The sequence below is a fragment of the Muntiacus reevesi genome, chromosome 10, assembly GCF_963930625.1.
Source record: "Muntiacus reevesi chromosome 10, mMunRee1.1, whole genome shotgun sequence".
Classification (NCBI taxonomy): Eukaryota; Metazoa; Chordata; class Mammalia; order Artiodactyla; family Cervidae; genus Muntiacus; species Muntiacus reevesi.
The window spans coordinates 42,803,283-42,947,461 of NC_089258.1; the positions used below are offsets into that span (position 1 = coordinate 42,803,283).

General features: G+C 43.8%; 3 protein-coding genes across 5 annotated transcripts; 2 read left to right on the plus strand and 1 right to left on the minus strand.

Moving 5' to 3' along the window:
• Positions 1-5,203: 5,203 nt before the first annotated feature.
• ALKAL2 (ALK and LTK ligand 2) lies at positions 5,204-12,966 on the plus strand. The gene is made up of 6 exons (XM_065947627.1): positions 5,204-5,294; positions 5,923-6,230; positions 7,569-7,622; positions 7,708-7,788; positions 10,210-10,275; positions 12,569-12,966. The coding sequence occupies exons 2-5, from the start codon at positions 5,975-5,977 to the stop codon at positions 10,272-10,274; spliced, it is 456 nt and encodes a 151-aa protein (XP_065803699.1). The 5' UTR covers positions 5,204-5,294; positions 5,923-5,974; the 3' UTR covers position 10,275; positions 12,569-12,966.
• Positions 12,967-14,719: 1,753 nt separating this feature from the next.
• Positions 14,720-30,301, minus strand: ACP1 (acid phosphatase 1). Of its 3 annotated transcripts, none has more exons than XM_065947562.1 (6): positions 30,170-30,294; positions 25,708-25,781; positions 25,508-25,621; positions 17,962-18,023; positions 15,839-15,944; positions 14,720-15,686 (listed from the first exon to the last, which is right to left on the minus strand). In XM_065947562.1, the coding sequence occupies exons 1-6, from the start codon at positions 30,210-30,212 to the stop codon at positions 15,609-15,611; spliced, it is 477 nt and encodes a 158-aa protein (XP_065803634.1). In that variant the 5' UTR covers positions 30,213-30,294; the 3' UTR covers positions 14,720-15,608. The 3 variants fall into 3 exon arrangements, 2 of the variants coding, with proteins under 2 accessions (XP_065803634.1, XP_065803633.1); XM_065947561.1 differs by lacking the exon at positions 25,508-25,621 and adding an exon at positions 25,347-25,460 and having other exon boundaries at positions 30,170-30,291; XR_010664642.1 differs by lacking the exon at positions 14,720-15,686 and having other exon boundaries at positions 15,869-15,944; positions 25,347-25,621; positions 30,170-30,301.
• Positions 30,302-30,685: 384 nt separating this feature from the next.
• Positions 30,686-98,610, plus strand: SH3YL1 (SH3 and SYLF domain containing 1). The gene is made up of 10 exons (XM_065947560.1): positions 30,686-31,048; positions 57,916-58,026; positions 60,965-61,078; positions 63,412-63,476; positions 70,817-70,929; positions 72,088-72,216; positions 75,432-75,600; positions 76,382-76,457; positions 90,479-90,535; positions 97,779-98,610. Coding segments are annotated over exons 1-10 (1,026 nt in total). The 5' UTR covers positions 30,686-31,047; the 3' UTR covers positions 97,970-98,610.
• The last annotated feature ends 45,569 nt before the right edge of the window (positions 98,611-144,179 follow it).

A 144,179-nucleotide genomic window follows, 5' to 3' on the forward strand; every position in this document is an offset into this window, starting at 1 on the left:
ATCACTTTTCCTACCAAGTCTTATGAGATAGCTTAAGCTGGATATAACATCTTCCTATTAACAGTATATTAGCTGTGGCTTTACCATATGATCAGACTCTTTCTAAAGAGATGGCCCCTCTGTTCATGGGATACTCCAGGCAAGAATACTGGAGTGTGTTGCCATTTCCTGACAAGTATTTAAGTCATACTTTTTGAGTATCTGTCATAAAAATTACATAAAAATATCTTTATTCATATTTTCAAACATATTTACTTTGTCTGCACAGTGTTCCCCATATGACATCAACATTGGCCATCTAAAGAGCTCCTGGCTGCAAGAGGATACAGAAAAGTGACACAGGGTATTTCGGGAACTAAACGGAGTGAGTGAGGTTAGTGCCGTGACAGGAAGAAGCACAGATGCAAGGCTCAGGCAGGTGGGGGCCGGGGGTTGCCAGAAGACCTGCTGTCTGAATTGGGAATGAGCTACTCAACGAAAGGGAGGGGTAGAAGGAAGTGGTTCTGCACAAAAAGAGCAGTTTGGGTAAAGGTCCGGGTGCGAGAATTCATGAAGCACAGCCGCGTGGCTGGAGCACAGATCTTGAGACTGGGGTCTCCTTCGGGGAGGCCAGCGAGCCCTGCGGTCCTGCCTTTCTGCCCGGAGCATGGCAGTGGGCAGAACAGGGCTGGCACACATTCTACCCTGTCCCACCATCCACGAGCGGGCACGGGGGCCCTGCCCGACGCCAGGGGTTAGGAGCTGTTGCTTCCTGAATTCCTTAAGGGAAAGAAAATAGGTCTTAGGTTTCTGAAGAGAGCCTGCTCCTGCTACTCACAGTGATCTGAGCCACCCCGTGGGAGGACACGTGGGCATGTTTGGTGGGGCGCTGACCCTGGGAACTGGGCGGGCACCACGTGCCAGCTCCAGGTCTGCTTCCACCACCCCCAGGCCAGAGGCAGAGGGCCCAGCGGGGGCTTGTGGCCCAAAGAAAGGCAGCCCCTGAGTGACAGAAGGGAGAGCCTGTGCCCCTCCACATGATGGACCCAGGCTTGCAAAAAGCCACCAAAATACAAGGACTGTCTGTTAAAGAAGTTATCTTACTTTTAAAAGTACTACTTGGTTTGGTAATATCTTTGGAATATGGCACCTTTTTGGCACATTGGAATTGCCTGCATGACCCCAATCATTACACACCTCTCTTTTGATCAGGATGTTTGATCTCCTGCAGAAAAAAGTATCCAGAAGATATTAATAGACTGATGTGGGTATATCACATTGTTCCTCAGCAGGGCTATAGTCTATACAAATGCTCCCATGGGCAAACCTGACTGTTTACAAATTTGAGACATATTTACCAAATAAGGAGGTCTTTTTCTGATGTGGGGTGTATACATTTCTATTCACTCTCATTGTTGCCATCAAAAGGTGTGTTACCTCTAAGGACAGAAACTGTCAGCAAGTCTCAAGACACCACCTCTAGCTGGGTTTTATACCTGAACCAGTTCCAAGGAACAAGGTAAGGTCCACACTCCCTTTAAGCTTTGCACCCGAGGGGCGTCCCCTTCAGCCCGGCCCTGAAGGGCGTCCTCTTCAGCCCTCAACAAAGATCTGAGCAAGAATCAGTCAGTGACATCATCAGTGGCCTTTGGGCCCTGTCCTTTCTGGACCAGCATGAATGAGGCTCTGCAGACTCAGAAGTGTGCATCAAGGAGCGTAAAAGGGGTGGATAACCTACGTATCTTTAGAATAGTGTCCTCCCTTCTCATATCTGAGGGAAAGAACTACGTGGAAGCTGTATTTCGTTAATCCAGGATACACTGCTAGGTAGCATTGTTACTTCTATGTGACATATAACATATATACTTCTATGTACATATAACCATGTTATATGTATTACATTTGTACTAAGAAGATTGGTCCTGTTAGAAAGGTTGTATTCCTAAATGCATGGTTTCTAGAACATGCCTAGGATACTAACAGCATATTAATAGTGAAAATAAAAGGGCTGATAAAGTTAAACATTAAACAGTATTTCATTATAGCACATAATGTTATCCTTTATGAAAGGTAATTGTTTTCTCCCTAATAAGAGTTTAGTTAGACTATTAAATGATAAGCATAATAGTTGAAGAAATGTAACAATTCATTTTGAAACATGTAGTTAATTAACATATACCTACTTTGGAAGCCTCTGAAGTTAGTTAATAGTTATATCAAATAAAATATATTCCTTTTGGAAGGAAAGAGAAAATTGATTGTAGCTGAAACACTGGAGTTTTACACTGTTTACAAAAAAACACTTTTCCATCTTACAACGTACATCTCCAGCAAACGTAAGTTAGACGCAGCTCTCCCCTTTATGACCCAATATTGCTTTCTCAAAAAACTAGATCAAATCTAGCAAAATAAATTATTGTTGTTGTTGTTGTTGTGTAATTTTCTCCCTTATCTTTTCTGGGCACTTCAGAGTGGAAAGCTGTTCACTTACTTAAGGAGGGAGTTAAATTTGTTAATGTGAATATATCACCTCTTCTTGCCCAAAAACAGATGTGAAACTTGTAGAGATTATTTCAGTGAATTATCTTCAGCTTTTTGTAGGAAACTTCCATTTTGTTGTTTTTAAACTTTGCTGGTAACTATCATAGAATTACATAGCTTTAGACTTCAGAAACCATCCAGTCCAACCACCATTTCACGCAAAAGATAGGGGAAAGTCTAAACAATTTGCAAAACAAATTCCACATTTTTGTGTGATCCAGTTTACATATATTATACTTCAGTTTGCCTTAACCAGCACAAATTAATTAGCCAATCAGATGTGTTAATAGTCTGTACAACACACATATTTCTGGTGATTGTAGAGCTCCAGAAAGTTCATTCTGGCAATACCACAAGTGGAAAAGTTCAGTAGAGATTCTAAATCCATGTACTCTTTTATGAAGTTGAAAAAGTTTGTTAAAAAGGCTCATCCAAACTGAGGGCACCTTGTCATTTCAGCCTGTGCAAAAATGGATGAACTAACACATGAACTGTCTGAGCCTTCATTGGCAGATCTCATGAATCTTAAGACCGACTAAATACCAGTTTTGTCACTGTTGTTTATACATCTAAGTATCTAATAAGCTGAGCTGAAGTGTTGGCATATATATAAATGGGTGATAGAAGCATTCATTCAAGAAATCCATTGTCTGTCCCATTTAAAAACTGTAAGATAAAAAAGGATAACAATGATTACTATCAAGGCTTTTTTGATTGGTATAATTTGGGGTGCAGTGGAAGATAGTTCTTACTGGTATTTTTTAGCAAAAAAATCTAGCTTTTGATACGGTAAGATTTAGAAAGAAAGATTATATGCAAATTTAAAATAATACGACATTGGGCTAATTTCTTTTTTCACTGCAGCAAGATGTTTTTTCCAAAAACAGATTTACACCAAAATATTTTTTCATAGAAACATCACACGCTTCCACTATGCTGGAGGGGAGTCCAAAGACACCCGGCTGCAGAGGGATGCTGCTGAGAGCTGGCTGGGAAAGACTTATCACTAGGCGGTGCTCTCCGGAGAGCAGCGTGAACTCCATCTACACACAGAAGGGAAAAAGGAAAAATACCTCTTTTATCTGCCTCAGAGCAGTTTGATATGAGGTTTTACTTTTCTAGAGTACACCTTGACAGAAAGTTGACGTTTCAGTCATTGCTTGGAGAAAGAAAAAGTTCACTGAGAAATCAAACCATCTCCTTCAAACACATACCCCCCCAAGTGTGTGTGCGGAAGGGGTTGCGTTTAGATGACCACGATTTTTCAGCTCTATTCTATTTACCCTACCCGACTCTGCCGAACTCTTTCCTGAGGACGCGGACCGCCGGGAGGGAGCGAGAGGAAGAGACGCGGAGACCAGCGCGGAGTCCGGCCGGGGTCCCCGCGCGCCCGCAGCGTCCCGGGCGCATCCCGCCGGCCGGCGGCCGCCGCGCTCGCGGCAGAGGTTTCCATTCCCGCCGCCGCGCTCCCTGCGGGCGTTGCGCCGAGAATACCTTTCCCAACCAGATCGCCGGTTTGGAGGAGGTCCAGCTCTTGCCCAGAAAGGGCCAATAAAATGGGAAAGTGCGCAACCGATTGATAATACATTTTACAAGAAGAAAAATTAAAGGAGGTAAACTGTTGAGTTCTCACAAATGGGCCTGCCTACAACCTAAAACTTTCTGCAAGACGCGGGCCTGGACGGAGGGCCCGGGAGCGCTCCCGAGGGCGTCGCCGAGAGAGCCGGCGAGCCCGGGGCCGAGGGTCACGCGCGCCGTCCTCCGGGGGCTCGCCGGGCGGGTGAGGGTGGCAGGGGGCCGCCGCGGTCCAGCCGGGGGGCTGTGTCCGGGGGTCCCAGCGCTAACCCAGACCCTGCCCTCGACCGGTCTGGGGCGAAGCGACCTCGCTCCCTCCCGGGAGTGGTCCCCAGCCTCGCCGGCAGATCCCCCAAAACACACAGACTCTCGTTGACTTATTAAATGTGAGGCAATCAGGCAGCTCCTTTTTTAATAGCCCGAGATCTACATTTAGACAAAAACAGATTCGAGTTCCTGGTAAAGGCGTTTCTTCTCATCCTGTCATAAGTGACAGGAACGGAGGGAAATAGACTGAAGGAGAGAAGGGGGGTAGGAGGGGAGGGACGAGGAGGGGAGGGGATGGGAGAGGGGCCGCCGGGGTGGGTGCGGGGTGGGCAGAGGGGGCGGGCGAGGGAAATGGGGGAGACGGGGAAGGGGGATCGGGTGCGCGGGGAGAGGGGGTGTAGGAGGGGGTCGGGGGAGGGGAGGGGAGGAGACGAGGATGTGGGGAGACGGGGCCGGGAGGCGGGGAGGAGGGGGAGACGCGGAGGGGCAAGGCGGGGGGGTGGGGGGGCCGACGGGGTGGGGAGACGGGGAGGAGATGGGGGTGGTGAAGGGGGTGTCTGACGAAGATCCGCGCGGGGATACGAACACTCTGGCGGCTTCTAATTAAAGACCCGAGCCGGGCCCTCGGGGACCCGCCTGACGTCGGCAAGCCGCGGGGATAAGAGGCGCCCCGAGGTCCGAGGCCGGACTCCGCCAGCTCGCACCCCAAGCCACCGCGACTTCCGCGCCCGCAGCTCCGAGGCGCCGCGTCCCCTCCCAGCGCGTCCAGTGCGCCCCGCGGCCGGGCGCCGCCGGGCATGGAATAGGGATCCCGGCGCCAGCTCCGGGGCGCGCGGACTGACGCCGGAGGACGCGCACGGCTGCGGGGCGCAGGGACGGGCGACCCGGCCGGGTTCCTGAGCGCAGGTGGCTTCGCGGCTGGCGCCCGGCAGGTACGAGCCGGGCTCCCTCCCCAGGGCGAGGGGTTTTCCAGAATCGGGCCCAGCGGGCGTCTGGGGCTTCTCGGCGGAGATCGGGAACACAGGGAGGAGGGGGCGACCGCCACACAAAGGCGCTGCTGGAAACTTGAGCCCGGCCGCCGGGCAGGGCGCCCACCTCCCGCCCCCCGACTCGCCGGGGTGCGCTGCGGATCCCTGAGGGAGACGCCTGGGCCCGAGCCCTCGGGCCGCCGCTGGCCCCTGCTCGGCGCCCGTGGGGGACGGAAAGTTGAGGCGCCGCGCCGCGGGGCTCCGGCCGATGAGCCATCTCCAGGAAAGTTCGGGGCCGCGGCGGGGCCGAGGCGCGTACAGCCCGGGGCGGAGGGCGCGCGGCACCCACAGCGCGCTCTCCACGTCGCCGCGTGGGGCCTCGGAGAGGGGGCGTCCTCGTGCGGACCCCGCCCAGCCTCCCGCCCCGGCCCCGCAGCGGCCCTCCCGGTCCGGACGGCGCGGGGCGCCCCTCCACCGGCTTGGCGCGCGTCCTCCGGGGCGCGGGGGCCGGGGCGCTCGGTCCGAGGGGAGTGGCCTCGCCTCCCTCCCTGCCGACCGGCTCTCCGGGTCTCCCCGCACCCTGTCCCTCCAGCGAGCCGAGCTCCGGGAGTGAACCGACCCCACCCGGCCCGGCCGAGCGCAGAATGCACGGACCCGGGCGCCCCCTCCTGCTGGGGCTGCTGCTCGTGCTGGGGGCGGCGGGGCCCGGCAGGGGCGGCGCGGAGCGCCGGGAGGCCGCGGACCGACAGACGCTGCTGCGGCTCATCGTGGAGATCGTCCAGGAGCTCAGGAAGTACCACTCGGGGGAGTCCAAGAGGCTGCAGCTCTCGGGCCGGCAGGACTACATTCTGGACCGCAGGGAGGTCGCCGACTACGCTTACCCCGAGGAGCAGAGAGTGGGTGAGTCCCCGCCCGCCCGCTGTGGAGGCCAGCGCGCCGCCTGCAAAGGCCTCCTGCGTGTGAGGCTGGCCGAGCCCCCGGGTCTGCCTGTCCTGTATCAGGGGACGCTAGAAGATCCAGGACTTGCTTGGAGATAGAACTCTGAGAACGCATACGTAGTTTTAAAATATAAATGCATTGCTACTGTTTAAAAAAAGCTGGGAAATATTTTTATTTAAAAAAGGATATAGGAATTCCATGAATGATGCCTGGCAGATAACATAACTACCCCTCATCCACATCTAAGACGTGTGAGTTGTTACCCTGGTCGGTAGTTTCAGCATGAAGCTGTCATCTGTTATTTTGGAAATGGAAATATTTTCAGCAAAGCAGTTTCAACTGAGACAGAAATGTTTCAGAATCCCCCACCCCCATCCCCACGGCAGAGCCTTCCCAGAGTGGCTGCCCTCTGGGAAATTTCCAAGGAAAGCATGCAAGCTTTTAATGCTTTCATGACACAATCAGGTCAAATATGATAAGGTCAATTTTATATAGACTGACTAAAGTTAGTTGTAAAGGAAGACTGACATTTAGGAGATGTCTAAACCTTGCAAGTAAGATTCTTATGGAAATTTTCCCTCTTTGAATGAGGAGAATTGGTGGTAGTGTGACCACATGCCATCACATTACCAGTGCAGATCAGGTGAGTAAAAATGAATCCAGATGACTGTTAAAAAGAGCAAACACAAGGCTGAAAGGATGTCAGTCAGGCTAGTCACCAACTCCAGCTAGGACTGCGCAGACACATCTTTCCCTGGGAACTGTGCTTTTAGCTCCTCTACGTGATTCTGTCTGTCTGCATGCATTCATATCAGCCTTCACAACAGGTGGTACTGACATAATCTCACCCTTTTTCTAAGTAAATACCTAGAAGAATATGCCTATAGCAGATTTTGTTTGTTTGAAGGATGATATCAGGTTTTCTTCTTAGAACTTTGAGAGATTGTTGAATTTGATTCTCTAGGTCTTCAAGATGAAAATGTCTAGAGTGATTTATTCACTGGAAGATAACTGTCGCGCGCACACACACACACACACACACACACACACTTCATGGTCCCTGACTCTCTCCTGGTGGTGGAGATTGCTGTTAGTAGTGGATCTTGGAGAGTTGTGAACCTGATTTGAGGACAATGTGCCCACTCACCCGTCCTCATATTGCCATGTACAGCGATCAAGGGACTGCTGTGATTGCTGTTTATAGCAGAATATCCAGTAATTTTAAACATCCACTTCAGATCACATGAGAAAATGCTTCTTTTGGTCAAGTTAATAATTTATTTCTTTTCCCTTAAACAGAAATTGTCCCTCGAGATCTAAGGATGAAAGACAAGTTTTTAAAACATCTTACAGGTAAGCTTTCCACTCATTCCTTCTCCTCTCCCCAGATACTGGCCTCCAGGAGCTCTCACTATCTGTTTCTTCTTGTGCGTTCCAGGTCCTCTGTATTTCAGCCCAAAGTGCAGCAAACACTTCCACAGACTTTACCACAACACCCGAGACTGCACCATCCCTGCATGTAAGTGACCGCATCTGAATCGCTGGGCTGTCCACCTGGGTAAATAGGCGCCTGCCTTGTGTCACCCAGACTTGCTAATATTTACTCCCTGTTGACTCTGCAGTCAGGGGCTGGGCTGAGTAGACCACTGAGGAAGATAACGACAAACAGCAGCTAGTGCCAAACAGAACACGGTTTACATCTGCTGGAATTAATGAACTCTTGGAGTGGGCTGGAATCTCCCATGCATTTCTTGAATTCTGGCCTTGTGCCTGTCCTTGTATCCACTCAACTCTAACAGTGGAGCAAACGCTTAAGATGAGTTGCTGAGATGACTACTATAGGGTGTAAAGTATCGAAGGATGGGTCTGGACCATTCCCACTGCCCTGGCCACAGACTTTTTGTTTCTATCGGTAATTATAACCTCATCACCCAAGCATTTTACTGCTGTTTCAAACTTTGCTCTTCTGCTTGGCTTCATCATTCACTCAGAAATGCAGGTGCTCCCTCCATGTGGCTCTCAGCTGTAACTTTCTGGGTTATCTACAACAAAATGGATTTCATTTCCCCCAAAAGTGGCTCCTTGTGCTCTTCACAAAACATGCAGTGATGACAAGTAGCTTAGTAGGTTGAGTGACATGTGCTAGAGCCCTAAGCCAATTTTTTTGTGTGTAGGGACCACAACTTTCCATCCCTTTAAGACTCACAGGAGGACAGCTGTGCAAATAAGTCAAGCATCTTAGGAGCTGTTTTCAGGACCATCCTTAGGGGCAGCAGACCAGATCTGCCTGTCCTGCTCAAAACACTAAACCCCTTTCCATGAAGGGGAAACTGTCCTGAGTAGGCAGCAGAGCCACCTCATGGAGCTTTCCCACCCCCAGACACAGCAGGAAGGTAGGGAGCTCCTCCTGGAGGGAGGGGCGGTGGCCTCGGTCAACGCTGTCACAGGGCCAGCGGCACACGCGCTATGTGTGGGCTTTCAGACGCCACAGGCTCATCCACGGACCCTCCCTGGGAACCCCACCCCCGACACTTGCTGCCTCTTCAGCTAACATAACTGAGTCACCCACGATTCTCCTGGTCACCCAGAAGGTGAGGTGGCAGGATCAGGGCGCATCATGGCTACACCTGGACCTGGAGATAGGTCAGTGCCCTGGACGCATGGCTGCTCACGTGGTTTCCACCAGCTCATAATGAGCTTGGAGCCGAATCTGGGCACGTCTGTGCAGTTCAGGGCTGCATACAAGGGTTCCCAGAATCCTGGCAGGTCAGACAGAAGGAACAATAGACCTTCTCACTCAAGGTGTGATTTGGAATGAGCTCCTTTGAAGAGCAAGACTTTTGAGTCCATCACACCCACTGAGCAAAGTCTGCACCTTAAGGGGACCCCCCACCAGGTGGCCATCGGAGTGGAGAATATGTTTTCCAGCAGGGAGATGGTTGACCTCGGGATCTTAGGGCATGTGTCAAATGCCAGTATCTTCTTTGAGCTCATACAATCCACTGTATCACATATGGCCTGTTTAGGAAAACCACATCCTAAAACACGTGGTGCATCTGGTGAAGAGCCAAAAAGTCAGGAGTCCCAGTGACCCTGCTTCCAGCTGTCAGGTCATCCTTTGAGTCCAAATTATGTCCTCTAAATATTTATCAGCTGTAATTTTTGAAGAATTAACTGCTTGTCTACCATGCGGTGCGTATTTATTGCTGTCAATTTATTCATTCACTCGGAATTTTGGCCAAGAGTATGAACTCTTCTGTCTTTAAGTAGGATTCTGTGACTCTTGAGAAGTAAACTCTGTCTTGAGGAATCCCTGTGTGGGCATGACTGCTGAGCTGCCTGTCCTCTGAGGCAGCACCTATGAGACGAATGGCACAGGAAACCGCGATCGCTAGGAAGGCCAGGCTGCGCTCAGAAACCAGCCCTTGCTTCCCTCCATCGTCCAGCCAGGTGTTTTCACTCTGGTACTTGGCTGCTGACCCACTGTCTTTAGAATTTTTGTGTGGAAGGCTTTATGTTATGATCAACTCAAGAGGGGACCCGGCCTACACGTGACCTAAAAGTTAAATAACACAGGGCACGGAAGACCGTCTGCCAGGAAGCAAACGAAAGCCATTTTGATGAGCCCAGCAACCACCCTGAGGAGCAAGCAGGCAGAGAGCAGGCGTGTGGACGCCCGCGTCCCTGCCCGCCATGGCCCCCAGTCACATCACTCATCTTCTGTCACGTGAGACTCATGGCTCTGAGGTGCCATAAATTATTAAGTCAGCAGCTTCAAGCCATGATTGCGGATGACAGTCTGCGTACTGCTTCCAGGGAATTTATAGAGTGTTTAAAGGAATGAATGGCTTTTGCAGCTGCTATGGTTTTTAAAGTGAATGCTGATCATCTAAGCTGCTGAGTTATCTGACAAGGGTCTGTGATCTGTCCGCACTTGCAGACTACAAGAGGTGTGCCCGGCTTCTTACTCGGCTGGCAGTTAGCCCGATGTGCATGGAGGGATAAGGTAAGCCGGCGGCCCGGTCACCATGGCCTGCATACCAACAACAGGGTGCGCCTGGGACATGAAAAATTCACGGGGGTTTAGAGACAGTCTTTCTCAGTGAAAGTAGAGTTACTGTGGGTCAGGCTGACAGAATACTCCAAATGTCTTTAAATACTGGCCAGCAGTAAAACACGCAGCACCGCAGACAGCCACTGGGACCCAGTCCCAGGAGGGCGCACTGGCCGAATGCACATTGATCTGCACACAGCCCACTGGCTACTGACCTCAGCACGCGCTTGGTGCATGTGTGAAGTCCTGCTCACCCACCTACAGGCTCTCATTCAGACATTCACAGGTGAGTGTATGACTGACCGCATCCATACAGATTCTAGAGACATACTGTTTGAGGCGGACTTCTACCAGGATGTCAGGGCACTAAAGAACAGCTGCGAACAGGCATCCTCTGTGTCTTGTGTGCCGGGCCAGCCAGATGCCGGGTCTGCCTGCGTCTGATGGCTGCCCCTTCGTCTCCCGTGAGTCGAGGAGGGGTGCTCTCTGTGGTGAAGGCCACGCTGACCAAGGTCTGCGCGAGTGCCCGGGGCAGCCGCCATGGGTGCTGCGCTGGGCTCTGCCCACAGCACCGCTTCTCCCCAGCGGGAGTCCCTCCAGCAAACAGGGGTTCAGACAAACAAGCGGTTACTGGAGAATGTGACCTCACACTCTCCACAGGCTCATGAAACTTAGAACACTTCCTATCTGGGAGGAGTGAAAGCACATTTTTTAAAGTGAAAGCTGTGAAATTCCTCCATTTTTCATCTGAATGCCATCCAGTTTCTCTTCCACTGCCCACGTGGCAAACAGAATACTTATTTTTAAAACAATGAATGGATTATTATAAGCCTCCCAAAGTACCTGCCAGGAGAGATGAGAATGCTTTTATTAAGTATTTCTTTATAGTTAAAGCATCACTGTTTCCAAAGATGAGCCAGGCACATCCTTGGAAAACAACTGCCTTTACTCACAAGTGGGGAGACCCACTCAGGCCGCAGGCTCCTGCCTCCCTGCCTGTGAGCTGACCCCTGCGTCCCCTGACTGCTCTCCTGCAGAGACAGCTCGCCCGCGTGCAAAGGCGGGAGGAGTGGCCCCTGGAGCCCTGGCGGCTGTGGTTCGCTTCCCAGGAGTGGTCCTGCTCTGCTCTGTGTCAGGAAGCATGCTTGTCACCACTGTCAGGAACCGTGTTTGTTTTGGCCAAGAAAGGTGTCATTTAGAATACAGATTCTTATGCTAAAATACCTTTATAGTACTTTAAAAGATTAATTTCTTCCAATTCCAGAAGCTTTAAGCCCCAATTGCAAACATTTAACTGGTTGGTGACAGTGTAGACAGTCAAGGGTCGCCCTGACCCCCTGGAGGGTAGAGCTCACATTCTGCATCAACATTCGACTTTGCTCGCGAGCCAGAAGCTGTGCCCAAGCGCCTCTGCTGCGGTCCTAACCCACGAGGAAGTCAGGACGCTCCTGCAGAGGGAGATGCCTCTTCCCTCCCCAGACCATGACCTCAGCCTCTTAAAGGCTGGTCTAAGGAAGTCAGGCTTCAGGGGGTCCTGAGCATGGAGCCCCTCCACTCCATGATCTCAGAGCAGAGCCCTCTCCTTCTTTCTGAACCTCACAACCTGATCTCCTCCAGCCAGAGGAGTCTAGCTTTCCAGCCCCTCTCCCACATGGCAAGACAGCCTCCCTCACACCCCTTGATCTGGGCTTCCCCTCGAGTAATTTCAAGGCCTTCGGCCGGGAATATTTTCAGAGGAAACAAGTAGCAAGCATCCACCTCATTCTACAAAATGCAGCCTGGTCTGAGCAGCCCAGGACCACCCCAGTCGGTTAGACTGCACTGCCAAGAACCCACAGTAGATGTGGCAACACTGCGCTCATCTCCAGCCCGACAGGCATTCTCTTCATCTGAGACGATTTCACTCCAGCAGGCCAGTGGTGACAGCAGGACTGAGTTACTTCCCACAGTAAAAGACTCACAGGAACACGAGGAAACACATGCAGACTGAAATTCCTCAGGTCTGGACACACATCACTGTCAGTCACTCAGTCTGTCTGACCCATGGACGGTAGCCCGCCAGGCTCCTCTGTTCACGGGATTTCCCAGGCAAGAGCTCTGGAGTTTTCCTTTGCCAGGGTATCTTCCTGACCCAGGGATTGAACCTGGGACTCCTGCATCGCAGGTAGATGATGTTACATGTAGTTTAACATATAGGTCTTCCACTGTGAGTCATTCTAGGAGACCAAGCCTGTCTGTTTTGCAGTGAGCAGAGCCGCGCAGCAGCCCAGGACCCATGAGAAGTGCCTTGGAGACCAACAGGACAGAACCCACTGCCTTCTGAACACACCCCGTGAACAGAGATTTATTTTTGCAGACAGACTCTTCCGTGATCCTCTACCTTGAGTTTCGTATGTTGCTGACGCCATTGTGGACACACATTCAGTAAATCTGTGTGCCTGACAGCGATGCTTGCTGCTCATCATTTTAGACAACAGGACTGCATTTGATGTGTCATGCTGTGAAATGGCAGAGAGAGATCTTTTTTCCTGATTAGGTGACATCACAGATATTTCTTTAGAAACATAAGCAGAGTCAGCAGAATCTAAAAATATATTTTCATATAGCATATGGTATTAATATTTTATTATTTTTACAATTAAATTCCCAGAGTATTATTTGGAACTGCATGAAAAAAAAAAAAAAGAACTTCAGTGTGGAGACATCTGTGTACATGCTCAGGCTAATTTCATTTGTCCTTTTGTAAAATAAATGTAAAATAGTATGCAGATACTGTGCAATATGTAAATACTGTAAATAAAACACAAGTAATAAATGAAGTGTTTGTTACAGTGAAGTCTTCAGAGTGACTCTTTACTTCTGAAATAGTTTATCTGGGGAATTTGTGATTTACAAATCTTTATGAGACTGAAATACTGGCAGAAGTCACAGAATATAAAAGGTATAAATAAACTGAGAAAGCTACAAATTCTTGTAAGGGACAATCAGCATTTTCTAGGAAGTGGTACTATATTGGTGACATACTCCATAAGATACGTGATTTGGTAGTGAATAGTTCAAGTAAGTTTGCCTCTGTATTTTCTGTATGACTTTGTAATGGAAACGTGAAACTAAGCTTCCAAGAAGCTCCAGATCTTATAGGTAGATATATTTTCTAGGTAGATGTATTTTATAGGTAGATGTATTCTATAGGTATACCTGATATATTTTGTAGGTAGATATATTTTGATATGTCTTGAACAAATCTGACTGGATCTGATTTTCTAAAGACAAGTGAATCCAGCAGTGAGTTCTGTTCAAACGGTCCCTGGTCTGAACACAGTCTAACACGCACTGTGCTGCTGCTTCTGTCATGTCGGGCTCTGCAACTGCACGGATTGTAGCCCGCCAGGCTCTGCTGTCCGTGGGCTTCTCCAGGCAGTAATACTGGAGTGGGTTGCCATGCCGTCCTCCACGGGATCTTCCCGACCCAGGGATCTAATCTGTGGCTCCTGAGGCTCCTGCCTTGCAGGTGGATTCTGTACCGCTGAGCCACCAGGGACGCCCCAGATAGAGCCTAGGGACAAAGTCAGCTAGAATCCGAGGATTTGTGTGATAATCCGCACGTAAGACATAAACATTAAGTAAACTATGAACATGAAAGAACAGAAAAAGTTCTCTTGCTCTGAGATTATTAAGCAATTACTAAATGGTCAAGACTGGGGTTTAGCTTCTGAAGTACTTTACTTTCCTGTTTTCTAGCTGCAGTTAAACTTTTCCCCTTGATTCTTTACTTTTTAGAGCTATCATTATCAAATCCTCAGTCCACCTAACTCTCAAGTCTTCACGATAAGTCTCACGTAGCAGTCTTCTGGCCAAACATCCCCAGCGTTTCACCTCTGCTAACCCTGACGGCCTGGGGTGACGACAGCCTTATTCGTCCCTCAGGCCCAAGTTAGTTTAGGACTAAATGCCCCCACCTGAGACCCTCATGAGACTGAGGACTGGACGCCATGCCTCTGAGCTCTTTCTGCTTCTGAGTGACCGTCACTCAGACTGACCTGAAACTCCGTGCTCCCAGGATTTCAGGTCACCAACTGTGGACCGGGGTGAAGACTCGGAGAAACGCGGTTCCTCATCCAGCCCTCCATGCAGTCTCTCTTGAGGTCCCAGCCCCGCCCTCTGCTGAAGGTAAGGGAGGCAAGGCAGCTATACAGGGCTGAGGGCCACCATCTTCTCCCGTGAACAGATGAGTCAGGCAGAAGCAACGCACTTGCTTAGCAGGTCCCTCCTCAGGCTTCTGCCCGACCCTCAGCAGACAGGCACACCACACCCCAAACATAGCGACAGGGGAGCCCAGGCATTCGGACTCTTCCTCCCCTCTCAGGAAAAAGCAGGCAGACACCAGACTTGCACCTCAGTTGTATTTTTCTAATTTCCCCAGTTTATTTGAGAACAATTTTGTCTGACATACATTCATATAAATTTTAGATCAGTTATTTCAAAGTGCGCACAAATTATGTATATTTCCCTACAACCAGGCACTGACAAAAGAATACTTAATATATCAATATTTAAGTATTCCAACATAAAAGGACTTTTTCCAACTTAATACTTTTTCCCACACAAGGTGATCTATAATTGGCATTCAGGCAATTATATGCATGTAGAAGCAGACACAGTCCCCAAAATGACCACAAGATAAACCAGCACACACTTCTCCTGGATATAATTACATTTCCAGAAGCAAAGGGGTTCAAATGGGAACAAATAAGTTGACTTCCTTATGAAATAAGCTACACAGACACAAACCAAGAAGGAGTGAAGGTGCTAAAGGCGAATCCCACAAATCTCCCTCCTTCCGGTCCTGAAAATACACGCGTGGGCGCTGTGGGCGCGTGACCCTTGACCAGCGTCGCTGGACGCCAGGCCCTGGCCTCGAGAGGTAGAGCAGGCAGGGGCCCGCCGGAGGGAGGTGGTGCGGGCTCCTGGAGGGACGTCTTCTTCACTTCACATGTTCTACCGTGCGGCTCCACTATTTCCACTGTTCCACTGTTTTTGTAACTGGGGCAAAGTGGGAGGTTTAGCTAGTCTAAGGAACTCTTACCCCATAAACTATCTGAATCAAAGACTTTTTATTTACTCTTTTACTAAACACAAAGACTGATTTCCATCTACAATTATTTTGTCAGGTGAGAAACAGCGAGTAAGCTGAAGGGAGGGCTGCAGCCGTGGCTCAGAAGGGACACTGTTGACAGCTGACACGTGGCTGGGGGGCGAGCCTGGGCCACGGCGGGACGGCCTGGTCAGCGGGCCTGCTCCAGGAAGGCCCTGCAGCACCGCACGCACTGCTGGTAGACGGTCTCGAAGTCCGCGTCGTTGCCCTGGAAGGCAGGGAGAAGGGAGAGTAACACAAGCACTCAGGGGCTCGCCTTCAGGGCGCCTGCCTCTGACCCCCAAGGGCAGGCGCTCACGCGGGCTCTCTGTACGTCGCCCTTGTCTGTGAGCATCAGGACGGAAGTGAGACCACACTTACATAATAGGGATCTTCAATGATAAGTTGTTTTTGTGGATCATAGCTCCCGAGTAGTTCGATTTTCGCTCTGCAGTTTTTAACTTGATTACTTTTTCTATTCAAATCTCTGTAAAATTGAAACATGAACTTAGTTTTCTGATCTATGGCTTCCAGTTAAACTGGGACATCTGCTAGGGTTTTATGAAGTATCCGTATCAAAATCCAGCAAAAGTAACCTGATTTAAAAAGGAAACCAAACACTCGGCAGTTCGGCACAGCCTCCACGTGGCTGCCCCAGCGGGCTCTCTCTTCCAGGCAAGGGGGCTCCAACGGCAGCAGGCTTACACAGAATGCACCCTCAGGTCGGACAGTAATTAGCACTCTCCTCTGAAGCACATGCTCAGAAAGACCCAGGGCCAGCGGCTGAGCAGGACAACAGGATGGAGCTCCAAGAGCCACGAAGGCCAGGGCCCAGGGGGCGGCAGGCCCCTGGGGAGGTGTCCTGAGCAGACCCCTGGCCACTCCGTCTGCTCCCACCTCAGCCTTCTCACTGAGTTTTGTGGGGTCTGGTTAACAAACCTCCAAGGGGGAGGCCAGGGTCTCACAGGAATCCTGCAGGCCTCAGAGCACAGAGCCTCCCTGAGAAGCCATGGGGCTGAAACAAGAGGGGCGGGTAGGACTGGGATGGCAAGGGCTGCACCACCAAATGCCAACCACTTCCGGAAATTTATCTAGTAAACACGCCACACAGGGGTCTCTAGCAAGATGCTGCTGACAACGCTGATAAGCTATTCAGTGAGAAAAAAGAGGCCAAACAAGTGAAAAGCAAAAACACAAAATATATGCATTTTAATGGACTTAAAGAAAACCCAGGTAAGTTTGGTGCATCTGTACCTGTCTGCCCCGCAACAGACTCCAGGACTTTCTCTTCATTAAACGCGGGCACATTTACGGGTTAGCAGGGAAGCAGTCAGGGTGGCCCTGTGCTCACGCGGAGGGCTGCTCTCTGTCCCCTTGGTGTGGGCAGACGCTGGGGGCCCCGCAGGCAGACTGTGACCTCCCCTTGGTGTGGGCAGACGCTGGGGGCCCTGCAGGCAGACTGTGACCTCCCCTCGGTGTGGGCAGACGCGGGGGGCCCTGCAGGCAGACTGTGACCTCCCCTCGGTGTGGGCAGACGCGGGGGGCCCTGCAGGCAGACTGTGACCTCCCCTCGGTGTGGGCAGACGCGGGGGGCCCTGCAGGCAGACTGTGACCCGCTGTGTGACAAGCAGCGCCTGCCTTACAGCAGGCACAGGTCACACAGTCCTCTGAACTGTCAGACACACTACTGTACTCACTTATCTTTGCACCGTCGGCACATTATATAATAGTGTTTGTTAGGTTTAATTTTCACACACGTGGCCCACCCTAGATGTCACAAGAGAGGCCTAGGTGACCAGTGCCAGGCACATACCGCTGCAGAAACACCACCAAGCTCCTTGCTGCCCAGATTTAGGTCCCGAGGGCCAAACCCACGTAAGTGACAGCACGGTGGTGGTGTGACTCACGCGTGCAGAGCTGAGGCCTAACGTCCGCCATGTGCACTGCTGAACCGGGAACCTGGGCAAGCGACGAACCTCCCTGTGCCTCCAGCTCCTCTGCGATAGCACGGGGGCAAGCCTGCAGACTTGTGGGCTGACTGCTCTGGTGTGCAGAGCCGCTGTTGCCTAATACCTTCATCTGACAGCTCTTGTTTTTAAATTGATTAAGGCAATCAACAATTTAAATGGAGTAAAATGTCTTTTTTGGTCAGGCTTTCTTTCGGGGTGGGGTGGGGCAGCAATGAAGGGGAGTAAGATGAGAAACTCAATAACACACGGTGCTGCCGATGAGTCGTTATGGCCACAACACACTCTCTTCTGCAAAACAGAGAGTCACCTTACATCTCAGACTTGTCCTTATCAAAAGGTGCGTCTCAGTTAAACACACCTATGAGACTCAATTCTAAATGACTGGATTTCTCACTCTTCTAAATAAATAATTCTGCATATTATGACCATCACTATTAATTAAAAGTTTAAGGTAATAAAAAAGTCATTTGAACAAACTGCTTGGCCTATTACTGAAATGAGTTGAAGAGAAATACCCTTTAAAAATGTGATTACCTCAGATTGCTCTCATCCATACATAGTATATAATCAAAAGTGGCAAAGTCTTCTTTGGTAACCTGAAAGCAAATGAGAAATCAAAACACAGTGTTTACATTCAGACCAATCAAGCCGAGAGGACCAAAAACAGAACTTAAAAAAAAAAAAGCTATACTTGAATCTGCTACTAATTAAGTTGAACCATTTAGGGCACTTTAGAGTTAAAACAGAGTTAATCTATTAGTAATTTCCTAAAACTGTATTACAAAGAAGTTTTATAAAGTTTCCTGGAGTAACCATAAGATAGTATTTTATAGTATGTGCATGCAAAGCTTATACTTCATCTTAGACTTCTTAGACACAAAGTGTAATACAGCTAACTTATTATACATTCCATATCTGAGTCCTGTTCTTCACTCTCCAGGCCCTCATTCCGAGCCCCGGTGACGGGCGCCCACTGCAGGGCAGACAGCTGTCTTTGTGGGGCTTCCCTCACGCAGGGCGGGCAGCTCACGGGAGTGACTGTGTCTCACGGAAAAATAAAGCAGAGAAGAGGGGAGAGGAAGATGACATGTAAATAGGGGTCGGGGAAGATGAACTAAGACAGAAACGCATGAGTGACACTCTCTGGATCGTCTTTCTTCTGACTGAATATTTACAATCTGGACATGACACAGGAAGAGTGCCACTCAGTAGTTTTACAAATTCTAACCTAAACTTGGCATTTTGGGGGGATCCCCCCATAGTTCAGTTGGTAAAGAATCTGCCCGCAATGCAGGAGACTCCGGTTCAATTCCTGGGTCGGGAAGATCTGCTGGAGAAGGGATAGGCTATCCACTCCAGTATTCTTGGACTTCCCTTGTGGCTCAGCTGGTAAAGAATCTGCCTGCAATGTGGGAGACCTGGGTTTGATCCCTGGGTTGGGAAGATCCTCTGGAGGAGGGAAAGGCTACCCACTCCAGTATCTAGAACTAAGAAAGAAACGCATGAGTAACAGTCTCTGGATCTTCTTTCTTCTGATTGAGTATCTACAATTTGGACATGACACAGAAGAGAGTGTCACTTAATATTTTTACTAATTCTAACCTGAACTTTTCATTTTTTGACATTTATAAACACAAGCCTGCTAAAATATAAATGAAAAATTATTTTACGATTTTTTACTGTTATAATGACAATAAGAAAGGAGCAACTATATTCAATTTTAATAACCTATTAGGGAAAAGAATCCGAAAAATATATAGAATAGAATCACTCTGCTGTACTCCTGAAACTAACACAGCATTGTAAGTTAACTACACGTCAACTAAAAAAATGGCAGGAAGGGAGGGAGGGAAGAAGGAAAACATGCCCCAAATCAAAGGTGGAAATAATTTCTAGGAATGCAATTTCAGTAATCATCTTCATCACTAAAAAAAGTCCTCTGAAATACAGTGGTACAGTGACACCACAAGGAAGATTCTGATAATCTGGTTAAGCAGAGAAGTGATACTTGACTATACTCAGTTTTGCAAAAGAACAATAAATATATTCATTATTCTGTTAAAAATAATAAATTTTGGCTCTCAGCATGCATTTGCATTAGTTTTTAGCATACTATATTAATAAAATACTGGAATCAATTTTGTTCACATTTCCAAGGTACTAGATTATTTCAAAATGTATTAGAACAAACATTATAAGTTATTGCCCCAAGTTAGTTGTCTGAAAATGTCCTGGGATTAAACATTAAACATTGTCTTTAATTTTGGAAAGACTGTGACTACAGACCCTAAAATTTAGTAACTGACAGCTACATGTAGCTACATGATGCTAAGATGTTAAAATAATTGCTAAAGAATTAACAATTAACATAAAGAATGCACAGTAAAGGATTTCCGCTTGCACCTATAAATGAAATAGCTGTGACAAAACAATCCTATTGCTAAAAAAACCTAGAAAATGCCCATCAAAACTGAACACATCTGCGCAATCATTAACTCGCTCCCAGGACAGCCAGGCTGAGAAAGGCCAAAATCCCAAGTGCGTGTGCAGAGCCAAGGGTGCAAGCCCGGGGGCTCTGCTGCTGCGGACAAGCCTGGCTGCCTGAGAGGCTGACCTGCCAGAGGCAGCTGGCAGCCTGCTCCTGCCCCCAGAGCACTTGGTGACCCTGCACCTCGGCTTGGGATCAGAAGAGAGATCTTAAACTTCTTGGTTTTAACTCTTAAGATGTTTACCAAAGCTATTAAAAGTAAAATTGTTATAAACTATTTGCTTAAAATAATAAAAATTCATTATTTGTTATTATAACATTTTTGTAAATGAAAAACAGCTATACTTTCCACACTGAAACACAGGCAGGAGGAGAGTTGCACTGTTTTACATCTCTGCAAATTTCTTTAATATCTGCTTATTCAAGACGGGTGGTTATCCTGTGTGCTTCAGCATCTGATCAGCTGAAATACGCAAGCCCAGCCTCACACAAGTACATAGCTTGAAAGAAGTCTTTTAACACCCATTGTATGACTGTGGATATTCTTTGATCTAACACCAAAACTCACTAAGTGGTGATTTCTCACAGGTCTCTTACAAGGCGGAGTATGAAACCACATCAGCAAGCTTCTCTGTCCACGTTCACTGGCCAGTCTGACCCTTTGAATGGACCCCTCACTCACACATTTTGACCTCATGACCGAGGGTCCCTGGACCCCACTGTGGGGACCACGCCCTAGACTCACAGGAGGGACTGTCAGCAACATCTGAGAACAGTGTGATCATAGCAATGGGGGGAAGCGGGTGCTCAGCATCAGGAGGGCAGAACCATGTGGCCTCCCGGCCCCGAGAAGCCTGGGCAGAGGCACCAAAGGACAGCCAGCAACCTCACCAGTCGGAGAAGCGAGAGGCAAGGATGCCAAGACGGCCAGAGGAGGAGGGAGCCCCAGAGAGGGGAGCCTGGCCCCCACAGGGTCTCTCTCAGAGCACCTGGTGAGCTCCTAACAGACTCAGCGCGAGAAGCCGAGAGGACAAGTGGCAGGCAGCAGCAGCAGACCCAGGGAGGGAGAAACAGAACTCTGTCTCCAGACAGAAGCAGGCACCCCATCAGGTAGGGCTCCCGCGTTCCCCTGAGAGGAGCCGACCAGGATGGCCAGAGCCCCGTGAAGCAGGACGAGCTCCCAGTCAGCTCGAAACCAGACCCTTCCCACCAAAGCGAAGCCCCGAGGGCGAAGGACCTGCACCCGGAGCGCCCACACGGCTCACAGGTCAAGCTCGGCATTTAATCCAAATCAGCACGGAAGCAATAAACAAAGGGGAGGCAGAGTAGACTCACAAGGACCCAGGTGTCAGTCACCAGACCTTATTTTATTGGGTTGGCCAAAAACCTCATTTGGGTTTTCCAGAATATGTTACAGAAAACTCCAAACAAACTTTTTCCAAATAAACTCTTGTTGTTGTTGCTCAGTTGCTTGTTGTGTCTGATTCTTTGCAACCCCATGGACTGCAGCACACCAGGCTTCCCTGTCCTTCACTATCTCCCAGGGTTTGTTCAAACTCAGGTCCGTTGAGTCAGTGATGCCATCCAACCATCTCATCCTCTGTCACCCCATTCTCCTCTTAGTCTAATCTTTCCCAGCATCAGGCTCTGTTCCAATGAATTGGCTCTTGGCATCAGGTGGCCAAAGCATTGGAGTTTTAGCTTCAGCATCAGTCCTTCCAATGAATATTCAGGGTTGGTTTCCTTTAGGATTAACTGGTGTGATCTCCTTGCAGTCCAAGGGACTCTCAAGAGTCATCTCCAGCATCACAGTTTGAAAGCATCTATTCTTTGGCACTCAGCTTCTTTACGGTCCCACATACATACATGACTACTGGAAAAACCACAGCTTTGACTATATGGACCTCTGTCGGCAAAGTAATGTCTGCTTTTTAACATGCTGTCTAGGTTTGTCAAAGCTTTTTGGCCAACCAAATAAACAGCTATGATCAGAATTGTTCAAAAAGATACAGGGCAAATTGCATAATTTCACCCGAGGGTTGGAATCAATTTTTAAATGAAATAAAATGTATTAAATAAAATAACAGACATCAAATATTCCATAAAGGCTTATATCCTGGGTGTTCATTGGAAGGACTGATGTTGAATCTGAAACTCCAATACTTTGACCACCTGATGCAAAGAGATGACTCACTGGAAAAGACCCTGATGCTGAGAAAGATTGAGGGCAGGAAGAGAAGGGGACGACAGAGGATGAGATGGTTGGATGGCATCATCGACTCGATGGACATGGGTTTGGGTGGACTCCGGGAGTTGGTGATGGACAGGGAGGCCTGGCGTGCTGAAGTTCATGGGATCACAAAGACTGAGCGACTGAACTGAACTGAACAGTTTGAAAACACAGAAAGACTAGTACATCACAAAACAGGTCAGTAGAAAATCTCAGACTAAAAACTAGAGTGAAAAGGATGGAAAAAGTAGAAAAGTCATAAGAAATTTATGTTTAAAATACATTTAGGTTGAATTTCAGAAGAATGAGGGGAAGAAAAATATACACAGATAACAGCCCAGAATTTTCCAGCACTGATAAAAACCATCAAGACACAAATTCAGGAAGTGAAGTTGACCACATAAAATTGCCAGAAACTACACACCAAAGAAAAGCTAAAGACAGCAGAAGAAAATGACAGCAAGTGTCGGAAACAACAAAATTAGGATGGAGCAGATGAACCCTTCCCAGACGGTTACAGCAGAGACACCGCCGCTGTTTGGTGAACGTTCTGTAAGCGAAGAGAACATCAGGCCACCTGTGTTACAAGGCCGCTCCGCCCAGAGGCACGGATAAACAAACTGCCACTAACTGTGCAATGACCCTGAATCCACAGATGAAGATGACTGAAGCTCTGCTATGAGCAATATGGAGAAGCTCACAAAGGAAAATGCTGACAGAAAGATATGCACTAGAGGATTCTACCGTCATAAAGTTCAGAGGTCAGAAGGCACTCTGAGTGGGGCCCTCTGCAGTAGAGCAGGGGAGCCGGTATGATGCAAGATGCACTGAGCACCCAGACATCTGTGTATGTGTCAAATAAAGTTTACTGGGAAGGAAAGAATGTATGGTAAAGTAAACAACCCCACAGAACTAACCGGATGAGAGTTCACATACTCCAGAGAACTGATTTACACACGATACAGAGAGAAAAGCACCCTAAATATATTTTGTCTGTTAAAGTCAGGTTTAGTAGAAGTATTATAGTTCTCATACAAGTTGTGACACTAAAGAGGAAACCTGTAAACATTAGAAAATGCTAAAAAATAACAAAGATCTGATGTGATACTGACATATCCTACTAGAACTTCAAAATTAAAAAAAAAAATCATTGTTGAGAAGTTTCTTAAAAGCAAAAAGGAAAAGGAAAAAGTAGATTATGTGGAGATACCGCTTCTAAAACGAGTAATAATTTCATAAGCAATAACTTTCTAGCTTTGTTTTTTTAAGGCATGTGTATTTAAAATACTTCATTTGTGCCCACTTTTATTATAAGCTTAATGTATGAAAAAAATCTGATCTTAAAAATAGAAAACATGAAAATATGATTGCTCATAATTCTCAAGGACTACTCAAAATAAATCTGTTATTTAAAAAACAGAAAGTAGAAATTGGCAAGGAATCCAAAACCCTGAAGAGATAAGAATGGACAAATGATATAAAAAATGTTTAATCTCTGTCCAATGAAATTCCACTTAAGAAAGGGTTTTTAAAATAGTTAAATAGTAAATTGTTAACACACACAGTCAACTGACATAGCCAGAAAATTAGTTCACAGATCTCAGATTATTCTAAGACAAAAATAATCTGTGTATTACTAATTCCTGAGACATAAACATGCTAAAAGTATTTCTATAGCAATTTTGTTTTGTGAATTTTCTGGCCTACATTCCACCAAATAAACCTGTAATTAAATCCAAGTTCTACTGCTTGGCAGCTGGGTAACCTTTAATAAGTCATTTATTTTCTCTCTGGAAGTGTTTCTTGATCTGAAAAATGTGTTTATCAACTACTTCCTACCACAATTGATAAAAATTAAGACAATAATAATTTAAAATATGATGCGTGGCAAAGCAATCTGCAAAGTTTTAAGCAAAGACAAGATTCAGTATAACAATGACTAAGGAATCTTTATCTAGTTTTACAAAAAGTTCTGATTTAAGCACTAGTACTCAATTATAGTTCCCACGCTGCCATCCATACTTATAAACATGCAATATATTTGACAAGCGATTTTCAAAATACTTGGCTTCTCATTTTGAAGGCCTCAAAAGCTCTTCCCCAGGCGTGGGCTGTCATGCTCTGACACCAAGCCACAGCCCTTCTTGGGCTGTGCGTGGTTCAGCTGGAATCCCAGTCCACAGAGCTGTACATTTTGTTAGGATGATACAAAATGAAGTTCAAAGGTTTTAGACAGGTTTTTTTTAAAACATCCAATTGAATCTCCACAAAATAATCGCACCGATAAAAGTAACAGTTCCTGTAGAACAACACAGCAGTCAGGAACGAAGCCTATTTCTGCAGACGCTGGTCCCTGTGCCTACAGAAGCTCCCCGTGCCAGCACCCGCTGCAGCTTCTAGACAAGGAGAGACAGGGTTGGCTGCCCTTGGGCCCCGATGTCTTGCCAGGCACGCCGCTATGGAAACCTCACTCCCCCACCCCATAGTCCCATGTGAGTCTGGAACCCCATAGGCACCCACCAGACCAAATGGCTATTGAAATGTGTTATAATTTAAAATTCAGCTCCCATCACACTGGCCTTATGTCAAAAGTGCAAGAGCCACATGCAGCTGGTGGATTCCACCCTGGAAAGCAGTAGGTGCACCCGCCTCAATGCAGAATGTTCTACTGGGCCACACTCCAGAACCCAAACTCAGAAGTAAAACTGCTGTGTGCAGAATATGCATCCGTAAAAATATCAGCATTACCCTGTATTTCTAAGGCACTTCACAGTTGAAAATGTTTTTGTATTAATAGCAGAACTGTATTGTAATGGGTTGGCCAAGAAGTTCGTTCAAGTTGTTCCATAAGATGTTATGAAAAGCCCAAACAAACCTTTGGGCCAAGCCAACAGTAACAACCTTGTAACGGAAGCAGACGAAGTCACCATGGACCAGAATATAAAAGGACACCAGAAATAGGAAGGACACCACAGCTCAGGTCACCCAGCGCTCAGTCACAGCTCTCTCGACCTTGCACTCTAATAAGCCAATTCCAAGGTCACACAAACCTTTCAGAACTGCGGACCCAGAACAGGTGCACTGTGGCTGGTTAAGCCAACCCTACATAAACACATTCATTACACGTAAGTCTCATTAAGCTTCTCACAACTCTCAGGTTATGGGATCAACGTATGAGAAATTAAACAAGGTTTCTTCTACCTGTCTTGCTTTATGGGCTGTGTTAATGCCATGATTTCTTAGGCAGCTCACAGCTCTTGGATCTGGTGACCGGCCCACGTTCCAGTCAGAAACAGCGCCACTGTCAATGACCCACTGCAACATAAAACACACAAGTGCACTTTCAAGATCAAGTACGGTACCTGCCGGGCAACGTGATTCATAGGGACACCATGCTTCTTCATGCAAGCCTGCCCCCGATAATCAGGAGGGTTTCCTAGTTCATACGTGGATGTCGCTGCACTGTCTATCCTCCACTGCAGGAGAAAAAAAGAATTCTTTTCACAACTTTCTGCCCCAAAGCCATTCAAGTTGGCCTCTTTAAGACAGTAACAGTACTTACATTATCTGAAATGTTTTGATCAGTTACAAGTTTCCTGAAAACTGCTTCTGCGATGGGTGATCGACAGATGTTACCTTAAAAAGAGGTGGGGGAACAGAGAGTGAGTGTCTGGTTTGAGGGAAGTGCAGGCGCTGGGCCCAGCACAGCACAAGCTCACAAGACTCCACAGAGCTGGGGCAGCGAGGGAGCAAGGCAGACACTCTTCCCTGCGGTGACTGAGCTACCAGCATGTGGCAGGGCCCGGCAGGACAGCTGACCCAACCCCACTTGATGACTTCAAACCAACTGTCCAAATACACAAAGTACAATGACAAGGACATTAGAAATCAGAACAGTTAGGACCAAAATCATCATTTTTCAGTTTGCGATCACTGACCCAGAAGCTAATCATGAAATCAAATGAATGGGTTGCAACCAGTCTATTTTAAAATGATATAGAACAAGAGTTTTAAAATATGTACTTTCAAGTATACTGCACACAATAAAACAATACATTGTTTCATAAAATACAGAAGCAAATACATTTAGGCCGAACAGTGGTTCTACACAGACTCCTACTGAAGGACCCATGCAGAGCCCTTGCTTGAGCGCCATGCCCCCAGGAGCCGGAGCTCGGGCAGGGACGGGCCTCCAAGCTGTCCAGTTGGCCCAGAACTTCCGCCCAGAACCAGCTGCAAGTTCATCGATTCCCAGGACCACCATCAGTTCAAACTAGCTGGCCACAAATTTGGGGGTCTGCACCTGATGTGTAGAGCTGACTCAATGGAAAAGATCCTGATGCTAGGAAAGACTGAGGGCAGGAGGTGAAGGGGTGACAGAGAATGAGATGGTTGAATGGCATCATCAACTCAATGGATATGAATTTGAGCAAACTCCAGGAGATAGTGAAGGACAGGGAAGCCTGGTGTGCTGCAGTCCATGGGGTCACAAAGAGCTGGACACGACTTAGTGACTGAACAACCACAGGTTCAATATTTCTCTAAAAGGATTGTAGAATTCAGGAAAATGTTATAGTTTTACTATTACAAAAAGACACAGAACAGAACCAGCCAAACTCAGAGGGCATATTGAAGATTCTGGAAGAGTTCCAAACAGGAAACTCTGGTCTTCAGGGACAGGTCATCTTCCCATCATCCATGTGTGACTATACTCAGGGTACTGCCAATCCAGGATGCCACCCAGAGCTCCAGTGCCAAGGACTTATTGGGAATAACGACAATTAATTTATTGCTTAATTAACTATAATTAAACTCAATTAAAACAAGAAAATAAATGCTGATAGATACAAGAGAACAGGAAAAGAAGATAACATTTCTTATAAGAAAAAAGAACAATTAGGCTTCGTTTGTAAAGTATGAGAAGTATTTATCAATAAATACTGATTAATTGTAGGAAAAAGGTCACCTGACATCACTGTGTTCTCATTTCCCACGGTGCTGGCTGGGACAACATAGTCCATCTGCCTTGCAAAAGTACCGAATACTTCATAGTCTTGCCAAAATAAGGAGTTCCATTCTTTTTTGCTATCACCCTTACCGATGGTAAACATGTGACACTTTTCTGCACTTCAGTCTGGCTCAGAGGTTAAAGTGTCTGCCTGCAATGCGGGAGACCTGGGTTCGATCCCTGGGTCGGGAAAACCCCCTGGAGAAGGAAATGGGAACCCACTCCAGTATTCTTGCCTGGAGAATCCCATGGATGGAGGAGCCTGGTGGGCTACAGTCCACGGGGTCGCAAAGAGTCAGACATGACTGAGCGACTTAACTAACTAACTAAATGTTTGAAGGAACAAAACTTTCACCTTTCAGAAACGCACTGCTGTTACTGTTCTGCATACAGGCTGCCAAGTGAAATGGCAAACAGTGACCTCAAATCCCCTCAGAACTCCACATCTCACCCACTCCACCAGCAAAGCTCTGGTCCAACACACATGCTCTCTTTCAACGGTGGGTCTCCCTCTCGTGGCTTTCGCTCTTCTTCAGTCCAATCTCAACACGACAGCTGAACAGCCACAACACCTGAACTTCCCACCTCTGCTCAAAACCCTCTGAAGGCTTAACTCAGTGATCCCAGTCCTTACACAGCCTCACCAGATCCATTCTCCACAGGACCTAATGTGGGTCTGAAAACTAGGAATCAGGACCCACCTTTGTACACAGTTCTCAATGCTAAAAATAATTTTTACATTTTTAAGCAATTGAAAAAACTCAAAAGTACAGTAAGTTGTGACATGAGATTATACAGAATTCAAATTCCAGTGGGCACGAACAATCACACCGAGCATGACTGTTCACGTACTGGCTAGGGCTGCTTCTGCACTACACTTCTGGTATGACCATCAAATCACAATATATTTGTTCTCTGGCTCTTCAAAGGGTTTGCTGACTCCTGCCCCAGCTCACTGTACATGCACCAAGAATGGGACAAGTTTCGGATCCACTGGGCGCTGAGAAAACAAGTCAACATTATCTCCGAGTCCTCGGGAACTGAGGCAAGTCTGTTCAGAAGCAACTAGAGCAACAGACCCAGTGCTGCAGCTTCCCTGCTGTGTCGTGAACATGGCCAGAACCCTCTGTTCCGAATCTTTCACCTGCTTTCCTCCAGGTCCAGGATGCTTTTCCAAAATACCCTATGCTTGCTTCCCTACTTTTTCCAAGTCTTTCTTCAAATGCCACCTTCTCAGTAAGGCCTCCCCACAAAACCCTTCTTACAACTGCACTCCACTCCCATCCCCCCTTCCTGCCTTAGTGTTAACACCAGCTGACTGAGTAGCCAAATCCTTGACTGTTGATGACACAATGTGAGCTCTTGAGAGGCAGGGACTGTTGTCTGTTTTCCTCACCACTGTATCCCTAGCACTCAGAACAGTGCCTGGTACCATGGCAGTTGGTGAAAAAAGAAAGCCTACTGAAGATAAACACACACAAGCAGATATCTCCCATCAAGAGCCAGCAGAGTGCACCATGTCAGCCTAACCAACACTGCTAAGTAAAATAAGCAAAGCAATGGAATCCTGTTAGATACTCAACATAAACCAAACTGCCCTTTAATAAAGCTGTTGAGTCCATCAGTCAGCCTTCAGTGTAGAGCTTAAAATCAAATGACACCCACTGTAAACGTGAAACAAGGACGCCTTTTACTTTTTCCTTCACAGATATCCAATTCTACAAATACTTGGTGAACATATTTTGTCTTAAAGCTGTAAACAGAAAGAAAAATAAGCCAGTCATTGCCTTCAAGAGAGTTAAATCTAGCTATAATTGCAGCAGGCTTTCAAGTAATTATAATAAAATTTGTGTGAGGGAAGATGTATATAAAGCATCATGGGAACAATTACCTGTACCAAGAGGATCTGGAAAAAGTAAAGAAGGGAATGCTTGGGTCTGACCTTTTAGAAAGATTCTCCTGGAAAAATGCAAAGTGAGTTCCCAGAAAGAAGTACACAGTGGAAGGCACGCTGAGCAGCCGAAAAGCAGGGGAGCAGGCAACCAGAGGGTGTGTGGGTAGGAAACAGGAAACCAGGGAAAGTGGGAAAGGCCAAGCAGATCTCTGTGGTCTTCTATAAGAGTGCATCTAAGGAGGACTGGAAAAGCTATTATTCTGCAGGAAATGCAGGCTCATCCAGAGCTTTTTATGGACTACTGGCCATTTAGGCCTTTCTGGGAATTAAGGAGATGGGGTGGAAGTGCTGAGATGCGGTATCAAATGAAGAGTCCCGAAAGCTAAAGGGACACCGAACTCTATTTTAAGACGGGAAGGCTGATTGCTGAAATCTTAAAAATGAAATAATTCCGAGCTGGAAAGTACCTAATGAATTAAAAGGGAGAAAAATACCTTCATTTCATGTAGAGAAATATTGGCACATGGGGCTGTTACACAGCGACCTAAAGAATCAAATCTCCCAGGTTTGAATTTTACAACAAGAAATCCTAAGCCTTCGCATTCCATCTGCCTTTAAGTGCGCTCCATCTGGGAGCCTGAGGCAAGGAAACAGGACAGCAAACCAGTGCTATCATGGGTCTCGAGTATCAGCGGACCCTTAAAGGTCAGATCAGTTCAGTGGCCTGGGGTTTACCTGCAGGGGAAGGAACTATAGCCAAACAACGGCAAGAGCCCCGGCTTGGAGTGCAGATGCTGCAGGTGAGCGGGGACCTGGGCTTGAGAAGACTGAACAAAAGCTAGAGACCCAGACCTGCACAGAGGAGTCGGCAGGCGACAGAGGTTCTGACTCAGACACCTGACTTAGAACCGGGCTTGTCAAGAGCACCCAGCGTGCAGAGCCGCCCTGCGGCCGCGGGGCGCACCAAAGGGGCGCCGCGCACCGACCACCCTCGGGTCTCCCATCTCTGGCCGCCTCCCCATCGCTTTCCCTGGTTCAGCAGCGCAGAGCAGCTCAGAACGCATAACGCCCTACCCAGCCCTCCGGAAAGCTCAGAGCAGGGCTAGATCGGCGCCGTCTCACCCAGACACACGAACAGCACCGACTTGGTCACCTGCTCAGCCATCTTCCCGCGCGCGCAGAGGCGCCCAGTAATAACGTCGGAACGCTTCCGGCGCAGCGCATGCGCACTGAGAGCGGCCCGCCGGTGCGCCTGCGTAGTCCGGCGCCGACCTCTGGGGCGAGCGGGGCGGTTTTGCGCTGGCGCCCGTCAGGCCCCAGCGCCGCCGGCTGGAGGCGGAGCCGCGAGCCGCCTGGAGGCCTTGGGGGCGGGGACGGCGGGGCGGTGCCGAGAGCCACCTGAGGGGGGAGGGCCCCGGGCAGGAGCGGGATGCGCGCCGCCGAGTGACCGCCGGGACCGGAAAGCGCGTAGCCCCGGTCCACAGGGGTCCGCGGGACCGCAGGGCGAAGCAAGCGCGGCGGGGCCTGCTCTGTCCCCTCGGGTCCTCGGAGAGTGGAGGGCCAGTCCTGCGCTCAGGTGAGCGCCCGTCAGCGACCCACCGGCTGCACGTGACGGCCGCCCTCGGGGGGCGGGTCCACTCGCGCCTCTTGAGACCTGGGGCCCCCGCCCCCGCCCGGTGGAACCGCCGCGTTCGGCCGGCGCCGCGCGGCCCGGCCGGCCGTGGGCTGCGCGCTCGTCAACGACGGGCTGCTTCCGGGCCCGAGGGCGGGCGCGCCCCCTAACTGCGAGTCCGTACAAAGCGGTGCTCCCCCCAGTGGGAGCGTGTGGACCTGCCCCTCACCTGCCTCAGGTGTGCGCCGCCCACCGCGGCCATACCTGCCCAGGTGTACGCCGCCCACAGCGGGCCCCGCCCGGAGGCGGAGCCGCGGCAGCGCTCTTCCTCTCCCTGGGCGCGGTCCACAGCGCCGGGGCGCCGGAGCGGGCCAGGCTCGGGGTCGCGAGTGAGTAGGGGCGTCGGCGCGGGCCTATCCTGGCCTCGGGGCCGCCGCCGGGCCTCGAGAGTCTCGCTGGGGAGGGCCAGTCTTCGGGGGAAAAGGGAGAAGCTGTGTCTCTGGGATTGTTTGCTCTTGCGCGTCTTTTAATGCTGTCATCCCACAAGCTGTCAGAAGTTAAAAGGGCTCTCCACAAACGTGGTGTGATGCGGACTCAGCCCCCGTCGATTCGATTCACAGTCAAGCTCTTCTTGTTTACAGTTTTTATGGTTATCGTTCATTTTATACGATGTGTAAATATCTAAAGCTTGAAAAGCCAGGTATTTGTTGCTGTCCTTTCCGTTTCCTGTGTGTAAGTGCAGGTTATTCTGGACCTCTGTCAGAGCCGTCTGGGTTGAGCCTGCCTCTGAGTCGGGCAAGAGTCCGGGTGCTGCCCTTGCTCCGCGACCTCCTGAGGCGTAACTGCCAGGCCCTCCAGGCTCACCGGCCCCGCCTGTGATCAGCCGCGCTTTGCGGGTATCGCTTAGGGTAGACTGACTGCAGCCTGGCTCTAGGAGCCCTGGCCCCCGTATCTCTGTGCTGTGATAGTTTTTCCTTGTTTAAAGAAGCAGGAAACTGCTCTGAGTTGGTAGATGACCAGACGGTGATGAGATGTACCCTACTAGCTGGAAATGTGTCATTTTCACTTCCTTTCAATTGGAGTGTTGCTACTGCTGCTGCTGAGGCTGAGTGGAGAGAATGACACAGACAGGGGACCCCTGCCCACAGACAGTAGGAAGTGATGGCCCCAGCATGTTCTACCAAAGGGGCGAGGGTGCTAGGTCTTATTTTATATACAGAGCATACAGTGTTCTGCGTTTTTGTCCTCATGAAAGTTTTATTGAGATGTGAGAGATGCCCGAGTTAATAATGGGTTAGTCAGAAACTCTGCACACACCCGCCTCAGAGAAACAAGTCTCCAGTGGTGCTGTTTAGTTCTTTGTGTGGCCTGCCGTTGAAATACCTGTGCAGTGACCAGCTGGAGGTTAAAGGAAGTTATTACTTCCAGCTTGTTTATCATGCTTAAACTAAGGAGAATTGCTTACCTGGTTTACAAATGTTCTATTTAAACAAAGTTTCTATAAAACTAGTTAATACTGCACCTCATCTTTTGAAAGATTAAAAAAAATATTTAAAAGAAATCGTTGCTCATCAAGAGTGATTTGATGCTTTTATTCCATTTAGGAAATTTTCTCAGGGAGTTTCTCTCTGTTTAGAAATTAGGAAGTGGAATTTGGAAAGAAGAGACTGCTGTCAAGTCAAGGGGATGCTGCTGCCGTGTCGCTAAGTGACCGGTGGGCTCAGACGTCTTTCTATAAGTTGCCTTATGAGCAAGTGGTCGTGGTAAGACATCATCCTGTGCAGATGAAGACCTTAGCATATTGAATATTTATTTTCTTTGGGAGGAATCAGTTTTTCACAGTCAGTGATTGGACTAGAGTGGCATATGTTGTCTTCCTCTGAGCCAGGATCACTCTTCAGTTTGAGAAATGGTAAAGCGAGTATAAGTCAAGGGTCTCCTTATGCTGGAAGTTATGGGTCTCATCAGTCTACACTTCTGTCTCCTGTCCAAAGCCTGCAGTCAGGGGAACGGAAAAGAGGCAAAGGCCACAATAATGTTTGGGGTTCAAATTATCAGTTTAGTTTGAAGTTTGGACTAGAAGGTTAGTGGCCTGACCAGAAGGACCCGTTTTGATTTCTAGAACTGACAGACTTTGTCTCCTTAAGACAAAGGAAGCAGTTAAGCCTGGGCCATGGAAAGATAAGAACTGGTTTAAGAAACAATGGCCGTAGTTCTCAGGCAGTGGTGTCCGTGATGATAATATACTAATAAAGCTAAAGGCAATATTTCAGAGGTTTTTGAAAGATCACATATAAAGTTTCTTTTAGCTAAGATTTATAGGCAAAATAAAAATTTGTAAAAAAATTCCTATAGATAGCCTTCTCGTAATTGAGACTCTGTTGAGGAGAATAATATATTGGATGCTTTTGTCGACAGAAGGAAAGTTTGGAAGCCCTTGAAGTCTTATGATGTTGAGGTGCTGGGAGGGGCCGTGCCTCTCCTGCGTTCATTCCAGACCTCTGAAGGGCCAGACAGGAAACTGGTCAGTTTTCTCCCCCAGGTGGCAACTTTCTCTGAGTAGATTCTAATGTCCTGGTTGCCCCGAGTGCCCCCCGCCCTGAGTTTAATACCCTCTGATCAATATGGAAATTATTTCTACATCTTAAGGTCATTTCAAGGTTTTGAGGTTTCAAAAGTAAAAATTTTCTCCTCAGTATTTAAAAAAAGTTCCCTCAATTACAACACAGACTTAGTATGGGAATCTCAATACTTTAGTCACTTTCTAAAGTTTATTTCATCTTTGGCTGCACAGGGCTTTTGTGGCAGGGCGCGGGCTTCTCGTGGTGGGGGCTTCTTTTGTCGCGGAGCACTGACTCTAGGCACGTGGGTTCAGTAGTCGTGGCTTAGTTGCCCTGCAGCATGTGGGATCTTCCAGGACCAGGGATTGAACCAGTGTCCCTTGCATTGCAAGGCAGATTCTTAACCACTGGACCACCAGGGAAGCCCTATTTTAGCTACTTTTTAAAGGAAATTTCCCTCTATTTTCTTGGCTTGAGGTTTGGCAGCCATCCTTCTCTTGGGAGGAAACTCAAATATTTATACATAATTTGCTTTGCCTTGGAATTCAAGAGACTTAAAACTTTTATGAATGTTCAGATGCAAACCAAGACTTAATAGTGACCTGTATCTTCATAATTTCAGGAATATAATGATACCAACCTTCTGATCAGACCATGCCCCTCTGCCTTATGGTCAGCAGAGGAAAGTGGAAGAGCCATGTGATACTGAGGACTGGAATTGAGGCTTGTTTCCAAATCATTATTGTTACTTGTTGGCTCTGGCAGAGAAATTCACTATACACAACTATGACTGGGCAATATGCTTTTATTAGAGATTTAACAGGATCTATGCTATTCAAACCCATTAGCCCGGCTCTTCTGGAGCTCAGCTGGACATGACACTGTCCGCACCATGGCCAGCTTTGAGACATCAGTTCTCAGTGACCAGGGCTGTGTCTGGCACTCAGGCTCAGTGGTCTGCAGGCATCCCAGCTGGACCCAAATTCCCCAGCCCAGTAGCTGCCCTTCCCATGTTTATAAAAGGCTCTGACCTTCCCTAAACAGGATGTTTGCAATAGCAACTCTCAACATGGAATTTGCTTGTTTAACTGGTTTAACTCTGCTTGGTTGATAGAGTTCAAAGTAGAAGGTCTTTTGGGGGTAGGATTTATGATCATTTACTAAGCTTTAGTTGCACGTTCCAGAAAATCTGATCCAAACTGGCTTTAGCAGAAGAAGATTTTCCTGGCCCATGCGCCTGAAGAGGGGGCTTCCCAGGTGGTGCTAGTGGTAAAAAAATCCGCCTCCAGTGCAGGAAATGCAAGAGACTGCAGGGCTGCTTGTGGCTTCAGCTGTGGCCCAGCTCAGGGCGGAAGGAGAGCCAGCAGAGCCCGGCTTCACTCTCTAACTCTAGTGAAGAGCTTCTCTGCACAGCTCTGCTCTCAGGCTCTCCCCGGTGGTGAAAAAATCTTGCAACAAGTCAACACCAGTGCCTGCAAGAGAGTTCTGGCAGCTCCCACACAAGCCCAGCCAGATGCTGGTGTGGATCAGCTTTGGTTACAAAGCTCTGCTGTGGCACAGGGAAGACACTTGTTCTGATTCAGCAGATGGGTCACCTGTCCTGCTCTGGGCGCTGCAGCAGGGGGAACAGACAAACTGCTGGTCCCCCCAAAAGACATAGATATTTAGCAGCCAAAGGAACCAATTTCCACTGCAGTTTATTAATGCAAGGCAGTGAGAGAGATTGAGCATCTGTGTGTATGGGTCGGGCTCTGCAGGGCAGTGTTTTGGAAAAGCACTCCTTCTGACCCGTGAGGACTGCAGCTGAGTGGTGGACAGGTGTGTGGATGAGTCTCAAACCACACACTCAAGTGCCAGAAATGTAAGCATTTTATCCTGAGCCCTCCCGGTCAGTCACTTTTCAGAGTGGGTTTTGAGAAGAGGAGTTGGGTCTTTGCCATCTCTGCCCGGTCAGGTTTGCTTTTGGTCTTCACTTATCGTTAATTCTGAAGATGATCCCGGTTGCACTCCAGGTCCGACACTCCAGCTCTCGGGTGGAGCAGTGGGCGTTCCCTCAGGCACAGCTGACTCCCCTGTGCCTTCTGGGCGGAAGTGGTCTCAGTGGGGTGAGCACCACTTCAGCTGGAGCCACACGCAGGTCTCCTCACCTTCAGTTCGGTTTGGTTTTGTCTTCCCTTTCCTATGATAACTTTGAAAGGACTATTTAAGGGACTACACCACTTATACCTTACTACCCCCATACCCTCCACTCTTTTAAGGTCTGGGAAATGTTACAGATTCTGAGAGGCAGGGAACCTTTGCTCTTATTCAGCACATATTCTTCTAAACCTACTGGATTTTCCAAGTAAATGAATCTTTCCTAGTCCACACAGAGATTTGACATTTAATTCCAAAAAAATCACAAATGCTTTATTCATTTAACAAATATTTATTGGGCACTTACTGTATGCACTTATCATGTGTGTTGGAGATACTACACTGAATAAAATAGTCAGTGTGCTTAACCTGTGGCACTTACATTGTAGAGAGAGAGATTAGGTTAGAAAGATTAGACAGACAGGGGAGTGATATAGCCCGTGTTGTTGACATTCAGTCGCTAAGGGGTGTCTGACTCTGTGACCTCACGGACTGCAGCACACCAGGCTCTGCTGTCCTTCGCCATCTCCTAGAGCTTGCTCAAACTTATGTCCATTGAGTCGGTGGTGCCATCCAACCTTCTCATCATCTGTCACCCCCTTCTCCTCTTGCCCTCAGTCTTTCCTACCATCAGAGTCTTTTCCAATGAGTCAGCTCTTCACATCAGGTGGCCAAAATATTGAAGCTTCAGCTTCAGCATCAGTCCTTCCAATGAATATTCAGGGTTGATTTCCTTTAGGATTTCCTTTAATCTTGCGGTCCAAGAGCCTTCTCCAGCATTACAGTTCGAAAGCATCAATTCTTTGGCACTCAGCCTTCTTTATGGTCCAGCTCTCACATCTGTACATGACTACTGGGAAAACCATAGCTTTGACTATATGGACCTTTATTGGCAATGTGATGTCTCTGCTATTTAATACACTGTCTAGGTTTGTCATAACATTTCTTCACTAGTGGATCAGATGGTAAAGAAGTTGCCTGCATCACAGGAGATCCAGGTTTGATCTCTTGGTGGGGGAGATCTGCTGGAGAAGGGAATGACTGCCCTCTTCAGTGTTCTTGCCTGGAGAGTTCTATGGACATAGGATCCTGGCAGGCTACCTTGTCCCTAGGAACACAAAGAATCAGACAATACTGAGCAGCTAACCCTTTCACTTTAACTTTTCTTCCAGTTAGCAAGTGTCTTTTAATTTTACTGTCCACAGTGATTTTGGAGCCCAAGAAAATAAAAGTCTGTCATTGTTTCCATTTTTTCCCCATCTATTTGCCATGAATTGATGGGACAGATGCCATGAACTTAGTTTTTTGAATGTTGAGTTTTAAGACAGCCTTTTCACTTTCCTCTTTCACACTCATCAAGAGGCTCTTTAGTTCTTCGATTTCTGCCCTTAAGCCATCATCTGCATATCTGAGGTTGTTGATACTTCTCCCAGCAATCTTGATTCCAGCTTGTGAGGAATCCATCCTTGCATTTTGCATATGAGCTCTGCATATCTGTTAAATAAGCAGGGTGACAATATACAGCCTTGATGTACTCCTTTCCCAATTTGGAACTAGTCCATTGTTACTTGTCTGGTTTTAACTGTTGCTTCTTGACCTGCATACAGGTTTCTCAGGAGACAGGTAAGGTGTATTCCCATCTCTTTAAGAATTTCCACAGTTTGTTGTGATCCACTCAGTCAAGGACTTGAGCCTAATAAACGGACAAGTAGTTTTCTTTTCGGAATTCCCTTTCTTTTTCTGTGAGCCAGCAGATGTTGGCAATTTGATCTCTGGTTTCTCTGCCTTTTCTAAATCCAAATTATACATCTGGAAGTTCTCTGTTCATGTACTGCTGAAGCCAGCTTGAAAGATTTTGAGCATAATCTTGCTAGCATGTGAAATGAGTGCAATTGTACTGTAATTTGAACATTCTTTGGCATTGCCTTTCTTTGGGATTGGAAACTGATGTTTTCCAGTCCTGTAGACTACTGCTGAGTTTTCCAAATTTGCTTGCCTATTGAGTGTAGCACTTTACTAGCATCATCTTTTAGGATTTGAAATAGCTCAGCTGGAATTGCATCACTTCCGATACCTTTGTATGTAGTAATGCTTCCCAAGTCCCGCTTGACTTAGCCCTCCAGGATGTCTGGCTGTAGGTCAGTGATCACACCATCATGGTTACCCAGGTCATTAAGACCACTTTGTACACTTCTTTGTGTATTCTTGCTACCTCTTCTTAATATCTTCTGCTTCTGTTAGGTCCTTGCTTGTGCCCATCTTTGCATAAAATGTTCCCTTGATATCTCCTTCTGAAGAGATATCTAGATCTTCCCCATTCTACTGTTTTCCTCTGTTTCTTTCCATTGTTCACTTAAGAAGGTTTTATTATCTCTCCTTGCTTTTCTCTGGAACTCTGCATTCAGTTGGGTACATCTTTCCTTTTCTCCTTTGCCTTTCACTTCTCTTCTTTTCTCAGCTGTCTGTAAAGCCTCCTCAGACAACCAGTTTGCCTTCTTGCATTTTTTTTTTACTTGGGGATGGTTTTGGTCACCAACTCCTGTACAGTGTTATAAGCCTCCATCCATAGTTCTCACTCTCGCATGTCCAACTCACATCCATATGTGACTACTAGATGTGACTAGATGGACCTTTGTTGGCAAAGTGATGTCTCTACTTTTTAATATGCTGTCTAGGTCGGTCATAGCTTTTCTTCTAAGGAGCAAGTGTCTTTTAATTTCATGGCTGCAATCACAATCTGCAGTGATTTTAGTGAGTGAAGTGAAGTCGCTCAGTCGTGTCCGAATCTTTGCGACCCCATGGACTGTAGCCTACCAGGTTCCTCCATCCATGGGATTTTCCAGGCAAGAATACTGGAGTGGGTTGCCATTTCCTTCTCCAGGAGATCTTCCCAACCCAGGGATTGAACCTGGGTCTCCCACATGTAGGCACACGCTTTACCATCTGAGCCACCAGGGAAGCTCTGCAGTGATTTTGGAGACCCCCAAAAATAAAGTCTATCACTGTTTCCCCATCTATTTACCATGAAGTGATGGGACTGGATGCCATGATCTTAGTTTTTTGAATGTTGAATTTTAAGCCAACTTTTTCACTCTCCTCTTTCACTTTCATCAAGAGGCTCTTCAGTTCCTTCTCACTTTCTGCCATAAGGGTGGTGTCATCTGTGTATCTGAGGTTATTGATATTTCTCCCGGCAATCTTGATTCCAGATTGTGCTTCATCCAGTCCGGCATTTCGCATGATGTACTCTGCATATAAGTTAAATAAGCAGGGAGACAGTATACAGCCTTGATATACTACTTTCCTGATTTGGAACCAGTCTAATGTTCCATGTCCAGTTCTAACTGTTGCTTCTTGACCTGCATACAGATTTCTCAGGAGGCAGGTAAGGTGGTCTGGTATTCCTGTCTCTTGAAGAATTTTCCAGTTTGTTTTGATCTACACAGTCAAAGGCTTTGGTGTAATCAATAAAGCAGAAGTAGATACTTTTCTGTAACTCTTGCTTTTTCAATGATCCCACAGATGTTGGCAATTTGATCTCTGGTTCCTCTGCCTTTTCTAAACCAACTTGAACATCTGGAAGTTCACGGTTCACGTACTGTTGAAGCCTGGCTTGGAGAATTTTGAGCATTACTAGTGTGTGAGATGAGTTCAATTGTGCAGTAGTTTCAGCATTCTTTGGCATTGCCTTTCTTTGGGATTGGAATGAAAAGTGACACTTCACAGTCCAGTGTCCACTGCTGAGTTTTCCAAATTTCCTGGCATATTGAGTGCAGCAGTTTCACAGCATCACCTTTTAGTGTTTGAAATAGCTCAGCTGGACTTCCATCACCTCCACTAGCTTTGTTGGCAGTGATGCTTCCTAAGGCCCACCTGACTTTGCATTCTAGGATGTCTGGCTCTAGGTTATCTGAATCATGAAGATCTTTTTGTATATTTTGTATATTCTTGCCACCTCTTCTTATATCTTCTGCTTTTGTTAGGTCCATCCCATTTCTGTCCTTTATTGTGCCCATCTTTGCATGAATTGTTCCCTTTGTTATCTCTAATTTTCTTGAAGAGATCTCTAGTCTTTCCCACTTTATTGTTTTCCTCTATTCCTTTGCATTGATCATTGAGGAAGGCTTTCTTATCTCACCTTGCTATTCCTACTTCCTTCAATTTGAGCCTGCATTTTGCAGTAAGGAGCTGATGATCTGAGCCACAGCCAGCTCCAGGTTTTGTTTTTGCCTGCTATATAGAGCTTCTCCATCTTCAGCTGCAAAGGATATAATCAGTCTAATTTTGGTATTGGCCATCTGGTGATGTCCATGTGTAGAGTCATCTTTTGTGTTGTTGGAAGAGGATGTTTGCTATGACCAGTGCATTCTCTTGGCAGAACTCTGTTAGCTTTTGCCCTACTTCATTTTGTACTCTGAGGCCAACCTTTCCTGTTACTGCAGATATCTCTTGAGTTCCTACTTTTATATTCCAGTTCCCTGTGATGGAGAAAGTGTTAGTCACTCAGTCGTGTCCAACTCTTTGTGACCCCAGGGACTATAGCCCTCTAGGCTCCTCTATCCATAGGATTCTCCAGGCAAGAATACTGGAGTGGGTAACCATTCCCTTCTCCAGGGGATCTTCCCAAGGCAGGGATCAAACCTGGGTTTCCAGCATTGCAAGCAGATTCTCTATCATCTGAGCCGTGAGGGAAGCCTATTATGATGAAAAGAACATTTTCTTTCTTTCTTTCTTTTTTTTTTTTGGTGTTCTAGAAGGTCTTGTAAGTCTTCATAGAATCATTCAATTTCATCGTCTTTGGCATTAGTGGTTGGAGTACAGACTTGTATTAGTGTGATGTTTAATGGTTTGTCTTGGAAACGAACCAAGATCACTCTGTTGTTCTTAAGACTGTATCCAAGTACTGCATTTTGGACTCTCTTGTTGACTGTGAGGGCTACTCCACTTTTCCTAATAGATTCTTGCCCACCGTAGTAGATATAATGGTCTTCTGAAATAAATTTGCCCATTCCCGTCCATTTTAGTTCACTGATTCCTAGAATGTCGATGTTCATGCTTATCATCTCCTGCTTGAGCATGTCCAGTTTACCGTGATTTACCTTGATTTGTTGGACCTGGACCTAACATTCCAGGTTCCTATGCAGTATTGTTCTTTACAGCCCTGGATTTTACTTTCACCACCAGACACGTCCACAACTGAGTGATGTTTCTGCTTTAGCCCAGCCTATTCATTCATTATGGAGCTGTTTCTCTGCTCTTCCCTAGTAGTGTATTGGACACTTACTGACCTGGGGGGCTCATCTTCTGGTGTCCTATCTTTTTGCCTTTTCATTGTGTTCATGGGGTTTTCAAGGCAAGAATACTGAAGTGTTTTGCCAGCCCCTTCTCCAGCGGGCCGCGTTTTGTCAGGCCCTGACTAGCAGGGACATGCCCTGCAGCCATTCCCCTAGCCGGACATCAGGCCGGCTCCCTGGTTGTCCCACAGCTGGTTCTCACTGAGCCTGTAAACCTTTACTGGCCACCCAGTGTCGATCAGCTTGCCACCTAGGGGCCTTGGCAGAAGCCATGCTGGAGTACCCAGAAAGGGGCCTGGGGAGGCGGGAGCTGAGGTTGGAGCACACCCGGAGCGCATGGTTCCTCAGCCTCACCGCTGCCACTGGCTGCCCTGGGGCTGATCTGCCACCCGCATGACCCGCAGTCCGCCGAGCTCTGGGTCCTGTCTGTCCTCTCCTCTGGCTCCTCGGCCTTATTATTTATTCAGTCCCAGCAAGCGCAGTCACCCCACATCTGCCCCACACAGATATAGGTCATGGTGCAGGCTAGATATGATGGAGGAACTTTAAGGGATGTTACCAGTGGACTGCTATTATTTGAGATATTACTTAGAGCGTTTCTTTAGAGAAATGACCACAGGAGTTCAGGACTGGAAACAGAAACGCCAGAGGAGGCTGTGGAACGGACACCACAGACTGAGACTCCCTGGGCCAGACTGGAGGCGGGAGGAGGGTGAGCTGCAGTCAGATTCTAAGCTGGAGGTTTGTGTTCGGTGCTGTGTACTGGAGGGTGGCAAGGCATGAGAGAAACGTGGGAGTCCCAGCTGGTCCGGGGTCTGAGCGTGAGCCCCCCGATGGATGAAGCCCTCCTGGAAACGGAACTTGGGGAGCAGGCTGCAGAGGGGCCAGGCGTCCCTGTGACGTCTAAATGCGATTAATCTGAGATGCTGACTTGGTTTCAAGGTTCAATTAGTACTTGATACTCTTGAGTCTGGCATTTCGGGAAAAGATTACCAGATATAAATGGTATTTAAAGTCACAGGCCTAGGGTTGAGTGTGAATAGAAAACGATGGCACCTTGGGGAGGCTGAGAGGACCGTAGCCTCCACCTCTTGGCTCATTCCTGGAGGCTGTTGACTGAAAGAGATGCACAGCATGAGAGCTGAGAGTTCAGTTTATTCGGTGCAAGACGAGGACCGTAACCGAGCAGTCTCGGAGGTACTGCTGAGGAGCTGCTCTGAAGAGATGGGGCAGGGAGGCCAGTACTTCTGTTTTGCTGAAGGGGGTACCTGCAATCAAGCACATGTTTTGGCAGGAAGTTGCTGCTCGTCACAAGGAAGAGGTGTCTCCATGATTTTAGCGCTCTTCTAGATATGAGAAAAGGCAAGAAATCAGGCTCTTAAAATCTTCTTCTGAAAATAGTTAACTACCTGAAGGCCTGTTCTACCAGTTTTTCCAGAGGACAGAGGCCTTTGTTCCTGACCTCTATCCCAAACTCCTTTCAGCAACTGCAGTGACCTGATCTTTGTCGAGTCAGATGACAGGTGACAGTGTTGAGTTGGCAAGGCAGATGAAGTCAGCATTAGCAGCCATGGTGCTGCTAGCCCCCGGGCCTCGCCCTCCAGGCGTGGGGTCGGGCTGTTCCTCACCCCTCAGCTCACCCGTGTTTTGTGTGGTCCAAGTGGTGAGGCTCTGCCTAGCTGCCCCAGGAAGGGATGACCCGGGGCAGGGGGGTGGGTGGGAGGGCTTCGTGCCAAATCTCAGGCCTGGTCTAAGATTTCAGTTCCTCAAAGGGCTGTCTGTGTGCAATGATTTCAAGTAGAAACAGCTTTTAAAATTGATCATGAAGAATGAATGGTATTTTAAGAGGTCAGAGGTTGCCATTTTTTTCCTGTAGGGCCAGACAGCCTGTAGATCAGGCTTTGGAAGCCAAGAGGCAAAACTGTGTATTGACACTTAAACAAGAGAGAAAACTATCTTCCACAAATTTTTATTGATAACTGGATTATAATAATAACTGAGCACTTCTTTTGTAATCCAAGTGTACTGATGCGTGAACTGTGATTCTCTTTGTGGGAGAACACTTTCGACTTGAGCTCACTATTTAGTGCCCTTTACCACGACAGGTCACTAGTGTTCAGCTGTCAATGCTGATCTAGGACGGGATTTTACCTGTTTCATCTTTGAAAGTGTGTTCTCACCCAAAACGTTCTTTTGATTCAGTGTTTTGCAACCAACCAGTCTCACATCCAGGCCATAGGAGAACAGGCAGCGGCTGGATTTGCCGAGTCCTTGGAGCTCTCGGCTCCGCGCGTGGCCTTCAGCGTGTGCCCTGGGAGGACCAGCAGAGCTCCTTTAGAGGGGCCAATGCCGAGCTTCCTCACGAAGAGTCAGGCGGGGTCAGCGAGTGGTAAGAGGGCATCCAGCAGAGCCTCCTGAGCCATAGGCCCAAGAAAGGCCCCTGGAGAACTCCGCACAGCCCCCTGCACTCAGAAACTGGAGCCCACACGGGCTCTGAGGGCCCTGCCCCCGCCTCACCCAGATCCCACGCCTGCCTGTACCCCCAGGCACAGCTCCCAGAGGGGCCCCGCCAGTGGGGCAGCCGTCCGATGCTGAGCCTCACCTCCTCCAAGGAGGGCTGCGTCCTTGCACATGTCCCCCTTCAGAGCAAATGGTTCTCACAGTTAAGGTCCACCTGCTGTCGGACTCCACTTGCTGCACCTCCTCCAGACGAGTGGGGGAGATTACAGCCAGAGGGGCTGGCATAACTCAGGGGGCGCAGGAGGGGAGCACAGGGAGGACCCCCTAACATGAGGCTGTTTCCAGGCCCGTGCTAACTAAGCACTCGGGGCACCTAGGATCATCTTTTCATCCATTTTAACACTTAATGAAAAGGCAAAAAGCACACCTTTGCTTTCTTTAAGGAGGACTTGCAAATAGTCTATTATAAAAGCTATGTAATCAAAGAGAAAGATATTAACATAGGTATGTTAATCTTAAAAGTGTTTTTACCCATTTATCTACCTCCCCAAACTAATTGAGTGATTAGAATGTATATAAAACAAGTCAAGTCTAGTTCTAAGTTAGAAAATAAAAAATGCAAATATTTTTCCATATTCTGTAGCAGATGCCATGGAGAGATGATAAGTTTCAGCCACAACAACAAGTCCACAAATGTCGATTTCTTGCCATGATAAGAGTTATTTCCCCCTCATGCTCCAGGTCATGGGCAGCTCCCAGCAGCCAGTGAAGGAGAGGGAGAGGGTGGGGAAACACGACGCCCTGTGCTGGCGAGAAGTACCGCACGACACTGTTCGAGCAGCCGCTCCCTAGGATGGCGCTGCCTGTGTGGGTGGGACTCCTGCCCAGCCACCAACTCACCCAGCAGCCCTCTGCGTGCAGCCCGTCACTGTGTTAGAAGGAAGGCTGCGTAGGAGAACAGAGGCCTGTCTGGCCGGGTGCAGCGTGCAAACGGGTGCATACTCATCGGTTTCCCCGCCGTGTCCCGATGTGCCCTGCTGACTGCCGGCTCAGCGCCTCCTCCCTCGTGGTGATCACTGCAAGTGGGGCTGGCTTTCATCACGTGTTCACTCTGGCTGTGGTTTTCAGAGTCTGTTCATTGTGTCAGTACTGTATTGAAAACCTGGAATTGCCCCCACCATATACGCTTTTTCTTGATCACTGTGGAATATCAAAAACAGTTACATGTCTTTACCCTGCTACTGGTGGCACTATGGTGAAGAACCCGCCTGCCAGTGCAGGAGACGTAAGAAAGGAGGCCTCCATCCCTGGGTCGGGAAGATCCCCTGGAGAAGGAAGTGGCAACCCACTTCTGGGCTCTTGCCTGGAGAATCCCATGGACAGAGGAGCCTGGCGGGCTACAGTCCTTAGGGTCACAAAGAGTCGGATGTGACTGAAGCAATGTAACACAGCATTAATCAAGTCATGACTAACAGCTTCTTCTATAAAATGTACTTTAATGGCCCAAATATCTACATAAATATGTTCATTTGGAATTTTTCTAGGTTATATTTTTTCTAAGACCTTTTAAATCCAGATTGTATAACCAAAGCACTGATAATAGGAAATGTTTAAAATGTCACTTGTACATTGACATACTTTTAAATGGGTGTTTTAAGATTCCTTCCCTATTTAAAAATTATGCGCTTCTGAGAATTTTTCTGTGTTCACCTTTGTGCTTCGTATCCAACACTGAAAGTGACGGCAGAGTACTGAGAGTATCAGCCTTTCAGCATCTTAGTACCATCAGCAAAATGGGACAGTGTGATTTTAAATACATGACTGGGGAGACGAAGAGCAACTGTACATTAGTTCCTAAAATTAAAATTTCAGAATTAGCAATGATATACAAGTACATATAACAATAATTGAATATCTAGTGTGTAGCGACTCACCAAATCCCTGTCCTGTGAATTCTGTGTGTGTTTGTGTGTGTGTCCACAGAGGCACAGAGAAGGGGAGGCTGTCTATACTCTTGTTTGTGTAAAATGTAAGGATATATTTTTCCCTTTTCTACACCTCTTCATACAAGACATGTTCGTTGTGAGAGGTCACATTTTAAAAAAGATAATGTATGGAGTAATTATTCATAATATACATTTTTTAACAGCTGGAGTCATGCATTTCCACTCCTACATTAAATATTTAATTGTACAATATTCAATTTATGCTGAGCAATCTTTGTTATGTAATATTTCATACATACAACATACAAAGGACTATTGAGAATAACAATTTACCTCCATGACTTACCATACATGGTACACATTTCCAGCAAGCTTCCTATATAAGCCTTCCCCCACCCCACAGCAAGTATCATTATACTTTATTTTTATATATAAATATTTATATAAACATTTACATAAGTGTGTGATACCCTATATATCTTTATATAGCTTGCTTTTCCTCCTAATATTCATATTTTGCCATGCTGATACATGTAAACCTAGTTTATTTGGAGTTCTGTATAGAATACAGTTTTAATACTATACCAAACTAGGCATATCCATCCTCCTCTTGAGGGGAATTTGTTTCGCGCTTTGAAGGTGTTTGTTTTTATGTGCTATTCTTACTAGTTTACTATTAAAAGCCTTGCCCCCTGAACCTTCTTTCACATGTAGAACTGGTTTCCTGGGCTGCATGACAAGCTACCAGGAACTGGTTGGCTTCCAGCAACAGGCAGGCGTCTCCCACGGGGGAGGCCTCCCGTGGGGAGTCAGCGCCGCACCTGGAGGGCACCGCGTCTCCAGAAGGCCCGCCTTCTCCCCAGCTCCCGGCCGAGTGTTCCAGGCTGGCGGCCGCACGATGCTGCCTCCCCTCCTCTCTAGGTCTCACCCTTTCTGTCTCCTTAAGGACAGTCATCCTGCACTTAGGGGCCACCTGGGGAGTCTGCAGTGATTAACTTAGTTACATCTGCAAAGGCCCTTTTGCCAAGTGAGACCCCTTTCACAGGACCCGGTGGACGTGAATCTGGGGCCACCGTCCCGCCCAGCCGCCGTTGTCTCCGTGAGCGCACCCAGGCGTGGAATTGGTGGGTCATCTCTGCTGTCCTCAGAGAGCTCCCGCAGCAGCTGCCCTTCCTCAGGACCTCACCAGTGGGGCAGAGGCTTCCCTCCGCACCTGCATGGCCTGCACATGCGCACTGGCAGCTTTGGTCACTGCTGCCCACCTAGAGGACGAGAAGTGATAATGCATTATGGTCCGGCTTTGCACATCCCTGGTATCTGAGGAGTTTGAGCGACTTTTCGCGTATTTATTGGCCATGGTGGTCTCCTCTTCTGTGGATTAGTTAGTTGAATATTTTGCCTAATTTTCTATAGTAATTTCATATTTTTTGATATTAAAAGATCTTTATATATTCTTGAAGTGGTACATATATACAGTGGAATATTACTCAGCCATAAAAAGGAATGAAATAATGTTAAGTTACCACAACATGGATGGACCTGGAGATTGTCACACTGCCTGAACTAAGTCAAAGACAAATATCATATGATACCACTTATTTGTGGAATCTAAGAAAAAGGTACAAGTGAATTTATGTATAAAACAGAAATAGAGTTACAGACATAGGAAACAATCTTATGCTTACCACTGCTTAAGGAGTAGGGAGGGATAAGTTGGGAGACTGGGATTGACATATACATATGACTATATATAAAGTAGATAATAAGAACCTACTGTATAGCACAGGGAACTCTGATTAATATGCCTATATGGGAAAAGAATGTTTAAAAAGTGGTAGATAAATATGTATGTAAGTGACTTCTGTACAGAAGAATCTACCACAATACTATAAATCAGCTATATTCCAATAAATTTTTTTTCTGAAAAAGGAGAAATTGAAGCAAAATGTGCAGAACCAAAGATGGACTTTAAAAGTCTACATGAAGCACTCTAAATTTTGAATGACAAAAGAAAAAATACTAAGGATATGATAGAAATACAAACTGAAAAATTCAGTGATTTGTAATTATAATCAATAACCATAAACTATATCAATCATAATAAATGTAAATACATTTAAGTTTATGTATTAAAAAGTAAAAGATGTTTATATATTATAAGTTCTAAATCTCTGTCATACTTATGACAAATATATTCCAGTCTGTGGTTTATATTTTTATTTTTAAGTATATGTTGATATACAACTTTTTGCATTTTAATGTAGTTGAATATATCTGTAGTTTCCCTTTATTTTGTGCCTTGTTTATACCATTCCTCCATCCTCAGATCATTAAGATATTCCCTGTTCTTTTTATTCTAAAAGTACAAAGTTATGCTTTTAATATTTAGGCCTTCAGTTACATTGAACTTTTTGTGTGATGTGATGTTGTAATCTAATTTTATTTTGTTTCCCTTTGAATGACCCAGAGTTGTCCCAGGACAATTTATTAATCTACTGTGTCACCTCTCATATATTTTTAAATATATGAGTATATATATTTATATGAATACTCCTTTCTTGCTTTTGTTGTGAGTGTAGCATTGTTAATTTAAGTGCTGTGGTTTATTCAATAAATTGTGTCAAATATGTTTAAAATATTAGGTTCTAACTTCACATCCTATACAAACACAAGTTTGAGGTATGTCAAATATTTAATGTAAAATAAAAGCTCTGAAAGAAAATCTGAAATAATACTTGTAAACTTTGTTCTTCAAATAAGACTTTTAGTCACAATAATAGAAAGATGATAATGGTAGAAAGCCCAGAAACATATTGTCACATAAATGAAAATAAATACTGAGAAACTATACATAAAAGTGTAAAAAACAAGAAGCTGAGATGGAAACTTGCAACATGATTAAAATTATAGATAAAGGAGTATAGGACCAGAAAAATAGGCAAAGAGCACCAACAGGAAATATGCAAAACAGAATGTAAACAAGCGAGACCTTGGTTGGTGTGGGATAAACTCAAACACGAGTTTGCTGCCCTGTTCTGACATGTCCACCCTGGCTCTGCGGCTTCTCTGGTGACAGTACATGTCTCATGGTAACACTCGGCGGTTCTAAGGTGGAGAATAATTTTAGGAGGCGACCTGATAATGGAAAAAAGCCTGAAAAAATTTTTTTAAGTCATTAATTCCAACTCTTAAGATTCTCTCAAGATAATTACTATCTTTTTTAAAAAAATTTTTTATTTTTTATTTTTTCAGTGGGTTTTGTCATACATTGATATGAATCAGCCACAGAATTACACGTATTTCCCATCCCGATCCCCCCTCCCACCTCCCTCTCCACCCGATTCCTCTGGGTCCTCCCATTGCACCAGGCCTGAGCACTTACCTCATGCATCCCTCCTGGGCTGGTGATCTGTTTCATCCTAGATAATATACATGCTGTTCTTTCAAAACATCCCACCCTCGCCTTCTCCCACAGAGTTCAAAAGTCTGTTCTGTACTTCTGCGTCTCTTATTCTGTTTTGCATATAGGATTATCGTTACCATCTTTCTAAATTCCATATATATGTGTTAGTATACTGTAATGTTCTTTATCTTTCTGGCTTACTTCACTTTATAATGGGCTCCAGTTTCATCCATCTCATTAGAACTGATTCAAATGAATTCTTTTTAACGGCTGAGTAATATTCCATGGTGTATATGTACCACAGCTTCCTTATCCATTCGTCTGCTGATGGGCATCTAGGTTGCTTCCATGTCCTAGCTATTATAAACAGTGCTGCGATGAACATTGGGGTGCACGTGTCTCTTTCAGATCTCTTTCAGATTTCCTCAGTGTGTATGCCCAGAAGTGGTATTGCTGGGTCATAAGGCAGTTTTTTAAGAAATCTCCACACCGTTTTCCATAGTACATGGCTGTACTAGTTTGCATTCCCACCAACAGTGTAAGAGGGTTCCCTTTTCTCCACATCCTCTCCAGCATTTATTGCTTGTAGACTTTTGGATAGCAGCCATCCTGACTGGCGTGTAATGGTACCTCATTGTGGCTTTGATTTGCATTTCTCTGATAATGAGTGATGTTGAGCATCTTTTCATGTGTTTGTTAGCCATCTGTATGTCTTCTTTGAAGAAATGTCTGTTTAGTTCTTTGGCCCATTTTTTGATTGGGTCATTTATTTTTCTGGAATTGAGCTTCAGGAGTTGCTTGTATATTTTTGAGATTAATCCTTTGTCTGTTTCCTCATTTGCTATTATTCTCTCCCAATCTGAGGGCTGTCTTTTCACCTTACTTACAGTTTCCTTTGTTGTGCAAAAGCTTTTAAGTTTCATTAGGTCCCATTTGTTTATTTTTGCTTTTATTTCCAATATTCTGGGAGGTGGGTCATAGAAGATCTTGCTGTGATTTATGTTGGAGAGTGTTTTGCCTATGTTCTCCTCTAGGAGTTTTATAGTTTCTGGTCTTAGATTTAGATCTTTAATCCATTTTGAGTTTATTTTTGTGTATGGTGTTAGAAAGTGTTCTAGTTTCATTCTTTTACAAGTGGTTGACCAGTTTTCCCAGCACCACTTGTTAAAGAGGTTGTCTTTTTTCCATTGTATATCCTTGCCTCCTTTGTCAAAGATAAGGTGTCCATAGGTTCGTGGATTTATCTCTGGGCTTTCTATTCTGTTCCATTGATCTATATTTCTGTCTTTGTGCCAGTACCATACTGTCTTGATGACTGTGGCTTTGTAGTAGAGTCTGAAGTCAGGCAGGTTGATTCCTCCAGTTCCATTCTTCTTTCTCAAGATTACTTTGGCTATTCGAGGTTTTTTGTATTTCCATACCAATTGTGAAATTATTTGTTCTAGTTCTGTGAAAAATACCGTTGGTAGCTTGATAGGGATTGCATTGAATCTATAGATTGCTTTGGGTAGAATAGCCATTTTGACAATATTGATTCTTCCAATCCATGAACACGGTATGTTTCTCCATCTGTTTGTGTCCTCTTTGATTTCTTTCATCAGTGTTTTATAGTTTTCTATGTATAGTTCTATTGTTTCTTTAGGTAAATATACTCCTAAGTATTTTATTCTTTTTGTTGCAATGGTGAATGGTATTGTTTCCTTAATTTCTCTTTCTGTTTTTTCATTGTCAGTATATAGGAATGTAAGGGATTTCTGTGTGTTAATTTTATATCCTGCAACTTTACTATATTCATTGATTAGCTCTAGTAATTTTCTGGAAGAGTCTTTAGGGTTTTCTATGTAGAGGATCATGTCATCTGCAAACAGAGAGAGTTTCACTTCTTCTTTTCCTATCTGGATTCCTTTTACTTCTTTTTCTGCTCTGATTGCTGTGGCCAAAACTTCCAACACTGTTGAATAGCAGTGGTGAGAATGGGCATCATTGTCTTATTCCTGATTTCAGAGGAAATGCTTTCAATTTTTCACCATTGAGGGTGATGCTTGCTGTGGGTTTGTCATATATAGCTTTTATTATGTTGAGGTATGTTCCTTCTATTCCTGCTTTCTGGAGAGTTTTAATCATAAATGAGTGTTGAATTTTGTCAAAGGCTTTCTCTGCATCTATTGAGATAATCATATGGTTTTTATCTTCCAAGTTGTTAATGTGGTGTATTATGTTGATTGACTTGCGGACATTAAAGAATCCTTGCATTCCTGGGATAAAGCCCACTTGGTCATGGTGTATGATTTTTTTAATATGTTGTTGGATTCTGTTTGCTAGAATTTTGTTAAGGATTTTTGCATCTATGTTCATCAGTGATATTGGCCTGTAGTTTTCTTTTTTTGTGGCATCTTTGTCTGGTTTTGGAATTAGGGTGATGGTGGCCTCATAGAATGAGTTTGGAAGTTTACCTTCTTCTGCAATTTTCTGGAAGAGTTTGAGTAAGATAGGTGTTAGCTATTCTCTAAATTTTTGGTAGAATTCAGCTGTGAAGCCATCTGGTCTTGGGCTTTTGTTTGCTGGAAGATTTTTGATTACAGTTTCGATTTCCTTGCTTGTGATGGTTCTGTTAAGATCTTCTATTTCTTCCTGGTTCAGTTTTGGAAAGTTATACTTTTCTAAGAATTTGTCCATTTCATCCAAGTTGTCCATTTTATTGGCATAGAGCTGCTGGTAGTAGTCTCTTATGATCCTTTGTATTTCAGTGTTGTCTGTTGTGATATTTCCATTTTCATTTCTAATTTTGTTAATTTGGTTCTTCTCTCTTTGTTTCTTAATGAGTCTTGCTAATGGTTTGTCAATTTTGTTTATTTTTTTAAAAAAACCAGCTTTTAGCTTTGTTTATTTTTGCTATGGTCTCTTTAGTTTCTTTTTCATTTATTTCTGCCCTAATTTTTAAGATTTCTTTCCTTCTGCTAACCCTGGGGTTCTTCATTTCTTCCTTCTCTAATTGCTTTAGGTGTAGAGTTAGGTTATTTATTTGGCTTTTTTCTTGTTTCTTGGTGTAAGCCTGTAATGCTATGAACCTTCCCCTTAGCACTGCTTTTACAGTGTCCCGTAGGTTTTGGGTTGTTGTGTTTTCATTTTCATTCATTTCTATACATATTTTGATTTCTTTTTTGATTTCTTCTATGATTTGTTGGTTATTCAGAAGCGTGTTATTTAGCCTCCATATGTTTGAATTTTTAACAATTTTTTTCCTGTAATTGAGATCTAATCTTACTGCACTGTGGTCAGAAAAGATGATTGGAATGATTTCAATTTTTTTGAATTTTCCAAGACCAGATTTATGGCCCAGGATGTGATCTATTCTGGAGAAGGTTCCGTGTGCACTTGAGAAAAAGGTGAAGTTGATTTTTTGGAGTGAAATGTCCTATAGATGTCAATTAGGTCTAGCTGGTCCATTGTGTCATTTAATGTTTGTGTTTCCTTGTTAATTTTCTGTTTAGTTGATCTATCCATAGTTGTGAGTGGGGTATTAAAGTCTCCCACTATTATTGTGTTACTATTAATTTCCTCTTTCATACTCGTTAGCATTTGCCGTACATATTGTGGTGCTCCTATGTTGGGTGCATATATATTTATAATTGTTATATCTTCTTCTTGGATTGATCCTTTGATCATTATGTAGTGTCCTTCTTTGTCTCTTTTCACATCCTTTATTTGAAAGTCAATTTTATCTGATATGAGTATTGCGACTCCTGCTTTCTTTTGTTCTCCGTTTGCATGAAATATTTTTTTTCCAGCCCTTCACTTTTAGTCTGTATGTGTCTCTAGTTTTGAGGTGGGTCTCTTGTAGACAGCATATATAGGGGTCTTGTTCTTGTATCCATTCAGCCAATCTTTGTCTTTTTTGGTTGCGGCATTCAACCCATTTACATTTAAGGTAATTATTGATAGGTGTGGTCCCGTTGCCATTTACTTTGTTGTTTTGGGTTCACGTTTATACAACCTTTCTGCATTTCCTGTCTAGAGAAGATCCTTTAGCATTTGTTGAAGAGCTGGTTTGGTGGTGCTGAATTCTCTCAGTTTTTGCTTGTCTCTAAAGCTTTTGAATTCTCCTTCATATCTGAATGAGATCCTTGCTGGGTAGAGTAATCTAGGTTGTAGGTTATTCTCTTTCATTACTTTCAGTATGTCCTGCCATTCCCTTCTGGCCTGGAGGGTTTCTATTGATAGATCAGCTGTTATCCTTATAGGAATCCCTTTGTGTGTTATTTGTTGTTTCTCCCTTGCTGCTTTTAGTATTTGTTCTTCGTGTTTGATCTTTGTTAATTTGATTAATATGTGTCTTGGGGTGTTTTACCTTGGGTTTATCCTGTTTGGGACTCTCTGGGTTTCTTGGACTTGGGTGGCTATTTCCTTCCCCATTTTAGGGAAGTTTTCAGCTATTATCTCCTCGAGTATTTTCTCATGGCCTTTCTTTTTGTCTTCTTCTTCTGGGACTCCTATGATTCGAATGTTGGGGTGTTTCACATTGTCCCAGAGGTCCCTGAGGTTGTCCTCATTTCTTTTGATTCTTTTTTCCTCTCTGCTTCATTTATTTCCACCATTTTATCTTCTACCTCACTTTTCCTATCTTCTGTCTCCATTATTCCACTCTTGGTTCCCTCCAGAGTGTTTTTGATCTCATTCATTGCATTATTCATTTTTAATTGACTCGTTTTTATTTCTTCTAGGTCTTTATTAAACATTTCTTGCATCTTTTCAATCTTTGTCTCCAGGCTATTTATCTGTAACTCCATTTTGTTTTTCAAGATTTTGGATCATTTTTATTATCATTATTCTAAATTCTTTTTCAGGTAGATTCCCTATCTCCTCCTCTTTTGTTTGACTTGGTGGGCCTTTTTCCTGTTCCTTTACCTGTTGGGTATTTTTCTGCCTTTTCATCTTGTTTAGATTGCTGTGTCTGGAGTGGGCTTTCTGTATTCTGGAGGTCTGTGGTTCCTTTTTATTGTGGAGGTTTCACCCAGTGGGTGGGGTTGAACAATTGGCTTGTCAAGGTCTCCTGGTTAGGGAAGCTTGTGTCGGTGTTCTGGTGCGTGGAACTTTATTTCTTCTCTTTGGAGAGCAATGGAGTGCCCAGTAATGAGTTTTGAGATGGGTCTGTGTGTTAGGTGTGACCTTGGGCAGTCTGTATGTTGACATTCAGGGCTATGTTCCTGCGTTGCTGGAGAATTTGCGTGGTATGTCTTGCTCTAAAACTTATTGACTCTTGGGTGGTGGTTGGTTTCAGTGTAGGTATGGAGGCTTTTGGACGGTCACTTATTACTCAAAGATCCATGTAGTCAGGAGTCTTCTGGTGTTCTCAGGTTTTGGGCTTAAGTCTCCTGCCTCTGGATTTCAGTTTTATTCTTCCTGTAGTCTCAGGACTTCTCCAACTATACAGCACTGATAATAAAACTTCTAGGTTAATGGTGAAAAGATTCTCCCCCGTTAGGGACACCCAGAGAGGTTCACAGAGTTACATGAAGAAGAGGAGAGGGAGGAGGGAGATAGAGATGAGCAGGAGGAGAAAAAGGGGGACTCAAGAGGAGAGAGACAGATCTACGAAGTTGTCTGATTCCAGAGTGTTCGCCGTAGCCCAGACACCCACAAAGATTCACAGAATTGGATTGGGAAGAGAAGGGGAAAGGAGGAAATAGAGGTGTTCTGAGGTAGAAAACAGAGAGTCAAAATTGGGAGAGAATAATCAACACACTCCTGAATAAAAATGGGAGCTGAATATTGGATTCTTAAATGTTCACAATTTATATCATATACTGAAAAACAAAAATTAAAAATCTAGAGTAGAGGTTAGACTCTTAAAAATACTATATTAAAAACAAAAACCAAAACACACAAAAAATTTTAGAAATATATATGAAGTTCGGTTTAAAAATAGGGCTTCTCTTCTTTTGTTTTTTTTTTTCTGTAAGGTTATAGTGTATTGAAAATGAAAATTAAGCAGTAGTAAGAGGAGTACTAGAGGACTTTAAAAGAAATAAGAGAAAAAAAAATAGAAAATGGAAGGGCAGAAGAAAAAATAAAAGAAAAAAAAGAAAAAAAATTGTTTTTCCTAATTAAAAAAATCGTAAAAATCTATGAAAATGAAAGTTAAGGAGTAATGGGGGAGTAACAGGGAATTTTAAAGGAAAATTTAAAAAAAGAAAAAAGAAAAAAAAATTTTTTTTCTTACTTAATAAAAAAAAAAAGAAAGAAAAAATATATCTAGGAATTTCTCTGGAGCTGTTGCTGTCAGTGTGGGTTCAGCTCAGTTTCAGATAGCTCCTCGTTCCAGCTTACACTTCTCGATATCTACAGGCCCTTCCGGTGAAGTCGGTGTCTTCTTCAGGGATTTTAATCTGTTGCACCGGTCCCTTCTGAAGCGGTTCTCTTTGTTTATTTGGCTTCTGTTGCCGGTCTCTTCCGCGCCTAATTTCCGCCCTGACACAGGCGGGCGGAGGTGGACTCTTATTCAGGTAGCTAGTTCCGTCGCGATGCGGGGAGGGGCCGGCGCCGCGGGGAGGGGCCGGCGCTGGGGGAGGGGTTGGCGCTGTGGGGAGGGGCCGGCGCTGGGGGAGGGGCCGGCGCTCGGGGGAGGGGCGGGCACTCCGGGGAGGGGCCGGCGCTCCGGGGAGGGGCCGGCACTGGGGGAGGGGCCGGCGCTCGGGGGAGGGGTGGGCACTCCGGGGAGGGACCGGCACTGCGGGGAGGGGCCGGCGCTCCGGGGAGGGGCCGGCGCTGGGGGAGGGGCCGGCGCTCGGGGAGGGGCCGGCGCCGCGGGGAGGGGCTGGGGCTCCGGGGAGGGGCCGGCGCCGCGGGGAGGGGCTGGGGCTCCCGGGGAGGGGCCGGCGCCGCGGGGAGGGGCCGGCGCTGGGGGAGGGGCCTGCGCTCCGGGGAGGGGCCGGCGGTATTTTCTCCGTCTATGCTGCTCAGGCTCCCGTCTGCTCTGCAATGGAGCGCGCTGCACGCTGTGCGAGGTCCCAGCCCTCGGGTGATCCACAAAAGCGCGGAACACAAAGTTGCGCCTGCGTTTTGTCCCTACGCCGCCCGAGTGGCTCAGGCAGCCAGGCGCTTGACGGGCGCTCTCTCCCCGGGTGCGGTGCGTCTTCTGCCCTGCGCGTCCCCAGCCCCAGTCCCCTCCCGCGCCGGTTGGGTGCGTGTGCCCTGTGTCTAGCCGCGACCCTCCCGGCGGATGTCGACCATCCAGAATCTCGGGAGGTCTTTTACTAGAAGGCGGAGGCCCGTTTGCAGTGTGGTAGGGGATGCGGTCCTTGGGGCCGAGCCTGCCCCCCCTCCCCTCCCCCCTGCCTCCTGCCTCCGGCGGGGCTGGGCCGGTCCGCAGCCTGCGAGCTCTTCTCAGGACTTTCTCGGTCCCTTTGTTCTGCGAACGGCCGGCAGTGTGTTCGGGCCGGTTAATTTTCTCTCTCTCTCTTTTGCGCTCCCACAGTTCAAGCTGGGAACTCATAAAAGCTCCGTCCGATTGTCCTCAGGGCACTCAGGCCCGGACCCTGCCCCAAGCAATGCCGCCCGCTCCTCTCCGTTCCGCCCCCACTTGCTGGTGGCGGATGCGGGCGTCTGGGGTACTTTTCTGCTGGGAGTTGCTTTTAGGCTCGTAATCTGTGGGTTTTATTTATTCTATCCCTCCCAGTCAGATTCAAACTCCGAGATTCAAACACTTCCCCCAGGCCCGCCAGAGCGAGGGTTTCCCGGTGTCTGGGAACGTCCTCCATTAAGACCCTTCCCGGGACGGATCTCCGTCCTTAGCTCTTTTGACTAACTTTTTATCTTTTGTATTTTGTCCTACCTCCTTTCGAAGACAATGGGCTGCTTTTCTGGGCGCCTGATGACCTCGGCTAGCGATCAGAAGTTGTTTTGTGACGTTTGCTCTGTGTTCAGTTATTCTTTTGATGAATTTGTAGGGGAGAAAGTGGTCTCCCCGTCCTACTCCTCCGCCACCTTGGCTCCTCCCTATAGGGCTGTTTTATTTATCGATAATTGCTATCTAACAATGGTATGACTAAAAGCTAAAAATGAAATAATCTACTTGTTTAACAAGGAACCAACTAAAGCAGACGCTAAATGCAGACAGCAGTACTGGTGAACGTCAGTGGTAGGGGTGCCTTTTTTCCTTCAGTATTTGCATACCTATGCTTTTTCCTTTATTTTTATAATGCACTTGTGCCATAATTTTTTTTTTTTTTAATTTTTCATCTCAAAATTCATGGGTCTTTTACACTATGAATTTGAAAAGTAATTCTCCCAAAATATCTAGTTCTTTTATGGTTTGACTTTTGGCATTTTGAATCATTGGTAGATTTGGAGTTTATGTAATGTGATGCTGAGGATGATCCCCCCCCCCCCCAAAGGACCACTATTTATTGTGTAAAGCAATTTTTCCACATTTATTTGAGATGCAGTATTCATCACATATTAAATTCACTTATACATTTGGGCCAATTTTTGAATTTTCTATTTTGTAAAATTGATTTTTCTGTCCATATTTGTATCACTAGGAGGTAAATTATTGAGGCTTTATAATATGTTAGACGGAGTTTTTCACCCTTATTTTTCTTGTTTCACACATTTTCTTCTAGCCTTTCTTGCTTATTTTTCCAAATGAATTTGAGGACTATTTTGTTTTTCATTTTTTAAAAAGTAGAAAAGCTATCATAAGAAAATTGAAAAGACAAATGACAAAGAGGAAAATCAATGTAACTTGTATTCTAGAAAAAAAGGTTAATTCTTTAATATATAAATCAATAAGAAACAGAGACTACCCTCCCTAAATAGACAGGAAATATTTTTAAAAAAAGATTAAAAAAAAGATTTGACAGAAATGGAAGGATATTAATATTACTTATCATAAAAGAACAAATTAAAGTGCACTGAGAGCTTCAAACGAAGACACTGGTGTTGGAATTGCCATTTGCATAACAGCCAGAAACTGGGGGAAAAGTTTCCAGCATCAGTTTTTACACCGAATGAAAGCAAGTGGATCTAGAATTCCTGAAGGGAGGGAAAGTTGAGGTGAAGGCCAGGATCTCTGCTTTTCTGCCTGGAAGCTGCAGTGCGGGAGAGAAGCCCACCTCGGCCTGTGTTCCTTAACGGGAGAGAAGCCCACCTCGGCCTGTGTTCCTTACAAACTGTTGCTATTCAGTTGCTAAGTCCTTTTAAGATCCTTTAGATCTCTGATTTTAAATTTCTGAGATTTTTGAGAGTTTAAGTTTTCCCAATCTCAGAGTGAATTTAATTTATTAGGAAAATAGAGATGAAATGATCACCAAATAAGGATTTTCAATTTATTTCCTTTGTCTGGTAGGATACAGTTTGTTAATGCTTAATTGTGTATGACAAAAATGAAATTACAACAAACTTCTAACTTCTATTTAGTAGATATTTTTCATTAAAATCACTTTTTTAATCTTTTAGTGAACAACCCTATACCTTCCAATTTGAAATCTGAAGCAAAAAAGGCTGCTAAAATTCTAAGAGAATTCACAGAAATAACTTCCAGAAATGGACCTGATAAGATCATTCCTGGTAGGTGAATAACATAAGTACTTTCCACTTCTACATTTGTTCTGTTTCCCAAATTATCTTCTCAACCCTTGACTGCACACAGGTCCTCAGACCACCTTTCTGCTCTGGGCCTATCTTCCCCACCGGGCTCTGGGCGGTCACCTCTCCCATCTGCCTCGTAAGACCCCTGCTCCTTCCCCCTTTTGGGGGCCCATCGCTATAAGTATCCCGTGTCCTTTGCCAGCACCACTTCCCTCAAACTCAACAGGTCCTTGTCTGCAGTTTCTGAGGACTTTGCAAACTCACTAGCTAATCTCATAAATAAGTTTTAAATTTGTGTTTTTTCTTTCTAGATAAGATAGTTATACCTTACAGTGGTTTAAGAAGACTAATCAACGATTCCCAGTACAACTGCAAATCTGTATTCCTGGGGTCAGAAACCTCAGTTCCTAAGCTCCCCCAGACCTGCTGAATCAGCTGTTTCTAAAAGGTGTCTCAGAAAATACTTATCTGATGCTAAGAGACTCATATGCAAACTAGCTTGGGCAGGCAAATTTCCCTCTTAGTGCAGGACTTTCATCCTTCATTTAAGAAAGGAGTTTAATTTCTTAAGCTAGATTTTCTGAAGTTGTTTAACAGATCTTTAAATGTTTTTAAAAATTACTAATTTGTTGTTGTTATAATAATACTAATTGCTCTTATTTTGGCCTAGCCACTCCTCTCATCTTAAGAAAACAGGGCTTTTTAGAGCATTGATACTTAAAGTGCAGACTGGACAACATTTGAGCATCACCTGGGAGCTTGTTAGAAATGCAGGACCTCAGGCTCTTCTTAGACCTAAGGAATCATAATCTGCATTTTTCACAAGATCTCCAGTGAGGTACATGCATATGAAAGTTTGAGAAGCACTGCATAGGACTTGAAGGAAAGTCAACCAGAAAATTTGAGTTTTCTTAGCTCTGTTCTGAAGCAGGAGGTAGAAGACATTTCTTGGTATATATCAGCTACATATCAGGCTAGCCCAACTTAAAGATGAAGTGTATTTCCTACCATAAAAATATCTGGGTATGGATTATTTCTCAAGGATTTTGTCCAGCAGAATTCTGTCTTGCCTTTTCTGCCTCCAGTTAAAGGCCACCCAACTCCCTTTCACTGGCTGTCACTCAGAAAATGAAAATCTGTTTACATAGGAGCCTCAGGAAGAGCTTGCTCCCAGGGTATCCAGACTGTGAGTGGAGGGATGGGGGTGGGAGGCAGGAAGGCCCAGCTGCCGGGGGAGCAGCCTTGCCTTTCCATGGGACACGGAGGGAGGGGCATTATGTTTACATTAAAACTGAGGAGCTCTGTTATGAAACAGAAGATGAAGTCTCAAAGCATTTTAAAACAGAATGCCCAGACCTTTAGACCTCTTTGGCTGTTAGTTCACAGTTTTCTGGTGTAAGGGCTCTGAGATGTGAGACTGAATTTAGAGAGTAAATTTGCAATCGATCCATCCTCATTACAATGAAGAGCTAACTGGACAATTATTTAGTGATTATTGGTAGTTTACTGTCCCTGAACTTGAGTGGGTAAGATATTAAAAACACACCTGACATTTGAAATGTGTTCATTAAAAAAATCTACTTTTGTTCTCTTTAATGTTTCTGAGCAGAGGCAGTGCTCACTGTAAAAGCACTGAGAACGGCCTGTGAGGTGTTGAGGATGTTCTGCCAGCATGTGCCGTATAAGCAGGCTCCCTGACGTGTATTGAAACTGTCCATGATCATTACCTTGTTACACCCGTTAGAACTTGAACTCGGGCCCCCTTGGCAGGCGGCCCTCTGAACAGCATCACTTCTCGGCCTTGCTTCAGCGCCAGCAGCTGGAGAGACAATCTGCATGTCACCCTCCACGTGCCTGTGGTCCAATCATCTCTGAGAGTCTGTTATTAATTTAAATTTTGAAATGGTGTGCATAATTGTATTTGAAATTTAGTGTCTCCTAAGAGTCCGACACAACTGAAGCAACTTAGCAGCAGCAGCAGCAGCAAGGATACATACAAAGTCTTTTTTGTGTATTTGAGTACACTATTTGGTTTGACTTCTTCAAAATAAGAAGGGCACGGCAACCCACTCCAGTATTCTAGCCTGGAGAATCCCCATGGACAGAGGAGCCTGGCGGGCTACAGTCCATGGGGTCGCAAAGAGTCGGACACGACTGAGTGACTAAGCACACAAAATGGTGATAAATTAAACTACCTTAGAAGTAGTATTGGGATCCAAGAATAATTTCAGTCTTAAGGCTTCCTTTGTTATTTGAAAGATGTACTATTGTGTAAATAAATCCACAGAATAGTGAGGCACTGTGTTTAGTAGGCCCTATGTTAATAACCTTCCTTTTATGGAATGAATTTCCCTGAAATGTGAATAAACCAATATTTTGTAAATGGAATTATATTTTCAGTGCCTTGGTAGTTATGTGTTATTCAAATACTGATCAAATCATTTTATAAAGTTAAAAACCTTTTTTAAGTGGCAAAATCATTAAATTTTTCTGGTTTTGAATCCAGATTTTCATATTATTAGCAGGTGAGCTCAGTGATGTGGCTTTAAGCTCAAATACTGCCACACACTGCATATCAGTCACTGTTTCAGTTTCTCCTTAATACTCTGTAGATCTTAATTTCTTTGAATAAATTTGAAAATTATACATTATGTTCTAAATTAATTGAAATCTCCAAATTATTTGTCCTGCTACTAGACATGAGCATGGTGTCATCCCAGGCTCTCATTTCTTGTGGCCACTGCAGAATTTCTGTGCACCTGTCCTGTTGGGTTGGGGCCACCAAAGGCTTCAGGCTCTTGCGGGATGGGTTTTCCTCAGTTAGCTGTGCCACTCAGACCAGGGAGACCCGGGCCCGGGAAGCAGAGCTCCATGCCCAGGCCTGACCCGTCCGGGCGCACACTCTCCTCTCTTGCAGCGCATGTCATCGCCAAAGCCAAGGGCCTCGCCATCCTTTCTGTGATAAAGGCTGGGTTTCTGGTCACCGCGAGAGGAGGCAGCGGGATCGTGCTGGCGCGCCTTCCAGACGGAAGTAAGTCAGCGATTCTTCACCAGGAGGCGCAGAGAGCGCCTCCCGCTCGTGTTCTGTTTCCAGGCGAACATGTTTCCTCGGGAGGGAGGCAGGCTCTCTGGTCCCACCGGAACCGCCTCCCTCGGGCCGCTCCCTGGGCATTCTCTGAGTCAGCCAGGCGGGAGCCTCTCGGGACACCGGAAGGCGTGCCCCCGCCTGCACATATTTTCTCGTCCTTCCATGGAGCAAATATTAAACGTTGACATTATATTTCTCTTGTCAAATATGTATTCTTATTCCTCAGCTTCAGGGTAGGAGACCTTAAAACCTGAAACATTTTGAAGAATATCCATCCCCAGGGCAGAATCATGTCAAGATCAGTATAATTTGGCTTTACTTTCTGGTGTGAAATCTAATACCTGATTTTTCAGACATGGCATCAAAATATATTTGCCTTGAATCTCAAGAACCAACATTTACCATATTTGAAATGTGTGTAGGTATGTATAGGGGCTTCCCTCATAGCTCAGTTGATAAAGAATCTGCCTGCAATGCAGAGGACCAGGGTTCAATTCCTGGGTTGGGAAGATCCCTGGAGAAGGAAATGGCAACTCCAGTATTCTTGCCTGGAGAATCCCACAGACAGAGAAGCCTAGCAGGCTGTAGTCCACGGGGCCGCAAGAACCCGACACGACTTAGCGACTGAAGCCCCACCAGGTGTGTCATAACCGTCTGAAAGCCTTTTTATATGAATTTAACATTAGCTGTTCAGTTATATAATTGAACACATTTTTCTGTTGATGTGTTAATGTGTTGGGCTTCCTTTGTGGCTCAGCTGGTAAAGAATCCGCCTGCAATGCGGGAGACCTGGGTTCAATCCCCTGGAGAAGGGAAAGGCTACCCACGCTAGTATTCTGGCCTGGAGAATGCCATGGACTGTACAGTTAGGCTCCAGGTTTGCAGGAAGCCCCCATTTTGCCCGGCAGGTGTGCACTGTGGGGGACAGGTGCCTGTCAGAAAGCGGAGGAGCTGTCCACCCTGGGTCTCCTCTCAGAGCCTCCGGGGGACCTGCCCACTGGCTTAAGTACCCAAGTTTCTCTCTCCCACCTTCCCAATTAGCTGGTGGTCACTCTGCAGAGGGAATTTCAAAAGCCACCCAGTGTGGCAAGCAAATTCCCGGACCCTGGCCAGGTGAGCCGTCTTTAAACAGGGACAGTCCCTAACCGAGGAGGTGGAAAACAGCTTTGGGGTTACGAGACATTAATTTCTATAGTCAGAACTTCCCTAAGCCCAGACCGAGGAGTTCTGGATGCATTCAGGCCCCAGCCTGTCACCCAGGAAGCCGGACAGCAGGGGGAGCTAGACTGAGGGCGCCTCCGAGCATCTTCCTGCAGCGCTCCGAGATCGCCCCACCCCCCCAGCTGCTTTTCTCTAGACTTGTTTAGCATAGTTGTGTCTACATCAGGAAATACAAGCACAAATAATCCTGAAATGCACCGTATCATGGCAAATGGAGTTATTTTACTTAGCTTCCAAATGTCAGGATAGGTATCTTGTTAGAATTGTAGTAATTTTGAATTGATAATCTGTTTCTTGTGCTTCTCCTAGGCACAAAGGGTGTCAAAACAGGGTTTGCCCTCAGAGACTTACAACAGAAACCGTTTAGTATTATGTTACCCTTAGAAGTGACTATAATACTCTTGAATCCTTTTGCTCTCATATCTATGATAAAGTTCTAACTAAAGACTAGAATTCCAGCTCAATTATTTTACAAAACATTATAAATAGTGATTGTTGAAATTATCAAATGCTATGTATAGTTAATCAGTGAGAATTCAATAGTTTGGTATTATGCATATTTATTATGCATTTTTTTGGTGACTTCCCTGGTGGCTCAGATGGTAAAAACGTCTGCCTACAATGAGGGACACCTGGGTTCAATCCCTGGGTCGGGAAGGTCCCCTGGAGAAGGAAATGACAATCCACTCCAGTACTCTTTCCTGGAAAATCCCATGGACAGAGAAACCTGGTAGGCTACAATCCATGGGGTCGCAAAGAATCAGAGATGACTGAGCGACTTCACTTTCACTTTCTATGCATATTTATAGGGAAAGATTGGAAAACATAGACTTGTGAGTCTATGAGGCTCATAATACATATCTAACACCTTTCAAACATTTTTAACTTAAAAAATTACATATGTTTATTAAAGAACATTTAAAAACATAGGCAAAAATGCCAAAGTCTCATTATTTTAAAAATAAACACTATTCATTCACATTTTAGCATCTTTCATCTCTATATTTATATGCCAAGGAGTTTTAATGTTAGAATTGCTTGTTTGTTTCTGTTAGAATGGTCTGCACCTTCAGCCATCGGGATAGCTGGGCTTGGTGGAGGATTTGAACTAGGAATAGAGGTGAGTAGGTGATGTGTGTATGTACAGTTGCCTTATTCTCTAAACGCAGCTGATACATGAAAGGTGAGAGATTTGAGATTTCCTCCTGTTCTTGTTTTACCACCTGTGGAAATTGTTCCCTTTATTTTCTTGAATCTCTGCCTAAAACTATGGAATGGTTATCATTTGTCTCTTTTTTTTTCCTTGGCTGTAGAGTTTCTTCCATTTATCATCTCATATGTTCCCATCTTTAGCACATCTGAAAAGCAGTCATTCTCAGATCTGACAAAATTTAATTGGCAGCTTCTGGCTTCTGATTGCAGTCGTGGGTGTAAACAGCTTAACGTTATGTATCATCATTTGTGGCAAAATCCAGTTTGTGTTACTACTAATGTTCAAATTACTTCAAATTTTTTAAGTACAAATTGTCTTTGTATTATTTCATTTTGCAACTTTGCTCTAATTATGGTTTCTATCAAAGGGACTAGAAATCACACCAGCACACACTCCTTTTCAGAGGTCTCGCCAACAGGGAGCATCTGCACAATATTAATCTTTCATCTGTTGTTTTACTGCTGAGTGATTGGTAAATCAAATCTCCTAATGTTCCCAAATCATTTTTTTCTCAAATTTCAGCCAGTTTCTTCCTAAGCTCTCCTTTAATGAATTTGCTCTGTTGCCATAGTTTAAAATGGATGGTGGTAGTGGTAAAGAACCTGCCTGCCAGTACTGGTTAGATGTAAGAGACATGGGTTCGATCCCTGGGTCAGGAAGATCTCCTGGAGAAGGAAATGACAGCCCACTCCAACATTCTTGCCTGGAGAATCCCATGGACAGAGGAGCCTGGCGGTCTACAGTCCCTGGAGTCACAAAGTGTTGAACGTGACTGAAGCAACTTAGAACCCACAAATGTGGCCTTATTAGGAGGAAATACTTCCACTACTGTTTTTTTTTTTTTTTTTTTTTGATCTTTACTTGCTGCTGCATAAATCTGTATCATAAAAAGAGGAACATATTTTAGTTTTGCTATTACGACTGCCTTTTGTTGTATAGTCAATGAAATCATAACCTTCGGCAACATGGCACTTGTATGCAAAGTGTGTTTTCAGCATCTGTTGTGCTCCTCTGCTCACACCTCCTGGCACTGTACCCACGTGTCCCTGTTGTCACTGCCCTCTGACCCCAGACTTTGAGGCTCCATCTCAAATAACATTTACCTACATGTGCCATCTTTGGAAATTTCGGGCTTCCCTGGTGGCTCAGATGGTAAAGAATCTGCCTGCAATGCACGAGACCTGGGTTCAATCCCTAGGTTGGGAAGCTCCCCTGGAGAAGGGAATGGCTACACACTCCACTATTCTGGTCTGGAGAATTCCATGGACTATATAGAGAAACCGGAGATCAAATTGCCAACATCTATTGGATCATCGAAAAAGCAAGAGAGTTCCTAAAAAACATCTACTTCAGCTTTATTGATGATGCCAAAGCCTTTGACTGTGTGCATTACAACAAATTGTGAAAAATTCTTAAGGAGATGAGAATACCAAACCATCTAATCTGCCTCCTGAGAAATCTGTATGCAGGTCAAGAAGCAACACTTAGAGCTGAAACAACAGACTGGCTCCAAATTGGGAAATGAGTACGTCAAGGCTGTATACTGTCACCCTGCTTACTTAACTTATATGCAGAGTACATCATGCGAAATGCCAGGCTGGATGAAGCACAAACTGGAATCAAGATTGCTGGGAGAAATATCAGTAACCTTAGATATGCAGATGACACCATCCTTATGGCAGAAAGTGAAGAACTAAAGAGGCTCTTGATGAAAATGAAAGAGGAGAGTGAAAAAATTGGCTTAAAACTCAGCATTCAGAAAACGAAGATCATGGCATCTGGTCCCATCACTTAATGGCAAATAGATGGGGAAACAATGGAAACAGTGGGAGACTTTATTTTCTTGGGTTCCAAAACCACTGCAGATGGTAACTGCAGCCATGAAATTAAAAGACACTTGCTCCTTGGAAGAAAAACTATGACCAAAAAGCAGAGACATTACTTTGCTGACAAAGGTTCATCTAGTCAAAGCTATGGTTTTTCCAGTAATCATGTATGGATGTGAGAGTTGGACTATAAAGAAATCTGAGCACTGAAGAATTGATGCTTTTGAACTGTGGTGTTGAGAATCCCTTGGACTGCAAGGAGATCAAACCAGTCAATCCTAAAGGAAATCAATCCTGAATATTCATTGGAAGGATTGATGCTGAAGCTGAAGTTCCAATACTTTGGCCACCTGATTCGAAGAACTGACCCATTTGCAAAGACCCTAATGCCAGGAAAGACTGAGGGCAGGAGGAGAAGGGGACAACAGAGGATGAGATGGCTGGATGGCATCACTGACTTGATGGACATGAATTTGAGCAAGCTCCAGGAGTTGGTTATGGACAGGGAAGCCTTTCGTGCTGCAGTCCATGGGGTCACAAAGAGTTGGACATGACTGAGAGGCTGAACTATGGAAACTTTGAACATAACTTACCCTCGTGGCTGTATAGAAATTAACTCTGGAATTCTATTTGAATATTGTACATGGAAAATACATGTTAACTTTGAAAAATATCCACTTCAAGTAGAGATTAGACTGTCGTAGGAGTTTGTGCCTCTTGAATATGACCCGGCTTCGCTTCCCCAAGCACAGGTGGAAGGTTAGAGTCGTCAGCCGCTTTTCAGTGCTAGGAAGAGGCCAAGCTGGTCCCCCAGGAAGCGTCTCAGTCCTGGACAGGAGTGTGCTTCCCTTCTGGGCACACCCTGACCCAGGATAGGTGAGGCAGCTGGTAGGCTGTTGGCCACGAGCCCACAGAGCTGCTGCTGCTGCATGCTCTTGTTGGCCCAGCTCTGGTCCCAGTGAAATGCAGCAGAGCCATGGCCAGTGGGGGCTGAAGACCCACGCCCCAGAGTCCGCAGCCCCCTGGGCTCCCTGGGCCTCTCTCTGCTGTTCTTCTTCCACCAGACACTTGTTGCTAATGAGATGGAGTGCTTGACACATGATCCAGCCTGGAGATTTTCTTGTCTGGCCTTACCTGAATTGTCAGTCCTTCCTACCTATGTCCTTAGACTGACCAAGTATCAACCACAAGTAGACACACAAAATAAGTCTATTTCTTTAAAGCACTGGCATCAGTGGTTCAGACTATCAAATATTTGTTGAATACTTTAATTATCTGCCATTCTGTTTTAGAATGGAATAGTTAGCAATAATGGTTATAGTCTCATAGAATGCTCACATATCTTCTTACAGAATCATGTCCATACCATAGTCATGAAGGATGTCATTGTGTAGATAACTGAGTTATGTGGCCCCTCCAGTGAAGACAGGCAGAGAGGGACAGGCTGGTTATTCAGAGGGAGGCCTCCGGCCCCAGACACAGTCGGCGAGTTGTCTGCAACCCTGGGTGCTGGTTCCCTCACGAGACGTCTCGTCTGGGCCACCTTTTGCAGGCAAGGAGGTGGAGGCTCGGAGACGTCGAGTCCTGTGCGCTTGGTTCCAGGGCTGCTTCTGGTGCCCCATCTGGTCTAGACTGTAACCGCCGTCCCTGTAACACGCTGTGGATTTGAGGGCATGCATGAGGTAGGCAGGGTACCTGAGAGTATTTCAGCACTCAGAGATGCTCGGCACCATGCAGAGGTGGTGTGTGGTTGTCTCTGATTGGTTTCCCTGGAGACAGAGCCTGAGACGGGACTTGGGGCACACATGATTCACTGAACAAGTGTTCTCAGGGGGACTGTAGGGGCCAAGGGAAGCAGACAGATAAGAGGAATCATCCGGGCAAGGCTATCGTCCCCAGTAAACTCAACATGGGCTGATGACAGGGAGCTGAGGCTCGTCCTACGACAGAGGAGAAGCAGCCGGTGTCTGGGGACGGCTGCTCTCACCACCTGTCAGCGTGAGGGGACTGAGTGCTGGGTGCAGGGCTGGAGGAGCCGGGGGTGCCCCTGCCGTGTGACCAGACCCCTCTCCTGAGCCCAAGACCCCAGTGAGTTTCCACCCTCCACGCTGCCTCCCATGGGTGGCGACCCCTTCCATACATGTGGAAATGTGAATTTGACCACCAGGAAGTCTAGATTTATCTCTGCTTTGCAATCTAGACCAGGCTAAGGCTATGAAGTCCTTCATAGGACTGTCATGTTTTGCCAGGATCTGTTGGCCTGTATTAGCTTGGACATTAGTTAAATATACGTTCTGGCACTGGTCCACTTGAGAGAACTGCTGAGAATTCCCAAGGTTGTATAACTCATACATACCCACCAAACACAATAACAACAAACAAAAGTTTTAAAAGTCAGTGGAGTCAGAAAAGATAATGCTAAGACCTAGTTTAAATGCTACTAATATTTTCTTTCCAGGACAATTATAGCAGAGCCCAAAGCTCTGAAAACCCCAATACCTCAGATTATCCCATTGTTTGTCATTTACCAAAAGCCAGAATCCACACTGGGCCATCGAGTCTGATCAGTCTCACCCAAGACTGTAATGTGAAAAAAATGGCTCAGTCTTTCCCAGGAGAATTTGGATGAACTCTTTTACTTTAATAATGAGAAAGGCTAGATCTAGGCTTAAACTGAGAAGCTACTGTTAGAGATCAGAGCTCAGTGTCTAAGTCCCCTAAGGTTCTGTGCAAGAGAGGATCTGTTGATGTGAGGAATGAGAGGCACTGGGAGCCTCTCAAGTTTGGGTTGGCTGTTGAGGCTGATGATGCCCCTGAGTGAGAGCATGAAGCTTGTCACCCACAAGAGGAGGCTTTCCAGGGGAGTGGGGCAGACTCCTGAGCAGAATGGCTGGAGAGATGTAGAAAAAGACCGTCTGAGCTTCTGCAGAGGGTGGAGGAGGTGGAGGTCTCACCAGAACTCCAGGAGGAGCCCTGGGCTTTCTCACCAGGTTGCCTGGATGTGGGGCTTCATCACAGGACCGCAGCGTCGGGGACTCGGGCCCACGGTGGGTAAACCTCCGAGGGCAGAGGGCAGGGTGTGTGGGGCAGGGGGCTGGGGAGCTGTGGCCAGTGGCTCCTGAGAACACTTTTCGCTCGCCTTTCCTGCATGATAGTGATTTTTTTAAACTCTTGTTTAAGAATTGGGTTTAATTGTAAAACTTGCATTTTATTTACAAGTTAATTGTATCTTAATTCAAATTTCTTAAGAAGCCCTTGTCAAATTCTCAACTGTCAGTCTTCTACGGCTTATTTGCTCGCTGTTCCAGTTTTCTTTCAGGAAACCCACCCTGCTTTTCATTCTGTGCTGTGGAAATAAGTAAAGAGCCATTGGCACTGTTGCTGCTATTCAAATTGTGGAGCTTTGGACCTGACTCTCTGTCTAATTGGTCGTGTCACCGAAGAACACAGGATTATCTTACTCTTATTTCAGGAGAACTGAATTGCGATTGGACATAAACTTAAAGGATTAATTTATTTTCTTTATTGACTCGTAGTTGTGCCTTACTTTACTAAGATGTACCAAGCAGCAGGAGACATACAACTAGAGTACCTACAAGGTCATGACTGGAGATTTAGTACTTGGCGTGTATACACTAAGCATTATGCAGAGTAATTTCATGTATATTATCTTAAGAAGTATGTATGGCTTGGTGATACAGTCATTGGCAAAATTGCTTAACTTTGCATGAGAAATGCTAAATAATTCTGTATCGTTAAACACCGTGATCCTCAGAATTCTTCGTGTATAAAGTAGAAATAACAATTGATATGAGTCAGCGGTATGTTTTGCATGGGTCAATTAGCTGGCATATTTACTCTGCCCTGTAGAACCTGAGTGTACTTTTTCATGAAGTGATTCAAATTAAACTGTATCAGGAATTCTACTAGACCCTTCCAAGTGCAATCACATTTGATAATAATTGGATTCTTCTGTCAGATGAAGGCATCAACTTGAAAAATGTAAAGAACAGTATAAATGAAGTCATCTTTTAAGAATTAATCTGCTTGGCCTTTGCATATTTTATTGAGATGTAGTGAATACGCCAGGCTTTACAAATTATTTCAATTCATTTTTCAAACAACTATGTCTGTGCATGCACATATATACATGCATAAGAGCCGACTCAGTGGAAATGACTCTGATGCTGGGAAAGACTGAAAGCAAAAGGAGATGGGGGTGGCAGAGGATGAGCTGGTTAGACAGCATCACCAATTCAGTGGACGTGAATTTGAGCAAACTCAGGGAGACAATGAAGGACAGGGGAGCCTGCAGTCCATGCGGTCTCAAAGAGTCGGACACAATTTAGTGACTGAATAACAGCAATACACATGCCTATGGGAGTACATATACTAATAAATGTGGGCACTGTTATTATACCCACTTTATAGAGACAGAGACTGAAGCTCTGAACTGCTCAGTTTGCCCAAGGTCACACAGTGTGCTGGAGAAGGAAATGGCAACCCACTCCAGTGTTCTTGCCTGGAGAATTCCATGGACGAAGGAACCTGGCAGGATACAGTCCACGGGGTCGCAGAGAGTTGGACACGACTGAACGACTAACACACACACACACACACACACACACACACACACACACACACACACACACGTGTGCAGGGGGCATAAGTGGAGTTATCACCCAGATGGCTTTAATTTTGAGCCCAGATATCCAGCTAAACCCTCCTGCCTTTTGTTTTCTGGGCACTTGACCTCCACGTAGCTTAGGGGATGGGTCCTGTTGTGGACTTTAAATATGAAAAGGCCAAAGGTACCCCTGGTGGCCCTGCAGCCCCGCTAGCTGTTGGCCCTCCTGGCGGTCCTGCCCCAGAGTCTGAAGAATACACCCCCCAGGGCGTGTTCTCCCTCCAGCTTCGCTTTTATTGTACTTGGAGGACTAACCGTGGTGACAGGCACAGCTAGTGGCAACAAGTCTTCCTCCTGACATCTTGCACGCTGCAGGGTGGGGTTGGGGGCGTGGGTGGGATCCGGACTCCAGATCCCTGACCTTCTAACCTGCTCCTCACTCTCCTTCGCCGGCTCAGCCTTCGCCGAGTGTTTAATTTGAGGAAGTCTTTTGACCTTTCACACCTACCTGAGTGTGAGCTGGTCACTAGGACATCCACCTGGCCTCACTCACCCACGAGGCTGCGGAGAAGCTGGAGCTGGGGCCCCCAGCGGGTGCCCGACCCCTCTCCTTACCTGGGGGGGAGGGGGCTGCTTAAGTCCTCAGCTGAAAGGAAAGCGCGACTCTGCTTTCCTACTCTTTGACCACATTGGAATTCTTGCTGCATTACATATTGCATGTTTGAGTTGTAATAAACATATTTTAAATGATATACAGGCGGGATTATTTAAAAATACTTGGTTCTACATTGCAGGTATCAGACTTGGTAATAATTTTGAACTATGACAGAGCAGTAGAAGCTTTTGCAAAAGGTGGTAACCTGACACTTGGCGGGAACCTCACAGTGGCCGTTGGGCCCCTGGGAAGGTGAGTGCTCGAAACCCTTTCTGAGCAGCTATGGACAGTAAAGACTTTAAAAACCATATTGTTTTGCATTAAGAGAAAATTGAATTAGAATGACACAAATTTATGATTTACACATGTCCCAGAGGATTTTCCCAGGTGGAGCAGTGGTAAAGAATCCTCCTGCCAATGCAGGAGACACAGAGATGAAGACCCCTGGATAAGGAAGGTCCCCTGAAGGAGGAAATGACCTCCCACTCCAGTGTTCTTGCCTGGGAAATCCTGTGGACAGAGGAGCCTCACAGGCTACAGTCCATGGGGTCCAAAGAGTCGGACATGACTGAGCACACACACATGCATAGAGGGTTTGAGGTTGCTTACAAATAAGAAACTTGCACAACACAGCCAGTGTAATGAAATGAGAAAGTCTGAAACTAACACATGTAGAGAGAAACTAAATTTCAGAAATGCAGGCTGTTGTACCTATCAGAGTTAACATAAAATTTATATATATGCTTTGAAGGAGCCAGGTCAAGTCAGTTTTAATTAACTGAGAAAGAGCAGAATTGATCAGGGGGGAGAAAAAAAGCATTTTTCCAAACTGCATTGTGAAAAATTGAAGTGGAAGTGTTTTACTTGAGTGATGTTTACAATACTGTGGTTTTCGCTTCTCTATTAATGAATAACTATTCTTGAGTTAATTGAGCAATTAAATATTTTAAACTCAGAGTGTTTGTAGAAGTTAGTAAAATCATTTAAAAGTATTTCTGAGTTCTATGAAAATACTCATAGTAAAAAGAACCACAGTCTTTTACTCTTGAGATGCACTTCCCTGCTTTGGTAAAAGAAGACAAATCTTTTTTTGAAATTTGGAAAATTTGAGATTTGGAAAACTTTGAGATTTGGAAAATCTCAGCTTACCATGTTTTCTTCACGTGTATCACCTTGTCCTACAACCATCTTGCCTACTATGTCCGTGCTGTGAACTGTCCTTTCCTCTGAACCACTTTCAACATACCTAGCTTAGGCCAGCAGGAAGTAAAATATATAAAAATAAAGTAGATATAAAGTGAGAAGTAGGTATAGAGCGAGATCCTTCTTTTGGGTTGGAAGTTAGTGCCAGTCAGACAGTCACCTTTAGATGAAGCTACAGTGCTGGGATGCTCACCTTCTGTTTTGCAGGAATTTAGAAGGAAATGTCTCCCTAAGAAGCTCAGCTGCCGTCTTTACTTACTGCAAGTCAAGAGGCCTCTTCGCCGGCATATCTTTGGAAGGCAGCTGTTTGATTGAGAGGAAGGAAACTAACCGAAAGTAAGTGTAAGGCAAATAATTTTAATTGATTTGAAGGGAATAAGGCTTTGTAGATTCACATGGTTCTTAAGCGTGTACAGAGCACCTTCGTGTGGCAAGTCTGCTGGCACCACATTTCCAATGGCACCTGCTCACCTCGCGTCTCTGCGTCTTGTTGTGGTAATTCTTACAGGATTTCAAACTTTTTCATTATTACATCGGCCCCGGTGATCTGCAGCCTGTGACCTTGGATGTTACGGCTGTGATTGTTTGGAACACCAGGCACTGTGCCCTGTCGGGGGAGAACCTAGCCAGTGAGCGCGTCTGTGCTCTGACCGACCCTCCCCGAGGCTCTGTCCCTCTCCTCAGGCCTCCCTGTTCCCTTAGATACAATACACTGACATTAACAAGGACCTCCAAGTGTTCAAGTGAAGTGCTGCACATCTCTTACTTTAAACCAAGAGCTGGAAATGCCGGAGCTTAATGAGGAAGGCACGTCAAAGCTGAGACAGGCCGGAAGCTAGGCCTCTTGTGCCGAATAGTCAGCCAAGCTGTGACTGCAAAGGAGAAGTTCCTGAAGGAAGTGACAAGTGCCGTACCAGTGAAAGCATGGATGATAAGAAAGCGAAACAGCTTTATCACTGATATGGAGACAGTTTTAGTGGTTTGGATTGAAGATACAAGCAAGCACAACACTGCCTTCAGCCAAAGCCTCATCCAGAGCAAGGCCCTAATTGTCTTCAACTCTATGAAGGTGCCGAGAGGAGTGGAAGCTGCAGAAGAAAAGTGTGGAGCTGGCAGAGGCTGGTTCATGAGGTTGAAGGAAAGAAGCCATCCTTATAACATATTAGGTTGGTGCGAAAGTAATAGTGGTTTTACATTGTTGAACTTTGTCATTTGATATTGGAATCCATTCTTAAGTAAATGTGGTTATGTTATACTTCATTTTAATGCTCATTTCTTGCTTTATGTTTTTTGCTAATGACTTATTACTTGCTGTTTATTTTATATTTATTTTAGATTAGGGAAATGGTGTTAGACAAAAAGCAAATTCAGGTGATTTTTTTATTTGAGTTCAAAATGGGTTGTGAAGTAGCAGAGACCACTTGCAGTATCAACAATGCACTTGGCCCAGGAACTACTAATGAACGTACAGTGCAGTGGCGATTCAAGAAGTTTTGCAAGGAGACAAGAGCTTTGAAGATGAAGAGTGCAGTTGCTGGCCATCAGAAGTTGACAGCAATCAATTGTGAGCCATCATTGAATCTGATCCTCTTACAATTACATGAAAAATTGCCGAAGAACTCAACATCGACCATTCTACAGTCATTCTGCATTTGAAGCAAATTGGAAAGGTGTAAAAGCTCAATAAGTGGGTGCTTCATGAGCTGACCAAAAATCAAAAAAGTCATTCTGAAATGTAGTCTTCTCTTATTCTAAGCAACAATAATGAACCATTTCTTGACTGGATTGTGATGTGTGATGAAAGGAGGATTTTATTCGACAACTGGTGATGACCAGCACAGTTGTTGGACTGAGAAGAAGCTCCAAAGCACTTCCCAAAGCCAAACTTGCACCAAAAAAGATCATGGTCACTGCTTGGTGGTCTGTTGCTGATCTTATCCACTACAGCTTTCTGAATCCTGGTGAAACCTTTACCTCTGAGAAGTATGCTCAGCAAATCGAAGAGATGCTTCAAAAACTGCAATACGCGCAGCTGGCATTGGTCAACAGAATGAGCCTAATTCTTCTGCGTGATAACGCCTGCCACATGTCACACAACTGACACTTCAAAAGGTGAACAAATAGGGCTGCAAAGTTTTGCTTCACCCACCATATTCACCTGATCTCTCGCCAACTGACTACCACTCTTCAAGCGTCTCAACAACTTTTTGTAGGCAAAATTCTTCCACAACCAGCAGGAGGCAGAAAATGCTTTCCAAGAGTTCATTGAATCCTGAAGCACGAATTTTTACACTACAGGAATAAGCAAACTTATTTCTTGTTGGCAAAAATGTGTTGATTGTAATGGTTCCTATTTTGATTAATAAAGATGTTTTTGAACCCAGTTATAATGATTTAAAATGCATGGTCTGAAACCACAATTACTTTTGTACCAATGTAATAAAAGCGCAGTGTTCATCATTATGAGGTTCCCTATTGTTAGACTCAGCCTTTGTCTTTCTTCCGTACCTCACAGACCAATTTTGATGTAAAAAAAAATACAAGATTTGGAAGTATCCTAACAGGGAACAAGGAACTTCCTCTTTAACCTGGCATCTAGCTAATAGTTCCCAAAACTGCGCTTCCGAATTTCCACTAAAATGTGTCTAATTGCCCAGAAAAAGGTAAAAAGCTGGGACTGAGAGGACTACTTGAAGAAACTGGCAGGAATCCCACAACAGTAACCCTGACAGAGCTGGCCCTGCTGGTGGTGGACACGCGCCTGCTGCCCACAGCTGACAGAGAGAAGTCAGGAGCCGCGTGTGTGGCTCTTCCACCTGGAATCCCACACTCGTTCATTATTGTTCAGTGCAGGCCTCAGCAACCGGAAAATGGGAGGAATGGGGGGAAAAGTAAGACTTGCAGAACTCTCTGACTTGTAAAGTCAAGAGAAATGTTTTTACTCCTGGTTTTATTAATTTGAGAAATTTAAGTTAAGAATGCTTTTAGAAATGTGTGATTCTAGGCCTTTGGAAGATTTCCCCACTAAAGTTCACCTAATTCCTGGATAAACTAAACCAAATATACTTTTTAATCAACTGCAGGGCTTCCAAGCATGTAAGGCAAATCCTTACATAATTTTGATACAAATAAGCATTTTAGGGAACTATAGGTTGGCACCATTTTTATAAGAAACTTATAAAGCAAAAACCTGTAAAAATGTATGTGCTTGTAGGTACATGTGCATAAGTGTTTAATATATATATTTATATATGTTTATATATAAATATTATATAAATGTTTTTATGTATAAATGTATGTGTATGTGCAGTACTTTTATATTATTGGGAAAAGGATATAAATATCAGACCACTTATGGCAGTTGCCTCTAGGGGTGAGCTTAGAGGGATGAATTCAGGGCCTTAACATGGGTAGTCAGTGTTTGAAAACTGGTCTATGTAAATACAGTAGGTCAGTGACGCACGCTAACACACGAGGGTGTGTGTCCTACGTTTACCTCTAGAAAAGATCTATGTCTGCAAAGTAAATGTTCTTCATATGTTTCCTGTTAGATTTTATTGTCAAGACATTCGAGCTTATGACATTTTATTTGGCGATACACCACGGCCTGCTCAAGCAGAAGACCTTTATGAAATTCTTGACTCCTTTACTGAGAAGTATGAGAGTGAAGGGCAGCGAGTCAACGCCAGGAGAGCTGCCCGGGAGCAGAAGAAGGCTTCGGTGATGCTGGATTTCTCTCTTTTTCTTAGTAGCTGCAGAGCATTTCTTCATATAGACTATTCTGCCTTTGATGTTCAGCTTCCCAGGGGCTCAGTCCGTAATCTGCCTGCAGTGCGGTGGACCCGGGCTCCATCCTGAGCCAGGGAAGACCCTCTGGGGGAGGGCGTGGCTCCCCCTCCAGTATTCTCGCCTGGACATTCCCTTGGACGGAGGATCCTGGTGGGCTACAGTCCACTGGGTCACAAAGAGTCGGACAGGACTAACACACGCATCCTTCCTATCCGATTCTAAACACCCTACTAAACCTCCCTTGTAATTTCATTTGCATACAGTTCGTGTGAAAAATGCCGTAAAACCTTGACACTCATCTATACAAATTTCAGGAAGAAACGCGGTTTTCTTTGATTGCCTTTCTGCGAGGATAGACCTTTATAATATTAATTAATAATTAATTCCTGCTGCTGGCCTGGTGCCTTGATGTGCGGAGAGTCTTCTGCGCCGGGCTCATAGCTTCTCTTGGCTCATCGCCGGCTCCTCCTGCGTGGTGGCGGGGCCGGGGGGAGGGACGCTTCCGGCTGCAGAAGCTCGGCCCCTGCGGCCACCCGCCTGTTGTCCAGTTCGACCAGGGGTGGCCCAGAGCGGTGTGTGTGTCCTGCTAATGAGTGCAGGGGCTAACGTTTGCATGTACACGCACTGGCGGGGGCGGGGGCGGGGAAGCGTGCTATGCTCCTAAGTAAAAACAGGGTTTTAAAATCATGTGCCTTTTTCCTTCTCTTCCCAGGCTAAACTGCCTCCAAAACCATCGTCAAGACCACAGCAATCGTCTGCACAAGTGCAGCTGAGTTCTGGCTCTCAAAGTAAGTGTTTTTGTTGCAATTCAAATACAGTTATAATTAAGTAATTATGAAATATTATTAAGAAATCAAAAGTTATAGCTTTAGAGTCCAGTAGAAGAACTGATGCATATTAAAGAGAAAAAAACAAATGTTTGGCCTCTTCTAAACACATGAGGCTAATTGTCATTCCTGTAATTTGTGAAAATGTTTATTCTCATTCAGAAAAAGCTTTTTCCAGTGACAGAGATTTACCTTTAAGCTTTTTCTCTCTCCTCTTTTTTTTTTTTTTTTGCATCTCTTTCAAACACTGTTATCCTGCTGGTTTGAAATGGAAGCAATAAACCTGTTTTTCTCATATACACATAGATTTATATTTCTGAATATTGATTTTACCATACATTCTTGGAAGCTTAGGGTTTCACAAAGTGGTTGTAAAATAGAATAAATTCATAAAGCATCAGATTTTTGGCCTTTACTCCTCTTTCCATCCCTCATTTTTATGACAGTCCCTTTTGGAATTCTGATTTTCATGTACAGAGGCTACCCGTAAATAGCAATATAGTAAAGTAGGCAATGTTTCATATAATAATTAACTGTTACGCAAGTGGCATTGTGCTTTGGCTTTTAAGAGCACAGTGATGAAGCTAACTTATCTCCTGCCTTTAAAGAACTTTCCCTCTTGGCACAGAGCGGTCACATGTGGAAAAGTAACAGCAATTACAGGAAGACGTACCATGAACCCTCGAATAATGCAAGGGTCTGGGGCACCAAACCCCCTTGCTAAAGTAAAAAAAAATATATATATATATATATATATATAAAATTTTTGACTCCCCCCAAACTTTACTAATAGCCCACAGCTGCCTGGAAGCCTTATTGATAACATAAACAGTTGATTAACACATATTTTGTAAGTTATATATGTTACCTACTGTATTCCTATATGAAGCAAACTAGAAAAAATACTAAGAAAAAGTATAAGGAAATGAAAATATATTGATGGTACTGTACTGTATTTATTTATACCAAAAGTTTACATCTTTCTGTTTACAAGATGAATTGTCTGTCACTACCCATGTCAATATTGTCTTATGTGATACAAAACACTGTAAATGTTATATGTAATACTAACATTAAAAAATTAAAAATTAATAGGAAAAAGAAATTCACATTTACAGATATAATGATTCATGTGTTGATAAAAATAAGCAGCAATATGATTGCTTTATGGTAGCCTAGCCTGTATACTGATGAATGAAGAACTAGAAATTTTTTTGGCACACAGTATTACAGCCATATTTATAATAAATGTTAGAAACATCAGTACATTTTTTAAAAACCACTTACATGAAAAAAAAACAAACCACTTACATGTGGTGAAGACTGATAGTTTCTACAATTACAAGAAGAGAGAGAGAAGCATGCTATATAGTAATGTAATTCTTTGAAAGCCAAGTTATATAACAGTAAGAAAACTAGCACATTATTAATTTTGTATTACATGTGACTCATCTTAGCCTATGTGAGGTAGCCTGTCCACTTCTGTACAAGTCTTGCACACAGTGTTCTGTGTGATAAACACTTAGGCAATGTTGGTGATGACATAGAGACCTCTCACAATTACTAGATTTTCACGTGAGGACATGTGCATACACAGCAGATAAGTTTGTTAACTGAATGACATGATGATTATTTACTATTTGTTAAGTGGAGGTGGATCATCACAGAGGTCTTCATCCTCCTCATCTTCATGTTGAGCAGGCTGAGGAGAAGAAGAGGGAAGAGGATGGGGTGGTCCTGCTGCCCCAGGGGTGGCAGAAGTGGGGAGGGGGCGGAGAGAGGCAAGAGAGGCAGGCACCCTCGATGTCCCTTTATGGAAATACATCATGATTTCTGTCTGACTTTTTTGTTTTTTCATTTCTCTAAAAATGTGTATACAGGATCCCAGTCCTCCTTCCACCATTTGCTTTAGTTTCGGTCCCTGTATTGTACAAGATCCATGTTGAAAAAGAAGTTTAAAAGCAGTCTTGAATAAGCAGGGCTTCCCAGGTAGCTCAAGCGTTAAAGAATATGCCTGCCAATGCAGGAGATGTAAGAGATTCAGGTTTGACCCTGGGTTGGGAAGATCACCTGGAGAAGGGCATGGCAACCCACCCCAGTATTCTCACCTGGAGAATCCCATGGACAGAGGAGCCTGGCGGGCTGCAGTCCTTGGGGTCATGGAGAGCCGGACACGCCTGAGCGACTGCTGCTTTCGCTTTGACTTGAATAAGCAGAACCCTCTGCCATTTGTCTGATGTCAGTTTGTCCTTGGCGCTGCTCCTACGTCTTCTTCCCCATTGTCTGGCACTGATTCAGGGGCTCTCATCTACATCTAATCGTCTTTTGCTAATTCGTCTGATGTCGTGTCCATTAGCTCTTGAAAGTCTCCAAGGTCCACGTCTTGAGACCCTTCACAGCCATGCTTCCCCCACCTATTTTGCTGTATTTGCAATCTATTTCCTGATTTCCTTGATTGGCTCTATTGTAAATTCTCTGAAGTCATGCATGACATCTGGAACAGTTTTCTTCAGCAGGAATTTATTGTTTCAGGCTTGATGACTTTCATGGCTTTTTCTACAAGAAATGGCATCTTCAGTGATGTAACCTTCCAGACTTTGATACTGTTCTCGCTCTAGGCATTCTCTTCCACAGCATCAACAGTTCTTTCTGTAGAGTACCGTGTGTAGTAAGCCTTTAAAAGTCCGGATGATCCCCTGATCTAGAGGTTGGAAATAGAGATGTTGTGTTTGAGGCCAATACCACTACTTGGTGGTCTGCTCATAGAGCTGAACTCGTGGGGTTCTTGGGTGGCCAGGGGCATTGTCCAATATCAAAAGAACTTTAAAAGGCAGTTCCTTACTGGCACAGTACTTCCTGATTTCAGGGACCAAAAAAAGAAAAAGAGTTGTCATGATCCAGGCCTTCTTTTTGCACAACCAAAAGGTTGTCAGCTTGTATTTATCTGTTTCTCTTCTAGGTTTGGGGGTTAGCAGTTTTATAGAGGAGAGTGGATCATGAACTCTAGTGCCTGTGCTCGGAAGAGCAGAGCTTGTCTGTCCCTTCCTGCCTGAAATGCTGGTGTTCACTTCTCTTCCTTACTAATAAATGTCCTCGGTTGCAGTTTTTCCCAGAATAGGGTAGTTTCATCTGCATTAAAAACTTGTTCAGGCAAATATTCTTTCTTGTCAATGATTTTCTTAATGGCGTCTAGGACTTGGCTATTGCCTTTTGGTCAGCAGAAGCTGCTTCTCCTGTTATCTCGATGTTACTTAAGCCCAACTTCTTACTAAAATTATCAAAGCAAACTTGGCTGGCATTTAGTTCTCCAGTTTTAGATCCTTCACCTTCTTTCTGCTTTAAGTTGTCATATAATGACTTTGCTTTTTCTCAAATTTTATTAGAGTCTATTGCACCCACATAGAAACTGCATTCGCAATATAAGATAAAAAGGTATTTCACAAAAGATGCAAGGCTTCTGTGCCTGTTGGTGTAGCCGCAGTAACAACTTCATGGATTTCCTTTTCTCTTTTAAAAACGGTTCTTCCACTGAATTTATTTATGTTGGAATGGTGGGCAGGTGCAGTTGCAGACCTCAGATTCCACACATCAAGCAGTTCAGCTTTTGCTTGTAATGACTTTTCTCTGCTTCTTGGGAGCACTTGCAGGATCACTAGTGGTACTTTTTATGGGTCCCTTGGTGTTAATCAAGGTTTATAGTATCATTTTAAACACAATGAAAAATACACCAGAACCTGAAAGAGAACCTACCACAGCGATGTGCAGTTTACTGCAGAGACAGCTCGTCATGTGAAGACAATTAAGGTCAGCGCCTTTGGCAGTCACTGGCAGCACTCATCACCTCGCCGCAGCAGCAGGGGGGGCCACACAAGCATTACAGCGGTGCAGTGTGTGCACTTGTGTGTGTACAGTAAGGATGTTCATTTATATGATTATGATTGAATACTGCAGCTTCACATTTGTTTACGTTTCTCTCCACTGCAAATGGGGAGTGTGAGTGTGCATGTGTGTAAGTTTTGATAAATTTTAACTCCTAGTAAAAGATTTGTGTGTATCTTATGACTGCAAATGGTAAAATAGAACAGTATCTACATAAATTCCATGCATTCATGACACACCTAACTTTTAGTTATTTCTTTTGATATTTCTAGGCTATGTGTTTCATCTGAGTTTTTTCAGTCTGTGGCAAATCTCAGACAAAATTTCCAATGTTATCAGAAAAAATCCACTTGTAAGTGAACCCACACAGTGCAAACCCACGCTCTTCAAGGGTCAGCAGTATATGATAAGCTCTGGGCAAAGGACTCTTAAGTGTCAAAGTGCTGCCAAGGCCGTAAAGCTGGTCCTGCACCTCCCCCTCCGTGTTTTGTATCCATTTGCCCAGTTTTCATGCCCAGGTGAAAAATGAGCATGAAACCCAACTCATGGCCCTCATACTGATTCCTGGCTGTGCCTTTAGCTTGTCTAAATTTACCTCATCTAGGAAGGTCCTCAGGAACTAGACCTATTCTTCTTTATAGCGTGTGTGTGCTCAGTCACTCAGTCCTGTCTGACTCTTTGCAACCCCATGGACTGTAGCCCTCCAGGCTTCCCTGTCCTTGAGGTTTCCCAGGCAAGAATACTGGAGTGAGTTGCCATTCCCTCCTCCAGGGGATCGTCCCGACCCAGGGGTCAAACCTGTGTCTCCTGCATCTCCTGCATTGACAGGTGTGTTCTTTGCCGCTGAGCCCCACCCCACGCCCTAAACACATGCACAACTTGCTCTGTATCCTGTTCTCTTGGGATGCTGCCTTGCTCTTCCAGAGGGATCAGTTCAGTTCAGTTCAGTCGCTCAGTCGTGTCCGACTCTTTGCGACCCCATGAATCACAGCACACCAGGCCTCCCTGTCCATCACCAACTCCCGGAGTTTACTCAGACTCATGCCCATTGAGTCAGTGATGCCATCCAGCCATCTCATCCTCTGTCGTCCCATTCTCCTCCTGCCTTCAATCTTTCCCAGCATCAGGGTCTTTTCCAGTGAGTCAACTCTTCTCATGAGGTGGCGAAAGTACTGGAGTTTCAACTTCAGCATCAGTCCTTCCAATGAACACCCAGGACTGATCTCCTTTAGGATGGACTGATTGGATCTCCTTGCAGTCCAAGGGACTCTCAAGAGTCTTCTCCACACCACAGTTCAAAAGCATCAATTTTTCGGCGCTCAGCTTTCTTCACAGTCCAACTCTCACATCTATACATGACCATTGGAAAAACCATAGCCTTGACCAGACGGACCTTTGTTGGCAAAGTAATGTCTCTGCTTTTTAATATGCTATCTAGGTTGGTCATAACTTTCCTTCCAAGGAGTAAGCGTCTTTCAATTTCGTGGCTGCAGTCACCATCTGCAGTGATTTTGGAGCCCCCCAAAAATAAAGTCTGACACTTTCCACTATATCCCCATCTATTTCCCATGAGGTGATGGGACCAGATGCCATGATATTAGTTTTCTGAGTGTTAAACTTTAAGCCAACTTTTTCACTCTCCTCCTTCACTTTCATCATGAGGCTTTTTAGTTCCTCTTCACTTTCTGCCATAAGGGTGGTATCATCTGCATATCTGAGGTTATTGATATTTCTCCCGGCAATATTGATTCCAGTTTGTGCTTCTTCCAGCCCAGCGTTTCTCATGATGTACTCTGCATGTAAGTTAAATAAGGGTGACAGTATAGTCTATTTTTATTTATGTTCTGGTGATTGATTTGCTTATACTCTTATTTTCATTAGCAGGATGTGAGCATTGGATCTATTTTTATTTTAGATAGGAGTGGTTACATAAAATCTGACCTATGTGAATACTTCAAAATACAGAGTGTTTCTAAAATTTCCTCACTGAGGGAGTAGGTATCTATATCACACCTACATAAAAATCCTGCTAGTCTTCAATATCAGTTACTTGTCAGTGTAGACTAAAAAGCTACTTACCTTATCTCAAGAAACTCCTCTCAGCTAACAATGGAAAAATATTGGGAGGTTGTTTCTCTTGCATATTCTCCCTGAGCAGGTATTTTAGTATCTAGCCTCATGGGGCGTGGGTCCCCCTGCCTCGCCAGCCTCGGCCCGTCTGTCTGCCGCCGTGACCTCAGTCTTTGGAAGCTCCCTGTCTCGGCAGGGGCTGCTCTCGCTGGTTCCGCAGGCTGCTTGCCAGCTCACCTTCTCGCCCGGGCTCGTGTCTGCAGACTCAGCTCTAGTCACCACCCACCCTTCTTCTCGCTTTACTTTTTCAGCTTCAGTATTTGTTGCTCGATTCCTGTTGTTTTCACATGCCCATCATCTTTTCTCATGTAGCATATCATGCCTGGTTGTGAACTCCTGGTTTTGATTCAATAAAAGAGTTTAAAATTTGTATCTATTTTTAACTTTTCATTTTAAATATGACTTATTCCTAAGTGCTTTATTAAAAAACAAAATCTTAATTTTTAATTTCTTATATATCCTCACATATATAATTTTATATAGTTGTATATGTGATTCATAAATATGGTTTTTGAAAGCATTTTTTATCTTTTTCTTTTAGGAGTCCTTCCCCTTTTCCCATGTCTCCTCTGTCCTTAATTGCACGTCACTCTCTTCCATACTCAAACCAGCAACAATAGGAATGATACTTTTCTCCGTGTTTCTATAGTTCCTCTGTATTTTCTCCATGTAGTTCCACACATAAGTATGTGTATAAACATGTAGACCACACACAGTCCGAATGTTTTGTTGTCATCTCACAAAAATGCTGTTATAGTATTCGTGTTTTACGATAGCTTGTTTGTTCATGGGATTTATTTGTTCCTTTTGCTCAGCAACATCTCATGGAAATCCCTCAATCAACTGTGTTCTTGCAGTTATTGGATACTTACTCCTCCGTTAATTTAATTCTTTGTAGTGGATATTCAGCATTCCATCATGTAGATGGACATGTTTTATTAGCCACTCTCCTACTGATAGATATTAACTTTCAACTTTTTTCCATGCCAAGAAGTGTCACAGTTAATTTATGAAGCTGTCTACATAGTGGAAATTTTTTAAAGATAATTCCGAGGAACAGGCATGATAGGTGAAAGGATATATTTTTAAATACTTAAGAGATTTGGTAGATTGATTTTTTAAAGTTTTTACTACTGCTGAGTCTTGTCAGCCATTTCCCACCACCTACGCTTCCACTGTACTACCCCTATCAGACACCCACACAGCTTACTGTGTACACCCCTACCAGACACCTAAACTCACTACTGTGTACACCCCTGTCAGACACCTACACTCCCTACTGTGTACACCCCTGTCAGACACCTACACTCAATACTGTGTGCACCCCTGTCAGACACCTACACTCCCTACTGTGTACCCCTGACAGACACCTACACTCCCTACTGTGTACACCCCTGTCAGACACCTACACTCCCTACTGTGTACACCCCATCAGACACCTACACTCACTACTGTGTACACCCCATCAGACACCTACACTCACTACTGTGTACACCCCTGTCAGACACCTACACTCCCTACTGTGTACACCCCATCAGACACCTACACTCCCTACTGTGTACACCCCATCAGACACCTACACTCACTACTGTGTACACCCCTGTCAGACACCTACACTCCCTACTGTGTACACCCCATCAGACACCTACACTCACTACTGTGTACACCCCATCAGACACCTACACTCCATACTGTGTACACCCCTGTCAGACACCTACACTCCCTACTGTGTACATGCCTGTCAGACACCTACACTCCATACTATGTACACCCCTGTCAGACACCTAAACTCACTACTGTGTACACCCCATCAGACACCCACACTCCCTACTGTGTACACCCCTGTCAGACACCTACACTCCCTACTGTGTACATGCCTGTCAGACACCTACACTCCATACTATGTACACCCCTGTCAGACACCTAAACTCACTACTGTGTACTCCCCTGTCAGACACCTACACTCCCTACTCTGTACACCCCTGTCAGACACCTACACTCCCTACTGTGTACATGCCTGTCAGACACCTACACTCCCTACTGTGTACACCCCTGTCAGACACCTGCACTCCCTACTGTGTACACCCCATCAGACACCCACACTCCCTACTGTGTACACCCCTGTCAGACACCTACACTCCATACTGTGTGCACCCCTGTCAGACACCTACACTCCCTACTGTGTACACCCCTGTCAGACACCTACACTCCCTACTGTGTACACCCCATCAGACACCCACACTCCCTACTGTGTACACCCCATCAGATACCTAAACTCACTACTGTGTACACCCCTGTTAGACACCTACACTCTGTACTGTGTAAACCCCAACCAGACACCCACAGTCCCTATGTGTACACTTCATCTGCACTCCCTACCTGTACACTCCACCGCAACACTCCTTACAGGCATCCCTCATCACTTGTAGCATTGAAGTGTCTTGAAGTGTTTACTATTCTGAGGGTTGGTTATATCTCCTTGTTGATTGATTGTGTTTGTCCCTGTTAGTGATGTAAGCATTTTTTTTATCTTATTGCTGGTGTTTGGAATTTGATGTTATCTTAAAAGTCTGTATTTCATTGGTTAATTTTTTTCTGTTGGAATGCTTGTTACATTTTCAACTTGTAGGAGTATTTTGTATATTAAGGGGTTTCTCATTTGAATGACAGTTTATTTCTCTAGATGTATCATTTATTGATCTAAATTTTCATGTAGTTCATAATCTATATGAAACATAAAAGTTTGATATATACAACTTTCATTTATCAAAGTTTTAACGTTTATGTAAAAATTTATCTGTCACTTATTTTTTATAGATATTGTATTTTGTAGTTGTTGTTGTTGTTACTCAGTTGCTAAATCATGTCCAACTCTTTGCAGTCCCATGAACTGCAGCACACCAAGCTCTGCCCCCCTTCACTATCTCCTGGAGTTTGCTTAAATTCATGTCCATTGAGTCAGTGATGCTATCTAACCATCTCCTCCTCTGTCATGCCCTTCTCCTTTTGCCTCCTGTCTTTCCCAGCATTATGGTCATTTTCAGTGAGTCAGCCCTTCACATCAGGTGGCCAAAGTATTGGAGCTTCAGCTTCAGCATCAGTCCTTCCAATGAGTATGCAGGGTTGACTTCCTTTAGGATTGACCGGTTTGATCTCCTTGCTGTCCAAGGACCCTCAGGGTCTTCTCCAGCACCACAATTGAAAGCGTCAATGTTTTAGCATGGTTAAGGTCTTCTCTCCTATACATTGCATTCATAGTGTCCTCGGTTTTCTTGAAGTATTTCATTCTTGCAGTTATTAGATACTTACTCCTCAGTTAATTTAGGAGCATTTTACCAATACTCCTGTCAACTACCAATATGCAATTCTGGTTAAAGTACTGTTATGTACTTATATGAACTCTATGATTTTTATATTAATTACAATAACATTACATGTATAAACTAATAAATTTGGCATTTGTATGATAATCTTCCTGTTTTATGCTTTCCATTTGTTGAAATATTATATTATGTCTTTCCTAAGATTTCATAGTTTCTGTGCCTTTCTTGTTAAATTTATTTCTCAGTACTTTGTAATTTTGTTTTGCTGTGTTGAATGGAAGACGCTTTCCCATTTATATTTCAGGGTGCTTCTTTTAATAGTTGAGAAAGCCTTAATTTGCATATATTTTGTCTTATATATGGTCACCTACCCCAAATCTCTTACTTCTAGTCAGTTTTTAAAAATAGATTATCTGCTGTATATACCCTCTTCCCCACCTTGCCAATACTTATTTTTATATTTTTATATTCATAAACTTCTTAGGCCAGTGGCCTTCACACTGATGCACCTCTGTCCTTAAGGGTTACACAGAGATGGGGAAGCGTGTGCTTAGTCAGTCGTGTCCCACTCGGTGACCCCATGGACCATAACCGGCCAGGTTCCTCTGCCCGTGGAATTCTCCAGGCAAGCATACTGGAGTGGGTTGCTATGCCCTTCTCCAGGGGATCTTCCTGACCCAGGAGTCGAACCTGGGTCTCCCTGCATCACAGACAGATTCTTTGCAATGGGACCACCAGGGAAGCCCTGAGGGCCACGCGGGGCCTGGGAAGGAGCTTCCGAGCACAGGCGATTTAAGACACAGTCTACAGGGGGCCAGTTTCCACACCTGTCTTCTTGTGAACACGACGTACACGTTGCCCTCTTTGTCTTCCATTCTTTCACAGTTTTTTTCACACTTCAATAAGAAAAGCAAACTCCAAACTATCTTAATCATGCTACTACAACTTTGTCCCCAAAATGTAAGGACAATGATACAATTTGAAATATGAAAGTTGATATTAGTGTAGTTGGTAAGTCTGATGAACAGTAAATAATTTTGTAAATTAGATGAACTACATTTTTTTTAGCTTTCAACAAAGCTGAAGGGAGACCTAATGGCACCATTATCTGAATTTACAATAAGAATAGTAAATAATATTATCATTATATAGGAATTATTTATAAAATCACATAGCTATCACCAAAATAAAAATTATAGTAGCAATAGCTTATTGGTTAATAAGTAATATTTTATTATTTCTATTGTTTTGATGATAGATCTCTATGAGAATTTTTTTTACCTCTATCTAAGAATGGAAATAAAAGAATTATGTTACATTCTTATAAAATATCTCTCTTGCCCTCTAGTTTTTCTATAAACCAGTTTTCTTAGCATCTATATCTTTAAAAAAGAACACTGAAATACAATTTTATGTTGAAGCTATGTCATTCCATAAATAATAATTATCCTGTATATATGACCTAAATTCAGGTATGACCTAAAAGAAATCCCTTACGATATACAGTGGAAGTGGCAAATAGGTCAAGGAATTAAATCTGATAGACCGAGTGCCTGAAGAACTATGGATGGAGGTTTGTGATATCGTACAGGAGGCAGTGATCAAAACCATCCTCAAGAAAAAGAAAGGCATAGTGATTGTCTGAGGAGGCCTTACAAAGAGTTGAGAAAAGAGATGTGAAAGGTAAGGGAGAAAAGGAAAGATATACCCATTTGACTGCAGAGTTCCAAAGAATAGCAAGGAGAGATAAGAAAGCCTTCCTCAGTGATCAGTGCAAAGAAATAGAGGAAAACAATAGAATGGGAAAGACTAGAGATCGATTCAAGAAAATTAGAGATACCAAGGGAACATTTCATGCAAACATGGGCACAATAAAGGACAGAAATGATGTGGACCTAACAGAAGCAGAACATATTAAGAGGTGGCAAGAATACACAGAAGACTTATACAAAAAAGATCTTAATGGTCCAGATAACCACGATGGTTTGATCACTCACCTAGAGCCAGACATCCTGGAGTTTGAAGTCAAATGGGCCTTAGAAAGCATCACAATGAACAAAGCTAGTGGAGGTGATGGAATTCCAGCTGAGCTATTTCAAATCCTAAAAGATGATGCTGTGAAAGTGCTGCACTCAATATGCCAGCAAATTTGGAAAGCTCAGCAGTGGCCACAGGACTGAAGGTCAGTTTCCATTCCAATCCCAAAGAAAGGCAATGCCAAAGAATGCTCAAAGTACCACACAATTGCACTCATTTCACACTCTAGCAAAGTAATGCTCAAAATTCTCCAAGCTAGGCTGCAATAGTATGTGAATCGAGAACTTCCAAATATTCAAGCTAGATTTAGAAAAAGCAGAGGAACCAGAGATCAAATCGCCAACATCCTTTGGGTCATAGGAAAAGCAAGAGTTCCAGGAAAACGTCTAGTTCTGCTTCATTGGCTATGCCAAAGCCTTTGATTGTGTGGATCACCACAAACTGTGGAAAATCCTTCAAGGGATGGGAATACCAGACCACCTTACCTGTCTCCTGAGAAATCTATATGCAAGTCAAGAAGCAATAGTTACAACTGGACTTGGAACAACGGACTGGTTCCAAATGGGATAGGAGTACGTCAGGACTGTATATTGTGACCGTGTTTATTTAACTTATAGGCAGAGTACATCATATGAAATGCCAGACTGGATGAAGCACAACTGAAATCAAGATTGCCAGGAGGAATATCAATATCAACCTCAGATATGCAGATGATACCACGCACAGGGCAGAAATCAAAGAGGAACTAAAGAGCCTCTTGATGAAAGCGAAAGAGGAGAGTGAAAAGGCTGGATTAAAACTCAGTATTCAGAAAACTAAGATCGTGACATACGGTCCCATCACTTCATGGCAAATAGATGGGGAAGCAATGGAAACAGTGAGAGACTTTATTTTCTTGGGCTCCAAACTCACTGCAGATGGTGACTGCAATCATGAAACTTAAAGATGCTTGCTCCTTGGAAAAAAAGCTATGACCAACCTAGGTAGAGACATTACTTTGCCAACAAAGATTTGTATAGTCAAAGCTATGTTTTTTTCTAGTAGTCTTGTATGGATGTGAGAATTGGACCATACGAAAAGCTGATCACCAAAGAATTGATGCTTTTGTACTGTGGTGTTGGAGGAGACTCTTGAGAGTCCCTTGGACTGCCAGGAGATCAAACCAGTTGACCCTAAAGGAAATCAGTCCTGAATATTCATTGGAAAGACTGGTGCTGAAGCTGAAACTCCAATACTTTGGCCACCTGATGTGAAGAACTGACTCATTAGAAAAGATACGGATGCTGGGAAAGATTGAAGAAGGCAGGAGGAGAAGAGGATGACAAGGATGAGATGGTTGGATAGCATCACTGACACGATGGACATGAGTTTGAGCAAGCCTGGCATTCTGCAGTCCATGGGGTCACAAAGAGTTGGTCACAACTGAGCAATTTAAGTGAACTGAACTGTGTATATGAACTAATTTTTAAAAGTCTAGTCCACCTGTTGAAATGTATTTCAAATAACACTTTAATGTTTAGTAAATTAATGAATTTATAATATTTTTGAAGTTTTGATCAATGTGTGCTTATAATGATCATGATAACTCAATCTGTAAGAAATTATTAAATAGATGATTGTTTTATGTAAACAAAAGTTTTAAAATAAATTTATGTATAAATTCTTGTTGTAGAAACTTGCATAAGTTCAGTTCAGTTCAGTCGCTCAGTCATTTCCGACTCTTTGCGACCCCATGGACTGCAGCATGCCAGGCCTCCCTGTCCATCACCAACTCCCGGAGTTTACTCAAACTCATGTCCATGGAGTTGGTGATGCCATCCAACCATCTCATCCTCTGTCGTCCCTTTAGGATTTCCTTTAGGATGGACTGGTTGGATCTCCTTGCAGTCCAAGGGACTCTCAAGAGTCTGCTCCAACACCACAGTTCAAAAGTACAATATTAATACACTGGTTAAAAATCTTTGGAACAAATGAAGTGAAAATATGATTTGAAGATTAAAAATGAACAGTATATAATTTCTGACTGTTAAAAACATCTTGTTGATTTTCTTTAATGAATGGTGATGGGTTCAGATCACTATCATATTTAGATCTTTTTATCCAAAAAGGGAGTGATACAAATTTTAAGTAATTGACATTAAAATATGCTAAAAATACATCCTTAATCTTACATTTAACAATTTTAGGTATCAGTTTAAAAATATACATATAAATACTTCTTTAAAAATTATTTTAGATGTTAAACAAGCAAGACTGTCTGAAAATCACTGGCTTGCTGATTGCAGATTTTCTTATTTGGTATTTTTAGAAAAAGATGTGTCTGTGTTTTCTGTGAACATGTAATTGCAATGCCATGAGCTGTAGTTTATGTACCTGTGGTCATACAGATATTAGACATTTACTGTCTGCCTTATGTTTGATCTATTTTTTGTGTATATTCGGGTGTTCCTCTTGATTGAAAGAGGATAAAATAATTATATTTCAATCAGTTAGAATGATTTAAAATATCTGCTTATCAAGAACAGTATTTGGCATTCTTGGGTATCTTATATACTAGATACTAATAAATTTTCTAATGTTCCCCTCTTTTATGTATCTATTTACTTTTTGCAGGTAGCAGAAACGAATATAATCTGTATCCTGAACTTTCCAGCTATCGTGAGAGAGTTGGTAAGTAAAAATATTTCTGTTTTAAAAAGATTAGTTACCATCTTATAACACAAACCTCCTAACTAATTTGGCAGGTTGTGAAAATATCAATACTTCTTATTTCATTTATAGGATATTTGCATTACTTTGAGAAGCACTTCATTTAAAACATACTCTGCACAATTGGACTGGTCAAACTTGATGAGGTCAGCAGACTGGACCCACTAGGGAAAGGGCCTGGGTCCTGTGGGTTTGGGGCCTTGACTACAGTTGAGCAGAAGTGGTGTTGGCAGTGTGACTCTGGGGACTAGCGTCCCTTTTCTCAGATTCCTTTCAAGTCTGCACCTGTTGTCTAAGTGCCTGTTAAATATTAGAAATATCTCTTAAAAAGCAATGAGGGAAGATAAGAAACAAAACCCTAAGTGGGATCTGGAGACAGAGGCTCAGACTTACAGCCGGTACTTTTATTCTCTGGCTGTGTGTTCCAGACACTTTACCTCCCATGGTTGGTCGGTTGGTTGGGTTTTGCTTTTATATTTGAGGGTAGCACAAGCTAAGCGTTTCAAACAGTAGGTAATAAGTTAATGTTAATATTAATTTATTTTAGGCCTTTCTCAAAATATAAGGGATTTTGAAGAAGAAAATGCAAGGAAAGATTTAAAGTCTGTTTTAAAAATAAAGCTTATTTTACATTGCTGTGTGAAATCAGTTAAACTCTTATGAGAACTTCCTTACGCCAGTCTGTCAGCCTTGCAGAGGAAAGTCCCAGCCCTGTGACCCCTCGGTCCTGAGGCCTGAGCTGGAAACCCGTCTGAGCAGGACTCCTGGCCGCCCAGGCTGGCCCTCCTGGGCCTAGGCACGGGCACAGCAGTGGTTCTGCAGCTGTGTGTGCTTTGGCCTCACTCCTTCGGAAGCTCCAGCTACGAAGTCTTCTGGCCTCATGGTAAAACGGGGGGTGAACATCCATAGTCCTGTTCACTAAGGTTTTTGTACCTGGAGGTCCGAACCTCCTCGGTCAGCATCCATCACAGCCCCCTGTCCACCCTTTGACTGGCAGGGGCCCTCTGGGCCTGTTGCAGAGCTCTCTGCCGTGGGGCTGCCCTGAGCTGTGTGTGCCTGAGGGCACAGGCCACTGATGCCAGCAGTGCCCCTCCCCGAGTGTGACAACCACGGATGCCCTTCGTCTTTTGACTTTGCCATTTGATAATCGTGGGTCTCATGACCTCTCCCAGTTGACCCCATCCAGCTCACTCACGCTCCTGCAGAGATCGCAGTCACCAAGGGTCGTGGACCCCACCCACATCCTGGGGCATGTGGATGCCAGGATCAAGTCAGCCGCCCAGCTCATCACGGCAGCAAAGGCACCACTTCTAGTGCGTCTTGGAGGGGACCTTCCAAGGTCTGAGATTCTTCTGAGTCATGTCTGGGGCCAGATGTGTCGATGCCATATGGGTTACATTATGCAGGCTCCACTGAGAAGTGAAATAAGACAGTGGCATCCCGTGGACACAGACTTGCTAATTATGAGCTCAGAGCAGCTGCCAGTCACCAAAGCTGACTGTAATCTGTTTCCTCTTAAGTATAGCCCTGATTTGGGAGAGAAAAATAACCCCTATTTGAATAAACTTGAATATTTGGATATAAAATAGTCAATTGCTCCAAAGATCCTCCATATTTTTTAAGTGTAGGAATACCGATCTTGAAGGCGCGTGTCCTCAGTAGGGAAGGCATCTGTGGACACTGGCTGTTTCAGTGACCCTGTGGGCTTTACTTCCCTGCTCTCCAAAGTTGTCTCCCTTCCGAAGAACGTATCCTCTTGGCTGACCTCTTCAAATGAATTATATTGTGGACATTAAACTCCTCCTTATGGAAACTGTCCCTACTATTTACAGTAAAGAGGACCTTTGCATTTTGAGCTTATTGAATAAAAAGCCAGTGGGGGGCCTGGCACCAGGTGAACGTGAACTGGTCCCTGGGGGGTGCCTGCGCTCACCCCGCCCCAGCTCTCTCCTTTGTTTCCTGTGGATGAACGTCCCCAACAACCCCTCAAGACCCTCCTGCGCCCTCCTAGAATAGATGGGGTTTGCCTGATTGGTGAGTGGTAAGGAATTCGGCACACCTCTGCCTGCCTGTCCTGCCCACGCTCTTCACCAGCTCTGCCAGCAGTGACACCTCCCTCCCTGCTTCACCTCTGTTCAGGAGGAATGCTGAATGTCAGCCTCCTCCCACCCAGCAGCACTGCCTTGTCCTCTGCTGCTGGCTCAGAACCCCTGCTTGGCCCTTAGGCCCGTTTTTCCTGTTACTGTTTTCATCCTTATCTTATTTGAAAACTGCAATTCAGAGGCATTTAGACAGCCTTCAGTGAGGGGAGGGGCAGAGACTGAACCTGGTCTGCAATTCTTTCTGTCTTTTCTTCAAGTCATAATATCTTTCTTCCTCGAATTATTCATTATAAAATATATTTCTAAAACTACTAAGAACAAATTCAGTTATCAAATTCAGGGATCATCAGCAGCAGATATTCCTATTATTTGTACAGTCTGGATAACTCAGTGATGCAGGAAAATAGTTTGCCTAACCAAACTACAGGGAGGGAACACAGCCCCACCCATCAGCTGGAAATTGGATCAAAGATTTATTGAGCGTGGCCTCCCCGACCAGAGCAAGACCCAGTTTTCCCACAGCCAGTCCCTCCCATCAGGAAGCTTCTACAAGTCTCTTATCCTTCTCTATCAGAGGACAGACAGACTCAAAACCACAGTCACAGAAAACTAACCAATCTGATCACATGGACCACAGCCTTGTCTAACTCAATGAAACTATGACCCATGCCGTGTAGGGCCACCCAAGATAGACGGGTCATGGTGGAGAGGTCTGACAGAATGTGGTCCACTGGAGAAGGGAATGGCAAACACTTCAGTATTCTTGCCTTGAGAACCCCATGAACAGTATGAAAAGGCAAAAAGATAGGACACTGAAAGATGAACTCCCCAGGTCGGTAGATGCCCAATATGCTACTGGAGAAGAGTGGAGAAATAATTCCAGAAAGAATGAAGAGGCTGAGCCGAAGTGAAAACAATGCCCTGTTGTGGATGTGACTGGTGGTAAAAGTAAAGTCTGATGCTGTAAAGAGCAACAGTGCATAGGAGCCTGGAATGTTAGGTCCATGAATCAAGGCAAATTGGAAGCAAACAGGAGATGGCAAGAGTGAACGTAGATGTTCCAGATATCAGTGAACTAAAATGGACTGAAATGAGTGAATTTAATTCAGATGACTATTTTATCTACTACTGTGGGCAAGAATCCCTTAGAAGAAATGGAGTAGCCCTCAGAGTCAACAAAGGAGTCTGAAATGCAGTGCTTGGGGGCAATCTCAAAAGCAACAGAATGATCTTGGTTCATTTCCAAGGCAAACCATTGAGTATCATAGTAATCAAAGTCTATGCCCCAACCACTAATGCTGAAGAAGCTGAACACATCTATGAAGACCTACAAGATCTTCTAGAACTAACACCAGAAAAAAAAAAAAAAAAGTTTTTTTCATCATAGGGGACTGGAAAGCAAAAGTAGGAAGTCAAGAGATACCTGGAGTAACAGGCAAGTTTGGGCTTAGAGTACAAAATGAAATGACAAAAGCTAACAGAGCTTTGCTGAGAGAACACACTGGTCACAGCAACACCCTCTTCCAGCAACACAAGAAATGACTCTACACGTGGACGTCACTAGATGGTCAACACCGAAATCAGATTGATTATATTCTTTGCAGCCAAAGATGGAGAAGCTCTACACAGTCAGCAGAAACAAGACCAGGAGCTGACTGTGGCTCAGATCATGAATTGCTTATTGCAAAATTCAGACTTAAATTGAAGAAAGTAGGGAAAACTACTAGACTACTCAGGTATGACCTAAATCAAACCCCTTTCGATGATAAGTGGAAGTGAAAAATAGATTCAAGGGACTAGATCTGATAGAGTGCCTGAAGAACTATGGATGGAGGTTCATGGCATTGTACAGGAGGTGGTGATCAAAAACATTCCCAAGAAAATGAAAGGCAAAATGGTTCTCTGAAGAGGCCTTACAAAGAGCTGAGGAAAGAAGAGAAGCGAAAGGCAAAGGAGAAAAGGAAAGATATACTCATCTGTATGCAGAGTTCCAAAGAATAGCAAGGAGAGATAAGAAAGCCTTCCTCAGTGATCAGTGCAAAGAAGTAAAGGAAAACAATAGAATGGGAAAGACTAAAGATCTTTTCAAGAAAATTAGAGATACCAAGGGAACATTTAATGCAAACATGGGCACAATAAAGGACAGAAATGGTAGGGACCTAACAGAAGCAGAAGATATTAAGAAGAGGTGGCAAGAATACACAGAAGAGCTATACAAAAAACATCTTAATGGTCCAGATAACCACAATGGTGTGATCACTCACCTAGAGCCAGACATCCTGGAATGAGAATTCAAGTGGGTCTTAGGAAGCATCACTATGAACAAAGCTAGTGGAGGTGATGGAATTCCTGTTGAGCTATTTCAAATCCTGAAAGATGATGCTGTGAAAGTGCTGCACTCAATATGCCAGCAAATTTGGAAAGCTCAGCAGTGGCCACAGGACTGGTAAAGGTCAGTTTTCATTTCAAACCCAAAGAAAGGCAATGTCAAGGAATATTCAGACTACCACACACTTGTAAAGTAATGCTCAAAATTCTCCAAGCAAGGCTTCAGCAGTACATGAACCAAGAACTTCCAGATGTTCTGGATTTAGAAAAGGCAGAGGAACCAGAGATCAATTGCCATCATCTGTTGGGTAATAGGAAAAGCAAGAGAGTTACAGAAAAACATCTACTTCTGCTTCATTGCCTGCACCAAAGCCTTTGACTGTGTGGATCACAACAAACTGGAAAATTCTTCAAGAGATGGAAATACCAGACCACCTTACCTGCTTCCTGAGAAATCTGTATGCAGGTCAGGAAGCATCAGTTAGAACTGGAAATGGAACAATGGACTGGTTCCAAATCGGGAAAGGAGTACATCAAGGCTGTTTATTGTCACCCTACTTATTTAACTTATATGCAAAGTTCATCATGAGAAATGCTGGGCTGGAGGAAGCACAAGCTGGAGTCAAGATTGCTGGAAGAAATGGAGGTGACACCACCCTCATGGCAGAAAGTGAAGAGGAACTAAAGAGCCTCTTGATGAAGGTGAAAGAGGAGAGTGAAAATGCTGGTTTAAATCTCAACATTCAGACACCTAAGATCATGGCATACTGTAAAGCAATTATCCTTCCATTAAGAATAAAATAATTTTTTAAGAAGGTAAAATATACCGATGAATCCAGGTTCAATCTATTGAATGCAATTTAAGACTCTTATGTTTGCTGAAGACCCTGTGGCTTAATCTCAGTAGTGATTAAGATTGCCTGGAGACAGGCTTCCGAGATTTGAATCTTACCCCCTGGGCAGATCACTTAACATTTGCAAGTCTCTGGTTCATATTCTGGGAAGTGGGGTGAGAGCTCCCTCCCTGGAAGTGAGGAGCAAGTGTGTTTATCACAGCGCCTGGCTCAAGGACCCGGAGCCGCTCTACTGCATCCACGTGGAATGACGCCTGCTATCATGGTGTTCACCATCCTGTGCATCCTTAACTGTGTAATTAGTGCATGCACTGCAGTTAAGGTGACTGTAGCTTCCGGAACATTTCCTCATATTCACAGGCACCCTTTTTGCTTGCTTCTGTTATCCTCAATGTTTGGGAGACAAGAAAGGGGAGGAGGAGTTATTGAGGGCTTTCCTTAATTACGTTCGGTATGTTGAGACTGAGCTTTATATGTGGAGGTCATGGATACAGCTATTGATAAAATCATCTTCAGAGTGGCATTAGCTTGCACTCTTCTGGTCTGAGCGCAGTGAGGATGTCATGAGGACTCTCTGCGGGTCCCTCTCAGTGAAGAGCTGTAGCCACTTTTCATAGTGCACAGTGACGACCCTTCATTCATATACCTTAGTAGTCATTTAACTGCTTTGGTTTTATCCAGACTATATCAAAACTTTATTCTTTTAGTGACACACTTTTACTCTTATTTCTTTAAAGTAACAGGTTAAAAGTAAATACAGTATAAAATATAAAAATATATAGAACTTCTCTGTTTTATAGATAAAAACTGTACCAGCAATATCACTAATACAGTTATGTTAGTTATTATTAAGGTTATTTCTTTAGGAGAATTCAACTACGTGGTACGTGCTCTGTTGAAAGAACTATAGCACCATCTTGTGTGAGATACAAATTCAGTGCTTCAGCAAATGTGCTGCTATTAGAGTGCTGACTATTTCATTTCTTACTAATAGGTCAAGGTCACTTTATTTTTTATGATTATAGTATTATAGATTCAAGCAAGTAACTAGATTTAGAATTTGGTTATATATGCTTTCAATATATCTGTACTAAGATGCATTTAACAAGCATCTAACTGCCTAATTCATGCACAAAATTATATGAAACATGGAAATACCAAATTCCATGTAGCTGAGTATACAGCAAATGTCTGTTGTTGTTGTTGTTTTATCTCTTATGATTCTATACAATTTATAATAGTTAATGTCTTTTGCTCATGTTACCCATTTGGTCCTCAAGGTATTTTTTCCGAATACTTGTTAAAGTTCTGGTTAAACTTACGTAGACATGCTTCTTGATGTGCCAATTTGAATTTCATCTCTCTTTTGAGAGAAAGAATCAAGTATAGAAATGAAAACAGCCATAAAAGCTTAGGGGGAAATAAATTTCTACTGATGAAACAGCAAATGCATCTGAGCTGTAATCCTCATTATCAGTGACCACAGAGCATAGTTTTTAAGTTTAATCTTTTATGATACAATCAAGAGTGTAAAATATAAACTTTTACCTAATAGTGTAATTCATTGAAGCTACTATGACTATTCTATTAAAATAGGGAAAACGTAATAATATTATCTTATAGACTAGACAAATTTAAACCATTATAACCACAGATATTTGCCAAACACATATTTAAGTATATAATAATGTACAGTTTGACTTGTGTGATTTAGGAAATGTTATTACCAAATATTTGCTGTTTACAAAGAAAAACATAAGGTTAATGATGTGACGAAAAATCACACAGATCGTGTGCTCTGGACGCTGCTGGCCTTCCACATTAGAATCCCAAGCTCTGAATTGCTAATTTATCTCTTCCCTACACATACTTCCTATTTTTCTCATAAAAATGTGAATAAATATTTTTTTCTTGTTTTAGACAATTCAAACCAACCCATGGAAGTGACAGCACTATATTCTTTTGAAGGACAACAGCCAGGAGATTTGAATTTTCAAGCTGGAGACAGAATCACAGTTATATCAAAAACAGATTCACATTTCGATTGGTGGGAAGGAAAGCTTCGAGGTCGAACTGGCATTTTTCCAGCCAACTATGTTACCATGAATTAAAGTTTGTATTATTTTGTTCTTTGAGAATTACAGAAAAATTAGTTCTACACTGGAGGGAATTACTGTTCAGTTAAATAATGTTTAGTATAAATGTAAAGACACCTCTGTTTATTCCTTAAACTTTTATCCAGTATGTAAAAGATTTTGGTTTTATATATATATATATATATGGTTAGCTTACATATCTTTACTTTCCATTGATTTTTATCACATATACTATTTAATAATTGATATCACATTTTTCTTGTGTTCATTTGTCAAATATACACTAAATATTTGATTTGGCTATGTATATGGTGACTTGATTATACCTTGAGAATCTAAGGATTAAGGTATGAATAACACTTCATATATTTGCAAAATGACTAGAAAAGAATAAATCAGCTTAAATAGTATATTAACTAATACTTAGAGTTGGAGATATTGACTAGAATAGTAATCCTTAAAAATTATCTCTATATCTTCAAAAATTATATATATATGAAACCTTACAAAGAATTTCAAAGAAATTCAACTATGCATTAAAAAAAGATGACATCTGTTATTTTTCCTTCTTTATGAGGTGATGGTTGTTCACATGTAGCAGTAGAATAGAGTTATGTTGATATGGTTCCATTGTCTCTAAATAAATGTTTTTAAAATGCTAAGTAAGTTACTATCTTGATTTTGTTTTTCTTATTTTCTTTTTGTAACCTGAGGTCTGTGGTTAGTCTGGAGGTTAAAATCCACCTCCACGACTGTGTTGCTAACTTCTTTTTTTTCCAGCTTTCTCAACATGTAATAGACAAAATTGTAAAATATTTAAAGGGCACAGCATGATGATTTGAAATACTTATGCATTGTGAAAGGATTCCAAATTAATTAACACATCCATCATCTCACATATTTACTTCTTTAATGAGAACACAAGTTCTACTGTCTGAGCAAGTTTCACTTATATAACACAACATTATCAACCGTAGTCACATGCTGTACATTAGATCGCCAGAACAAATTGCTCATAGAAACTAGAAGTTTGTATCCTTTGACTTGTATCTCTTAGTTTCCCCTCCTCCCAGTCTCTGATAACCACCAGTTGACTCTCTGTCTCTATGAGTTTGACTTTTTCAGATTCCCACATGAGATCATACGGGCTTCCCAGGTGGCTCAGTGATAGCGAGTACATGCCTGCTGAAGCAGGAGACGCAGGAGACACCGTTTCCATCCCTGGGTCGGGAAGATCCCCCAGAGGAGGAATGGCCACGCACTCTAGTATTTGTGCCTGGGAAATCCCATGGACTGAGACTGATGGGCTTCAGTTTGTAGGGTTGCAAAAAGTTGGATACAACTGAGTATGCACACTTGTGTGCGCGTGCACACACACACACACACACACACACACACACGAGATCATACAGTGTTTGTCTTTCTCTCAGAGAGACTGACTTATTTCACTTAGCATAATGCCCTCTAGGTCTATCCATATTGTCACAAATTCCAGGATTTTTTGCTTTAATTTATGTATACCGTATTTTCTTTGTCCATTCTGTCAATGGATGCTTGGGATTTTCACAGATAATAACATGCCATCTACAAACGCAGATAACCTTACTTCTTTTCCAGTTTGGATGCTTTTCATTTCTTTTCCTTGCCTTCTCGCTCTGGCTAAGGATTCCAGTACTAGGCTAAATAGAAGTGGTGACAATGGCATCCTGTTTGTTCCTGACCTTGGAGAGAAAGTTTTCACATTTTCACTGTTGAGTATGATGTTAACTGTGGGCTGGTCATATACAAGCTTGTTGTTTAATCTCTACTTCTTTGTAAGTTTTCCAGTTTTCTTCTTACTCTAGTTTCATAAAATGTAGTCAGAAAGATGCCTGCTGCTGTTTCAGTTTTCTTAACTTTATTAAGACCTGTTTTGTGCTTAACATGGGCTCTATCCTGGAGAATGTTCCATGAGCACTTGAGAAGAATGTGTATTCTGCTGCTATTGATTGAACATGTTCTTTAAGGACAATGTTTCCTCACTGATTTTCTGTCTGGATAATCTATCTGTTGGTGAAAGTGGGATATCAAAGTTCTGCACCATTACTGTATTGTCGCCTGTTTTTCCTTTCATGTCTGTTAATACTCGCTTTATATATTTAGGTGCGCCTATGCTGGGCACATAAGTATTTACAAACGCATTGCCTCTTGTTGACTTGACCCCTTTGTCATTATATAATGACCTTCTTTGTTCTTATTACAGTATTTGGCTTAAAGTCTCTTTTTCCCGATGTCTATATAGCTGCCTCTGCTTTCTTTTGGTTTCCAGTTATGTGGCATGTTTTTTCCATTCCTTCATTTCCAATCTACATGTGTCCTTAAAGCTGAAGTGAGTTTCTTGCAGACAGCACATAGTTGAGTCTTTTTTAAAAAGTCCACTTGTCCTCTCTAAGTGCTTTTATTAGAGAGTTTAGTCTATCTGTACTTAGCGTGATAACTGATAGGTGTGGACTCGCTGTCGCCACTTTCTTCATTGTTTTCTGGTTATTTTGCAATTCCTTTGTTCCCATCTTCCCCTCCTGCCCTCTTTCTTTGTGATCTGATGACTTTCTGTAGTGGTATGCTCGTTCATTTTTCTTTATATTTCGTGTTATCTACTGTAGACTTTTGCTTTGTGGTTACCATGAGGGCTTATAAAACACGTGTTTATAAGAGTCTGTTTTAGGTTGATAACAACTTATCACGTATATCATAGCATTTTTACTCTCCCTTTCCCTTCATGTATCTTTGATGTTACAATTTATCTCTTTTATCTGTGTATCCATCAGCAAATTCTTACAGTTATTTTAGCACTTTGTTATTTAACATTCATTTTCATACTAGATTTATAAGTGATTTAACCACCACCACAATTATAACAGTAGAGTATTCTGAATTTAATGCTAGACTTAGAGTATTCTCACAGCTTCCAGCTTCAATTTCTTGCCTTCACACTGCAGCCAAACGATCTTCACACTCCAGCTTTTTTATCCTACTTTGTGATCTTATTGCCTTACATTTTATGCATAAATGTGTAGACTTTTTTATAAAATAATTCTTAAGAAATGGAGAAAGGAGAATAAAGACCCATATTATCATCACCCAGCAAGAAATAAGACAAACTTCCTTTTCTAACTCAAAGATAATCACCATGCTGAATTAGCTATTTATTAATTCCATATATTTCTTTATATTTGTATTATTTATGTATGTGTCCCTAAGCACTATGTGGTATTGTCTTGCATACTTGAAAGCTTACAAAATTTAAACTTTTAAATTTTTAAAAATTATACTTGAATATACTCATTTGCAATCAGATTATCAGAAATTATGATGTATACATTCAAGGAATTAAAAACATGTTGGAGAATTTCAACAGAAAGTTGACACTGTATGGAGAACTAAATGAAAAAAATGGGAGTGAAAAAATAAACTAAAAACACAATAAATGAATTTAATGATAATTTAGACTCAGCAAATAGAGAATCACTGAACTGATGGTAGGTCTAAAGCATAGGGAGTTGAAAAAAGTTGAAAACACAGGAAAAACTTGTCTGCACATTTTCCCAAACTGATCGGATTACAAGACTTTATGGTATATTTTACATGTAGCAGGACGAGCCGTTCTTCTCACCCTTTTTTTTTTTTTTCTTCTGCAGGTTTCCCTGGCTGTTCTTTTTGTTTATGTTACATGTGAACTTAAGAATCAACTTAACCATCTTCAGGAAAATAGACTTACTATTTTTTAGTGGCATTGTGTTGTTATATTAATAATAATGTATTGACATAAGGAAAATTATCCTTATGATATTCAGTTGTCCAAAGCAAGGATAATGGGTGTCTTTGTGTTTGTCCTTGGACTGCAAGGAGATCCAACCAGTCCATCCTAAAGGACATCAGTCCTGGGTGTTCATTGGAAGGACTGATGCTGAAGCTGAAACTCCCAATACTTTGGCCACTTCATGCAAAGAGTTGACTCATTAGAAAAGACCCTGATGCTGGGAGGGATTGGGTACAGGAGGAGAAGGGGGCGACAGAGGATGAGATGGCTTGATGGCATCACCAACTCGATGGGCATGAGTTTGAGTAAACTCCAGGAGTTGGTGATGGACAGGGAGGCCTGGCGTGCTGCGATTCACGGGGTCGCAAAGAGTCGGACACGACTGAGCGAATGAACTGAACTGAACTGAACTGAGCTGAATGTTGTCTTTAGAAGTATTCTAAAGTTCTCGCATGACACTTGCATACTTCTGCTAAGTTTCCATCTTGGTGTTTTATCATGTTTGTGGGTATTTTAGTTTTGCATCTACCTACTTTAAAAGTCTCAGAACCACAGTTGTTCATATGCTGCTCCTTTCACCAAAACTCTTGAGGAGAAGACCAAGCCTTACTCAATTTTGTATTTTCAGTGCCCAGCAAAATTATCTGTTACTGAGTGAATTTCCATTTCTCAACTGAGAAAAAAATAGAGGACAAGACAATTAAACAGTTTGCCAAGACTCATGGACTTGTTAAGAACTGGAACTTAAAATACACTCTTCTGAGTCTATAGAAACACCCTGTATTTAATGGGATTAAACAAAATCCTCCAACCATTACTCATATATCACAAGATATTTGCTTTATATCTAAGACTTCCCTAAAGCCAGCTTTTGTTAAAAAAAAAAAAAAGATAAACTTTTCTTTGTTCATCCAAGACACTCATGAATATTTCTTCAGTATTATCTACAATTTGAAAGCTTTATCAAGAGTTTCAACCAGAATTGAGAATACTTTTTTTTTTTTAAAGCTAGATGCCTAAACACATTTTGAGTTTTGTCTTTTGTCATCTGGAGTATTTTCTGTACTCTCTCTCTTCAATCTCAGTAATCTCATTTTTCTGTCTATTTAATTGCCATGTTAATTTATGGTCACACTGAGTAGTCTGGCCTTTGGGCCTGAACACTGTGTGCTGTCCATCAGAGCTGCACTTACAAACGATCAGTTCAGTTCAGTTCAGTTGCTCAGTCGTGTCCAACTCATCAATCCCATGGACTGCAGCACACCAGGCCTCCCTGTCCATCACCAACTCCCGGAGCTTACTCAAACTCATGTCCGTTGAGCCGGTGATGCCATCCAACCATCTCACCCTCTGTTGTCCCCTTCTTCTCCCGCCCTCAATCTTTCCCAGCATCAGGGACTTCTCCAATAATTCAGTTCTTCACATCAGATGGCCAAAGTATTGGAACTTCAGCTTCAGCATCAGTCCTTCCAATGAATGTTCAGGGTTGATTTCCTTTAGGATGGACTGGTTGGATCTCCTTGCAGTCCCAGGGACTCTCAAGAGTCTTCTCCAACACCACAGTTCAAAAGCATCAGTTCTTTGGTGCTCAGCTTTCTTTATGGTCTAAGTCTCACATCCGTACATGACTGCTGGAAAAACCATAGCTTTGACTGTATAGACCTTTGTTGGCAAAGTAATGTCTCTGCTTTTTAAAATGCAGTCTAGATTGGTCATAACTTTTCTTCCAAGGAGTAAGCATTGAGAGAGTCATTTGCTAGGCAGGTTGATAAGAAGTCCAGGGGTCCCCAAGGAGAGTGTGAAGTGAAGTCGCTCAGTTGTGTCTGACTCTTTGTGACCCCATGGACTGTAGCCCACCAGGCTCCTCTGTCCATGGGATTCTCCAGACAAGAATACTGTAATGGGTTGCCATTTCCTTCTCCAGGGGATCGTCCCGGCCCAGGGATTGAACCCAGGTCTCCCGCATGGCGAGCAGATGCTTTAGGAGGGGGAAAGGACAAGTTTCTTGTCCCTCTACATTCCTTAGGATTAAATAACAATAATGTATCCTGTTTGAGGACAGTTTCTGGAAAATACCTGGCTAATCCTGTAATCTAAAAATGTAAATTATGGGAGTGGGTCTAGTAAGGTCTCTACAACCTCCAGACATTCTTTTGATTCACTGTAATAAGTAATTAAAAAGTATGTAACTCCATGTCTAGCACTAGCAAGGGGGGTATTCTTTCTGTCCCCTTCTGACATCTGTGTCAGAAGCTTTCTCTATCTCTTTTATACTTTAATAAAACTTTATTACATAAAAGCTCTGAGTGATCAAGCCTCAGCTCTGGCCCCGAATTGAGTTTTTCTCCAGAGGCCAAGAATCCCAGCATCTTTCATGGTTTAGCAACAACCTTTCAGTATCTTAATTTCATGGCTGCAGTCACCAGCTGCAGTGATTTTGGAGCCCAAGAAAATAAAGTCTGTTGCTGTTTCCATTGTTTCCCCTTCTATTTGCCAAGAAGCGATGGGACCTGATGCCATAATCTTCGCTTTTTGAATGTTGAGTTTTAATCCAACTTTTTCACTCTCCTCTTTCACTTTTATCAAGAGGCTCTTTAATTCCTCTTTGCTTTCTGCCCTAAGGGTAGTGTCATCTGCATATCTGAGGTTATTGCTATTTCTCCTGGCTATATTTTTTTTTTTTTTTTGGTCTGTTTTTGCCTATGCATTTGCTAATATTTTTCTGTTTTTTAAATTTATTTTTTAATTGAAGGATAATTGCTTTACTGAATTTTGTTGTTTTCTGTCAAACCTCAACATGAAGCAGCCATAGGTATACGTATATCCCCTCCCTCTTGAACCTCCATCCCATCTCCCTCCCCATCCCTCCCCTCTAGGTTGACACAGAGCCCCTGTTTGAATTTCCTGAAACACACAGCAGATTCCTGTTGGCTGTCTATTTTACATACAGTGATGTAAGTTTCCATGTGACTCTCCATGCCTCTCACCCTCTCCTCTGCTCTCCTCATGTCCATAAATCTGTTATGTCTGTTTCTCCATTGCTGCCCTGAAAATAAATTCTTCACTACATCTTTCTAGATTCCATATATATGTGTTAGTATATGATAATTACTTTTCTCTTTCTGACTCATTAGAACTGACTCAAGTGCATTCCATTTTATGGCTGAGTCCATAAAATCCAGCTGAGTCCATGGCATCCAGCCATGCTTGGCTGGATGAAGCACAAGTTGGAATCAAGATTGCTGGGAGAAATATCAGTAACCTCAGATACGCAGATGACAGCACCCTTATGGCAGAAAGTGAGAAGGAACTATAGAGCCACTTGATGAAAGTGAAAGAAGAGAGTGAAAAAGTTGGCTTAAAACTCAGCATCCAGAAAACTAAGATCATGGCATCTGGTCCCATCACTTCATGGCAAACAAATGGGGAAACAATGGAAACAATGAGAGACTTTATTTTTTTGGGCTTCAAAATCTCTGCAGATGGTTCCTGCAGCCATGAAATTAAAAGATGCTTGCTCATTGGAAGAAAAGCTATGACCAACCTAGACAGTATATTAAAAAGCAGAGACATTACTTAACTAGCAAAAGTCCGTCTAGTTAAAGCTAATGGTTTTTCCAGTAGTCGTGTATGGATGTGAGAGTTGGACTATAAAGAAAGCTGAGTGCCTTTTAAGAATTGATGCTTTTGAACTGCGGTGTTGGAGAAGGTTCTTGAGAGTCCCTTGGACTGCAAGGAGATCAAACCAGTCCATCCTAAAGGAAATTAGTCCTGAATATTCATTGGAAGGACTGATGCTGAAGCTGAAACTCCAATATTTTGGCCTTCTAATGAGAGGTACCTACTCGTTGGAAAAGACCCTGATGCTGGGAAAGATTGAAGGCTGGAGCTAAAGGTGATGACAGAGAATGAGATGGTTGGATGGCATCACTGACTTGATGGACACGAGTTTGAGCAAGCTCCGGGTGTTGGTGATGGCCAGGGAAGCCTGGCATCCTGCAGTTCATGGGGTCACAGAGAGTTGGACACGACTGAGTGACTGAACTGAACTGAATATTCCATCGTGTATATGTACCACAACTTCTTTATCCATTCTTCTGTCGATGAACATCTAGGTTGCTTCCATGTTCTAGCTATTGTAAATAATGTTGCAATGAACAATAGGACATGTGTCATTTTCAATTTTCGCTTCCTCAGGGTATATGCCTAGGAGTGGGACTGCTGTGTTACAATCAATGTATGGTTTTATGGTAGGGTAAAAACAATGATGGTTTTATTCCTAGATTTTTAAGGAATCTCCATACCATCTTCCATATTGGCTGTATCAATTTATATTCCCACCAACAATACAAGAGAATTCCCTTTTCTCCACACTCTCTCTAGCATTTATTGTGTGTAAACTTTTTGATGAGGGCCATTCTGACCAGTCTGAGGTGATATCTCATTGTAGTTTTGATTTGTCTTTCTTTAGTAATGAGTGATGTTGAGCATTTTTCATGTGTTTTCTGGCCATCTGTATATCTTCTTTGGAGAAATGCCTATTTAGGTCTTTTTCCCACTTTTTGATTGGGTTGTTTGTTTTTCTGGTATTTAGTTGTATGAGCTACTTGTATATTTTGGAAATTAATCCTTTGTCAGTTGTTTCATTAGCTATAATTTTCTCCCATTCTGAGGGTTGTCTTTTCACCTTGTTTATAGTTTCCTTTGCTGTGCAGAAGTTTTAAGTTTAATCTGGTCCCACTTGTTTACTTTCACTTTTATTTCCTCTACTCTAGGAGGTGGGTCATAGAGGATCTTGCTTTGATTTATGTCATCGAGTGTTCTGCCTGTGTTTTCCTCTAAGAGTTTTATAGTTTCTAGTCTTTTAGGCCTTTAATCCATTTTGAGTTTATCTTTGTGTAAAGTGTTAGGAAGTGTTTTAAATTCATTCTTTTGCATGTGGCTGTCCAGTTTTCCCAGCACCAGTTACTGAAGAGGCTGTCTTTGCTCCATTTTATATTCTTGCCTCTTTTGTCAAAAATAAGGTACCCATGGGTGCATGGGTTTATTTCTGGGCTTTCTATCTTGTTCCATTGGTCTATATTTCTGTTTTTGTGCCAGTACCAATCTGTCTTGATGAGTGTAGCTTTGTAATATAAACTGAAGTCAGGAAGCTTGATTCCTCCAGCTCCATTCTTCTTTCTGAAGACTGCTTTGCTATTTGGGGTCTTTTATGTTTCCACACGAATTGTGAAATTTTTTTGTTCTAGTTCTGTGAAAAATGCCACTGGTAATTTGATAGGGATCGAATTGAATCTGTAGATTGTGTTTGGTAGCACAGTCATTTTCACAGTATTGATTCTTCCTACCCAGGATCACGGAATATCTCTCCACCTGTTTTATGTCATCTTTGATTTCTTTCATCAGTGTCTTATAATTTTCTGTATATAGTTCTTTTGTCTCCTTGGGTAAGTTTATTCCTAGATATTCATTCTTTTTGTTGCAAAGGTGAATGGGATTAATTCTTTAATGTCTCTTTGTGATTTTTCACTGTTTATAGGAATGCAAGTGATTTCTGTGTATTGATTTTGTATACTATGACTTTGCTAAATTCACTGATTAGCACTAGTAATTTTCTGATAGTATTTTAGGTTTTTCTATATACAGTATCATGTCATCTGCAAGCAGTGAGAGCTTTACTTCTTTTCCTATCAGGATTTCTTTTATTTCTTTTTCATCTCTGATTGCTATAAGTATGACTTCCAGAACTATGTTGAATAATAGTGGTGAAGGTGGACACCCTTGTCTTGTTCCCTTGATCTTAGGGTGAATGTTTTCAGTTTCTTACCATTGAGAACTTGAGAATAATGTTTGCTGTGGGCTTATCAGATATGGCCTTTACTATGTTGAGGTAGGTTCCTTCTGTGCCCATGTTTTGAAGAGTTTTAACCATAAATACATGCTGAATTTTGTCAAAGGCTTTTTCTGTATCTATTGAGATTATCAGGATTACAGGACTGGAAAAGGTCAGCTTTCATTCCAATCCCAAAGAAAGGCAATGCCAAAGAATATTCAAACTACTGCACAATTGCACTCATCTCACATGCTAGCAAAGTAATGCTCAAAATTCTCCAAGCTAGGCTTCAACAGTATGTGAACCACGAATTTCCAGATGTTCAAGCTGAATTTAGAAAAGGCAGAGGAATCAGAGATCAAATTGCCAACATCCGATGGAACATCAAAAAAGCAAGAGAGTTCCAGAAAAACATCTAATTCTGCTTTATTGACTATGCCAAAGCCTTCAACTGTATGGAGTGCAACAAACTGTGGAAAATTTTTCAAGAGATGGGAATACCAGACCACCTGATGTACCTCTTGAGAAATCTGTATGCAGGTCAGGAAACAACAGTTAGAACTAGACGTGGAACAACAGACTTGTTCCAAATAGGAAAAGGAGTACATCAAAGCCGTATATTGTTACCCTGCTTATTTAACTTACATGCAGAGTAAATCATGAGAAATGCTAGACTGGATGAAGCACAAGCTGGAATCAAGATTGCAGGGAGAAATATCAATAACCTTAGATATGCAGATGACACCACCCTCATGGCAGAAAGTGAAGAAGAACTAAAGAGCCTCTTGATGAAAGTGAAAGAGGAAAGTGCAAAAGTTGACTTAAAACTCAACATTCAAAAAATGAAGATCATGGCATCCGGTTCCATCACTTCATGGCAAATAGATGGGGAAACAATGGAAACAGTGAGAGACATTATTTTCTTGGGCTCCAAAATCACTGCAGATGGTGACTGTAGACATGAAATTGAAAGATGCTTGCTCCTTGGAAGAAAAGCTATGACCATCCTAAGCAGCATATTAAAAAGCAGAGACATTACTTTGCCAACAAATGTCTGTCTAGTCAAAGCTGTGGTTTTTCCATTAGACATGTATGGATATGAGAGTTGGACTATAAAGAAAACTGAGTGCTGAAGAATTGATGCTTTTGTACTGTGGTGTTGGAGAAGATTCTTGAGAGTCCCTTGGACTGCAAGGAGATCAACCAGTCCATCCTAAAGGAAACCAATCCTGAATATTCATTGGAACGACTGATGCTGAAGGTGAAACTCCAATACTTTTGCCACCTGATGTGAAGAACTGACTCATTGGAAAAGACCCTGATGCTGGGAAAGATTGAAGGCAGGAGGAGAAGGGGATGACAGAGAATGAGATGATTGGATGGCATCACTGACTCAATGGACGTGAGTTTGAGCAAGCTCCAGGAGTTGGTGATGGACAGGGAAACTTGGCATGCTGCAGTCCATGAGGTTGCAAAGAGTCAGACATGACTGAGTGACTGAACTGATTTGTTTGTCATTTGTTGCTAACTCTTCATCAGTTACAATCTTTTCTTATCTAGGAGATATCAAAGTTTTCATTTTGTAAAACCCAATAGCTATATTAGAATATGTTTATTTTTATTTAAATAAAGGCCCAGGTCCTCACCAAAGAGGCCCAGGCTCTCACCAAAGAGAGTGCCCAGTGACCCAGGCTGAATAATCTGAGCAGCAAAACAATGAAAGCTTTCTATTATAACCCAGAAAATAAACACCCAGAGTTCATACTGCTATTACTAACTGAATAAATAAGTAAATGGGGAAGAAGGGCAGCTCTTTCTCAGGGAAGAATTCCAATCAATAATGTGAAAAGAATCAAGAAAATATAAAAATGATCCTTTTCCTTGAACTCAGGCTTACATATAAATATTTGCTGTTTTCATTCATGTCAGATGATACCAGTTTTCCATTTAGCATGCCAGTACAAAATAAAATTTCCTTTTAATAAGTATTTAGTAACAGAGAAGATGGTTTTCTAAAGTGGTCAGAAATTGTGAAATTATGTATAAATGACTGATGTTTGAGAAGCAGTTCCTCAGTCTGGACATTTTTTGTGCTTTTCTGGACTCTGTTTCTGTTCTCATGCTTTTGGAAATTACTTATGTAAAAGAACCCAAGTGAACATCTAAGGTGCTACAGTGTTGACATTCATGTCTAGAGTGCAGTTTCCAGTAAACTTCACAGCAGTCTTTGGCGATAACCATGTAAATAAAGCATCATTTTAAACTGCATCAAAGAACGTGAAAGTGGCATAACATGAGAGGAAAACGATACAATGAACCTAGCTGTGTTGCAGTAGGGTCCCTGGAGGGGGCAGGAAGGAAAAGCCTTAGTCTAACTTTGACAGGATTTCGACTGAGAAAAGCAGGTTCAAAATCATGCACAAGTCCCACACTCTAGCTGGCAAGTGTGCTCAGTGGTGTGGGGAGCAGTCGTAACCGTGCGTGCCCCGGGACTAAACAAGCAGGAAGGCCCTGTTTCTCACATGGAATAAGCTACACGTTCAGCCGCCGGGAATAAGACGAGAAAGAGCCTTCGGTGTGGGGTTGGAAACAGAGGCACTGACAGGTGCTCGTGGCTTACAGTACGTGTGCAGACAAATGGACACAGACCGTTCACACCACATGTTCCCAGCTCTGCACTGAGAGGGTCCCGGAGCCAGGACCCCCTGCCGTCATGGGCTTACCCAGCCCCCCAGAGCCTCATTCTGAAATACCACGAGAATAGCAATACCATCTAAACGTCAATGAAAGAATTGGCCAATGTCGCTATCGGAGACAGGGAAAATACTAGACAAGCCTGAGAAATCTTGTGGGGCCAGAAAGTAAGGAAGAGCTCAGAAAGGGTCTGGGACGGGGGAGGGCCCAGGTCCTCACCAAAAGAGTGCCCAGTGACCCAGGCTGAATTATCTGAGCAGCAAAACAATGAAAGCTTTCTATTATAACCCAGAAAATAAACACCCAGAGTTCATACTGCTATTACTAACTGAATAAATAAGTAAATGGGGAAGAAGGGCATCTCTTCCTCAGGGAAAAATTCCAATCAATAATGTGAAAAGAATCAAGAAAATATAAAATCACCTAAGAACACAATAGTAATCATTCTAGCAGGCCAGATTCACTCACAGATTCAAAATTAGGGGCAGGAGATTCATACATATTTCAAAGTGTCTCCCCAAGATAGCTGATTAAAATGGGAAAATGATAATCTTACAATGGGAAAGTCCCGTAGGTAGTACTTTCGCCATGTGACCAAGGCTAAAAGCATCAGTAATAACACTGAACTGCAGTTTGCATACTCTTGAAAAGCACTTTCTCATGAAAGATGGAAGACTGGACAATGTTGCATGTTGGAGGAGAGTGAGGAGAGACTCCTGGAATAGCAACGGGCATGGATGGGAAACGTTAAATACAAATAAAGTCTAACGTTAATCATTTTGATAATTAATAAGATATTAGCATAGGAAGAAGACAGGAAAATCTATCTAGTAGTTTTACAAACTTTCTATAAGTCTAGAAGTATGTCAAAATAAAAAATGCACAATTGCAATTAACTTCTGTGCATTAAGAGATTTTTAAAAGGTTTGCACGTTTAAGCATTGCTTGAGTGTGCCTTTAAGGCCCAAATCCCTCTACTTGGCATTCTTTAGGGTTTAGGCTAAGTTGCTGTGCTTGGCTGGGTTGCTATTGTGTTTGGCTTTTCTGAATATTTTTATATGCACGTTTACATTATTTCATAATTGTGTTATTATTATCATAGCAGAGTAAGCAGGCTTGTCTGTCTTCAGACAGCGCTTGTGGGCCTACTTCAGCAGAGGGTGGAAAGTGGCAGCCAGGAAGGAGACTTTGCCTGAAGCCAAGCACGGGGCCCCCTCATGAGCTTAGCAGGTCACGCGGTGGCCCTAGGGCCGCCTGCTCACGTGGGAAGAGAGAGTCTGGGAACGCTTCTCAGTACTAGACACTGATTTGAAACAAAAAATCAGTCCTGAGTGATTTCTCTTTCCTTTCTTGATCTGGAGAAAGCCAAGCTGTGAACACACTGCTCCTTGATCAGCTGGTTCCACCGGTATTTTCCAGACTTCATTTGGTTTTCACAGATGATTAAGGTTCATGTGCAGGTAAACTCTGTGGGGCTAGTTCACTCTATCAGACTGATCTCTCCATTAAATACCCCCAAATCCTTATTGGTCACAGTGTAAATCAATATAGTCTCTGGGTCATACTACAGAGATAATGATTAAGGAATTTAGTTAAAAACAGCAATAAAACAGATGTTTAAAATCTCGTAGAATTATTTTATATTCACAAAATGAACCATTTTTTTTAACATGTTGAAATGTCCATGCTTTCATTTAAGTCAAATAAAAATGTCAGATAGATGTGCATTTCAGACTTCATGGTTTATGAGTTACCTTCAAAACCATTCTTATTTAATCTTCACAGATGAACAAATGTAGTATCACTGTGCAAATATTAGTGGTGCAGAACCTGAATGTCCAACCACACACTACTAGTAAATGTCAGAACCAGAGCTCCAGAACAGGTTGGAGTGCTGGTTCCAAACTCACACAGACATGCCAACCAGCTCTGAGGCCGTGGGCACACCAGCTGTCTCACTGACGGCTCTCAACATCTACTACTCAGGGGCTTTCTTCCAAACCTTTCAGGATCCCGTGTTTGAAGCAATTTAACAGTTCAGTTCATTTCAGTCACTCAGGCATCTCCGACTCTTTGTGACCCCATGGACTGCAGCACGCCAGCTTCCCTGTCCATCACCAACTCCTGGAGCTTGCTCAAACTCACGTCCATTGAGTCAGTGATGCCATCCAATCATCTCATCCTCTGTCATCCACTTCTCCTCCTACCTTCAATCCTTCCCAGCATCAGGGTCTTTTCCAATGAGTCAGTTCTTCACATCAGGTGGCAAAAGTATTGGAGTTTCACCTTCAGCATCAGTCCTTCCAATGAATATTCAGGATTGATTTTCTTTAGGGTTGACTGGTTGGATCTCCTTGCAGTCCAAGGGACTCTCAAGAATCTTCTCCAACACCACAGTACAAAAGCATCAATTCTTCAGCACTCAGTTTTCTTTATAGTCCAACTCTCATATCCATACATGTCTAATGGAAAAACCACAGCTTTGACTAGACAGACATTTGTTGGCAAAGTAATGTCTCTGCTTTTTAATATGCTGCTTAGGATGGTCATAGCTTTTCTTCCAAGGAGCAAGCATCTTTCAATTTCATGTCTGCAGTCACCATCTGCGGTGATTTTGGAGCCGAGAAAAACAAAGGTTGTCACTGTTTCCATTGTTTCCCCATCCATTTGCCATGAAGTGATGGGACCAGATGCCATGATCTTAGTTTTCTGGATGTTGAGTTTTAAGCCATTTTTTTCACTCTCTTCTTTCACTTTCATTAAGAGGCTCTTTAGTTCTTTTTCACTTTCTGCCATAATAGTGGTGTCATCTGCATATCTGAGGTTATTGATATTTCTCCTGGCAGTCTTGATTCCAGCTTCATCCAGTTGTGCTTCATCCAGTCCAGCATTTCTCATGATGTACTTTGCATACAAGTTAAATAAGCAGGGTGGCGATATACAGCCTTGATTTACTCTTTTCCCAATTTTGAACCAGTCTGTTGTTCCATGTCCAATTCTAACTGTTGCTTCTTGATCTGCATACAGATTTCCCAGAAGGCAGGTCAGGCAATCTAGTATTCTCATCTCTTTAAAAATTTCCCACAGTTTGTTGTGATCCACACAGCCAAAGGCTTTTGCATAGTCAATAAAGCAGAAGTAAATATTTTTCTAGAACTCTCTTGCTTTTTCCATGATCCAACTGATGTTGGCAATTTGATCTCTGGTTCTTCTGCCTTTTCTAAATACATCTTGAATATCTGAAAGTTCACGGTTCATGTATTGTTGAGGCCTAGCTTGGAGAATTTTGAGCATTACTTTGCTAGTGTGTGAGATGAGTGCAATTGTGTGGTAGTTTGAGCATTCTTTGGCATCGCCTTTCTTTGGGATTGGAATGAAAGCTGACCTTTTCCAGTCCTGTGGTCACTGCTGAGCTTTCCAAATTTGCTGGCATATTGAGTGCAGCACTTTGACAGCATCATCTTTCAGGATTTGAAATTGCTCAACAGGAATTCCATCACCACCACTAGCTTTGTTCATAGTGATGCTGCCAAAGGCCAACTTGACTTCACATTTCAGGATGTCTCACTCTAGGTGAGTGATCACGCCATCATGGTTATCTGAGTCATTAAGATCTTTTTTGTATAGTTCTTCTCTGTATTCTTGCCACCTCTTCTTAATATCTTCTGCTTCTGTTAGGTCCGTACCATTTCTGTCCTTTATTGCACCCATCTTTACATGAAATGTTCCCTTGGTATCTCTAATTTTCCTGAAGAGATCTCTAGTCTTTTCCGTTCTATTGTTTTCCTTTATTTCTTTGCACTGATCACTGAGGAAGGCTTTCTTACCTCTCCTTGGTATTCTTTGACACTCTGCATTCAAATGGGTATATCGTTCCTTTTCTCCTTTGCCTTTCACTTCTCTTCATTTCACAGCTATTTGTAAGGCCTCCTCAGACAACCATTTGCCTTTTTGCATTTCTTTTTCTTGGGGATTGTCTTGATCCCTGTCTCCTGTACAATGTCATGAAACTGCATCTATAGTTCCTCAAGCACTCTGTCTATCAGATCTAATCCCTTGAATCTATAATCATAAGTGATTTGATTTAGGTCATACCTGAATTGCTCAGAGGTTTTCCCTACTTTCTTTAATTTAAGTCTGAATTTGGCAATAAGGAGTTATATAGTCATATAAATTTTAAGTTAACATATATACTAGAATTAGACTGCTGAGCACAGTGGTTAAATACCAGACCTGGGCTTGACTATCTACAAGCTCTATGATTTATATAAAGAACCTTTCCACATTTGGATCTCAGATGTACCATATGTAAAATGAGTATGAAATAAGGTAACGCATGTAAGTAATTTCATTGAGTGATGGTTGTTTAAGAAATGCTCAATAAGCATTATCAAAGTGTTATTGCTATCATCACATAAACTTTGCAACTTGAACAGGTGATCACTGTTAATCAATATGCACAAACCCAACTGGGTGCTCAGATTTCAGCCGCCTACAGAGCCAATATGCTTCATTTAGCTCTTGCCACTTTCTGGCACAATCATCAATAGACATGATCACCAAGGAACATGAAAGTGGGACGTCTTGGAGCATCACAGAGGACTGTTAACTCAGCAATCTCTGCACCCAAGGGCTGTGCGGATACCTTCTGGTTCTAACTGCTGTTTCTGAGGCATGTTTGTTTAGGACTGAGCCCACATTTATCGTACACTGTATTTTCTATGCCTGCTTCCATTTGTATCTCCCCGATAGGACAGAAGTTTTGTCATTGTGCCCTTGGAATTTAGCCTACTAACTAAACTGCCAGTGTAATAAATAGAAGTTGGGTAAGTCTTAAAATTCCCATGTTAAAATTTTATTACCGTATTTGTGCAAAATAGGAGGTGCCAACACGCTTGTCACTCATCAGGGTCTAGAAAAATACACAAGGAGCTTTAGGAGCAGAGCTTGGGGCTCTTCTGATGCCACACTATGAAATAAAACTGGACGTCATCCCGGCTGCATGAAATCTGACCCTCTCCTTCCTGCCCCAGACACCTTGAAGTCAGATGCCTGCCATAGCCAGAAACAAGCCCGCCAGACACGAGGCTTTTCCTGGCTGTGAGCCCCGATGGGCAGTCCGCGCCTTGCTCACCTTCCCTCCCGCAGCCTTTCACAGCGTGCACGTCAGGTCAGCAAAGGCCTGGCTAAGCTGAAGCGTCAATAGCTTGCACTCTTCAAAGAAGTTGAAAACCAAATTTAGGCAGAAAAAGACCTAAATGCATATGGGCATATGTTTGAGGAACTAAAAAATGATCAACAGACTAACAAGGCTAATTTTTAGTCAGCATTTTGGATTCTTATCCCCCAAATTATTGTAAAATGGCTGCATTGCTTTATTCCCATGCAGTCACCACAAGCAGAGGAGGAATCCCTCTTTCTACAGAACTTGGCTGTTCTGAGCCTCTCCAAAGGCACTCTTGATTTGGATTTATTTTTATAATTGCAAGCACATTATCTAAAAGAAGCAAAGAACATGGCAAAAGACAAAGTTTAAAACAAACTTTAAACCTTGAGACTGCAGGTGACCCAGCTGAAGAAAAGAGAATGACAGGGAGGGTGAGCCCAGTGTCTATGCTACAAGATACTCACCACAGCAAGCAGACCCAACCATGGAGACGAGAACCAAGCATGCAGAAATGGGATCAACTGGTTTTATTTTTAAATAGTTAGTAAATTTCAAAGTATGTGAAGCCCAAGGAAAATCCAGCTATTGTTGGCCATGCAGAAAATGCTGTTTCGTTTTTTAAGGCCCATCATGGTTCAATATTATTTTATTCACAGTCATATGAACAGTGTTGAGAAACTCTGAAATATTATACAGCCATTAAAATTATGATTATGACAACTAAATAACAACTCAGAAAAGTGCTTATAATATATTGTTCAGAGAAAATTAGAATACCCAATTTTATATGCATTATGACAGAGTAAAATGTGCAAATAATTGGAGGTTGGAAGGGAAAACACAGGTGAACACGGACTGTGTGCTAGGGTGCTGTGCAGTGAAACTTTCCTTTGTCTGACGTTTTATATCATGTTTTACTTTCTTAACAATAATAAAGCCTAAAAAAGATTTCAAGTAGAAATTAATTTTTTTTCCCAAAGGGCCAGGGTATTTGCTCTGCTTTGTCTGGTGGACCTTTGCCAAACCTGGCAGCAGCTCCAAGATTATAATTACAGCGTCAGTTCTGAGGGGTGACTTCCCAGGAGGTACACGTCACCCCCGCAGGGGCCAGGCCAGTGCATTCCAGTGTGCACGGCCTGCGTGTCTCTAGGTTGTGAAAGTTACCTGGGCAGCCATCTGCAACCACGCACACACCCACCAGGTGCGTTTCCTGCTTCAGGCACCCGAAGCGAATCATCTCCTGCTGATCGGGAGTGACGGGGCATGGCTGGGACTGGCCCCCTGCTCCCTGGCTGGGCAACACCAGAGGGGGCCTTGCTCAGACCTCTCGCCACCCCCCGCCCAGGTCTGCCTTCGAGGGCAGCAGCAGTTAAGTGGGGTCCACGTGATCCAAGTTTTTAGCTCTCAACAATATTTGAAGGGTTTCTTAAATATAGAACTTTGAAAATGCTCTAAGATGTATAGTTCAAAAAGGTTGAGTGCATAATATGTGCAAGCAGGCACAAACCACATCATTCTAGAAACAAGATGGTTAAAATCCTTCAGTTTCTGTTTTCCAGGCAGTGACAGAGGTTTCACTCAGGATCCACTTTCTATGGAAGTGCTGTTCTCAGTTTAATTCTTCTCCTAAGAAGAAGCACTCAGTATTGTGAGCTCAGTACTGCCGTGACTGGTGATAAGCGACCTAAGGTAAGAAATCAACACCACTGTAGAACTCCATACAAAGCTGAACTCTGGATACGGAATGAAATACATCCCAAACTAAAGTTATTTCTAACTGCTGACAATGCTGAACTTTACCCAGCCCCGGGGTCCTAGCAAAGAGCCCTGGGCTCCCCACCCCGTGTCCTGAGAAGGAACTGACTGCACAAAACACCCTCCCCACGGCTGAGATGAGATTCCCTTGTTTGCACGTGACAAGGCCAGGAGCAGACCCTGCACATTCCCTTCTTTGCCCACAAACGGCCAACTAAGGTGCTTTGTCTCCACTGATGCAGAGAACAAAATCCTCTTGGCTTATGAACCAACCTTGGGCTAAAATTCTCTCCTCCTAGAGGCCCTTGAACTTGGACTTCTCTTGAGCACTAAAATGAGCAGCTGACCTCTGACCTCCTCTCATCAGTCTTGCCCACGGCTCACACGTCTTTCCACCCGAGTCTACTCCTCCTCAGAAAGGCAAAGCCTCTCCTGCCCGAGCTGGACATGCTTGAATACCCCATTCCTCTCCATTGTCAGAAAGTCCTCTCCTTTTCTTGAAACGCCTAAGTTGAGGTTTGTTTGATCTGACACCGCATTGATTGAGAATTACACCAAGTTCTTAACCACAATGAACATTAGTCTAGAGGGTTCACTGTTATGCCCGATGTCCGAATCCCCGAGCGGGAAGAGAGAAGGCTTCCGAGACAATGCAACTCGCAGGAAGGGAAGTTTATTACTGACTCGAGTCAGGACTCCCTGCCGCAACCAACGCAGTGGTGCGGGTCAGAGAGCCCCGAGCACAACCTGTTACACAAATTTATAGAGTGAGAAGTGGATTGGTTACACGTTTGCAAAACAATTTCATTGATCAATACTTTCGCGCGGGCGGGACTTTCCTGGGGGTTTCCGCCCCGTTCCTAATTTTCTAATTGGCAAACATCGGTGAAAGCTAATTGGTCCTAATTGGCAAACAGTGGTCATTGTTAAGTGAAAGCTACCTGATAGTAGGAAGGCCTACTCCTAAACTAAGTTGCGTTACTTCTACTTGCCTCACATTCACTCTCTGCAAAGTGGCGACCTGTGGGCCAGGGAGCCAGAAAAAACAAAAAGAAATAAGACATTTGAAAACTTACAGCTGAGGTTGCAGAAAAATAAAGGAAACTTTGGGGTCTAATCTCTAAGAACAGGCAAGTCCTCATCGGACTTGTTATTTTTCATTCTTTTGATTGAAGTCATTCTGGTGGGTATGAGGTGGTATTCCTCTGTGGTTTTGATTTGTATTTCTGTCATGACTAGTGATGTTGAGGAGCGTTTCCTATTTATTGGCTACTTGCATATCTTCTTTGGAGAAATGTCTGTTCAAATAATTTGCCCATTTTGTTAATTTTTAGGTTTTTCATTTTAAAATAGATAAAAATTAACAAGAAGCTGTCAAAATAGCATCAAGATGTTCTTTATATCATTCGCCCACTTTACAGAATGATAGTCAAATAATTAAACTAAAAGATAGTCATTAGTGCAATGTGTGCAGAGAGTTTCATATCATTCTGTCATGTGTGTGGACTCCTGCAGGTGACCCTGCAGTCAAGAATGTTTAACGAGATCATTGTTTTTTGTTGCTGTTGCTGCTGCTGACACCTGTGCCGTGCTTAGCCACTCGGCTGTATCTGACTGTGGCCCCAGGGACTGCAGCACGCCAAGCTTGCCTGTCCTCACCGTCTCCCAGCGTTGGCTCAGACTCATATCCACTGAGTCTGTGAAGCTGTCTAATCATCTCATCCTCTGCCTTCCCCTCCTCCTTTTGCCTTTAATCTTTCCCAGCATCGAGTCTTGTGGACAAAATTAATGATTTTGGAGCCCAAGAAAATAAAATCTGTCACTGTTTCAACTTTTTCCCCATCTATTTGCCCTGAAGTGATGGGACTGGATGTCAAGATCTTAGTTTTTTAATGTTGAGTTTTAAGCTAGTTGTTTCACTCTCCTCTTTCACCTTCATCAAGAGGCCCTTTAGTTTCTCTTTGCTTTCTGCCATTAGAGTGGAATCACATGCATATCTGAGGTTGTTGATATTTTTTCTGGCACTCTTGATTCCAGTTTGTGATTCATCCAGCTCAGCATTTCACATGATACATTCTGCATATAAATTAAATAAGCAGAGTGACAATATACAGCCTTGTTGTACTCCTTTCCCAATTTTGAACCAGTCTGTTCAGGTGGTCTGGTATCCCATCTCTTTAAGAATTTTCCACAAGTTGTTGTGATCCACACAGTCAAAGGCTTTTGCATAGTCAATGTAGCAGAAGTAGATATTTTTCTGAAATTGTTAAATGATGCAATTGCCTTAATAAAGAAAAGTTATTTTTTCCCCTTAAGTGATACATGTGCCTAAAATATGATATTAGAGTTTATATATAAGCATTAAAAAATAAAAATATATCACTTTGAGATTTCATTTAGTTCAGGCTTCCCCACACGAACACTGCTGACATTTTGAACTAGATAATCTGTGCAGTGGGGGCTATTCTGTGCATAGTAGCACTTGTCCTCCTCAATGGTGGCAAACATGTCTTCAGACACTGGTACACGCTGTGCAGACAGGGACCTGGAGACCCGGAGCTGAGAATCACTTACTTAACTGAATAAGATCCAGGGGTCATTTTGATACTGAAGCCTCATTGAAGTCTTATTCTGCGCACTACCCAAGATACCAAATGCCTGCTTTATCAAGGTTAGCCTTTCCCACCCGAGTAATATCACACTGGAGTGAGGGTGATTTTGTGTGCCTCGTCAGCACACGTTAGAGTCCAAAGGAAGATGTCCACTTACTCTTCTTTTGAAGATTCCCCATTGGTTAAACTGTTGGAATACAAATGACTCCAAGGGAAAATGTTGATATTTTACAGGAATTTATACTTTCTTTTTGGTTAAAAAAACCTAATCAGCAAATGGTTTGAAGCCAACATGGAGATACAATTTGTTCGCAAAACAACTAGCTTAGTATTATTTCGATTATATTTGACATGTGTACTGTACTCAAAGAATATAAATAAAACATCTTTCTCAAGATCACTTATAAATAGTCTTTAAAAAATAAACTCTCTGTGAAACTGCTTTTGAATTTTGGCATGCACACATATTCTTTAAAAATGACAACAAAAACCCTCCTTTAAATTCTCTCCTGGTGTCCACTTTAACAAATTATGTCTATATTTTACTAAATTTCTTCAACACATCTGACTTAACTCTATTAATTATTAAAGAAAATATCAGATAAGCCATTATCTCTTCTCCTACAAAAAATGGAGTATCATATACATATTATTGTGTATTTTTAGCATATATGCACATGACTATAAGTTATACAGATCAATTTGAAAATATATAATAGTATTAAGGAAAAAAGAGTGTTTCTTCCAGTCTATATAAGAATTAGAAAATGATTGAGATTGCACTGTGCATTGCTATTTTTATACATTGTTTTCTAGATTTTAGCATGTCTCCATGCTTTAAAAAAGTCCTTAACATCATTTTCATTATTACATAATATTACATTTTTCTCCAATTGCTAAATAATTTCTAATTGTTATATATATGCATTATTTCCAACTTTTCATTGTCATACACATCTTTGTGTGTAAAGTTTTCTTATAGCACCCATTTGCCCAGGGAAACTTCTAAAATACTAGTCAAAGGCTATATTTCAAAACTTTTGATGTATATTAACAAATTGTTTCTTTAATAAGTTGCACCAATTTGTTCAACATCAGTAGAAATAAGTATTCTCAATATGGAGTTTCCAAAAAATCATAGAGGCATGCTGCTTAGAATTATGTAGGTGTACATTCAAAAGTGATTGATTATATAGGTGTGCATTTACAGATGAATAACTATATGAAAGTGAAAGTGAAAGTTTCTCAGTCGTGTCTGACTCTTTGCGACCCCATGGACTTTATCGTCCATGGAATTCTCCAGGCCAGAATACTGGAGGGAGTAGCCTTTCCCTTCTCCAGGCGATCGTACCAACCCAGTATAGATAGGTGTACGCTTAAAGGTGAATAACTGTACAGGTGTGCATTCAACGGTGAACAACGAGCTAGGCGGGCGCTGAAAGGTGAGCAGCTATGAAGGCGTGCCTTTAAAGGAGGAGGGTGGCTCAGATGGTAAAGAACCTGACTGCAGTGCAGGAGACACAGGAGACATGGGTTCAATCCCTGGGTCAGGAAGATCCCCTGGAGAAGGAAATGGCAACACACTCCAGTATTCTTGCCTGGAGAATCCCAAGGACAAAGGAGGCTGGAGGGCTACTGAATGTGGGGTTGGAAAGAATCGGACACATGTGAGCAGCTGAGACTTCCACTTTCAACTATGTAAGCATGCATTTAAAGATGAGCAACTATACAGGTGTGCATTTAAAGATGAATACATTTTTGTTTATCAAAATAAAGATGATAAGCAAAGAAGTAGCTGAAGTAGCTAAAATATCTAACATCCATGTATTTTTTAAAGACTGTTTTTAGATTTTTCAAAAGTGATAACTTTATTTAAAAACTAAGTAGTCCAGTGCTTTTGTCTTGTACAATTGTTCTTTATTTAGGGAAATCAAGTTTCTTTCTTACTGCCTATTGTTACTCTGGACTAGATAATGGTACAGGATTTTCAAGATCCTGTATCTTTGATATGTTGATCACAGGATTCCATTTGTAGATAACACACTCATAACTAATCAAAAATATAAACTCCTTTGTTTTTGTTTTTAAACATAATATTTTCTTTTTATTGGAAAGTTTTATTATTGAGGTATAATTTACATGTAATATTGTATTTATTACTTTCAGGTGTACGATGTAATGATTGATTATTTGTACACATTATGAAATGGTCAGCACAGTAAGTCTGAGTACCATCCATCACCGTTTATTTTTATAAATTTTTTTGTGGTGAGGACTTTAATTTTGCATTTATGCTTATTCTCCCAACTTTATTAACTACCATTTTTATAAGTTTTAACTATTCTCTTCTTAAACTGATCTTTTACATTGGCCTTAAGGGTAATTTTTTATTTTGCTATAAGTTGAAATAATTTTAAGAATATTATAAAAACTTTACTCTTTTTCTCCAGTTGTTTATATTTTGCTTCCTTTGCTTATTATTCCATAGTTATTTATTTGTTTTTATACGTGCATATCATTTTTTCTGAACCATTTGAGAGTAATTTGGAGACAGTGGGCCACTTTATCCCTAGAAACGTAGGTGGGTATTATAAGAGTGAGAGTTTATGGTGGAGGAATAGATTTATCTGATGCTATACAACAAATTACCCAAAAGTTACTTGACTGAAGAAACCAGCACTTCTGTGCTTTAGGGATTCGCGGGTGGCACGCAGCTCTTCTCTCGTCCCGTCTCCCAGGCTGTGCTCTCCTCTGAAGCTGTGGCTGGTTCTGGCGCTGCTTTGGCCCTTGCCGCTGGCAGGGACTGAGTCCGTGGACTGCAGGGTCTCAGCTTCCTATGGCTGCTTGCCAGAGGCCACCCTCAGCTCTGGGCCCTGTGGACCACTGCGCAGGCACGCACACAACGGAGCACCAGGCCTCCGTCAGAGCAGGCGGAGATGAGCGCCAGCGAGCACCGCAAGCAGTCTTTCTGACGCCTCTGCTCTGAGCACATCCAGTCACCTCTTCCACAGTGTTTATTAGAAGTAGGTCACCAGACAAACCTAGACGGCGTACTAAAAAGCAGAGACATCACTTGGCTGACAAAGGTCTGTCTAGTCAAGGCTATGGTTTTTCCAGTGGTCATGTATGGATGCGAGAGTTGGACCATAAAGAAAACTGAGTGCTGAAGAATTGATGCTTTTGAACTGTGGTGTTGGAGAAGACTCTTGAGAGTCCCTCGGACTGCAAGGAGATCCAGCCAGTCCATTCTATAGGAGATTGGTCCTGGGTGTTCGTTGGAAGGACTGATGTTGAAGCTGTAGCTCCAATACTCTGGCCACCTGATGTCAAGAACTGACTCATTGGAAAAGACCCTTATCCTGGGAAAGATTGAAGGCAGGAGGAGACAGGGACGACAGAGGATGAGATGGTAGGATGGCATCACTGACTCAATGGGCTTGAATTTGAGCAAGCTCCAGGAGATGGTGAAAGATAGGAAAACCTGGTGTGCTGCAGTCCGTGGGATTGGAAAGAGTTGGACATGAATGAGTGACTGAATAACAATACCACCATTTCAACCCACCCTAGGGGTAGGAGTTTATACAGAGGTGTGAGAACCAGGAGACAGGATCATTTGGTGAGGGAACACCTCAGGGCTGCCTACAGCAAGAAAGATTTGAGCAATTCTGACCACCCATCTCTAGAGAGCTTCCAATATGAGTACCAATTTTGAGGCCGAATGTCACAACACATTCTCCAAAATCAGGTTGGTTATGTGTGCTTTATGTTACAAAAAAGCAACAAAAACCAATAATGCTTTCAAATATTTATAATAGAAACACATTTCTATTGATGAATTACTTAACTGGTGTAACCAGAGTATTAATTTCCCTCTGATTAGTTCACATTCATGTTTCTGGAGGAATGAGAATATAAACCATATTCGTAACAGTGTCCCTTCTACAATGAACAGCAGTGAATATTTTGAAGCCATGAAATAATTTGCACATTTTCTTTAAAAGAGAGAGTAGTCTGTTTATTTTTCTGTAAATATGCAAAGGAGGTTTTACACAACTGAATTCCCTTGGCTCCCTGATTGCCGCTTTACCCCGTGCTCAGTGGAAATAACAGGATCACTTTTGTGGCTGAAGGACAAGTGTGCCAGGAACCAGGGAGCTTCGGGTGGCCAAGTCCCCTCTGAGCACAAGGGCCCGGGGGCCCCTCAGGATGCTCCTCCACCAGCACACTCACCTCCGGAGGCAGAGGATGGATCTCAGTTTGGGGCTGGGCCCACTTATTCCTTTCATTTTCTCTCTGGGTCTAAAAGCATTCAGGGGAATCTTGAGCCAGGCCCAGTGGGCCAAAGAAGTAAGGCGCCGACCCTGTATTTCACCTGCTCTTATGGCTACCGGGAAACGGGAAATGAGAGGTGCTCAGCATAACTGCATGGCCAGTGGGAAAGGCACAAACGGTCGCCTTCCAGGGGAGGCCCCGCAGAGAAGACTCACGAGGTTCCGCTGCCGGCCCATTGGCCCCTGCTGCCCGACTCACACTGCACCCAGTGCCGAATAAACCTGGGCGGTTCAGCGTTGTTCTAGGCGCTTCACCAGGCCACACGTTTCATCCACACTTTGGCCCTAAGACATTACTATTTTTCTTTAATTAGAAGAAAGTTGAGGTTCGGTGTCCACGCTCTGAAACCCAGTGCCTTTCCACATTACACTCCGAGTCCAGTTACTTCCTGAAGGACAAACGGTTCTGAGAGAACTCGGATTCTTCACAACTTTCTACTCTGAATCAGAGCCCTCTAGCAAGATAATCTTTTTTGCAACTTTTATGGCAATAGAGGTATTTGAGGCCTTTGCCAGATCACAATGCCAAAGTTAAAGGTGGTCCTTTTTCTGTAATACACTGCATTGAGGAATTTATGACTCAGGAAAGAAAACTTCATCTGGCTTAGCCCTAGGCATTTGAACTCCTAGACCAAGAGGGTTTGTTTTTCCAATAGCTGACTAAACCTGGCTTGATCACAGCATGTAGGAATGCAACACCCCCAGAAGACCCCAGCATTTTAGAGAATTTTGTTTACATGACCCTAACCCCTGAATGACCTTAAATTCTAAATAAAGTTCTTTAGGCAATTTATATAAGAACCTTGTTTTTAAAGAAAATAAATTATATGGCAGGTTTATTATATATATTACAAACTAGACTGGTGAACATTTTACTCAACATTTAAAAATCTTTAATTAAGGCCTTTTGGTATATAAAGCTTACATGACAAAATCTAGGAGAAATCTATAAAATCTAAACACGTTCTAAAAGAAGGGATGGTGCCACTTAGATTTACTTGCTTAGGCTTCCAGGGAGACTGCCCTGTGTGGAGACATGTGTGTTCTAACTGTCTCAGTGTTTTGCATCCAAGATAGTCTCAGCTCACAGGAACTTCCAAAGCACATTTGTTGGCCTGTATCCTGTGGCATTTGGCAAGTGAGACCTGTTTAATGGAAGGTGTCAATAAAGCACAGCTATGGTGTCTAAAAATAGCCCACTCTAATCCCCCAGGACACTCAATTAGCGAGCCCTGTGTTCTTGCGGGGTCCAGAATCTTACGCAGCGGCTCCCCTTTTTTTCCAAAAGAAGAAACAGGCAACCTGAGGATTAAGGTGACTTGCTAATGTTCACAAAGTTTAGAAGAAGAAGAGCAAAGAGCTTGTTCTATTGTTCTTTATTATTTGAGATAGGAATGTCAAGTGCATTTGAAATCACCGTCATTAGTAATGCAACACACTCTAGGTTGCAAAGGCTAAAACTGAATGTTTTTTCTTGGGAGTCTCAGAATTGCAACTTGTTTTATTTTTACACATTTCCAAAACAGATCAGTTGAAAGGTCAAAGAGGTCTGTGTTCACATGGCATAAAAAATCTGAAGAGAGTAGCAAGAACACACTTCATTGTATCACACGGGAGACAAGAAGCTTCTTTCACCTCCAAGAGCCTGAAGCCACCAGAGCTGACTGAGTGGTGATTTGCCTCTTTATCCCAGGAGGTCCTGACGTTAGCTGGGACAACTGGAGAAGCAGCAGTTTTGGTCTCAGTAGGGGTTGTATGGATGCCCACAGACGTGCCCAGTCACCAACGTGGGGACTGAGGCAAAGCAGGTGTTTATTCCATGTGTCCTTGATCTACGTGGAGGGATCTGGGCTTTGAGTGGAGGTTTGTGAGTGGGGAGGAAATGGGGAATTCCTGTCAACTTCAATGCTGCTGCATTGACAGAGGTGGCCGTGTGTTATATCTTGACAACACCAGGCCTCTGCACTAATCTGACATCTCTGCCTCTCACCGCTCCTCTGAGGCTGCAGCAAAATGCACACCCACAGCCACGACTCCGCTGCCCTTGCTGGCTTCCAGTGGCGTCTTTAATACCCTGGGAACGTCTGTGCTCTGTCAGGGCTCTGAGGGGCTGATGCCCTCCCCACGCCCTGTGCCTCTCCATCCGCTACTCCTTCTCCCTCTCTCGCAGCTGCTCTCTTTCCCTATAGCCTGCATGAGAAAGTGAAAAGGAAATCAGTTCTGATGAATCACAGAGGCGACTTTTGGTTCTAAAAGGAGCTGAGCTGAATTCAGCAACCACATGGCCACTAGTGTGTGAATGGGATTCTGTTCAAGACAAGACAAGAAGATTCCAGTGGAGACAGCAGCGACCCTGCCCCTCCCACCACCCAGGTAACTTGTTTGTCCTTTGCTTGAACAGCTCACCACATGTGTGCACACACGTGTGTGTGAACATGTGACACACACTCATATGAACAATGTACATAAGACCATGCACGCACGTGCACATTCATGTGCATTTGCCACTCGTGTGCCTACACGTGTGTGCATGTCTATATATGTGCGCAGGTGCACACGTGCGTGTGTGCCCGTGCACGTCTTGTGTTCTGTATGAATGTTCATGTGTGTTTGTACATCCATGTGTGATTGTGTGCATATGTCTCTACATGTGTGTATACATGTGTGTGTGTGTGGTGTGTGTGTGTGTGTTCAGTTGTGTCTGACTCTCTGCAACCCTATGAACTGTAGCCCTCCAATTTCTGTTCCTGGGATTCTCCAGGCAAGAATACTGGAATGGGTTGCCATTTCTTCCTCCAGGGGATCTTCCTGACCCAAGGATCAAGCCCACATCCCCTGTGTCTTCTGCATTGTTAGATACTGGGAAGCCCTGATATATGTGGTACATTCGCTAATTTAGTCTCCAAACATCTAAGTCAGTCTTTCCTAAATTTTTATATGGGTATAAATTCATTTTAATTCCTTAACATGGACATTTGTGCAGTTATCTGGGTCATTCCTTCCAAGCGAGGATTTAATTGCTTCACATCTGGAATACATCAAGTTTATCATTTCTGGAGTTGTGTCACGAACGTTCCTTCCCTGGATCAGCTCAAGAAGCTGCTACCAACATGGTGCTCTGTGGCTACGTGGTTCCTTTGAGTTCTGACTCCATGGACGTAAGTTCTTATAGTTAAGGCTTCCTTCTCTTACCTCTGTTTGCATATTACCCTTCCCTTCACTCTGTCCCCACTGCCTCTGTCCCACATTCTTTCCAGGGTCTCATCTTGGTCAACGTCCTTTGGGCGGGGGGAGCAGAGGCCACAGAGTCAGTCAGCCTGACCGCTGGTCCCAGCTCCAGTTACTCGCTCAAGTAAAGTGATATTCCGGAGGAAGCTTCATTTATTTGGTCTTGGACTTCTCCACAGTTAACAATATTTAGGCATATTAATTTAATTACACAGCTGTTTAAAGTAAAAACAAGACAGTATATGTCAGTCATTTTGCAAACTGCGAAGTTCAGATCTTGCAATCGTTGTTGCTCAGTCAGTCATGCCTGACCCTTAGTGACCCTGTGGACTGCAGTACGCCAGGCTTCCCTGTCCTTTGCTATCTCCCAGAGTTTTCCCAAACTCGTGTCCATTGAGTCGGTGATGCCATCCAACCATCTCATCCTCTGTCACTCCCTTCTCCTCCTGCTCTCAATCATTCCCAGCATCAAGGTCTTTTCCAATGAGCTGGCTCTTCTCATCAGGTGTGCAAAGTACTGGAGCTTCAGCTTTAGCATCAGTCCTTCCAGTCAATATTCAGTGCTGATTTCCTTCAGAATGGACTGGTTTGATCTCCTATCAAGGGACTCTCAACAGTCTTCTCCAACCCCACAGTTTGAAAGCACCAATTCTGTGGTGCTCAGCCTTCTTTATGGTCCAACTCTTACATCCATCCATACATGACTACTGGAAAAGCCATAGTGTTAATTATGTGGATCTTTGTTGGCAAAGTGATATCTCTGCTTTTTAATATGCTATCTAGGTTTGTCATAGCTTTTCTTTCAAGGAGCAATCATCTTTTTATTTCATGGCTGCAGTCACCAACTACAGTGATTTTGAAGCCTAAGAAAATAAAATCTGTCACTGTTTCCATTGTTTCTCCATCTATTTGCCATGAAGTGATGGGACCAGATGCCATGATCTTAGTTTTTTTGAATATTGAGTTTTAAGCCAGCTTTCTCACTCTCCTCTTTCACCCTCATGAAGAGGCTCCGTAATTCCTCTTTGCTTTCTGCCATTAGAGTGGAATCATCTGTGTATCTCAGGTTATTGATATTTCTCCTGGCAATCTTGATTCCAGCTTGTGAGTCATCCAGCCTGGCATTTTGCAAGGTGTACTCTACATATGTTAAATAAGCAGAGTGACAATATACAGCCTTGTTTCACTTTTTTCCTAATTTTGAAACAGTCTGTTGTTCCAGGTCTGGTTCTAACTATTACTGCTTGACCTGCATACAGGTTTCTCAGAAGACAGGTAAGGTGATTCTGGTATTCCCATCTCTTTAAGAATTTTCCAGTTTGTTGCGATACACACAGTCAAAGGCTTTAGCGTAGTCAATGAAGCAGATGTTTTCTTGGAATTCTCTTGCTTTCTGTATGATCCAATGAATGTTGGCAATTTGATCTCTGGTTCCTCTGCCTTTTATAAATCCAGCTTGTACATCTGAAAGTTCTTGATTCACATAGTGCTGAAGCCTTAGCTTGAAGGATTTTGAGCATTACTTTGCTAGCAAGTAAATCAGTGCAATTGTATCTTTACTTAATTATAAAATCCTCCACTCCTTGCTTCCTCCTTGATTGCTGATCTGGATATTGAATTAATTTTATCCTTTCTATTTAAAGAAATTATTTTGTGTGAAATTGCTAGTATTAGACTATTCTCACTTATAAGAAAGTCACTTTCATGTGGTTTATCCTACTAATTAAAAATATAGCAAAGTGGTACATTTGCATGGCTAAAACCTAAACATGGCCATTAGATTAACAACATAAAAGTGTTACATGTGTCTCATTTTGCTAAAGGGTTGGTTTCTCAAGAATAAGCATATTTGCTTGTTTATTTTCTTTTTTTTTTTTTTTTTGCCTTGAGATGGTTTCCCTTAAATGTCTGGTGATCCTTTATTTCCTGTTCAAACATAACATTGTCATATCAAAAGGTGAACAGACTCTACGTTGTCATTAATAAGGTTTGTTATTAGTAAGGGGCTTTCTTTGGGGAAATTTGATAGGGAGTGCTCACTAAGCTGAAATTTCCCGAATATTAGAAAGTGATGTCTTCGATCCAGACTTCTTCGTTTCTCTAAAGGAAAGTTTCTCATCTCCTCTTGGGAGCAGGGTGCATGGTTGCTGGTGTTTGCTCACTGGTGGCAGGGAAGACAGCTCACAGGGAGGGTTGAGGTGGGCACCGTTCCAGGCGCAGGCTTTCATAAATCCCTCTGTTTGCAGAGGGGTGTCTCTTTTCTGCTCTGGATGCCCTGAATCTCAGTGTCCAGAGCGCCTCCCCATGTGTGTGGACTGTGGTTTCCTTCACTCTGTGTGAACTTCAAGGCACCTGCTATGAAAGAGATACTGTAATGACACTGCTTTCTTGGAAGAAAAGGGCAATAAGGGGGATATTTGGTTCTCATCTTTAAGCTGGAAGGTTTCTCCTCTGACAGCAAAACTTGAGAACATATGCAGTAACGCAACTTTTGGGACAATTTTAACATTTTAAAGCACCAACTTATGGTGTTTCCTGAAAGCGGTGATAAGAGAATAGTTGATTATTTAGCTTCGGCTTTGTTTTAAATATATTATGCCAATCTTGTGTCATATTGCTCACCCTCAGAAAATACAGATCAAATTTTGATATAGTGTTTTCTTAGAAAAAATTACTTAACTACTCTTAAATGCCCTACTTAGGGTGTAACCAAATTTTGAGAAATAAATTTATTCTTTTCTCTATATAAATTTTTCCCCAGATAAAAACATTGTACTTTGCAAAAGCATATATTATTTGGGAATTCTAAATGTTTTTATTGGTTTTCATGAAATATTTGGTTAAGACAAAATGACCTCATATTTATGGCATCACCAACTCTGTGGACCTGAGTTTGAGCAAGCTCTGGGAGATGGTGAAGGACAGGGAAGCCTGGTGCTGCAGTCCATGGGGTCGCAAAGAGTCAGACATGACTGAGTGACCCAACAAGACAATTGAGCATCTAGCTGGGAGCATGGAAGGAATGGGGCCTTTTCAGAGGCAAACAAAGAGAAGGTGGTAACTCTCACTGTCACCCTTTCCCAGAGGCTTAAACGGAGCCTTAGAAATTTTTCAAGTGGAATTGCAACAAGTGCCTGGTTTTGTATTTTGTAACTGAATGTTCTTTCTCTTCCATGCTTTTGAATTTCTTGGCCAAGGCTGACTGAGCGTCAGCCCTCACACACTAAGCACGCGCCCATGCCTCTTCTCTTTTGTTGTTGTGTCGCGTGCAGGTAGATTTGAGAGGAGTCTGCGTGGCCAAGTCGCTGTGCTTGGCATGGGCGCCCACTGGCTCCAGGGGACTCTGTCCTGGGCTGCGTCCCTGGCATTCTCACGCCTCCCTCTTGTGGCCGAGGCCCAGTCTGCAGAGGAGACTAGGGTGCTTATCAGAGTCCCCACCTCCAGGGAAATATGCTCCTGCGCGCGTGTGCTTCGTCGCTGTAGTCGTGTCTGACTCTTCACCACCTTATGGACTGTAGCCCGCCAGGCTCCTCTGTCCAGGGGATTCTCCAGGCAAGAAGACTGGAGTGGGTTGCCATGTGAAAAGTGAAACTGTTAGTCACTCAGTCTGTCCTACTCTTACCCTCCTCCAAATAGATGCCCACATAGAGGTAAATTACCTGATTAGATTAGTGATACCTGAGAGGTTGAATACCTTTGATGTTATCAGAGTCAGTAGTTTTCAAATTGTGTTGAGAGAATTCCAAGAAGCTTCATAAGAAATTCTAAATTTTATATTTAAATTCCTGTTTAACCATTGTGTTTCCTCCATTCCTGGCATGCTTTTTCATGTTTTAATATTCCTGAAGTCAAGATGTGCATTACAGTTGATGCAGTGAGGTCTCTGGTCACTAGGAAAAAGTATCAACTCATGGGTGGTGAATGTTCAGTTGAAAGGATCTCAACATGGAGAACAGTCAGGCTGTAATCACTACCTATTCCTCAATGTGTAGATGCAAGAGGACCATATGTCTTTCTTTTTAGAAGTCAAATTATATCTAGTGGAGGCTCCCACGTGTCAGGATGTTTCCACATCCTGTTCACAAGTTTATTTTTGTCACCAGAGCACCAGCTTCATGTGCAGCCCGGGGAAGCCCCACAGGATCCTGGTCCCTCTCCGGGACATCGCCTCGCTCCCGGCCCTGTGACCCCCATGTGCTGGCCCCTCACGGGATGGGAGAAGGGGCGGCTGCCCTGCTCTCCTGGGAGGGTGCTCCTCAGAGGACTTCTCGGAGCTCAGATGCTGGTAGCACTTTTCTCCTTAAACTGCGGTCCAAATTATATTTTGTCTCAGGTTGGTCCTTCTGCCTCTTGTCCGTACTCAGGGATCACGTGAAGCTGACCCGTTATAGCGATCGCCTCGCTTCTGTGTATCATTTTGAGTGTTGTCCTCCAAATTTCATTCCTGTATTGGAGCCGGTAGAAAATATAACTAAATAGTTGCTCCATTTTTACAGCCACTATCAATTATAGTTTGTGTTTTTTATCTCTATTTGTCATACCAATGGCCTTTTTTTTCCCTTCCAGTTTATCCAACTGAAATAACTTCTGCCCAGGGAACAAAACACTCAATATTTTGACAGTTGTTAGATTAACTTATGCACCTTTTCCTGACATAAATTGAACTGGCATGGTTTTGCTTTCCACACCTGCTTTATAATTATATAATATCTGGCTAATGTTTCTCTGGTCAATAACACTGTGGTGCTTACTTTTATGTGTCAATGTGAGGCCTAAAATTGCCCAGAGTAAGGGTTACTTCTGGCCGTGTATGTGAGGGTGTTTCTGGGTGTAGTTAGCACTTGAATCAGTGGAATCAGCCAGGCAGACAGCCCTCCCTCTGCAGTGGGCATCATCTCGTCTGTTGAGGGTCTAGACAGAAGGAAAGGCAGAAGGAAGAGGGCCCACCCCTTTGCTGCCTGGCCTCCTAGATTGGCTGGGGTTGGGGTCGCTCTCTTCAACAAGAATACCCAGGCCAGAGCCGGCAGCATCCTCAACCAGGGCGGGAGCAAGGGGGTGAAAGCCCTGCACTGAGAAGTAATTACTGTCAGTAGTTGGCAGGATTTCTCCCAGATAAGGTTTTTAGTCTATTTTGTCTCCTGTTTTCTTGTTTAAACATTATTTATGCTCTACATACTTTTCATATATAAAAGTATTAATGGCATTCATTGGCTAAATCAAATCTCATTTAACCAAAACATATGATTTATTTAAACCAGTTTCTTAGGTGGGAGTCTTTTAATAACTTTATTTCTTCTTCACTTTCTGTCTTATATATCTTCATATAAATGTGTCTAAACAAATGAAATCATTTAATTTGGGTGGATACTGCAAAGCGGAATTAATTAGACAAAGACTATGAACTTTTTAATAGTTCAAATTTATCCTGTTGCTCTTCCCATCAGACAGACCATGCCGGTGCACACGTGGTTCCCCGAGCCTCCCTCGTGGCTCAGGGGTAAAGAACCCACTGGCCAGGGTAGGAGATGCGGCTTGATTCCTGAGGGGAAGATCCTCTGAAGAAAGAAATGCAACCCACTCCAGTATCCTTGCCTGGAAAAATTCCATGGACAGAGGCGTCTGAAGGGCTACAGTCCACGGGGTCACCAAAGAGTCAGCCATGGCTTAGTGACTAAACAACAGCACAGATGGTTCGTCACTAACGTATTGATAGTGTTGTTTTCTAACTTTTTAAAGTTCATAAACTGCAAATATTTTGCTCTCATTTTATTAATTCTTTGTAAATGATGTTTATGTTTTTAAAATTATACTGCCCAGTTTCATAGTGTTTATGAATTATTTCTAATTACAAGTCCCTGACTTGGATGTTACTGTCTAGAGAATTTAACCCTGAGGTCCTTAATGGGAGTTATAGCTGCTCTATATTGTTATATAACCCACTTGTGAAGCATGTCTCTGCTTCATTTCGAGGGTCCTGTGAGTTATCGGTACCACTTGTGGGTTTGGTTTGGCATGACGGCTGTCCAGCCTGTCACTGAGACACTCTCAGCCCTGTGCTTCTTGTGTGTACTGGACTGTCTTCTTCAGCTGACTGTCCAGCGTCCAGACACACGAAGGCACCATCAGCTAGGGAAACAAGCTAGTTCGTAGTTTCTGATCACTGTTTACAGGTCAAGAGAAGGCCTATCTTCTAAAGGCTCAGATCTCCAAACACTGACTCCAAGGGAAAATTAGCGCGCTTGCTCTAAGTTGACCTTATTTTAATAGAAATAGTAGTAATGCTCTGGGCCACTATAAGTCACTGGCTTGATATAAATTAACCAAAGAATTCTTTAGGGTATGGTTTAATCATTCTAGCCGTCCAGAAGCCTGGGGATGATAAAGACTATGGTAAGTTATAATAGGCATTTATAGGGTTTTAGAGAGCCCTAAGTTACCATGGAAACAAAATCGCTTCCCCTGTTGGATTCTAGATGGTTCAGATGATGCAGTCCAGGAGGAACTGGAGTGGTGTAATTCAGGAAGACCGTGACCACCGAGTCAGCAGCACTGATTTTAGCCACTGAAAACTCTTCCTCACCTTCTGATGGCAGAATTTCTAGAAAGCCCATTTCCGCCAAGTCCCAAGTCATGATGACTCCAGTGAGCTTCCTTGCCTTAGATTAATGTTCTTCAAAGGTAGTTTTTCTGACAAATGGCACTCCTTTAAATGGCAACCCACTCCAGTATTCTTGCCTGGAGAATCTCATGGAGGGACGAGCCTGGTAGGCTACAGTCCATGGGGTCGCAAAGAGTCGGACGTGACTGAACGCCTTCACTTCTTCTTCTTCACTGCTATTGCAAGTGTGGTAAGAGTCCAAGATTTCCAGTGTATACTTTTGTCCGAATGAGTTTGCCTGTGGCATGAATAAACCCCCAGACCACACAGCAGCTGGGACAGGGCCCCTCTGCCTGTGTGTCTCGCGTGGATAAGCGCTGTCGAGTCAGCACGTGAACTGGGGACATCAGAGGAGCCAGACAGAGGGCAAGCATCTCCCTGAAGGGGAGTTTTTCATACATTGCTTTCATATATTTACATATTTTACATTCTTGAGATCATAATTTTGTAGTATTTTGAAATCTGTCATTTTCACCCTTTAATAAACATATTCTAAATTTCTATACAGTCCTGTATCTGTGAACAGTGACTAAATAAGTTTTAAGAGAACTAAATGTGATGACTCTTCACGTGTATGCTGTGAAGCTGTGAATGGTGTGCAGAGGTTAGCGTGTCCCTTCTAGCTCTAGGCCTAAGGAATGTCACCAGTGCCAGTGGGTGCAGCCAAGTCTTCTCTGGGATCTCCACGTCTTCCCCTCCATTCTTGCCTCAGTGCTCACACTAGGAGAGCTTTGGTGTTTGATATAATTTATTCAGCACTGAATGTATAAAGCAAATTATGTAAGTGCATGTGTGCGGGTTGTAGGTCTTTTGCAGAGTGCCTCACTTCCATAGAGTGCAGGCTCCGCGGCTATGTGAGAGGCCGCACGGACTCTGACTCCGCCCTGAGCGGGCCCCTCTTCCTCACCTCAGGGGGTTTGCGCCCACCTTCTCTGGGAGTGCCCCTTCTTGCTTGCTGATAGATCTCAACAGACCCCATTGTCAGCACCTTGACACTTGCACCAAAGGGCTATAGCTCATAAGTAGGACTAGAATTTTCCCATTTACATATTTTACGTCTGAAACCTTGAGGTTCTGCACGGTTATGATGTTGCAAGTTGATTTTCCTTACTTCCTTCAAACCCTAAAACAGAACGCAGCGCTTTTCTGTGCTTTTACAATGAGGAAGAAGTGGCGCGGCTGCCGTGTCAGCTGAGAACTGCTGCTGACGCTGTGCACTTCCAGGTGTCAGGGCACTGTTTCTGCCTTGTCTCAGAAGATCCTAGTCTAGGTCACCTCAGCCCAAGCGTCCGCTTTCTCCAGTTTCTCAACTGTGGCCAAAAAGTTTCTTTGAGTAATTCGGAATTCTTTCAGCTTAGTTCCAAAAATACAGAAGTCTAGCAGTAGTAATCCCGGCCATTTGGAACCGGAGGCAGTGCTGTCCTGTGACCGAAGCCCCAGCCTGGAAGGTCGGCGATGGAGAGATCAGAGCTCACGGCTCCTGTTCAGAGTCCTCCCTGCAGGGCGGCAGCTGCGTGCCGTGGTGCCCATGAGGCTGGTCCCGGGCTCATCCCACAGTTCCAGGCCCGGTCCTCCAGGGGGTGCTGAGTTCTCTTGAGGCCATTATTTCAACGAACTGTGCTGTCCAGCTCAGCAAGTCTGAGCCTGTCATCACACAGTTTTACAGCTCATCATTAGGATACGAGCCACGCGTTGAGCATTAAGACATAATGGTCATGCATCAGCCACGGGTTCCACCAGATGCTCCGCTTCACAGGTGCTGTGTGAAGCCACTCAGTTCTAGATGTGTCTCTTCACATGAACGACCCGACCCTACAAGTGAGTTTTATTTCTGCTCACAGATTTCTGGGCTTTGACATGATTCCAGATGAACAGAAGCACAGAATCTCCATGCTTTTTAAAAAACAATGTCTTAGAGCATTAGTGAAAAAACAGAAATATTCAGTTGCTGTGGAGAGCAGAAAGTACCATCATTATAAGCACTGTCATTACTGAAACTCACCTCTTTTCAGCCCTCTGGTAGGTTGAGCTTTTCAAGTCCTTGATTCAGGTTACTTTTCTAAACTAAGAATGAGAGGAGAAAGTATAGACTGTGACCAGAACATGACAATTTGACTGGTTACTTTTCATTGCCTTTGAAAAGTTATTTAGGCAACAACCCTGATGACTCAGCTGGTAAAGAATTCACCTGCAATGCAGGAGACCCTGATTCAATTCCTGGGTTGGGAGGATCCACTGGAGAAGCGAAGGACCAGTATTCTGGCCTGGAGAATTCCACAGATTCTACCTCAATGCCAAAACAAAACAAGTCACACTTTTATCATCTCTCTCGTGTCTGACTCTATGAAAGGTTTTCAGGAAATAGATATGAATACGACTTGGAGGATAAATGTATATGTATAACTGACCCATTTTGCTGTTCATCTGAAACTAATCAGTTCATTTCAGTTCAGTCAGTCAGTCATGTTCAACTCTGTGACCCCATGAACTGCAACACACCAGACTTCCCTGTCCACTACCAACTCCCGAAGCTTGCTCAAACTCATGTTCATTGAGTTGATGAATCCATCCAACCACCTTGTCCCTTCTCCTCCTGCCTTCAATCTTTCCAAGCATCAGGGTTTTTTCCAGTGAGTTAGTTCTTTGCATCAGGTGGCCAAAGTATTGGAGTTTCAGCATCAGTCCTTCCAATGTATATTCAGGGTTGTTTTCTTTAGGATTCTCTGGTTTGATCTCCTTGCAGTCCAAGGGACTCTCAAGAGTCTTCTCCAAAACAACAGTTCAAAAGCATGAATTCTTCAGTGCTCAGCTTTCTTTATGATCTAACTCACACATCCATACAGGACTACTTGAAAAATCATAGCTTTGATTAGACGGATCTTTGTCAGCAAAGTAAGGTCTCTGCTTTTTAATATGCTGTCTAGGTTCGTCATAACTTTTCTTCCAAGGAGAAAACATCTTTTAATTTCATGGCTGCAGTCACCATCTGCAGTGATTTGGAACCCAAGAAAATAAAGTCTGTCGCTGTTTCCATTGTTTCACATCTATTTGCCATGAAGTGATGAGACTGGATGCCACGATTTTCATTTTTTGAAAGTTGAGTTTTAAGTCAGCTTTTTCACTCTCCTCTTTCACCTTCATCAAGAGGATCTTTAGTTCCTCTTCATTTCTGCCATAAGGGTGGTGTCATCTGCATTCCTAAGGTTATTGATATTTCTCCTGGCAATCTTGATTCCATCTTGTGCCTCATCCAGCCCAGCATTTCACTTGATGTATTCTGCATATAAGTTAAATAAGCAGGGTGACAGTATACAGCCTTGACATACTCCTTTACCGATTTGAAACCAGTATGTTGTTTCATGTCTGGTTCTAACTGTTGCTTCTTGACCTGCATACAGATTTCTCAAGAGGCAGGTCAGGTGGTCTGGTATTCCTATCTCTTGGAAGAATTTTCTCTGTTGTGATCCACACAGTCAAAGGCTTTGGCATAGTCAATAAAGCAGAATTAGATGTTTTTCTGGAACTCTCTTGCTTTTTTGATGATCCAATGGATGTTGGCAATTTGATCTCTCATTCCTCTGCCTTTTCAAAATCCAGCTGCAACATCTGGAAGTTCACAGTTCATGTACTGTTGATGCCTGGCTTGGAGAATTTTGGGCATTACTTTGCAAGCATGTAAGATGAGTGGAGTTGTGCGATAGTTTGAGCATTCTTTGTCATTGCCTTTCTTTGGGATTGGAATGAAAACTGACCTTTTCCAGTCCTGTGGTCACTGCTGAGTTTTCCAAATTTGTTGGCCTATTGAGTGCAGCACTTTCACAGCTTCATCTTTCAGGATTTGAAATAGCTCAACTGAAATTCCATCACCTCCACTAGCTTTGTTTCTAGTGATGCTTCATAAGGCCCACTTGACTTCACATTCCAGGATGTCTGGCTCTAGGCGAGTGATCACACCATCATGATTATCTGGGTTGTGAAGATCTTTTTTGTGTAGTTCTTCTGTGTATTCTTGCCACCTCTTCTTAATATTTTCTGCTTCTGTTGGGTCCATACCGTTTCTGTCCTTTATTGTACCCATCTTGGTGTGAAATGTTCCCTTGTTATTTCTAATTTTCTTGAAGAGATCTATAGTCTCTCCCATTCTATTATTTTCCTCTATTTCTTTGCATTGATCACTTAAGAAGGCTTTTTTGTCTCTCCTTGCCATTCTTTGGAACTCTCCATTCAGGGGTATCTATCTTTCCTTTTCTCCTTTGCCTTTCACTTTTCTTCTTTTCTCAGCTATTTGTAAGGTCTCCTCAGACAACCATTTCGCCATTTTGTGCTTCTTTTCCTTGGGGACAGTCTTGATCACCACCTCTTATATAATGTCACTAACTTCTTTCCATAATTCTTCAGGCACTCTGCCTAACAGATCTAATCCCTTGAATCTATTTGCCACTTCCACTGTATAATCAAAAGGGATTTGATTTAGGTCATACCAGAGTCGTCTAGTGGTTTTCCCTACTTTCTTCAATTTAAGTCTGAATTTTGGAATAAGTTCATGATTGAGCCACAGTAAGCTCTTGGTCTTGTTTTTTCTGACTATATAGAGCTTCCCCATCTTTGACTGCAAAGAATATAATCAATCAGATTTTATTGACTGGGGCTAGAAGCGTTCACCACATCAATCAGTCAGATGGTATTGACCATCTGGTGATGTTCCTGTGTAGAGTCCATGTTTTGCTTACATGTCATATTTCTAAGGAGTGGTCATCAAACCTCCGACTCCAGGGTTACAGACCCATTGTCTTCCCACCTTCCTGGAAAAGAGTTCACCCTTCTGGGAACTCTGTCTTTCACCAAACTGTAATTACACAACTTGGAGTCATGCCCTGTTTTGGATCTGTAAGAGATTATCGAGTACTCATCCCAGCTTGTTACAGATGCAGGAACCAAGGCCCCAGAAAAGTTTAGCGTTTTCTCAGGCTTCTTAAGTCCAAGAAGAGGAAAGGTTGGAACTAAATGTTATGGCTCCTAGGCCTGCAGTTGTGTTGTGTGGTTTGTTGTGCTAGTTGGATATCATTTTGACAGCTACAGTTCTTTCCTCTAACCCAGTACAGCAGACTGTTTAAAATTGAGTCATAGTGAGAGTCAAAAAGAGAATAACTTTTAAGTTATTAGAAATGTTGCAAAATGACAGAAACAAATGTGGACCCTGTTAGAGGATTGTGTGCTGAACATTTCCAGCCCCAATAACGGCATATGAAGTGCTGCTCCTTGCTTTTCTCCTCTTTTTGTGGTGCTGCATTTGTCCTTCAGAAATGTAGCTGCGGGCTGCATGGAACAAGCTCTGTCTCTCTGTGTTCCCTTCACCCTGGCAGTTGTTTTGTACTAATCAGAAAAAAAATGTAGTTTTTGCATGTATAGATTGATTCTTTTTGAGCTTGCAACTATATAGTAATCCTGTTTTAGCAGACCAATGTTTCTATGATTATCAGTAATTGCCTTTAGCTCACAGAATACTTCACAGACACGCAAGCAAAATCAAAGAACCTGGCTCTAATTTTAACCTCAATTGGCAGTTTCTACATGCCCACAGCAATGGATTTTGATAATAATTAAAGGTGCAAGCAATTCCAGATAATTCTTGGTTTGCAAATCACCAGGGGCCTCTGTTATAGTGAATATGGAGGCCGTTCCTTCTGTTAATAGGCTCCCCAACCTAATGTATTAGGTACAGAATGGCAACATTAGAAGTGAAGAGATTTAACTGCTATGATACTGGAAGAAGTGGCTCATATTTCATATCCTGGAAGAGTCTGGTAAAAACTCAGGATTGGTAAACTCTAGAAGCAAATCACTGAGCTCAGGTTATGTCCACCTCTGACTTGTTCATCCTTCAGCCGCGCAAGAGGCAGGGTGGCTCCTGCCCCTAATTCTTTAATCTTTGCAGGAGGGTACTACCTACACACCTTTCCTGCCAGCTCTCCACTGGGCTGTGGGCTCAGTAGGGCACTCCTCTCTCGAGATGTTGTGGCACAACTCCCACTCCTTAGATGTGGGCTATGTATGCTGACTTCCTTCAAAGGGTGTGTATGACAGGGGCATAAACTAACTTTAAGTGAAGAAACTTGATAAACATGGCCTCAGCCAGATGATGTAGGTCTGCATCAGTGAGATATGTCATTGACTATATGCAGTCTTGGTATGATGTGATGAAAATGGCACTTTACCTTTGTGGCCTTTCTCCCAAACCACGTAATCCCAATTTAATAATGGAAAAGGGCGTACAGATTCTGAGTAAAGAATATTACACAGAATATTGGACCAGCACTCCTCAGTACTACAAGGTTGTGAAAACAATAAAAGTCTGCTGAGAAACAGTCTTAGCCAAGAGAAGCTTAAGAAGAAATGATTTCTTCTATGCAATTTGATATTCCAGCAGGATCTTGGAACAAGGACATTAAGAGAAAATGAAGCAAATCTGAACAAACTATTAACTTTACTTAGTAATGATGCATCAATATTGGTTCACTAATTGTGGCAAATATGCAACTGGTGTTAATAACAAGAGAAACTGAATATGAGGTGTAGGAAAGCTTTCTGTACCGTCTCTACAATTTTCTATAAATCTGAAGCTATTCTAAAATAAAAACCTTATTGAAACAGCAGTCACATACATGTAGCTGCTATAATGCTTCCCTTTGGGCTCCCCGGGGGCTCAGTGGTAAAGCCCGCCTGTGACGTCAGCGAGGCTCTTCCCCAGCGCTGACCCGGCCAGGGGGACGCCTGTCTCCCCCTGCTCCCCGCGCCCTGGTACTGGAGCCTCCGCACTGGGAGACCTGCTCCCAAGGGCCCCAGTGGCTGCTGTGCCGGATGCTGTTTGTGCAGCTACTCCCTGCACCCCAGGGCCCGAGTCTGGCCTTGACCCACCATCTGGGGGGCCTTCCTGCAGCCGCACCTCAAGCCCTGGGCCAGGCCGCTGCTGTGCTGCCGTCCCTGGGCCCGTACGGTGGCGGTCCCACCCCACCTGGCCTGGGAGCCAGTTCCACTGGTTACCTGCACCCTCACAACTCACACCCTCACACCGCACACCCTCACACCTCACACTCTCACATCTCACACCTCACACCCTTACACCTCACACCTCACAACTCATAAATCACACCATCACATCTCACACCTTACACCCTGACACCGCACACCCTCACACCTCATACCTCACACCCTCACACCCTCACACCTCACACCCTCATACCTCACACCCACATACCTCATACCTCACACCCTCACACCCTCACACCTCACACCCTCACACCTCACACCTCACACCCACATACCTCATACCTCACACCCTCACACCCTCACACCTCACACCCTCACACCTCACACCCACATACCTCATACCTCACACCCTCACACCCTCACACCTCACACACTCACACCTCACACCCTCACACCTCACACCTCACAACTCATAAATCACACCCTCACATCTCACACCCTCACACCTCACACCCTCACACCTCATACCTCACACCCTCACACCTCACACCCTCACACCTCACACCTCACACCCACATAGCTCATACCTCACACCCTCACACCTCACACCCTCACACCTCACACACTCACACCCTCACACCTCACACCCTCACACCTCACACCTCACACCCACATAGCTCATACCTCACACCCTCACACCCTCACACCTCACACCCACATACCTCATACCTCACACCCTCACACCCTCACACCTCACACCTCACACCCTCACACCTCACACCTCACACCCACATACCTCATACCTCACACCCTCACACCCTCACACCTCACACACTCACACCTCACACCCTCACACCTCATACCTCACATCCTCACACCCTCACACCTCACACCCTCACACCTCATACCCTCACACCTCATACCTCACACCCTCACACTCTCACACCTCACACCCACATACCTCATAACTCACACCCTCACACCCTCACACCTCATACCTCACACCCTCACACCCTCACACCTCACACCCTCACACCTCACACCTCACACCCACATACCTCATACCTCACACCCTCACACCCTCACACCTCACACACTCACACCTCACACCCTCACACCTCATACCTCACACCCTCACACCCTCACACCTCACACCCTCACACCTCACACCTCACACCCACATACCTCATACCTCACACCCTCACACCCTCACACCTCACACCTCACACCCACATACCTCATACCTCACACCCTCACACCCTCACACCTCACACACTCACACCTCACACCCTCACACCTCATACCTCACATCCTCACACCCTCACACCTCACACCCTCACACCTCACACCCTCACACCTCATACCTCACACCCACACACTCTCACACCTCACACCTCACACCCTCACACCTCACACTCACACCCTCACACCTCACACCCTCACACCTCATACCTCACATCCTCACACCCTCACACCTCACACCCTCACACCTCACACCCTCACACCTCATACCTCACACCCACACACTCTCACACCTCACACCTCACACCCTCACACCTCACACTCACACCCTCACACCTCACACCCTCACAACTCACACCCTCACACCTCACACCTCACAACTCATAAATCACACCCTCACATCTCACACCCTCACACCTCACACCCTCACACCTCATACCTCACACCCTCACATTCTCACACCTCACACCCTCACACCTCACACCCTCACACCTCACACCTCACACCCTCACAACTCACACCCTCACACCTCACACCTCACACCCTCACACCCTCACACCTCACAACTCATAAATCACACCCTCACATCTCACACCCTCACACCTCACACCCTCACACCTCACACCTCATACCTCACACCCTCACACTTCACACCCTCACACTCTCACACCTCACACCCTCACACCTCATACCTCACACCCTCACACTTCACACCCTCACACTCTCACACCTCACACCTCATAAATCACACCCTCACACCTCACACCTCACACCCTCACACCTCACACCTCACACCTCAAACCTCACACCCTCACACTTCACACCCTCACACTCTCACACCTCACACCCTCACACCTCATACCTCACACCCTCACACTTCACACCCTCACACACTCACACCTCATAAATCACACCCTCACACCTCACACCTCACACCCTCACACCTCACACCTCACACCTCATACCTCACACCCTCACACTTCACACCCTCACCTCACACCTCACACCCTCACACCTCACACCTCACACCTCACACCCTCACACCTCACACCTCACACCCTCATACCCTCACACCCTCACACCTCACACCCTCACACCTCACACCTCACACCCTCACACCTCACACCCTCACCCCTCACACCGCACACCCTCACCCCTCACACCTCACACCCTCACACCTCATAACTCACACCTCACACCTCATAACTCACACCTCACACCCTCACACCTCACACTCACACCCTCACACCTCACACGCTCACACCTCACACCTCACACCCTCACATCTTACACGGTGCCACAGCAGCTGTGCCTGTGCCCCAGGCTGCAGAGCCACAGAAGTCCCCAGGCTCTCCTTACGCCAGGTTCTCTGCTGCCCTCTGAGCCCTGGGGTGCCTCATCCATGGCCAAGAGGGATCCCCCGGCTGGAACCTGCCCTCATAGGAAAAGGAGAACATGAGGACACAGCAGGTCACCATGTGAATGTGGTCTCCCCAAGACCCCTGGAGCACTCGCCGGCATATCCTGCCCTGTGAGCCCCAGAGACTTCACCCACCCTGCGCCCTCCTCAGGACTGGATCCTGTACACCCCCCCCCCCCGAGTCAGTGTCCTCTCTTTCCCCACCAAAGAAAGTCCTAAAAGGCCAGAAGAGGGGGCTTCCCCCTCAGCTGTACAGTTGTGAGAAAGTCATTATTACAGGGACAGTGAGGACTAGTTATTAGCTGTAACTGTTGCATGTTGACAAACCCCTCCACCCGCAAAATGATGGTAAGCAGAAAGTGAATCCCACCAACATTCCTCTGAACGTGCCAACAACCCTGCAGTGACACAAAATCAAAGAAACTTCAGGAATTATAGAAGAAGGAGGCTAAGGACTTTTCTTCTTCTCTAAGCTGTAGAAATGGGAACCAGTCTGGGT

Bases quoted from the DNA above. Each gene is read 5' to 3' on its own strand.
- ALKAL2 (XM_065947627.1), top strand. From the start codon at position 5,975: ATGCACGGACCCGGGCGCCCCCTCCTGCTGGGGCTGCTGCTCGTGCTG. The intron at 7,623-7,707 runs GTAAGCTTTCCA...TGTGCGTTCCAG, and splicing joins GTTTTTAAAACATCTTACAG to GTCCTCTGTATTTCAGCCCA. The intron at 7,789-10,209 runs GTAAGTGACCGC...CCGCACTTGCAG, and splicing joins AGACTGCACCATCCCTGCAT to ACTACAAGAGGTGTGCCCGG.
- ACP1 (XM_065947562.1), bottom strand. From the start codon at position 30,212: ATGGCTGAGCAGGTGACCAAGTCGGTGCTGTTCGTGTGTCTGG. The intron at 15,945-17,961 runs GTAATCACATTT...TCAATTTTACAG, and splicing joins ATGGATGAGAGCAATCTGAG to AGATTTGAATAGAAAAAGTA. The intron at 15,687-15,838 runs GTAAGTGTGGTC...CCTGCCTTCCAG, and splicing joins TCATTGAAGATCCCTATTAT to GGCAACGACGCGGACTTCGA.
- SH3YL1 (XM_065947560.1), top strand. The intron at 58,027-60,964 runs GTAGGTGAATAA...CCTCTCTTGCAG, and splicing joins ACCTGATAAGATCATTCCTG to CGCATGTCATCGCCAAAGCC. The intron at 72,217-75,431 runs GTAAGTGTAAGG...GTTTCCTGTTAG, and splicing joins AGGAAGGAAACTAACCGAAA to ATTTTATTGTCAAGACATTC.